We start from the raw sequence: 143626 nt of genomic DNA, 5'->3' as shown, positions 1-143626 counted from the left end.
TCCCTGCAGCACTGAGCAGCACCAGATACTTCTCTGGGAAGTCACCACAGAAATTCTCCTATCGTATGACTTAGGAGGCTCAGTATGACCCAGGGTAGCTGAGGACCTGTTTTTGCCTCTCAGCTTTGTCACAGAGAAGGAGATCAGATGAGGTGAAGGAACTCTTCCCCCCATGTCACAGATGTAGGGGAGGAACCCTCTTCCAAGGACATGACATCCTCCCCAAACACACATATACATACTTAAATCTTTCTTGAAATTTTTTGTCAAGGGTGCAACAAGGTGTGGAACCAACTATTTTGAGTATATAAATCTATTTGATCACACTCTTTTTCAAGAAGGAATATGGCTTATTTGTGCCATACTTACAAGACAACATTATGTAACAAAGAAGAAAGGAGACTTCTACTATTAGAGTACAGCATTCAGTACGGAAAGAGGCTTATACCACACACAGGAAGAGCTGATTCCTTAATTAGCAGACTGACACATCTGAGTCTTTGACAGTCAGTTCTGACAAGCACTATTTGCACAGAGCAACCAAACACATCAGAGCTTTTCTTGCTGGTGGCAAGGGGTGGGGCAAGGTTGTGGAAATGGCAAGGGTATTGCTGCTTTCCAAGCAGAAAAGGTTCTGGCAGACATCCATATACAACCACATACATGGACACACCCCACTCGCTCATTCATGTTTCAGCTGCATCCCACTGTCTTCTCTAGACCTTAGCTTACTGGATGAGGTTTTCCAGAGTCACAGAACAGCTCATATTCCACCAGGACAGCCTGTTTGCTTCTCAGGCGCCAAGCTCTGCATTAATGAGACAGTGTGGGAGAGCAGTGTGTGGAAGCAAGCCAGTGAGCAAGCCCCAGGAGCCATGGAGTTGCAGGTCTGCTGCCCTGCCAGGTTTCATAGAATTATAGAGTATCCCAAGTTGGAAGGGAACCCCAAAGATCATTGAGTCCAACTCCTGGGTCCCCAGAGGACCACCCAAAAAATCGGACTATGTGTCTGAGAGAATTGTCCAAATGCTTCTTGAACTCTGTCAGGCTTGGTGCCATGACCACTTCCCTGGGGAGCCTGTTCCAGCGCCCTACCACCCTCTCAGTGAAGAACCTTTTCCTGATATCCAGCCTGAACCTCCCCTGTTGTAGCTCCAAGCTTGTTCCCTGGGTCTTATCGCTGTCACCAGAGAGGAGATCAGTGCCTGCCCCTCCACCCTCCCTATTGAGGAAGCTGTAGACCGTGATGAGGCCTCCCCTCACTCTTCTCTTCTCCAGGCTGAACAAACCAAGTGACTTCAGCCACTCCTCATACATCTTGCCCTCCAGATCCTTCACCATCTTCATAGCCTTCCTTTGGACACTCGCAAACAGTTTTATATCTTTTTTATATTGTGGCACCCAAACCTGCACAGAGTACTCGAGGTGAGGCCGCAGCAGTGCAGAGTACAGTTGGACAATCCCTTCCCTTGACTGGCTAGCAATGCTGTGCTCAATGCTGTGCTTGACACACCCCCGGATACAGCTGGCCTTCCTGGCTGCCACAGCACACTGCTGGCTCATATTCAGCTTGCTGTCAACCAAAACCCCCAGATCACATTCCGCAGAGATGCTCTCCAGCATCTCATCCCCCAGTCTGTACATATAGCTAGGGTTGTCCCTTCCCACATGCAGAATCCAGCACTTGCTCTTGTTAAACTTCATGTGGTTGGTGATTGCCCAGCTCTCTAGCTTTTCTAGATTTCTCTGCAAGGCCTCACGACTCCCGATGGAGTCAACAACTCCACTCAATTTGGATATTCCCACAAACTTGCTCAAAACACCTTCAAGTCTTACATCCAAATTCTTTATGAAAACATCGAAGAGGACTGGTCTTAAAATGGAGCCCTGGGGAACCCCGCTAGTTACAGGACATCATCCCAATGTAACCCCATTTACAAGAACACTTTGGGCCTAACCTGTCAGCCAATTGTTCACCCACCTTAATATGCTTTTATCTAACTGTATTCTGGTCATTTTGTCCAGAAGGATATTGTGAGAGACAGTATCACAAGCTTTGCTGAAATCCAGAAGGATTACATCACCTGGCTTCCTTTGGTCAACTAGATGGGTTATCTTGTTGTAGAAGGAAATTAAGTTTGTTAAACATGACCATACCCTTGAAAACCCATGTTCACTGTTACCAATGACTGCATTGTCCTTCAGGTGTTTTTCAAAAACTCACAGAATAATCTTCTCCATAATTTTACCAGGCACTGAACTGAGACTGACAGGCCTGTAATTGCCAGGATCTTACTTCTTGCCCTTCTTGAAAACTGGGACCACATTTGCCAGCTTCCAGTCAACTGGGACCTCTCCAGATTCCCAAGACTGTTGAAAAATAATTGAGAGATGTCTCACCATGTCATCAGTCAGCTCTCTGAGTACCCTGAGATGAATCCCATCAGGCTCCATAGACTTACAGGTGGAGCAGCAAATCCTGAAAAAATTTGGGGTTGACTGGGAGTTTATTGTTCCCGCAGTCACGGTCCTCCAACTCAGGGCAGCTGGGGTTCCAGAGCCCACCACTGTTGTTGAAGACAGAGGCAAAAAATGCATTAATCTCTGCTTTGTCTATGTCCCTGCTTGTTAAGTGACTGTGCTCATCAAGCATCAGACCAATGTTTGCTCTGGTCCACCTTTTCCTGTTAACATACTTTAAAAAGTCTTTTTTATTGTCCCCCACACCACTGGCCAGCTTCTACTCTAATTGAGCCTTGGCCATATGAATTCTCTCCCTACAAAGGCGAGCAGCATCCCTGTAGTCCTCCCACGTCTCCCAACTTTGCTTCCAGTGACCATACACTTTCATTTTCAGCCTAAGCTCTTGAATAAGACCCCTGCTCAGCCAGGCCAGCCTTCTGACCCTGCTGCCTGACTTCCGACGTTTTGGAACTGCCTGTTCCTATGCTCTTAGGAGGTGGTGCTTAAAAACCCTCCAGCACTGATGGACCCCAAAAGCAGTTTCCCAGGGAACCTTACTGACTAGTTCCCTGAGCAGTCTGAAGGCTGCTCTCCCTCAATTCAGGGTTGAAGTTTTAGTGGCATTTTTCCTCCTATCAACAAAGATTTTAAACTTGACTACTTCATGGTCCCTATGACCAAGGCAGCCACCTACAGCCACTTCACCCACAAGAAAGGAAGAGAGGCAGCAGTTCAGCAGGAAAGCTTGGGGTCAGGAGACAAGGAAACAGAAGTGAGGCTGATAGCTTATCTGGGAGCTGAATCTTGCTGCCACAGCTCTGTCCAGGAAAGATCTGCAAGCTGTGCTGGAAATGGAAATTCTCCCCAGTACAGACTCCACCCCAGACACCTGCTCCCCTGTCTGCCTGATCACTCAAGCAGCTTGTGACACACCTTTCTTAATGGTTAGAATGTCCTTTTGAAGTATGTACATATATGTGTGTATCATGCAATACTTTTATAGTGAAAAAATTGCCATGTCCAGACAACTTTTTAATATCTTCAGGGAGGGAGATTCCACAGCCTCTCTCGGGAACCTGTGCCAGTGCTCCATCACCTACACAGTACGGAAGTACTTCCTGATGTTTAGACAGAACCTCCTGCGTTCCCGTTTGTGTCCGTTGCCTCTTGTCCTGGCACTGGGCACCACTGAAAATAGCCTGGCTATGTCTTTATTGCTTCATCCCCTCAGACACTCAGTTTTGAAGAGAAACAGCAGAGACACACTAACTATCTGTCCTGGGTAGTTTGTTGTTTAGGGACTTCTCCAGAAGAATTCATGACCTTTGCAAATAACATTCCTGACTGCATGCCAGTTTCACAGATGCAGGAGGATGACTGGACTCATACGGTCTGGAGGCTCTACAGCAGAACCTCTCTGAATTTGACCCTTTGGCACCCAGCTGCCAACATGCATCCCACAATGAGAATGAGACACTCCAACTTGAAACTACCTTTTGGTCAGGAGAGTGAGACCTGGCAAATGCCTGTTCCCTTTCCTGCAGATTGAGGCAGGCTCCGCCAGGACAATTACACCTATGTGGTGGTAGCAGTTTGCCCGACCCGATGCCGCAGCAGGTGTCAGCCGATGTCAGATGTACCTTTTAAGTGGGGGATTATCACACACTGTGCATGAGGGAGAGAGCTGGGCGCACACTAGGAGAGGCCTGTGCTATGAAAGCTCTTACTAGGCTATATTATATGCACTAGTCTGTATGCAGGTGGCCTGTTCTGGACAATGTGGGCCTGACTTCATCTGTACCTCTTGGCTTGGGGAGAAAACTGGACCCATTATACATTTCCAGTTTTTCAGTGCCCAGACACAGCATTTAAATAAGATAATGTAGCACAGGCTAAGCTGATGAGTACTAGTTTAGAATAAATAAATAAAATGTGTTTAGACTAAACAGAAGTTATATGATTAAAGAAGTATCAGAGATGCAACACAGATATGAGTCAGGATTTTTCATTGGTTAGAAAAACATGGACTTTTAAGTAGCACTAGTAATCGTTGACTAATTCATGCTGAGATAAAATAAAACAGCACTACTGGATCTTTAAATATACATGAAAATAATACAGATTCAGATATTTTATACTATTAACGTAGTTAATACATCCTGTCCAGCATCCAGATTGCTTTCCTCTGACCTTTAAGCTGCTGTTAATACTAAGATATGCAGCTACCTGGAACCCTCTTGAATCTTGGTAAGATTTTCTGCCAAGAGAGTTTAATTCTCTAATAGTGTTCTTGAGAAGAATCCTTCTTTTTGCATTCAGGAACTTATTTTTTCTTCTCTTACATTATTTTCATTTTATAGCCACCTAATCACTGACAACATACTCATTTTTCAGTGCAGTATATGAATTTGCCACATCAGTTCTGTATTGCATTAACCTTTACTTACTCATTGCATTACACAACTAAATTGCCAATAAGGATTCTTTGTATCTGTCTCCATGAAAACTTAGTCTCTCTGAGGTAGGTTTCTTGAACTCTGAGAATTTCTAAGCTTTGGTTTGACAGCCAACACTGGGCCTTGCTTCTTGTCACTGATCTCAAAGAAGCACCCTGCCAGAACTGCATACTCTAAATCCCTCCGACAGCTGCTTTGTAGTCAGCTGTCATTTCACCCTACATCTACAGAGCAGACTAGCTTTCACACCACAATATATTCCAAAACACCAGATTGCATTTTTCATGGCACGGGACAGCCAAAGGACATGCAGAGGACTGCTGCTAATTCCAAAAATGAGAAGAAGGTCAAACACGTCCTCTGGCACAGCAAGCTGAGTTTACCTGCTGATCCATGTCTGTACCCAGGCAGCTAAACTCCTATTCAGGACTAATATTTTGCTTCAGGTAATGAGATTTACTGCAGCTGTGTACATCTCAAGGCACTAATTTGAATTTGTAGCAGAAAAAATATCTACTCTTCCAAGCAAAGAATTGCACGAAGGAATGTTATTAGCATAAAGAGATTTTTTTATTTTATTTATTTATTTTTGGAGAAAGCTTCATTTCTGATTACAAAAGCACAAACTTTAAATCAGATATATGGCAAGCATGAAATCAGATTAAAGTTTCTCTCTATGTATTCTGATGTACTCAGATTTGAGAATTCTGTCTTTCACATCTCCAACCTGCTAAACACTTCTCTGTTTCAGATCTGTTTCCTCATAGTGAGGAGTTAACACAACATGAATAAGCCATCTTGCTTTTCTTTTTCTTATTCCCATTTTGCTTTATCTGCCTACATGAGCTTTTAACATCACCGCATTGGTGAGACAATCAAACACAAGCATCTGGATTTATGGGGATGTAACCAGAAACGATGACAGGGTAGAATTTTTTCATATTCTCTCAGCACTTTTTTAATCTCAGTCTGAGACATTCTTTGTTTTCTTTGGAGTCGGGGCTAGCCCAGGGAACAGTGGTAGAGCTCTCTGAGGTCAGGCTGATTGTTAGGTGTAATGTGATGTTCCAGAATTTGGTTACCGATTCCACAACAAAATCTTTTTAGTTCTGCACTGACATCTTTCCCTGAGCAAAAGGGAAAATGATTGTCTGTAATAGAAAAGTAACAGTCTTAGAAGATCCAGCACAGCACAGAGAAACCTTCCTCAAAATACACAATTACTTCACGCATTAACCATGGTAGGTAACAGGGCTGATGACATGCCTACTGAAGTAGCATTATAACAATATTTTGCACCCATGTAAGAATTATATATCCCTAAGCTTTTAACAGTCATAGGTCAATAGTGAACAGTTGCAGCTATGGAAACAGTGAGCTGCTCAGTGCTATACATTGCTATAGGTGATTTTAAAATGGTGTGTAAAAATGAAAAAGCTCACAAAGTGCCAATTTTTTCCAACAGTATCAGATGGTTGAATACAATATGTTACCTCTTTGTGCAAACCCTGCTTATAAAATTGAAGATTTGTTTACACTGGATTTCTTAAGCCATGTCGAGTCTCTTTGTACAGTTCTCTAATGTGAGCATATTGCAGTAATGTACAGCCAGAGTACAGCTGGTGTGGCTTGTGGCTTATTCAGCCACCTGTGAGTGAATTACCCATGCTGGAAGGCATCTTTGTTAGTAGGTCACTTAGGAGCAGACAAACTTCAGATCTTCTGAGCATTACAAAATACTGTAATTCTCCAAGGAATTTGCAACAGTACGGGAATTAACCCAAATATTAAGGCTGAATTCCAAAGACATAATGACTGCAAAAAGCACAGGAATGCTATCTTCATTGATATCCCTCTTTCCTAAGGGGCTTTAAAGTGAGGAGAATTAAAAAAGATTTGAGCTGAAAATTACATGCTTTGCTGCGCCGAGCCAGGCTCTCCCAAGTATCGAGCACGACTGAGCCCCCCAGCCAGCACTGTGATAAAAATAAAGCCAATGGCAATAAAGCACAGGCAATCCAACAAAGCAATTCAACTGGCTAGTCTTTGATATAAAAGTTTAGTATTTGCCTTGCAGGCAGCACAAGAAGAACGAGTCCCTCTTCTGCACTGTAGAGTCATCCGATATCTTGCTTTAATCTCTGGAAGACGAGGAGAGTGCGAGTCAGATGCTCGCGCAGCTGGGTCGGGCGAGGGAGAGCCCAGCGGGGACCTTGCCTCACCAGAGCTGCTGGATTTCTTCCTAAATCCCAGCCCAGCGACTGGAAGCGAGGTCACGGACAGGGGCAGCTCCGGAGCTGAGCGGGCCTTTGTCAGGCTGGAGGGAAGCGAGCAGGGGCCGCGGGGTGGGCGCCCGAGGGGGCGGGAGGGGAGCGGAGCGGAGCGGAAAGGGGCACCCGAGCGAGCATTTCTTCTTCGTCATCGCCGACAAAGCAAGCACATAAAGCCCCTTCTCCGTGCACACAAGATACCAGTGCGGGGCTCCCGCCGCTGCCGAGCAAACCCGCCCCCGTCTCGGTGCGCTCACTCCCCCGTTACCTCATTGCCACATTCCCTACCGAGTGAGCTCAGCTGTTCGCACAGCCTCTCTCCTTTTATGGTCAAACAACTTTGCCTGGGCGAGGCCTTTTTCGCGAGTTGGTAGGAAGTGTTTGGGCTCAGCAGCTCCCCCACCTTTCATTTCTGCTGCTTTTCCTGCCGGGCGGGACGAGAAGCTGCCGGACCCCGGCCCCTCCAGCAGAGCCCAGCTGCGCACCCTCGGTCCCCGGGGACTCCTCGCCCTGGGGCGGAATTTCCCCTTCCCGCTTCCCCCAGAGGTGAGTCTCATCTCTTGGCTTAACGGGAAGCTTTTGCCAGCAGCCCTGCGCTCAGGAGGAGTGAACCGGCGTCGAGGAAGCGTGTGTGCGACATGGGTGTCTGGGGGATGCTGATTTCCTGGCACTCCCCGCGGATTTCGTGGGTGCCTGGGGGATGCTGATTTCCCCCCCCCTCCCTCTTGGGCTGGGAGAGTTGCTTGCCTTGTAGAAATTCTCCTGGTGTCTAGGACTGATTGGCTCCTTTAGGTCGTGGCTCCTTCTTTTTTTTTTTTTTTTTTTTTCGGGGGGGGGGGGGCGGGGAGGGGGTTGCCCCTCTGCAGAGGAGCAGCTCAATTCTGAGAGGTTCGTGCGTGTGCGAATCTGGCGAGTTTTCTTCCCTCCTGGTGAAATGGAGTCAGATGAACACTCCTGTATAGCTCAAGCAGTGGGGAAGGGAGAGGGGGGTGTAGCCTGGTTTCAGTCGGGACAAGCCCTCTTTTGTGTGCATATGGAAGAGCGAGACACCTATGGAGTCTTTTTCCAGATGTGTTTAAGAGACGAATCTGGGACTCTTGGCGCATTAAATTTGTTTAATATATGAGCTTCTGTCTCTCTGGGAGTGCCCTGAGAAAGTGAAGATGCAAGTGCTTGCAAATTCGTAACTTCCTAACATTTTAAATATGTTTGCATAGCTTTGGGGATTTTTTTTTCCCTCTGCACAGGGAGGAGACAAGCCCAGCATATGTGGAAAAAGCTTGTAGCTCTGAATGCCCCCCTCCCCCATCCTGGTTTTCTTCAGGCTCTACCTTGCAGCTTGCATAGCTGATAGGACTTTGCTCGCATCGAAGATTTGTAGTTTGGGGATAGGCTGGGAGAACTCTCTGGAATTAGCCTGTAGAGAAAGTGAAAATAAACATAACTCCTAAATTTGTTTAATCTGTTCAGTTCAGATTCTTTTTTTTTTTTTTCTTTTTCCTTCTATAGTTCTCTTTCTGACCTGCTTCAGTTGGAAGGAAGTTGGCAAACAGGGGAAGTACAGTGTGTCAGACCACAGTGCTGGAATAGCTTTTACTGGGTCTTCTGTGTGGCTCAAGCTAAGCTGCTTTCTATCAACATAGGTGGTAAATGACAGTCTGCTTTCTCCCTCCATGTGTTCCTTCTTTTTCCACTAACCCAGGAAAGGAGCTGAGCTTTAGGAAGTTCAGTCTTGGGGCCAAAGAACTGCAAGGTGTGTAACAGGTGGCAGACCCACCATGGAACCTTCTGGAAAGCGACCCTGCTGCTGAGGGAGGTGTTGCTTGGTCCAACATTTTTTCTGCTAGAGGGAAACCACGTACTGGGCAACTAAGTATCCTCACTACATCCTTTGAGGACATCTTTCTTCACAGTTCCACTTGAGTCATCTAACTGCTGTTAACAGGCAGAAAATCTCTCCCCTCAGGGAACATATGAGGAGGAGGATCTAAGATTAGGTCTGCTGGTCTGACACTCCCTCTTCCAATAACTTTTACAAACAGTGCCAGAGGACTCGCATAAGCTGCATGTTCCTGGTAAGGTTTAGATGATACTAACAGCAAGCAGTGCAGGGCTGGGCGGGGGACTAAGCTTTTCTCAGTCTGATCTGTGCGGGGGTGGACAGATAAATAGAAGTGAGGATGAGCAGGGGCAGCTGCTGGATGTAGTCAGCTCTGAGCAGAAAGGGCCTTAAGTGTGACATAGCATACTGGGAAATGGGCTGCTTTGGGTTCAGGGAGATAGCAGCTGCTGGTAGTGAAGCCAGCATATTTTATGAAGCAACCAGTGTCCCAAGACAGTGTGTTGGCCCAGTCTCTGTGTTGGCTAACCCCAGTATGGATCATGATTAGAAATGACTGCCACTGTGGTGTTCTGCATATAAGACAGTCAATTCTGGTAGAATGATACTGTGTGGTCCATTATGCCATAGCAAAACAGTGGAGCACAAGACATTTAAGTGCCTTCATCAGTGGAAGTCTCTAAAGAAAAGCTAGAAGTCTTTTTAATAGATTTGGTAGCTCTGGTAGAAGCTGCAGGCTGGGTGGAGTTGACTCCCAGCAATCAGAGGGATCAAGGACAGACCTTGTTAATTACTCTTCTTCCTTGTCCCTTTCCCATGCAGGATCATATGGGGCATGCTTAGCTCAGCTCTTTGTCTGCTGCTCACTGTTGCTGCCTCTTCCTGCATTTGAAGAGCATAGAACAATTTGTCAAGGTTCACGCAACTCGTCAGCCCAAAACACAGGGGGGAAAAAAAGTGCAGCAACACAGACTTAACATTTGTCTATGTTGTCACACACTTGTGGCCTGGAGAAACTGTTACGGGTAACTATATCGTGCCATACTGAACTGAACTGTGGGACCACTTAGAACTGAGCATGCAGGTCTTAACAGCAGCCATGGGTGAGTTTAATGGTAGGCAGATGTTCATGGCACCAAGGCTGTCCAAGCAGCTGTTACTGTGAGCTGACTGTGAGAGAGACGCAGGCAGCGTGGAGGGGCACTGAATTGGACATGCCAATTTGACATGCTTGGTACAGAGCCTCTGTGCTGGCAGAAGCACTGTTGGGCTGGGTTGTTAGGAAGAGGACTATATGCATGCCAGGGGTTACAACAAAGTATCTGACTTCGTGGAGATTTCTGGCGAAGATGAGATTTCTGGCCTGCATTGCAGCTCTGAGGGAATCCTAGAAATGTGGCTCTCATCCTGAGACCTGGGGTCCTTGCGCATGGCAGGGCTACAGCGGCTCTGCTTGCTCTTCTGCTGTGGTGCTTACTGTGCAGCCTGCAATCCGAAGGCGTTGACTTAAAGAAAGGGGTTGACTTAAAGGTAGTGTGTGTGCAGCAGAAGCTGAGGGGGATGGCTCCTGAAATGCTGGCGATGCCTCTTGGAAGTGCTTCCTGGTGGAGGCGGAACAGTCGGCTGGTGCAGCCAGTGACAGGCAGAGGGAGCTCATGGCGCCGGCTCCGGTGACAGGAAGGAGAGGGAGGAAAGCAGGGACGAGGTTCCAAATAGCAGGGGGTCCTCGCCAGGGGATGTGACACCAGAGTACCCCTCACTCGACCCGTTGTTCCGGCTGACACAGCTACCTGCATGCGAGGGTCCTGAGGTAAAGTGTGTGGGATGGAAGATTGAGGGGCGTGCCGGGGCCGAGGGGGGTGTTACTGGGGATGCTGCGGGCTGAGGTCAAGAGGAAACAGATGAGGTTATCAGGTAAGTGTGGTGAGGAAATGATAATTCTGGTCTTGGGAGAGCATGGGGGGGGGGGCATCTTCCCTGGGGCGCGGGGGGCTCGCTGTGTGGGGCAGGGACACTGGTTCCGGTCACCAGCTGCTTTCCTTTCCTGAATCGTCATTGTCTCATGCAGCAAAGAGCTTGGTTTTCCCCATGGCAGCATGCGGCTGTCAGGACCCCCTTTGTGGTCAGTGCTGTGCTGAGCTGAGATAGTGAAGTGAGCTGGCTCATTCGAGCTGTCTGCAGTTTCTGTTCCTCTTTTTTTGCTGTGCTGGTCCTGGAAGTGCTCAAGCTCCTCTGCTAATACATAAACTCCTGTATCCCTCCATTGTGTGTTCCTTTTTATTAATTTTGACTCAAGTCCAAGTCTGACTTCATACCAGTATCCTCTCTCTTCTCTCCGGACAGGGACTGAGAAGATGGCTTCGCCAGGTACCCCAGGGACCCGCATGACATCCACAGTCAGTATCAACATTTCTACCCCTTCCTTCTACAACCCACAGAAGAAGTTTGCACCTGTGGTCGCCCCTAAACCCAAGGTGAACCCCTTCAAGGCTGGGGGTGCTTCAGAGTCATCGCTGCCCCAGCCTCCCGGAGCAGGCACCCAGCGTGCCCAGATAGGAAGGGTGGGGGAGATCCCATCAGCTTCCACGTCCATGCTGGCAGAAGGTAGGTGAGGGCTGGCATGGCAGATGTGAATATGTGATACTAAATTCTCAGTGTGAGGTCTGTAACTGGGCTAAACATAGGGAATAGGCTCAGAAACACTACGCATGAAGGATACTCTCGCTGTAGGCAATTGCAGGTTTCAGAATGAGATAAAAGGATTGTAAAGTAATCTGAAAATGTGAGGCATCTCAATAGAAAAGCAGTCAGGAAGTCAATTCTGTGTTGCACTGATATTTTAATCAAGCTGCAGGAATGCAATGGATTTTTTTGTGGTATTCCCACTGTGCATAATTGTGTAATTGCAGTGATATTCTGGCAAGCACGTCTGAGAACAAATATGTTGCAAGAAAGTTGACCCTGGTGGTGATGAATCATGCTGTTCTTTCTTACTGGTTCATCTCTGCTTGAGTTGTCTCTGATTGTAGAAATCCTTCTTGTGGACTCTGCAATTGCCATCGTTGCTGCAAGAGGTGGGGAGGTAGAAATAATTGCATGAAAAAGGGTGTAAGCTAACAAAAACAGGAAGTGAGACTTAGTTTGTATGGCTGAGTTTTATAATTTTTACTTGTGGCTTGGGTTGGGTGTGATTTCCTGTGTAGGGTGACTTCTTGCTTTAGTGTGTGGTTTTTTCTTTTTTTTTTTCCTGTGGTGGTGTGGTTTTGTTTGTTTGGTTTTGTTCTTTTGGTGGTGGTTGGTTGTTTTTGTGTCTTAAGGAGCAGAAGGTTCCTGGTTGTGTACCTCCCCTAGTTGGAATTGATCAGCATGGGACTACTGGAAATGTCTCTAGGGACCTGTTGCTCATGCCTGATGATGCATATTACCCCAATATCCTATTAACTTGTAACTTGCACCTCAGCCAGGACTGATATGTTCAAATGTTTACTTCTGTTTTATTTTTTTCCCTTTAACTGTCTAGCATAGACTGTGTAACACAGTTATTCCTAGGTTAGTGTACTAAGTTAGTGGGCAGCTGATCTAATGATAGGAAGTCTGGTCTTGTTCCTAGGGACAAATGATTAAGCCATTTTTTCCATTTCATGAGTCACAATGACCTTGGTGTGTTGTTGCCTCTGTCTCTTAGAATTGCACTGCCTAACTTTGGTGACTTTCTGCTTTTATGCTGTTGGCTGGAATCTTGTCTGTCATCCAAGGTCTTATACTAGATTTTGTTTTTCTGCTATAGTTGTGTGGATTAGGAGTGTGCATGTAGGATGTGTCAAATTGACACAAATATATTAGTTCAAGTACGGACGTAGACAAATGTTAAAAAAATATTTTTCAATATATAGCACAAGTAGAGGATTGGGTGTTAGTTGGTTCACTTCTGTTCTCCCCGTAAAGCTTATTATAGAGAAACTACCTTAACAGAGATTAGCAAATTGGCTTCAGCTGCCATGTCACCATCAAGTGAGGGCTGCTAGCAATGCTGTACTAGCAAGGTACCTCAAGTACAGATAGTCAAGTGAAACTCAATTTTGACTCAGTCATGAAACAAATGCATCTGCTTTGATCCTTCTCTGATGCATATCTCGTTGATCATTCTCTCCCTTTCCTGTACGCTACCTAAAGAAATGCCAGTATAACATAAAGCCATGGCAATTAGCTTATTTGCTTTAAATGACAGGACAGCCATGTGTAGGAATGTTATATTTAATATTGATCATTCTATAAATTTGGTATAATAACTTTGTAAAAAACTCTTTTGTTTGAGTGAATAATTCATAAAGCAGGCTTTTAGTGAATCTTTTTGAAACATTTTGACAGTGGATCAGGGTTCCATTTCTGCAATATTCTTTATCCTTTAAATAAACCAAAAAGCAAGCATATACAAATTCAATCTCAGACTGTAGTTTCTGAGAAAAAATACCAGCTTTGTATTACTTTTTTTGCTTTTTTTTCTTTCTTTCTTCCCCATAAGCAGAACAAGAAGGCTTGGAAGAGGTGCTACATACCACTGCAGTTTACGCATTCCACTGGCTAATAAGATTTCAGCTTTCATTTTCTGAAACAGGCAGTATCACGTCCCTTAGGTTACAAATGAGAAGTCCTAATAAAGTCTGTGGAAAACAGTTGCATATAAAGATTAAACAACTTGATGACTACTGTTAGAAGTCATACGTAGACCAGCAGGAGTGATGAACTTGGTCTTTCACGCTACTGCTAGGAAAGGGACTAGCTAGTAAAAGAAGTAGGTATTCAGTTTATCCAGAATAAGAAATGTAGAAGTTATGCCTGCTTGTCTTTTAATATTCTTTGCCACGTAGTTGATGAGAGAACATCTTTCTCCTATGTATGGTGAAGGGAAGAGGATTCGCACTTGATTTGTGTTGTAATAGACATCGCTTTTCTCTGTTCTACATGCTAGAGACCAAAGAATGAGGAGGAGTGTGAAAGGACATCAAGACATGTTTCTCAGTTATACAGTAACTATTTCTAGTGAGTAATTGCAGTAGCTACTGAGGAAATGTTATGTGATGGCAAATAGTTTGGACAAGGTGAAAGTGATCCTGTGGAGTTCAGCTGTCCTTGATGAGTACTGGGGACCACTTACTGTAATACCTTCAAGACTCCTTGTGGGGTTTGTACAGGCTAAGAATAAGAAATGATTGAAACCTGCTTTTATTCTAATTCTTTGCCATAGAGCTGCCGCTGCCACCTCCTCCCCCACCTGGAGAGGATGTGAGTTTCTCCTCAAATTGTGCTTTTCCCCCACCTCCGCCACCCTTTGAAGAGCCTTTTCCACCAGCCCCAGAAGAAACTTTTCCTTCTCCTCCTCCTCCAATGTTTGATGAAGGGCCTATGGGCATGGTATCCGCCCCACAGGTGAGTGAGGTCAAGGGAAGTATAATTTCTTGTGATACTCTGAGTTGAGACAGCTTCTCAGTTCTCTCTGAAATCAGCAGCAGGAAGCCTGGAGATGTGGGAAAGTGTTTGCTTAGCATCTCAGTGTCTGCACTGTCCTTTCCTATAAGATACTGTGGAGTAGGCTGTAGAAGTTCAGCTGATATAAAGGCAAATTCCTGCACTGGGGATGGGACTACCCCATGCCCCTGCATAGGTTAGGGTCAACTGACCAGAGAACAGCTCTGCAAATGAAGGACCTTGGGATCCTGGTGGACAGAGAGTTAAATGTGAGCCAGCATTGCACCCTTGTGGCAATAAAGGCCAACCACATGCTGGACTATATTAGTGAGAGTGTAGTCAGCAGGGCAAGAGCAGTGGTTATTTCTCTCTTCGGTGCTGAGGCTGCATCTTGGAGGACTGTTTCCATGTGGGCCCACCAGTGTAGTAACCACAGAGGAATACTGAACTAGAAGCAGTCCAGAAAAGTGTCACAGCAATCACTGGGGACTGGAGCATGCTCCTCTTCAGCTGGCAGAAGAGGAGCAAGGCCAAAGGCAGGGATATAACTGATGTCTGCAGTACTGAAAGGAGGGCTGGAGAGAAGACAGATTCGTCTTACAGGGGCAAGCAAGAGAAGAAGCGACAATGGGACACAAGCTGCAACAAGGGAAATTCCTGTTGGACAGAAGAAAAACCTGTTCCCCACCACTGGTGGCTTGAAACTGGCACAGGTGCCCAGAGAGTCTGGGGAATATGCATCTTTGAGGATGTTCAGAGACCACCTGGGCAAGGCCCTGAGCAACCTGGTCTAGCTTGGGAGTTAACCCTGCAATTAGCAGGGTACTGGACTGCAGACCTCCAGCTGTCTTTTCCCACTTAAATATTTCTGGCATTCTGATCCCTGGCATTTTCCCACTGCTGGTAGATTTTGGAGACTACCCTGTTTGTCCTCACCAACTTGCTATCTATTCAGGGCAGGAGCAGATCTGTACTACAGTCTCAGGTGCCAAAATCTGGTGTTGTAGGGGATTCACCCAGTTCTTTGGCTCTGCTCCCTCTTTCCTCATGGATGATGGTATAGGTATGTGGCAACATGAGCAGCATTGATCTTGAGATTGACTCACTGTCTTTAATCTTGGATAACATGGAGGAAAATGATCCCTTCAAATCCTGGGTGAGCTCTCCAGAACGTCCAGAAATGGTGGAAGGAGAGATGACTGGTTTGCCGAACTAAGGTAGTGAGAAGGGTGCTACTGAAGATTAAGATGTTTGGGTAAACCGTAGCAAGAAAACCTGCCTGAAGGACCAGATAGCATAGATGTTGCATCTTTTTGTGACTTAAATATGAAGTAGTATGGGGTCTCTTAGTATTATGGGTCTGAGACAGCGACTTGACATTGCTGTAGACAGCATATTTTCCCTTCCACCTTGTTGATGACTGCCTGTTTCTCTCTGCTTCTTCACTTTACAGATGTCTACAGGTTCTCTGGAGCAACCATCAGCCCCAAAGGCCAATGTGGAAATCTCATCTGCACCCAGAGATCCTCCTCATTCATTTCTTTCCAAGTTCACTCCAAAGCCAAGTGGAAGCTTGTCTTCCAAACCCCCTGGAGCAGATGTGACCCCTGCCCCAGCCCCGTGGGCAGCTCCACAGCAGCACAAGGAGCCCCTAGCATCAGTCCCTCCACCCCCTCCTCTTCCTCCTGCTCAGCCTACCCCTAAATTTACTCCACCTTCTGTTGCTGGCTCTGCGAAGTTTGGATCCAAACCAGGTGCCACTGTTTCCATGGCTCCTTCAAACTCTACAAGATATCCTACCTCCCTTCAGACTCAGTTCACAGCCCCTTCACCTTCAGGTCCCTCCTCTCGGCCGCAGCCTCCCAGTTTCACCTATGCTCAGCAGCGGGAAAGGCCCCAAGTGCAGGAGAAGCCTGTTCGCACAGAACAACCTGCTGCTGTAAAAGACACGGTAAGGGATAGAGCCGTGGAACCAGTGTCTCTGGGCAAGCATGGAATCACTGGAAGTGTAGTTGGAGGATGAGGAGGGAGGGTCTGTGCCAGGGTAGGGGAAGTAGTTATTCATCTGAGAGACAGCACCTCTTAATACCTTACTGAGAGCTGGAACTAGAAGCAGTGCTGGAGGGGGGACAGGACTTCATGTAAAGGTGGAAAGAAGCAAACATAATGGATGGCAGATTGTTCCCTAGAGAGGGATAGAGAAGAGGTATAAAGGTGAGAGAAGCAGGTTTGTTAGGGACAAGGTGGGAGGGGCTTTGTCTATAAGCATCTTTTGGGATTGACAGTTTCCTCTTCCTGCAGCATAGACCCACAGGTTCCAGTGCAGACCCACCTAAGGGAAACTCTTCCCTGACCATGAAGGAGGTAGAAGAGCTGGAGTTGTTGACCCAGAAACTACTGAAGGATATGGAGAACCCACCCCCAGTAGAAGCCGCTACTTCTGGTGCGTTCTGTTAGTGGACATCAATGAGACTGAGACTGTGGTGGGTTTTCCTCTCTCCTAATACCTTTCTCCTTCCATTGGCAGAGCTCTGTGGCTTCTGCCGGAAGCCTCTGTCACGAACCCAGCCAGCTGTAAGGGCCCTAGACAGCCTTTTCCATGTGGAGTGCTTCACCTGCTTCAAATGTGAGAAGCAGCTGCAGGGGCAGCAGTTCTACAATGTGGACGAGAAGCCCTTCTGTGAGGACTGCTATGCTGTGAGTCACTGGGATGAAAGCTGCTGGAGGGGGCTGAGTTTGCTGTGGCTAGCTTCTCTTCCTTTCCCTTCCCCCTTCCATTTCACCTGTCTGTGGTGTAGTCCCCTGGGGATGGGGGATTGGATTAATGTTGTCTTACTTGTTTTCTTTGGGCTTAGGGGACCCTGGAAAAGTGCAGTGTCTGCAAACAGACCATCACAGATCGGATGCTGAAGGCCACTGGTAACTCATACCATCCCCAGTGCTTCACCTGCGTGATGTGCCACACGCCTCTCGAGGGGGCTTCTTTTATTGTGGACCAGGCCAACCAGCCTCATTGTGTGGATGACTACCACAGGTATGGAGAAAGCTCATGCATGTGGTGTCTGAAAGCAGATGTTCCTTCACAGCTGTTTGATTTTACTGCAAAATGGGCTTGGGTTGCCCATGTGATCAGTTGGACATAAAGTTAAAAATGAGTCAGCAAAGTACCATGTACCGATTAAGGTCTTTTCCCACAAACTTTCTGTGATTTGTTCCTCTGCTGCTAATACTGATACCTGACAATGAGAAACCTGCAGTGGTCATGGTATCCTCTGTATTTGTGTGTGTTACAGGAAGTATGCTCCACGCTGCTCAGTGTGTAGTGAACCCATCATGCCGGAGCCTGGGAAGGATGAGACAGTGCGTGTGGTGGCACTGGAGAAGAATTTCCACATGAAATGTTACAAGTGTGAGGTAATCCTGGTAGCCCCACTCCTCTCATCTCATTCGTGTCATCACCAACTAGGTAGCACCTTTGAACTTGCCTATCCTGACCAAACACTGAGCTTGTTTTGAATGACTTGGAAGCATTTTGAATCAAGTTTAGGCATTCACAGACAAGTTCGTGAATAAAGACTGTGCAGGGTTGTAGCCTCTAACACAGCTCTAATATAGCAGCTGTGTATGCGGGGGGAACATAAAGGGATAACAGAAGAGGCTATGCTCACACTCTTCTTTCAAAATGGTATTTCCCATTATCACCATCAGAGACAGAGCAGTGGGCTGTGAGCCATTATCCTGATCCAATAGGGCATTTCTTACATCCTTGTCTGTATCTACCCTGCTGTTTGCTGTCACTGAGCTACCTCCCTCTTTTTCTTTCCCCATTTAGGACTGTGGGAGGCCCTTATCCATTGAGGCAGACGAGAATGGCTGTTTTCCACTGGATGGGCATGTATTGTGTATGAAGTGTCACACTGTTCGTGCCAAAACAGCACGCTGAGGAGCTTGGAGCAGGCATACCCTGAAGACCCCTGCACTCAGTACTCCTCCCTTCCCCACCATTGTCCTACCCTTCTGCCTGACAAGTCAGATTGCTACCAATGGAGACTCTGCCAGCGCAGCTCATTAATCACATAGGATTCACAACTCGTAGACTACACTATGCACACCCACCAAAAAAGGAACTCTTCTCCTATCACCACTTCCTGGCCATAGTGTATTCCAGGCTGGGGGCTATGACTGAGGTGAGTGCAAAATCTCTGTTTGCTCAGCACTGGAGGAGAAAGACCAAATCTCCATCACTGCCTGGTGGAAGTAGCAAAAATGACCTGTGGCAGCAATGGGAAAGGCTGAGAATTCTGCTCCATGAAGCCAGGAATGATTATTTGACATTAGAAGGTGGAAGCCTCCATCTCAGTATGGCTTCTGTCATAGGTTTTCTCTTTCCTGTGCCACCTCTTTATAGTGGCTGGAAAAAACTAATCTACTAGCTTTTATTCTAATGGATTTTATTGGCTAACTGTCCTGTCACCCCCCCCCCTTTTTTTTTTAGCCAGATTAAACTGGCAATGTTTGGAATCCTACCCTGCTCCTGAGTTTGGAAACTTTTTTTTTTTAATTTTTTTCTCTCTCCAAAGTTAACTTTGTCTCAGCATGGTTTCTGGACAGTTGTGGGGGCACCAAAGTAACAAAGCAGTCCAAAGAACACATGTCTACAAATAAAGACTGTCACAAGGATGGGCAGCGTATGTTGAGGAGGTGCCTCAATGTGTGGATGAGAATTCAGCAGACTGAGGAGCATCTCCTTGTTCCAAGTAGGGGTTCTTTCACTGCTGTCAGTGGAAGCTACAGTGTCATTGCAATATACTGTCTGGCTCTATGTGTTACTGCACTGAGTCTCACTTCCTGGACTAGAAAATGTCATACTAAACAAATCTTTTGAATAACTGTCTAACCACTGTTTGCATCCAATAAAATGGTGACAATTTTTCCATTAAGATGTCTGTGCCGTATTTGGTCAACTACCCATGAGAACTGATCTCTTAGGCACTACAGAATGTATAGTTGCTATTCTACCCAGCCTCCAAAGATGTTATGAAACTGAAAATGGCTTTTCTCTCTCCACATCTTCGTTTTCTTTTCAAATTGTTTAGTTTTCTACTTCCTGTGCTTGGAAGAATAGCTCTCATTTAAAGCAATAGAAGACCACATTTCAGGTTTCAGTACAGCAAGATTGTGGTCTGCTTGATGTGTCACTGACAGGTGTTACTACATTTCATTTGCATCAAACTGTGCTGAAGTTGTCAATTTGCTTTGTCTTCACTGTTGCTATTTCGAGAAAAAGTGTTTGTGTTTGGTGTTTATGGTTTAAGCACAGTACTGTTTCGATCACTGCAGGTGAAACTCTTTGTGGTAAGCATCAATGCTTCTGCACTTCAAAGACATGAAACCAACTCTTGTTCTCTTGCCAATTTGGGGGAAATGCTTAATAACTCCTTTCAAATGCATCCAGGAAATGCCTGGAAGTTTCCTGTAGGGTAAGCAAAGAATAAACAAATTCTACAGTTGCTTTCTATTTAGTTTCTTACCTGATTTCTTGGTGGTTCATTGGCAGGGTTTCAGAGTGGCTGCTTTTAGCTTTTGTGATTTAAAACTCTTCCATAAACACCAAGGAGCACACAGGAGAGGAATAATGACAGTGGGAGAGAAGCACCCTAATGCAGCTCCTTGTAGAGCTATCACAGGCCTGGAATAAGCCCCAGTGTTTGGGGACAAACAGAGTAGAGTGGAGGGGCTCTCTAGATCACCTTGCAGATTAAGGGGGAATTACTACCTCTGAGGAGCATGGTATGCATGGGAAATGCATCTGGGAATTGTACAATATATTTAATGAGGTTTAGGGGTAGGAAAAGGAAGTGATCAAGGAGAAGAAACACCATGGAAAAAAATGGGGGAAAAAGAGCTTACAAGTGGCTGCCTGCACATATACAGCAGATTCATCTGGCTGTGTCCTCTATGTCCCCAGCAGTCTGTCCCATTTTCTTAAACTCCTTTTATAGTTATTTTCCTGTGTGAAGGGACCCTGTTCAGTATGTGTATGGAGGGTCCAAATGCCAGCAACAGGAAATACCAAAGTGCAAGTATATTGTTTGGGTGTCACTGTGTAATCAGTAGTGAAAATCAAGCCAGAGTAGCTGGAGAGACAGTAGGATACAAGAACTGAGAGCCACCAATTGGCATGGCTCTGAGTCTGGACCAGCTGCCACAAAGTCCAGTATGAGTCAGCTGCTAGAGCTCCCAGGAGGTCCAAGCCAGCTACCCTGGGGTCTGGAAATCAGCTACTGGTAAGCCTGGACCAGTTACCAGAGAACAGTTTTCATCTGTGTGTAAGGTGAGTGGGAGACCATGGAATCCTGGGGTCACTTGCTATCTAGATGCAATGTCCACGGCTCATTACTGGAGAAATCGTGTGTGTGTGCACGCAAAGGTGACTACATACCCACAAGTGGAGTGTGGCTACAGGCCTTGAGGGGGTCATATGTCCTGGTGCCAGCAGCTGAGGAGAGCTGTGATCGTTGTTGACCCAGCTACTGGACAGCTGGTCTCAAAAACTCAATTCTACCAGTAGAATCTACCAGGGCTTCATGGTATTTATGTATACATTTCTCACTAACAGGCTTATCCTGATCAGCCAGAGAAGGGAATAGGATCAGGTTGTTTGTGCTGTGTTTGCATGACTGCTGTGTTTTTTCTGTCTGTGAGGTCACTCACGTACAAGTGTGTGCACACAAGTAGCATGTACATGTGCATGTATATGCATTTTGCCTGAATGCATGCAGGAGTGCCTATTGGGAATAGGAAAGCTCAGGCTTGCTACTGGCTGTACCTGAGGATATGGAGCTGAGCAGCCTCATCTCTTTCAGATTAGCTGATTCAGCAGCTCATCACAGTTGAAGGCGGAAGGGACCTCTATGCCAAACCTCAGACCGCAGAGCAGGGTCAGTCTGCGTAAGTTGCTCAGGACTGTGCCCCATCAGTTTTTGTGTAACTCCAGGGATGAAAATGACACAAACTTTCTGGGTTCCAGTGTTGGTCCATGCTCCCAGTACATTTTCTTACCTTCAAAGGGAATTTCTTGTATTTTCATTTATGCCCACTGCTGCTTTTCCTTTCACTGGATACCACCATGGAGACTTTGGCTTCCTCTTCTTGACTATCTCCCATCAGGTATTTATACACAATAAGAGCCACCCAAACCAAAGCCAGTCTTCTCACTGCAAGACTAACCAGTTCCATCTCTGTCAGCCTCTGCTCACGTCAGATGCTCTAATCCCTTCAAAATCTTGGTGGCCTTACAGTGGTCTTGTTCCAGGTAAAGCCATGTCCTCCTTGCACTGAGGAACCCAGAACAGGGTACAACACTCCAGATGTCTTATCGGAGGGGAGAGGATAAGGGACGAATAGCGTCCCTTCAGCTACTGGTGTTGCATTTCCTAGTGCAATCCAGTTACTGTTAACCTCCTTTGATGCAAGGGTGTGTTGCTCAAGTGCAACTTGCTGCTCACTGGGACCTGCAGGTCCTGCAAAGTTGCTTCCCAGCCAGTCTGTCCCCGCTGACACAAGGGGTTATTCCTCCCCAGCTGCAGGGCTCTGCCTTTCCCCTTGCTGAACTTTATAAGACACCCCTCTTCCCATTTCTCCCATGTGCCGAGGTCCCTCTGAATGGCAGCACAGCTATCTGGTGTATCAACCACTCCCAGTTTTCTATCATCTGCAAGGCTACACTGAAGTTTACGTATGCATGACACACGCTTTTATCTCATGTCAGCCTAATCAAAGCTTCCCTTCTAGCCTGGATATCATCTATGCAGCAACTTTAACACGAAGCATAGATGATATTACTAAGATTGAACTTGGTATACTAACAAGACTCACACTGCAAGCTTATCTTGTCAGCTGTGTCATACTATAGTTGCAGTAACTCAAGTGGCTGAGATACACGCGTATCATGGTTCCGTGTGTATGCCCTGCTGCTTCTCATCTTGAATAGAAACCATCCTTCTTGCCTTAAGTTGCATCCTTTTAGCTCTGGGCTTCCTAACCCTTCTGCAGGGCATAGGTAAGCAAGACCTTCCCACAAGCAGGAGTGTTAATTTAAACCCTTAAGAATTTGGAGGATTATACCATTATGGAAACACTGATAGCTACTTACAAATAACTCATTGCAGAATGACTGGCACTCACCATCTTCACCAAGCTAGACTTAGCACAGGTGCGGAAATGCAGTTCATGAGGTGAGGACAGCTAAGTCTTCCTGGATAGGATGTGAGAGTCCAGTTCGCTTTTTGAGGAAGCTTTAGGATGAGCAGAGTGTGATTCTCCCCCCCACCCCTTCTCACCTGAATACTCTCTTCTGCAGCAGAAGGAAGTACTACACACCTATTTCCTCAAACTAGAGAAGTAGCTTCTAATAATTCTCACAGTTTAGGGGTAAATACAGGAGCTGTATGAATCACAGAATCACAGAATTGTCTAGGTTGGAAGAGACCTCCAAGATCATCTAGTCCAACCTCTGTCCTAATACTAACAAGTCCTACACTAAACCATATCACTAAGCTCTACATCTAAACGTCTTTTAAAGACCTCCAGGGATGGTGACTCAACCACCTCCCTGGGCAGCCCATTCCAATGCCTAACAACCCTTTCAGTAAAGAAGTTCTTCCCAATATCCAACCTAAACCTCCCCTGGCGCAACTTTCGCCCATTCCCCCTCGTCCTGTCACCAGGCATGTGGGAGAATAGCCCAACCCCCACCTCTCTACAGCCTCCTTCAAGGTACCTGTAGAGAGCGATGAGGTCTCCCCTGAGCCTCCTCTTCTCCAGGCTAAACAACCCCAGCTCCCTCAGCTGCTCCTCATAAGACTTGTTCTCCAGACCCCTCACCAGCTTCGTTGCCCTTCTCTGGACTCTCTCGAGCACCTCCATGTCCTTCTTGTAGCAAGGGGCCCAAAACTGAACACAGTACTCAAGGTGCGGCCTCACCAGAGCAGAGTACAGGGGGACAATCACTTCCCTAGACCTGCTGGCTGCACTGCTTCTTATACAAGCCAGGATGCTGTTGGCCTTCTTGGCCACCTGAGCACACTGCTGGATCATATTCAGCTGCCTATCAGCCAGTATTCCCAGGTCCTCCTCTGCCAGGCAGCTTTCCAACCACGCATCTCCCAGCCTGTAGCTCTGCTTGGGGTTGTTGCGCCCCAGGTGCAGGACCCGGCACTTGGCCTTGTTGAACTTCATGCAGTTGGCCTCAGCCCATCGATCCAGCCTATCCAGATCCTCCTGCAGAGCCTTCCTTCCCTCGAGCAGATCGACACACGCACCTAACTTGGTGTCATCTGCAAACTTACTGAGGGTGCAGTCAATCCCCTCATCCAGGTCATCGATAAAGATATTAAAGAGGACCGGCCCCAGCACTGAGCCCTGGGGGACTCCACTAGTAACCGGCCTCCAGCTGCATTTGGCTCCATTCACCACAAATGAAGATGGACTTGGCTAACAGATTACAGCTGTAATGGGTTTAAAGAAAAAATGTCTGAAGTAACCACCTGCACATGCGTCCTTTTGTCCTAATGCAGCTGCATTTGCTCATCTGCAGTTACATGACTGCCAGAGAACTTAAACCTTGCTGAAACAACTAAATTAAGATGTAAGCACACTGCTGGAACATAATGTATATGCTAGAGCAAAGGTCCCAATAGTATTTGAGATAAGCCAAAGCACTCCAACACAGCCTGCTCTGCCACAAGTTTATTTACAAAATACTATTTACAGTCTATAGCACCTCTGTCTTGAATTCTGATAAATAATAACACTTCCTCCACAGAGAAGGAATAAGACAGACCACCTACACATTTTTTCTGTTACAAACACCCTATCCAGTCAAACAAGACTATTCCCTCTGTCAAAAAAGGGGCAGAGAAAAATGGGTACCTAGAGGGTTTTGTGTCCATGGCACCAGTAAACGTATTAAGCGGGTTGGGGAGAGGTAAATCTCTCTGCTGAAGTACACGTGTGCAAATAAGCAACATGCCAAGGTTACATGATCACACAAGTTACAGCAGGATGTGCTGCTACTCCCAACGTCTCCTCCAAAGAACAAAGTACACCATGACTTGGTGGTGTTTAAGGCAAGAACAGCTGAATTTAAAAATATATCCCTTAGCAGCAGCCTTGTGAAAGACTGAATAGTTTGTTCATGTTGTAAAATAAGGAAGACAGAAGGCTGCTGAAATGAGAATGGATGTACACCAGGGAGTGAATGGGCCCAACCCTACATCTGCATCCTTACGCATGTTCCTAGAAGGTCCCACTCTATCCGAATCCTCATCTCCAATCTGAAAGCATTATCCATGCCCCACACCCCAACTGAATGTATCTTATGTTTCCATGTGATTTACTGAGGGCTGAAAGTCCAGTATGTGGACTACAGGGATTACTTAGTGCTGCACAAAACAGACTATAGAAGACATGGCTGAGAACAGATTCTAAGACCAGTGCTCTGAAAAGTACCAATGACTGCTGTAGAGCAAAAGCAAGGGGCAACAGAAATGAGAGCAGGTGGTGTTGCCTCATAAGTCTTTTCAGTCCTAGTTGTTTTGCTTTGCTTGTCCCAGTCACTCATTTGGAAGCAATTGCCATAGGAACGATTCCAAGTGGTACGTGGGTAAGACAGCATTTGGCAAGCTTAAGAGAGCAACAACTGATCACTCTTTAAAACCTTGAATGCTACACAGGATCCTCTTCTGGTGGCCTGGAAGTGACACTCCCATCTGTTTCAAGTCCCTGAAGGAAATGGAAGAGAGGAAAAAATTAATTGCTATTCTTGTTCCTTGGGGATTGGGGTGTGTTTAAGGGCAGAAACTCTTACCAAGCATTAGTTCAGAATGTTTTCTTTCCCTCAGTGCCTCTTGCTACACTTGCTTTTTCTCCAGAGGAAAGAAACATCTAGATATTCCTTTCCTTCTCTGGCTACCTCTGCCCACCCAGTCAACTGTTTTCTCCCACTTTGTGACTTGTTCTTTCCTCTCATTAAATCAGGACTGCAGCCATGTCTGCTCCCAATGGTCTCAAACTTTCAGCAGGGTCTGCTTCTGAACTGTGCCTTTTTGTTTGTCTTATGTAACTACTCTGGTTATACCTGGTTGTACATCCCTGACCCTACACTAGGAAAAGTGTGTACTGGTAAAGCATCTGGTCTGAGTCCTTCTGAAGAGCCCAGAAGGACTTTGCTCTAGGATGGAACAGTGCCTGGCTGATGTGGGGAGAATGTCACTAGCCTGTCTGAGTTCAAGGCAAGAAAATTCTCTTATCAAGTCCTACGAGGGTGGAGAGATGGTTAGGTTAGAGAACTGCCTGTCATCTGTTGCCTACCCTTGCTCTGATGTGTGTCTAATGTGAGTTCAGAGCAGCTCAGGCCCCTGGAAAGTCACAAGCAAGGACAATTGGAGAATTAGTCTCACAGCTTGAGCTGTGATCATGATTTTTCTGGGCTGATTATTCTTTTACAGAGTAAGAGGCCCATCCACTTCCATTTAACTGCACAGAGAAGGGCGGAAAGAAGATTTCAAAGTAAATATGAGTGCCTGTTCAGATAGCAGAAGGACCGAAACAGCTATTTGTGAAATAGCATGGGGTGCCTTGTGAGAGCTTAGCCTGCACTTACTCAGCCGTGAGGTCCAGAATTGACTCCATGGTGTCAAGGCCAGCAGTGCGAAAGTTGGAGATATAGCGCTTCATGCGAATGGATTCCAGCCACTCAGGAATGGATCGATAGGGGATACCATCAGATCCACTGCAGCTGGGGAGCCGGAGTGTTACCCTAAAGACAGATGAAACCCTCATTAGCCAGGCAAGAGGCTCAGACGACAGCCTCACTAGCTAGAGAGCAAGAACCCTCTGCCAGGTCTAAGCCAACTCATCTTTTCTCTACACAGTGTGATCAGACTGCACAGGCCAGTGGCTATGTATGCCCTGCATCACCATGAGAGACAGATTACTGCTACCTTCTGCATATAAAGCATTTAAGATGTCTCTTGCCAGCCTGCACTGCTAACATCACCTCTCCTCCTGCTCAAACCAGGAGGCCAAAATTTCCCAATTAACTTCTCCCCCTCCCTAAGACAGTCTGCTTACCTTGGATCAAAGTCTGCAACAGACCGGAGGAGATGAGGGCTTGAGATGAAATGTTGCAGCTGTGCCTGGATCTCATGAAATTGAGGCCTCCTCATCCGATCATGCGACCAACAGTTCTTCATAAGCTCATAGAGAATAGATGGGCAGTCCACAGGCGGGGGGAGCCGGTACCCATCCTCTAAGCTTTTCATCACCTGCACAGAGGACAGACAGAACTCAGGAAAGAGCAGAGAGTGAAAGAGAGGAGCCAGAGGCCTCTGTGGGGCTGGGAGCAGACAGTTCATCATTTTGCACCATGTGCAGCCAGGGTGGGAACTGAAGCCGGTTACATGTGTATAAAGTAGAGTTTGGGCAGCACAGCGAAGGATCAGGACACGTGAGATGTCAAAACATGAAGTGGCATACACAGCTGGTTTCAGTCCTTTACTAGCTTAGCTCCCATTTGCCATTCATGGCATATGTTCATTAGAAGTGAGGACCAAGTGATTCTGTTACAGGCCCAGTGAGAAAAGTGGAACTAGGCTCTGAAGAATAATTTCAATACCACGTGGCAACCTCATAGATGCACTAAGCCTGGCACAAGTATGAGACTAGAAAAATACTTCAGAGACAGAGAAAGGAGAGAAAGAAATCAGCAAAGAACATCTCTAAACTCAAAGACTGTGGCTGGATTAATCAGTCTTTAATTTGGCTTGCTGCTGGTGACATCTGAACCTGGTTCAGGGACCCAAACATTACTGTCTTTGACTTGGCTGCGCTGATTTTTAGCCAGGAAGGAGACAGAGTAGTTTTGTATTCAGAAGACTGACAAGGCTGCAGGCAGAGGGAGATCAACACAAGTTGGGCCTGTATTCCTGGTTTATTTCCTTAAATCATCACAAGGTCAATGTCTGTTACCTTTTGATTGGTCATGTCTCCATATGGCTTGTCACCAAATGACAGCACCTCCCACATGACAATTCCAAAGCTCCAGACATCACTGGCTGAAGTGAATATCCGATGAGCAATGGCCTCTGGGGCTGTCCATCGGATGGGAATCTTACCACCCTGTGAAAGAGAAGAGACATAGGGTAACCAGCTTGTATCACTGAGTCGTGCTTCTCCAGTGCTTTCATTCAAGGAGCTTACAAAATGCTTCACAGACCGGGCCCACTTCACTTGAAGTGATGTGTGATCACCTCTGGGGAAATCTTGTGAAAAGGACATAAATGATTTTGGAAAGTAATTTTGTTTAAGCTCTGTGTTCAGCTAAATGCTACAAAAAAAAACACAGCTGTGGGTCTAAGACAATGACACTAATAACAGCCTTTCTTTGAGTGACACAAGATAGTAGAATCACTGGAGCTTTCTTTGAAAGGGATGTGTAGATGTCTCTAGTCCAAACTCCTGTTCACAGCAAGGCTATCTTCAAAGCTACATATAATTAACTGAGTCCAAAATGTAAGATCCCATATTTTGCTTCATTTCAAAAACCATATTCTCTGTGGTACTGAATCTCTTAGCAAACAAAATCAGCACAGACTCCAGAAAGAAAAGCACCACCTTCAACCACACTGTGACTTGCAGGTTTATAATAAAATATATATCTATTATAATATATAATATGTAATGTATGTAATATATATGCAGTTTTATAATGGAATATATAATATAAATATAACAGTTTTGTAAAATCTATTTTATAATAGGTTTTCTTTCCGAGAAGAAAACCTATTTTCTTCAGACTTTTGTCCAAATCCTTCATCTGGCACGTTTCCTACTACAAAGAAATCCTGCCATTCTTATCTGGCAGAATCCCAGCCCCAAAGACTACAGCTAAATTACAAGACTGAGCCTTATCTCAGCAGAGATTGTTTTCGCATTACCTTGGTTTCATAGGTTCCCTCTGCATCATTCTCCAATATTCGGGAGAGACCAAAGTCAGACACCTTGCACTGAAGGCTGCGTGTTACTAGGATGTTGCGAGCAGCCAGATCCCGGTGCACATAGTTGTGTTCTGAAAGGTAGGTCATGCCAGAGGCTATCCCTTGCAACATGGACACAAGCTGCACAGGGCTAAATTTTTCCTCATTTTCCTGCATGGAAGAAGTGACAGAAGACCCTGGTCAAGTGACATCAGTCTGCTGTTTTCTAGTTACTGGCCTTATCAACTTGTAAAAGAGGGTGTTGGTGAACAAGCAAAAAGCCAGTGCTGCAGCCCAAAGGACCCCACAGGTTCACGCTAAGGGACTGGTGGTGGTCTCCAGAGTCATCACAAGGCACCTGCACATTATCTGCCAAAGACAACACTCTGTATACTGAGCAAACTTGATGGCATCAAGATTCAGCTGCCAAGACTGGAAATGTGACCAGAAATTATATGGATGTAGAGATCTTTTATCCAGTCTTCTCTTAGGGTCCTAAATCCAGCTCAAGTACAAGTTCTGGCAGTACACAAGCCTACTACAGATTGGGATCTCTCACCCGCAGGAAGGTATCCAGTGCTCCATTCTCCATATACTCAGTGATGATCATCATTGGCCTCCCTTGGGGAAAAGAAGAAAGTGTCACCCTTTCTGCAGCTCACCTTTGCAATTTGTGTTTCAACACTCTCCACATTCCCCCAAAACAGGGGACCATACCCAACCACCGCCACCATCCCTGCTCCACTCTGACATCTAGCTGTCCCTCCCCCTTAGACTTCCCCCGATGATTCTGTATTCCTTCTTGTATCACACATAACCTTACACCACCCCTTACGCTATTCCAACTTCTCCACTCACCAACCCAAGAAGATTTCTCTTAACAATGCCTCATGACTCTACTGGAAATCCATACCCCTTCTCCATTACTCATTCTCCACCATAGGCTAATATAACAATGTGTCTTCTCCCAACACAGCCTCCTTGACATAACCCTCTCCTAAGAAAGGTCCCAGGAATGTGCCACTTTCTATGTCACTACAAGACGCTCTTCCACGCTCTTACTTTTGGTGACAACTCCTTCCAGATGCACAATGTTTGGGTGGTCGAACTGACCCATAATTGTTGCCTCACGCAGAAAGTTCCACCACTGTGAGTCTGAATATGTTGACTTCAGGGTCTTGATTGCAACCACAATACGTTCTTTGCCTGGGAGCCGTAGGGACCCACGATAGACCTCCCCAAACTCCCCTGAGGACAACCAGAGACAAAAGGTCACAGATAAGCTCAAGAATAGGCAGCCAAATATCAGTGTGGGGGAACTGAAAGATGAAGAGAAGGCCAACAAACTCACCCTCCCCAATCACATTCTCCATAGTGACACAGGAGACATCCAGTTCCTTAATGAATTCCAGCACTCCTCTGCTAGGGTCATCATAAGGTTGCAGGTCTACATAGGGCTTCAACCAGACCTTCTCTATGGTAAAGGGAAACAAAAGAGCAACTTAACCTGTCAACTCTTTGGTCAAGCTTTATAGGGCAAAGTTACAGAAGCAGAGCTAAATCCACGTCTTTCAAACAAAAGCAGTCAACAAATACATCAAACATACATTGATTAATACTACAGCTATTATAGAAGGAGAGAGATTACATCAGAAAATCCACACTGGTGCCTTGTTTGAAAATTATGATTCTTTTCATATTTTGCCACCCATTCCAGGTTTCTCCCTGGTTCCACTATCCCTTCGAAGCTCACCTCGATCAAAGCCTGAAGTATTGTAATCTGGCCGTGATTGTCTGCGACGAGCATGCCTAGAACATAAGGAGAAGTCATGAGACTCAAATGGTTAACAAATAGCAAAGAAGAAAGCAAGACTTCTAGGGAGTCTGCCCTAGTTGGTCAAGCACAGAGTTCTGGGTAGCTCAGAGCAAAGTGGAACCAGACACTGCATCTACTTGGTAGAGCACAGCCTGTAATAGAATGTGGTACTTAATGTACATTTAGAAATAGAACTTTGTTTCCATGCAGGTAGTTTTGTTTGTTCCTCTGTTGCTGAATTAAAGATGAATTTCTATTTATTTTATGTTTTCTGTACACTTTCAGTAAAATACCTCATCTTCTTAAAAAAAAAAACAAGCAGTCTTGTAGACATTTGTAAAGGAAGTAGAACTTTGTATCTGGGTAGAGGACCATTAAAGTAATAGTATATGGGACATGGTTTGAAATAACTGGATACATGAATTGCCTGCTTAATTGATCAGCAACTATATAAAAGACTGTGCCACAACACTTTTTTTATTCGTTTGTCATGATAATAGTATGATAGTGCTGGATTATATTAAAAAAAAAAAAAGAGAGAGAAATCACCATACTTTCCTCTGTCCTCAGCAGCAAGCATTATCTTACAGACATACCAACCCATCCAACCCTGCTAATTGAAATCACTTAGAGTCATTCCATCTTACTGCAGCACACTGGTCATCTTCTTTCACCTCTAGCTAACCCATCCAACTTCCTCAGAGATATCAAGTCCTTCTTTCTTAACTCTTTCTTAAGCTTTTATAGCTCAGCTATTTTTCACAGAATGGGCAGGGCTGAAAGGAACCTCTGGAGATCATCTAGTCCAACCCCCTGCCAAGCAGGATCACCTAGAACACGTTGCACAGGATGGCATCCAGGCGAGTTTTGAATATCTCCAGAAAAGGAGACTCCATAACCTCTCTGGGAAACCTGTTCCAGTGCTCTGTCACCCTCACAGTAAAGAAGTGCCCCCTCATATTCAGCCGGAACCTCCTGTCCTTCAGTTTGTGCCCGTTGCCTCTTGTCCTGTTGCTGGGCACAGCTGAAAAGAGACCAGCTCTATCCTCTCAACACTCTCCCCTCAGATATTTATATATATTAATGAGGTCTCCCCTCAGTCTTCTCTTTTCCAGGCTAAACAGGCATAGTTCTCCCAGCGTGTCCTCATGCGACAGGTGCTCCAGTCCTCTAATCATCTTTGTAGCCTTCCTCTGAACTCGCTCTAGTAGCTCCATGTCCCTGTTGTACTGTGGAGCCCAGAACTGGATGCAATACTCCAGGTGTGGCCTCACCAGGACTGAGAAGAGGGGCAGGATCACCTCCCTTGACCTGCTGGCAACACTCGTCCGAATACAGCCCAGGATACTGTCGGACTTCTTGGGCACAAGGGCATATAGCTGACTCATGGTTAGCCTGCTGTCCACCAGGACTCCCAGGTCCCTCTCTGCAGACATGCACTCCAGCAGGTCATCCCACAACCTGTACTGGTGCTTGGGGTTATTCTTACCTAGATGCAGGACCCTGCACTTGCCCTTGTTGAACTTCCTGAGGTTCCTCCCAGCCCAACCTTCCAGCCTGTCAGGGTCCCTCTGAATGGTAGCACAGCACTCTGGGGTATCAGCCACTCCTCTGAGCTTTGTGTCATACTCCTACATCTATATCTTTTTCAACTCCAAAAATCAAGACTTACTTTCGTCGAAAGAACAGAAGTCCCAGAAGCAGCCCAATAAATAGTAGAACTCCAAAGATAATGGAGACTATGACTCCACCAGATAGAGCTCCTGTGTCTGCAAAGGAAAAGATAAAGGCCATATCATTTAAAAGAACAAGAATTATTTGTCTGGAATGTAGCAACCAGCTTCTACCAGCCAGTGGTATTAGGTGAACTATGGTGATTCATCTTCCAGGCAACAGAGTGACCATATTTGAGTCCTAATACACACATGTTATCCATGCTCATAGTGTGTCTTCAGGTGGGTATCTGGTTCACTCTTATCTGTGATCCTGGTCTAGATGAGTAATTTATCCCTGTACCTGATTTAGCTTTCAAATAATCCCTGCTGCAGTTGAACTAGACAACTCCAGAGTCTCTTTCCACATGTAAGTGAAGAACAGCTATTCTTCCCTCCCACTCCTCTCCAACTACATTTTCAGATCAGACTTTTTCCTGCTCAGCAGCTGATTTAGACTATGGCATAGCAAAGACACAAGTTTGCACAGCAGTCTAGTTTGATGCTCTTCTTTTTTATGCAGTTCATTTCCCCCTTCTGCCTTCCCTTTCCTTGAAAATCTGGGTTTGGTTTTTTGCCTAATTAATTTGACAGAAGCCACTGGCTGCTTAGCATTTTTGCAAACAAGCAAGCACTGACATGTACTTGAAATCTAACATCGTATTTCTGTTTTCTCAGAAAAAAGTGTCAGGTGGTTTCATTTTGTGACTGGATAGAATTCAGATAGTGTTCAGATAACTCAGGTTGTCTTTTTCTACTTAGACTCTTAAGCTAAAACCATCCGTTTCCACACAATATAGTTGAATTTATCAGAGTAAATACTAAATTCCCTCTGTTGGTTGCTTTTAAGCCTTTATTTCTTGTACATTAAAAAATGAATAATTTATTTTTAAATACATTAATGAAAAGTGTTCATATCCATATCTAATGAGTGTCTACATCTTTTAATATTTTTCCTAAAGACATTTAGGAAAGTATGCAGAAAAAAAGAAAATTCCTAAATATAATGTTTCAATAAGTGAAGGATTTTTAAGCAAGGAACAGCTGCATGACAACAGTGTCTGGAAGTGTTTCCTAACATCCAGTCCAATGCTCAGCATCTGTAAAGCCTAATTAACACTTGTTATTCTTGCTCAATTTGATGCTGACTCATCCCACTAAAATTACTAAAAATCACCAGCTTAGATAGGCAGAAATCAAGGGGCAAAGCTAACATTACTTTTTGCTAAAATCAAAAAGGCAAGATTTGGAAGGGGAAGTAATATATTTTATTAAACCAACTAGAAAAAAGGGACAGGCTTTTAAGTACATAGCTCTTCTGCAAAGAATTAAGGGATCTAAACTCAAATTCAGATTTAAAAATTTGTCTATCCCTACAAATCTTGTTCGACTAATATCTCTAAACCATTGCAGCTAAAAATCCTTATATATATATATAAAATATATATATATAATATATAATCCTTATATTATCGAAGAATCGACTCCCACCGAATGAAACCTTGTTGGCAAGGTTTTTATTCCTTTCATATTCAAAATACCTTTGCCTTGGCATGATGAGATGAACTTTTACTTAAAGAGAAAAAAAAAAAGCATAAGCTCGGGGAAAGCTGCAAAGTATCTCCTAGCACATCGTTTTATAATCAAAAACATCTATTACATGTTAATTTAAATATTTTCCACCGAACCTTTGTGATACATTAGTCTACTGGTTAAGATTGTTAATGTCATCATAATTGACACTGACTGCATGAAAATCTTACCCAAAGCTCCTGGTGTTAAAAAAAGAAAATCTTTAAATGATATTTCAATCATGGTATCATAAGTCTCTAACAGCTTTTACTGAATTACTATAACTATTTATTAAAATTAATGTATGCCTTTCCTTTTTTTCTATTTTCTTGCTTCATTACAGTAAAACTAGCCTTTCATAGGCATCATTTCAATGAACTCATTTCTAGGATTATCAGAAACATCCATAGGGTCACTAGGAGGATCTGTGAATTTGTGGAATGAAGGGAGAGTAAGCTCCTTTACAGAAAACCTCTGATAACAGGGAAGTCTTTGGATAACCAGGGAAAGGGAAGGTTGGATGTGGGGCCTGCATAAGATATTCTTTGATGCCGGAGGCCTCAGTAAACTGGCCTACACTTTGTGCTTTGGGTGAGAATTTTTTTCAGCAGCACATATCATCTTTTTGGGCAGAGTCACTGCCAGACTCACATTCAGGGGCTGAACTACATACAGTAGAAACGATAAAGCTGGAAAAAAATAGTGCTGAAGTCCTCTGAGTTCTCCTTTTCATTAGCAATTTCTACATAAAAGGATAAATATGTTAATTGTTTTGCTAACACTTGAACTTAGAAATGTTACTATTCAGAATCAAAATATCTTTCAGGAGAACTAAATGAACAGATGGTGAATAATTTATCTAAATAACACACAAAACTGACACCGATCAGTTCTGAATGGGAAAGTACAGTAGGATTCTGTATAACAGCAAGCACAAAGGATAAAATGACTCCCTGTTGAATATTTTCACAAAGCAGAGCTTTGTAAAGTCTTGGCCCTGGTGACAAAGAACTCAGGAGTGCGATTTCTTTGCCTTTGCAGCTAGCAGAACACAAAAAGAGATTGGTGTACTATGTGCATATACAATCTGATGGAAAAGTGAGTTTCTCACTAATGACATACCAATGGTTGTACTTTACCTGGTGGAAGGGTGCGGAATTCCTGCTCCTGGGAGTAGGGCCCGGGCCCAAGAGGTGTGATGGATCTCACACGAAGCAGGTAGGCTGTGTCTGGTTGAAGGTCTGTCAGAGTGACATTTGGCTCAAGAAGGTGCTTCACTGTGTATCGTGCCTCCTCTCCCTGCAGAAATTGAACAAGGTTAAATAACTAACACACATGGAATGGAACAAAGAGGACATTTTCAGCCCTTTAAGTGGAAGGGGGAAGAACAGATGAGGCAGGTCTCACCTTCTCAAAGAACATAACCTCATACTCCACTGCGGTCTGGCTGCGCTGCCGTGGGGCAAGCCAAGAAACAGACAGACTACTGTCATCTCTTTGTGTCAGGATAAAATGGGACACTGTCACTGGAGCTGCAGGGGAGAAAACAAAGAATATCAGAATGAAATACAAACAACACAAAGTAAGGCCTCTCTCCATCAGAGGCTCTATCTTTCCTTCTGTGTCATACCATGTAACTAGAAATGACTCTCATTGCCACTGCCACTCCCTTAACTTTCTATTCTGTGGTGAAAGCAAAATGGGGTCTCCAGCTGTAATCTGTTGTTTTCTAAGAATAGCATGCTACCCCAATATTATCTACCCCAACAGAAGAAGAGCATATCTTTTGTCTCTGAAACAAAACCAGTCTTTCAAGAAATTACATTTAACCCAGAACTGTATTGTTCAATTTGAAAACAAAATGTTATGATTTTGTGCTCTTACAGCAACAGTGACACAACTTTCCTATGTGATTTATGAATGCAACTCCATTTCATATGGTACTGTGAAATTCCGTACTCAAAATCTCTCGGTTGACTGCAGATGAATGCTATTCATGAATAAAAAGATAATTCTTAACAGTTTGCAGGGACTGACGTGTCAAGCCTGGTTCTCTCCTTGTCCTTCATCATCACCAGGAAGTGATGAGGTAAACCCAACGTAGTTCTGCTTTCCTAGCTCAGAGTTATGCTGCCTCTGCATAGCAAAAGGAAGAAAAGACAAGGAGTCGTATAAAAGTCACTAAATCAGAACTGGGGTAAGTACCAAGGGCTGCTGAGCACTCCAATGTCACTTTTCTATAATCTTGTTTAACAGCACTCTGGAAAATATTCACAGGACAGTCAAACTACTACTCAACTTGAAGCCAAACTATACATAAATGTGTCAAGGAGAACTTGTATGTTTTTAACATACAAATTTCTCCATGTTTCTGAAGTTTTTATTTTCAGTTACATGTGGATTTCTGTTGTGTTTGGTTTGATTTTTTGCAATATTTGAGTCATGGATAATATTTCGTGCCACAGGCCCCATTCTTCCTGTCACACACATAACAATATCTTCATTGGACTACAACAGCGTATCACAGGGAGGGCTTTATCCTCCTCACCTCTGTTAAGTCCTTGGTGGATTCATAGCTCTTGGTGGATAACGCTTATTGCTGACTTAGCTTGCAAGGAATATGACTGATGGACTTTACATGTCAGAGGCAGAGGTACCTTATCATACCATACCAACACATGTGGCAGACAGAAGGAGATGGAGAAAGGTTAAACATTCACAGAGATTCCTCTTCCTTTTCCTGATGAGCAGGAAGAACTTCTCTCTGCTTCTGCTAACCTGCATGTCCAACTGCGACCCAGACAGCTGGAGCAGTTCTCTGGGGAGCAGGTCCCATTCCTGAGACACCATTATGGGCTTCCACAGCAAATGTGTAGTTGGTGTAAGCTTCTAGGCCGTCCACATCCACAGCAGGTTTAGTGAGACCAGAGGCACTGGGGGTGAATACCACACCAGCCTCACATGGCTCACAAGACATGAAATGACAGCGCTGACAGAAGACTGTGTAAGTCAGATCCTTTCGCCCACCATGGTCACTGGGTGGCTGCCACCATAGAGAGAGCTGTGTGCCAATAAGGGAGAAGCTGACATTGCGGGGAGCTGAGGGGGGACCTACAAGAAGAATGAAAGAAAGTATTAGATCCAGCCGATAACACCCAATGTATTGTGGCAGTTTCCCATCTGCTGATGCATTTCAAGTTATGCCCTCTGTCCCCCCAACCTCTCTCCCTCTCTGACCTCTCATCCCCATTTCCCAGCACTCTTTCCTCCCTTCTCCTTGTTCTTTCTATCAAGCCAGAACTCACGGGTACAAGCAATGTTCTGGCCCTCCAAAGGTGCTCGGTAGAAGCCTGCATTACAGGAACAAGATGTAGCCCCTGACTCGTTGGACAAGCTGTTTGGGGGGCACTTGAGGCAGCGGTTAGTCTCCAGAGAGTGACGGTAGAATCCCCGCTGGCAGGCTGTGAAGACACAGACAATTCAACATAAGATCAACAGGAAACAACCTGCCAGTTTCATTCAGTTTCTTGAAAGCTCCTTTTACATGCTTGCTTTTCTTCTGTTCTTTCAGTTCACAGAAATATTGAGGTTGGAAGGGATCCCTGGAGTTCACCTAGACCAATCATCTTCTAAGAGCAGACAGTGAGGAGATGCAGGCCCAAGGTGGGATCAATGTTATGATAGAACTTGTAGACTGAAGAATCTCAAGAATGTTTCATGAAAACACAACCTAATCAGCCTCAGATACTTTTTTCCAGCATAAATCCATATTGCTTTCTATCTTACTTTTCAAGTTTTCTGCTCTGTCAGTAAGGGCTGTAAATACTGTCTCAAAGTCCTCGGATTCCTCAGACTCCTCTGCTTGCTGACTTCCTACAGGATAGCCAGTGGGCTGTTTAGCAGAAGCATATTTTCTGATTTCAAACGTTGTACTTAGCAGGGCCCTGGGGAATATGTAGATAATTATCAGTTTGCCTAACAGCACTGAGTGCGACTGGCTATAAAGCTAACACACTGCAAGAGAATACGTGCCACATGTTTCCTATTTCCAGTCCAATAAAAATAAGCAGCCATGCCCTTCTCTAGCTGTATCATCTGACAGCATCCTTGATGCATTATTACTAGCTTGAGCTCCAGGAGTACTAGTCTGTCTACCAGTTATCTCGAGGTTAATGCTTCACCTCTATAAGTATATAGCAAGGAGGAAAGGAGTGAGGAAAGTTGCAGTACCCTGAAAATTTAAATGTTTTACTGACCTGTGCTAAATGATTTTCACAGAATCACAGAATGGCCGAGGTTGGAAGGACCTCTGAAGATCATCTAGTCCAACCCCCATTTTATCAAGTGTTCTTGAAATACAATCAAACAACCTATCACTAATCACATAGTTGAGGAATGGACACGCTAATTTTCTACCAAGCTTCTGCCTTGCATTTAACTTGAGCATTGAGGATATTACCCTTTTCGTATTGCACTATGAGAACAACCATGTCCTGGATAATCCCTCAGGATATCCCAATGGAGAATACCCCAAAGCCATCTGCTCTGGAGCCTGACTGAAATGGCTTACTGTAGTAGAGCATAACACAGAAATCAATCCTTTATCGAGAAAACAAAAAACGTTACAGCCACTCCTACTACGTGACATAAAGGAACACCTGAAGGAACTAAAAACTTTTCTGCTAACAAAGGCCCAATCTCAGGAAGAGTGATTATCATCACCATAGATTGAGATCTCTCTCTAGATTGCCATCAGAGAACCTGCTTCATCTCAGTCTTGTTGGTTACCTCTCTTGCCCTCAAATGGCAGGCAGACTGTCTCATTAACACTAGAGGATGCAGCCCAGAGATGCCGTTTATATTCTATTTAAGATCAAATAATCTCTTTCAGAAATAGTCAAGAATAAGAAACAATTCTTTGATCTCTAGTCTGCTCATGACCAAGAGCATTTCTATTTGCTTGAGTGAAGATGAAAACTTTGTGACCTCCTGCCATTTTGCACCAGCATAAGATTTCAAAATTCATCTGGAATCAGTCACTGGATCAGTCTGGATTGGATTGGCTTTGACAGCAACATGAAAAACAAATCAAGAGCAGAGCCACAGATTTGTGTAACACATATGCCAATGTTCAATGACAATACTATTTGCCATAAATGCACAACATACACACACTCTTACTATCAGGCTAACACAGAAAGGAAATTTGGGACATGGACCTACAGTCCACATCTCTTGCTCAGAGTAAAGCCAGCCTCCGCTTTACTCACTGTGGCCCTAGGACCCTTCAGGTGGGATGACTGCCTCAGAGGAAGGCAGTAAGCCTAGTAGCAAGGCAGTGCAGGGAGGAAACTGCACGGGTGGACGTCTGGGTAGAGGGATAAGCCTGGGAGGTAACAGTGAACACACCAGTCAGCTGGACTAGGTCACACCACCTCAGGCTGTGTCTTGACATAAGCGACAAATGGAGCCTGGAAGTGCAAGCTAGAGCGATGGCACACGGCTGTAATATCCAGATGTCAGCATGCCCACAGTACGGTCCAGGCTAAGGGCAGCCAGCCTCGGGCCCGGGCACGTTTGGAAGGACGGGACAGCGGGGGCAGAACCAACGAGGCCATCCAGTTTCGAGCAGGTGAGCCAAAACAAGCCCAGGCCAGCCCAGACTGGTGCCCCGGGAGCAGCAGGCACGGCACAGCCGCGGGGCCACGACGAGGCCCCGGGGCCACGACGAGGTACGCTGGCGCCTCAGGGCTGAGCCCCCGGCCCCGGCCGCCACGACCGGCCCCGGCCGCTCCCGCCTCCCCCGGCGGCCGCCTCCTCAAACGAGGCGCCGCGGTTCCCGGGGCCCACGCAGCCGCTTCCGCCGTGCCTAGAGCGGCCGGCAGGTGGCTGCCCAGCACCGGGGAGGAGCGAGGAGGCTCGGGGCCAGGGCTGGGCGGAGAGCCGGCAGCCCCGCGAGGGACGCGGGGCCGGCCCCGCCTCAGAGGCGGTGCGAAGCCTCCCCCGGAGCGCCTGGCTGGGCAGGGCGTGGGGGCGGCAGGCGCCGGCGGCCTGCCGCATTAGCGGGCGAGCGGGCGTCAGGCTGGGGAGCCGGGCTGCCGCTGCTGCCTGCGTCCTTCCCAGTCTGCGCCCTGCTACCTGCGGTTCCCTGTGACGTGGCCGCCATGGGCTCATTTGGCAGAAGCAGGGCAGGCTCTGCCCTCGGCTCCCACAGGCTGAGCGAGGCAGAGAGGTGCTCAAGTCACGGAATCACAGAACCAGAGAGTAGTACGAGGTGGAAGGGGCCCGCAAGGATCATCGAGCCCGACTCCAGGCTATGCACGGGAGTAACCTCCCCTGTCACAGCTTCATGCTGTTCCCTCGGGTCCTAGTGCTGTTCACCAGAGAGAAGAGGTCAGCGCCTGTCCCTTTGCTCTCCCTCGAATCAGCATTTTCAGCTACAGTCCAGACTCTCTCCCACTCCGGGCACTTGGTTTCCCCAGTCCCTGGTCATCTGCTCCAAGCTGTGGCTTCAGGCAACAAGGTGTGAAAAACACATCTGGAAAAGGGTGGGTTTAGGACTGCTCACCCAAGAACCTGAGGACAGAGAGGGCAGCAGTGGTCTAACCCTTCACTGCTTATTCCTACAGGTGTTTTTGTCCTGAGACTACCAGCAAGCACTGAACAGTCTTCAGACACCAGAACTATGCTGACAGGGAGCTCAGCATCAGTAACTGACTCACCCGTCACCCTGCAGAGCCCACCAAGAAACCAGAATGCAAGCTAGGGGCATGGTCAGCCTCCTGTATTCACAGTAAATGACATACTTCAGGAAGTTAATCATGGAGGGCCAGGCTTATTGGCAGAGATGTAGTCCCAAGCTCAGATAACAGAGAGGTATAAAATGCTATGAGAGGATGACACATAATGTTCTGGGCAGGCACAGCTTTACTGTGTATGATGGGATGGCTGAGCCATTTATCTACCAGAGCTCTGTACAGCTGGAAATTCACTGAGGGCTTGGGTGAACTAGTTCAGAACCTGGAGTTCTGGCTTTCTGTTGCCTCCTGTCCTGTACCTGAGTTCAGATTCTCCTCCCTGTTATGAGGCAAGGATCATAGTACAGCTTTCCTTTTTTTCTCTTCCTGCTCAAGGCAAAAATCAGAACCGGAATACTCTGCCTGAAGGTATTCTTCCTCCATTCTGTCCCTCTTTCTGTGTTTGAAGGGGAAGTCCTTCACCTTGCAAGGACAAAAAGTAGAAGCCTTGACCTCAGTCTTCATCCTGACATGGATTGTTCCCAGTTGTTTGCATAATGCCATGTCTTTTCTGTAGAGGGAGAGGAGCCAAACATGTTCCCCAACAGGCAACCTACATTCACCTTCTCTGATGCTAAAATAACACACCGCTCTGGGGGCTTGAAGTTATCTCTCCCTTCCCCTGCTAGGTTCTACCCCTCTTCCCTTCATCTTCTGGGAGACCTCCCAGTTCTCCACAGATACAACAGAAGACACTCCTAGCTGCAGCTGTACTTGGGCAGAGTGGGATAAAAGCACAGATGTAGAATGAACCTGTGCTGTGATAGCAGCCAGGGCCTGTCCAGGCTTGACAGCTTCCCTGCCCCTTCCCAGGGGAGTGCTCTCAGGAGGGCGGGGAGAGCTCTGTAGCACCTAAGTGGAAAAACTGGCTGGGCTATACAAGGATAGGGGATTGCTGGAGAAGGGCAAGGATCTTGTGCTTCAACCTTTGCCAGCTCTCCAAGAAAAATGAGCAGCAAGCAGTGGGGATTGAAAGGGGCACCAGTTCCTTGCAGTGAAACAAGGGCAGAACAGAGCAGAGAGGTTACTCCACTGACCCTGAGAGCAACGCATGGATTCCTTCCCCTATATTCTGAACTGCCTCAGCCTTGTGCCATATGGCTCTGAAAACTAGAGTGGAAATGTGCTCTTACCTCCCCCTCTGCATTAATACATATCCCCAAAACCACCACACATATCCTCTTCCCTAGCATACACATGTAGTTTTTCCATAAGAAGCTGCATCCTCTCCCCTTCTTGACAAAGGGATAGCCCTGCACTGCTTGCTCCAAGAACCCTGTCTCACTCTGTGGCTCCAGTAGCACGGAGGCTCCTATGCCTGCTATTTGTTCTTCCTCAGAAATGAGCCAGGCCCTGATGGTATTGTGCAATGTGCTTTACACAGTTTCTCATGGCAGAAGAACCATCCCCGTCCAAGCAGAAGGGGGCATGAAGAAGAAACTTGCCCCCCTGCAGCTCTTTACTTTCTAGTCACGGGACAAACACACTGTACTGTGTGTCTGACCTGTCTGCCCTGAGAGAACAAGGCTGCCATTTAAGGGCTGGGAACTAGTTGTTGAGTGAGTCAGTGTCAATCACACAGTTACAGCTCGCAGAAACTAGCTCCAGAGCTGAAAGCTCCTGGATGAAGCCCAAGAGGGAGTGGAAAGGTGTGTGCAGGTCTTACACCTGACACATAAGGAGAAAATCCCAATTGAATAAGAAGCTAAAGAGGGGAGAAAAAGTTTAAGAAATGGCTGTCAGGCACAGAGGGCAGGCAAGAAAGAGGTAGACCACACTAACTCCCCTGCTCCCACTTTGTGCTTACAGATACTCTGATCTCCAGCTCCCTGGAACCTCTCCCATGGCCTAAAGCCACTGTCTGTCTGCATACTCACCTACGCAGCTCCCATCGACTTCCTCAAACCCCACAGCACAAAGGCATCGTCCCATTGGTACCAGCCACTCGCCATCAGTGCTGCAGTGCATCCTAGGGGGAGAGCCCATTTCTTCAGCTGCATGCTCCACGCAGGCCCCAAGCACTTCTGTCAGCCCCTCTGAACCTGCTAGCGTCTCTGGAAAATGGGCAAGGCCTCGCACTGCCTCCGGGCACGTCTTGTAATACACTCGGACAGACACCATCGCTACGCAAGCCCCTGAGTTCTGGAAAGCTAAGTAGAATCCCCGGCGAGACAGCTTCCCAATGGGGCATACTTCTGTGTTCAGCTGCATGGCACCGGATTCAATGTCTCTGTTTGTGAAACTTCGATCTGCTGCCACAGTGTTGAGCTAGGTGAAAGAGAAAAAGACAACAGCTTTACCATCTGAGCAAGCAGCAGCTCCAAGTTACCTACAGCTGTCAAACATTTTTTACACTAAGGCCTTTTAGAGGCTGCATGTTTGACTGTTTCTAATCTCAGTGCACTGCATGTTGTCTTTGCACTTGGAAGAAATACTAACAACTGAGCACTATCCTATCCTCTCTTGTTTCCTACGTTTCACCATCTCCTTTCAACTCATTTCCAGTCATTCACTTTCTTATACAGCACACTGTATTCTGGGTCTGTGATCTTGGATGTCTTTAGGAACTACCCTAACAGAAGTTAACAAATCAGGAGCAAATCTCCCTTGTGATATTTGTGTTTGCAAATCATACGCAATAAAAAGTAAAATAAAACCACAACAGTACTTAAAGATGTGTTTTCGAAGTTGACCAGTGAATTACAGCTACCTGTTTCCAGGCTGCACTTGATGCAGGTCAGACCTTCTTCTGAAAGGTGCTCGTCATACAGTATTCAAGGCATTTTAGCACTGAAAATACCTGGGTGAAGAATGCTTCCATGCTTTTACTTTCCCACTGCCTCACCGACTGAATTGAGAGAGTGAGAGAGATGCTTTTTATAGTGGGGCAAATGGGAAAGGTCTCCATGACATCAAATGATATGGAAAAACCGGACTGCAGGTGGGATGGTCTTTCTTCTCAGAGACACTGGTAAATGTTCCTCTCCACTGTAGGCCCCTCCCCATTACACGACACCACCTGTTCCATGTAGGTGGATGGCAAAAAATCTGCACAGCAGCTGCTTCTGGTAGTAGGATCATAAAGCAGGTTTAAGAGTTGTGGAGGTATCACGCAGATGCATGTCAGCCTCCAGTTGCAAGGAAGGTGCACTGGGGAGGGGGGAGGGAAGAGTCAGCTACCATAGTTCTACTCTTCCAGTAGCAGAAGCAGCAGAACTGTAGTTTTTACAGTTCTTTGTTTTTTATAACATATCATTTAAACTGCAGAGGAAAAGGGCAGTCAAGTAATTTAGGTCTGTGGCTTCTTTTAGGACACAATTGAGTTACAGAAGTTCCTCTCCAAAAAAGCTGAGGTTCCCCATTCTGTAATTGAAATATTTTCATGGCAAGAGGGCAGCACATCAGGGAAAACGGCAGGTAAAATATAGCAGTGCTAAATACTTTCACACAAGGGAGAAATACGTTATAACAAGCCAACACCTCTAGATTTAGAAAAAATAAAAACAAACAAACACCCTATATCTAATTACAATCAGAGCAAATGAAGAGGAGCACCTACAGAGGTTTGAATTGGGTTCTGTTCTTCACTCGGTCTAATCTTGCTTTATTGCCTAAGGCAAGTCATATTATTTTGGTCTCTGCTTTACTCTAAAAACTGATGTAACAATCAGGCACAGTTATAATCCTTTAGAATCCTTACCTAAGTTGCATCCAGTTAAATAGGTCTGATCTCATCTGAAAACTATTGCCTCTTCTGGCAGTGACTACTCTGAGCATCACAGAGGGCACTTAGGGGCAAAGCTTATTCAAAGGACAGCACTTATCCACATCCCTTCCCCAGATGCTGCTTCTCCTGTCCGCCCCCAGCCAGCAAGACACACCCAGTTTAAGCTGAAAGGCATGACAGCCTTACACCCACAGCACTACAGACCTTGATGAACAGCGGGCGGCGGAACTGGATCCCGACATCTTGCTCAGATTCCATGTAATAGAGGTTGAAAGTCTCTTTGCAGGTCACCACTTCGCCTTTGAAGCTCTTGCAGTCCCTCACAGTAAACTTCAGCTCCACATAAATGCGAGAGGCTGCCTCACCCCGATAAATCCAGTTGGTGCGAAGCCAGTGATCGGTGTCTCCCTCAGAAAGCACACTGCAGTCCTGGTACATATAGACCGGGGTGCCATTTATCATCTGCTGCACTTCACTCCACTGCTCCCGAGGTAGAAGAAAACATGTTAGACAGATGTGAGAAACAAATTTCACCTCAAATACGACAAAATCTAGCCTACAAGATCCACTCTTATTTAGCATTCAGGGCTCAAAGCCTGCGTAGCTGAAAGGCCTCTTACACTGGCCTACAGCCCCATATCTGCCTCAACTCTTTACACTGGGAACACAGGATACTCTAATTAGGGCGTAACTCATGCGAAACTGAAAGGAACCACAGTGCATGGACCGCTGCACATCCCCTTCATCCTACCTTGGTTCCAACCTCTTTTCTTTCATGCACTGCCTTGTCTTAGATAAAGACCCCCTACTCCCATGTATTGTCCACTTCTTTCTGCCACTGTTTAAATTCAAAGTGTACAATAAGATATGCCAGGACTATTAACTGCCCCTGAAAATAGTGCACAGCATTTTGGGGCAAGACAAGAGAGGGCCTGACACAATGGGAATACCAACTGCAGAAGTACTGTGCTCATTAATTAGGAGTTCACACTTAATTTGGGTGTGATATTTGCAAACCCTACTTTAACTATTAAAACTCAGTTGGTTTTCCTGACTTCATACTAGGTTCTGCTTCTTCCCCAGCAAAATAATCGCTGGGAGAAGGATGCATGCCCAACTGGATATATCTCACTGATATTGTTTGTATGAATCTAGTAGGGTTTTGTAAGCATTTTCACTGACTTTTTTTGTGTTTTTGTTTCCTCACCACAGGTCAAATATGAAATGCAAAGAATGTTCAATGATAAGTAAGTCACACATGAAAATTGAGAACTTGGAAAGGAAGGTGTTGTCCACAGGGAAAATAGCTTATATCCTTTTTCACACCGTGTTAATACCGTCTTTTTCATTATGCTTTAAATGTTTAATCAAATTACATTCAAACAAGTGCCCACATAGGTATTGGCACAGGTTTAAGCATCTTGGTTTCAAATCACACCCCAGGTTAAGATGCATTTTAAACAACACCTCAGTGTCTATATTACTCTAAGCTTGTCAAGTCTCATGGGCTGAGCACGAGATTCACACATTTCTCTTCTTCAGCACAACCACCTCCTGTGCTCACAACATAGCCCTGCAGCTTCTCTCCCAGCTTCTGATCCCACAGACCAGATAACAGCCTTGTGGGTTACTCTGCTGGCTAGTGGAGTACTAGAGACAGAGTGCCAAAGGAAATCTCCTGTACAGCCCCGCTCTGTAAACTATCAGTGCTTTCTCCAAGATAGCAAGCACTGCTGATAGCACTGGCTCATATCAGTCTGTTCTCAGCCATTTACCTAAATGCATACCTGCAGTTTCCTCCCAGGAAATTCTGCAGATGGGATCAATTTGTCCCTTCTTGTTTCCTTTTTCTCCATGTACTTAATCTCCAGCGTTACCCCGCCCTCTTAATCAGACTCAGTTGGTATATACCTGCACCCCACAGGATTTTCATTTATTTCACTTACTGCAGGTCAAAGGACTAAGAACAGCAAGAGAGAGAAATAGACTGATCAATCTCTGTTGATCAACCAAGTGTCAACTGCTTAATCACCCCTTGCACTATTTCATTGAAAAAACTTCTGGACAATGCTACAGAACTAAATTTACAAGACATCTTGAAGTGTATCGAAATAGAAGTTAGAAAGGGAATAACAAAAAAGTTAAGAAACTGCCAATGTTCAGAATAGCTTTTAGAAGCATTTTTTCCATGGGTATCTGCCTCCACCAGGCTGATGGGAAATATACAATTGCATTCGAAGGACGAGAGTTAAAAAAATTGCCATTAGCAGTGTATTTCAAGGCAGTGTCACACGTAAAAGTCACCAGAAAGCAATTTTTGCATGTCTCACTAAAAGACATGAATTGTTGTGGTGAAAATATACCATTTTCCTAACTTAACTAATACAGGGCCAAAAGTTAATTTTAAATAGTGACAACTCTGGCAGAAATTTTTCCTATTCTACTACTGGAAAAAAAAAATCCAACTCCTAACTCCTGTATTTCTCAGCTTATCTTAGCCCATCTTGTTCCAGACTCAGATCTTCAGAGCAAAGACGTCTATTGTACAGTTTCATATGCAGTGTGGCACAAAGAAATAACAAGGGAGTCAGACATGGTTTTTCTAGACTCTGCTGCTGATGGGTAAAGGAAGTAAAATGAGGATATTATTTATGCTAGCAACTGCAGAGCTATCGTTAAAAACACTTGTGACTTCATTATTCAGTGAAGCTTTTAAATTCAAAGTAGTGGAGGAATACTGTTACATACAACACTTAATGAAAGGGTGATGAGTCCAGAAGTTGCTAGGCAACTGTCTCACATCCTCAAAGAATCTGCTGCAAAATCAAAATGTATGCCTCTGGTTTTTTAATGTAATGTTCTTAATGAATATGTGTGGTAGAGTCTGATTCAATCAATATGAATTACTTGACTCTCCAGCTTGTCTACCAATGACATTGAATCAACCTCCTTTGATAATATTACTTTCTACCCATTTAATTCCAGACACTATATCCTTACTCCAGTCATCAGTTTGGCCAGAGGATGGGAAATATTTTTATAGGAGAAGTGGAGGAGGCTCAGAGTTAGACTTCCTCATTCCAGCAGGGAGTGAACTGTGGTTTTACGATGCTCTAGAAAACTTTCTCATGAGGTCTGGACTTGTAGAAAGGCTTAGGCTGGAAGGGACCTTTGGAAGTCACCTACTCCACTCCCCATCGCCAAGCAAGCTAAAGAGTTCTTAACCTCTTTACTTTTTATTTTTTTTTTAACTCCTTTTAAATTCCTTCTTAAGTTTAACTGTCTTAAGTTTAAACTTTCTTAAGTTTAAATTCTTAAAACTTTTTAGAATTCTTAAAAAGTTGCTGAGAAGGCAAAAGCCAGTGCATTCAAGAGAGGGCCATAAATTAGTAGCATGAGTTTCTAAAAAGCCTAAGGATGTAGCTATTGGATTTGAGGACAAAAAGGTGCTCTGTGCTTCTCAGGAGCCGATACGCTGACACAGCACTTAACTCCAGAGATTTGTTCTTGAAACTCTTTAAATAATTCCAGCGCAGCAGTTAGTGGTAAGTGAAAGAAAACCTCACTTAGCAAAAGTACTATCTCAATAAGCTCAGAATACTGCAAGTTTAGGAAAAAGGAAGGCAACTTTCTTCCCATTGCTGGGTTGGATTAAATATTAAAGAAAGCAGTGAAGGAGAAGATCTGTCTTTATGAAGCCAGTTTAGAATGACATGAATGACAAACTGGGAGTGCACTGACATATTTGCAGTAAACAGTATGGGTTTGGTCTGCCTTGTGAGTAAACATCCAAAGATAAGATAAGGTACATATGTTATAATATATCTTGACTGACTGTGAATTGATTATACAGTTTGAAGCCCTGAAGCCTCAGGAAGGCTTACCTTGCTTCTTCTATGAGTAAGCCTTCTCTAGATTAGTTCTGCTTCAAGGAAATGATATCGGACAACCTGTGATTCCTCCATCCATCTCTGAGCTACTCTTCATGAGGTCTGCCTTAAGAAATGAACTGAGACAGTTTGTATGTCTTGCTGGAGCTGCTGTCACAGGCTCTTCAGGCATTAGAAAAGTGGTCTTCTTTGGTTTTAGCTTTTTATTTTTTAATGAAAAAAGTACTTTCATCATGAAAAGTAAAAAATTCACACTTGCTATGAAGAGGTAGGCTACCAGTACAGAAACAGCAGACAGCATTGCAAATCCTAAGGCTCAGACTGGAGTCACAAGAGCTTGTGGCTCACAGCAGTAATGCTGTCTCTATCTCTACCCTGCCAGGCACTTGTCCCATCTCCCTTCAGATAAGAGCTTGGCTGTTGTGACCCATATTTCATTTGCCTTCAGGTTAGCTCAGCACAGTAACTTCCAATCTGTGGCCTGCACACCCCTGGGGAAAGGTACAGGGATACTTTTAAGAGACTTTTCAAAAGGTAACAACAAAGCAAGCATCTTGCCAGTAAGCTTGAAGTTGCTAAACTAAGATGCAGGTCTCTACTGGAGAGGTTAGGAGTTCACATGCTGAAAAGCATTAACTTGTTTAACTTTGGGTTAGAGAGTTGCGCCAAGATCAAAAGACAAGCTGGGTTAGTACAGCCATCTACAATGAAGAAGTGCTACAGAAAGAGCAATCTTTCTCAACAACCGTACATCACTGGTGCCCCAAGCCTAAAACCGCCTAGCGGAACACACACAGCTGAGTGATTTCTCTCCCCTTTCCCCACGTAAACAGAAAGGGGAGAAAAATAGAAGCACTTCTGACTCTTTGACATTCGTATAGCATTTGCATGCCATCATGACAAAAAAAAATATTGGCATGGTTTTAGAGTTAAAGGCTAGTTGTACATTACAGATTCAGCTGCATTAGATTCTTAATGTAGTTCCTCAGAGGTAAGACTGAGGCAGAGACACCTTGCTGATATCTGCTGTAATATTGCGAACAGCTTCTCTCTAGCTAAAATACATCTGATGAAAAATCTGTCAGTAGGCAAAGCTTGACCAACCCATCAAAAATAGCAGCATCACACTGGTGTTTTGAAAATATTCCAGAATTTGGTTTCTGTGACACTGTGCTGAAAGTTTCTCAATGCTCTTGCAAGTTCTCTTGCGGGCGTGGAAGATAATTTAGATGATAATGAAAGAAACATGGTTATAACTAGACTCTTAACTTCATAAGTCCTATAACTTTAGATCTCAGAACAGCAAAGAGGCTGTTTTTATTTCTTTGAACATTTGGCAATGGTCAGGCAAGTTTGATTTCATCACATCATCGTCATGGAACCTTTGATACAACTGAACATAAAAGCAATGGTTACTTGTCTGCATATCTGTCTGGGTGGGATGATACATTTTTTTTCCCCCCCACAATGATCCATTGATTATTTTCAGGGAGGAGCAGGTGTTGTGCAATTATTTGTCCTTTAGGGCACTAGTGCATAGGTCTGTATCCCACCTCCTTCCAATTTAACTTGTATTCATGTCCTCACGGGAAGGTAAGGCGCTAATCTGAGCCACAGAGCTCCACTGCATTGATTATATAACCTGTTTATCAAATCCAGGTCCTACTGTCTGCTCGTTCTCTGAACTGCCTGGCCACATTAAGGTCTTGCATGAAAACAGTCTGGGTCACAACAGATGCTACCAGGTCAGGGAGAACGATACTCTTGTCCAACACTTCACATAGGTATTTTGGAACACTTATTTCTTATGTGCCTTCTTTGGTAACACCCACTAACTATATCAATAATCACAAAAAACACAGGAGCAGAAAAACAGATGGTGCATCTTAGGAGTTCAGAATTCATGGCTAAAATCCAATTACCAATAAAGCAGTACCTCTCACATATTTGTGCGCTACATTGCCTAGAATATATTGTAAATGAAAGATTTTTTTTTTCCAAGGCAGAGAGCTCAGTCTGGTGTGAGTTATGGTTTTGTATGGTGTGTCAAGTACACTTCCAGTATTTATAGTAAACCTGAAAAATGAGTCTGATGGCAATGGGAAATACTCACTCTGTTTGTTTAGGTTCCTTTTAAAAAAGAGCATCAGATCAGGTAGAGTCCCAAACAGGGACAGGGTAATTGTGCCTTTTCTTTGGAAAGAGAAGCATGCCTGAAGAAGAGAAGCTGCATGAGATGGCAGCATGAAAGACAAGCAAGTAGATGGCAGGCTCTAGGTCAGGCACAGATAAGGCAGGAACTGGCCTTAGAAGCAATGGAAATAACCTTCCAAGAAACCAGACTGAATGAGCAAATTTTTCTGTAACTCAGCCTCTGAATTAGTAAGAATCACACTTCAAAGCTTGGGTCAACCCATCAAGGACACAGCTGGCAGCAAAAGATATAAAGCCTTTACTTTCTAACTTGTCTGCCTGCAAACTCAGCAGTATTCTAGTTGGTATTATAATGAGATTTGGTTTGGTTTGGTTTTAAACTTTAAATAGCCTGCTCATCTTTCCAGAGGACCTTGCTATAGGCAGCCTCCTCTTAAAGCTCCAGATGGCTTGTGGTGCTTTTGTGTTCATGTGAGGAAGCTCAGTGAACCTTGTCCACTCTCATCAAACAGCTATAAAAAGATGAGTCAGCTTCCTCAAGCTGCTAGGCAACACTGCTGTCATCACTGTAGTGCCTGAGCAGCCATGGTGAGGAATGTAAGTCATAGAGCATCTTCACTTTCGCTCAGAATGTGTTCTTTTCTGCCCTTCAAGTCACAACATCGAGTTCACTAGCTGAGATTGCTTCTTGGATGTATGTGCATAACTTCATCCTAGACTACCAGTTTGGTGGCTCATGCAATCTGATTTACAGTATTTACAGTATGATTACTGATTTAACAGCTGTTAATATACAGTTGACTTCCTCTCATCTCACTTTTCCTATTCCACCTCTCACCCCTCTGAGTAAAGTATACCTGGACATGTACAATATATTTTTTTAACCTTTCTCCCAAATATCCACGAGGTAACTATTTTTCGCTTAACAATATCATCAACAAGTATCTCCATGAGTCTGCATATCAACAGCAATAGGGCATGTCAGGATATGACCCTGAAGACAGAGCAATTCCCATTTCCTGTTACTTATTGACTTTACCAGGCATTTGTCCCTTACTTCTGTGCAGATCTTGTTCACTTGAAGTTAAACACTTATGCCTGATACTTAAACCGAGAGCAGGCTGAGGTATATAACGACACTTTATTCCAGGGTCAGAGATGATAACATCTCTTTGAGTTAGATCCTAGAGGACATGCATTATCAACAGCTGTGGAAAGAGAGGCACACAACAGCATTTCTGGTGGTTATTTCTGACACCATCTTCAGATGCTACAGACTTGCTGAGACTTGTTCCAGGTAAGACTACCTGAATAAGATACTGATGATTAAGTGAACTGCTCAGGTTTAATGAAATAGGAGAGCCATGCTGGAATCACTTGCAGGCTGAGGGCTGTGTGGCCCACACCATTATTTCTTTCATGGCCAGGCTGATCTGTCTGAACAGAAATGGCAGAAACAGATGTTGATACCAGCTGATGGCTGGTTTCTGAGACATCTTACTACACCAAAACACTACCTTGCTTTGTTAGAACCTGAAGGCCTGTAATCATCATTTTGTGGTCAGTGACATAAAAGTTGCTGACAGGTCACAAGTACTTGATCTAGTCTATTACCTAAAGAAAAAAAATGAGCAATGTAAAATTTGTACTATGCCTAGGGTTTAATAGAAAAAAATAAAACATCAAATAAACAAATCTGAGCACTGACTTACTCAAGTTACAATAATAAAGTTTTGGCAGCTGCTACATTCATAATCAGACATCCTGTGAAACACAGAATACAGAGCTGCACAGGAATTGCATCATTTCCAAAGTTTTTCAAGTATTTTGGGAACCATGATAACTGCAGCTAGTGGCTATTTAGGTCATTGGAATACATTAAGGTGCTGTGCATTTACATGTGTGAAACTATACCAAGGCTGAGCAGGCCAGGTGCCATTCACACTAGGGGACACATTATAAAGTTTGGAACTGATAGCAACACTCTGAAGTATGGGTAGAAGCAAACAAGTATAGAATAGACGGAAAAAATGATGTCCTCCACCTTACCATTCATAAGATATTGACAGCAATGGCAGTCCAGAAAGGAGACTAAGAAAATCATCTGGATTTGATCCTGATCCTTTAATTCTAATATAATAGGCCAAATTGTGCCTATTGACACAAATAGCAATATGTGGCAGCAGCAGAGTTCACGTGATTTCTGAAATAACAGATACCCAAATTAAAAATAAAGTAGCTGTGAAAAAGTACTCTTTTGCAAGCAAAGACTGTTGTAGAGCTGCTGAAAGCACGCCTTGAAAGAAAACACATCAGCCACCAAAGAATCACGTGTTTAATTTACAATCCATACAACAGCATAGAATGCCACCTTGAGAGGCCCAGCACATAGCATCCTACAGTAAAAATGGCTAACAACATATGTAGTCACGTATACTCATGATTTAGGTGGGAAAGGACCTCTGGGTCTCTACTCTAATCTCCTACTCACAGCAAGGCTAATTTCAGAAACAGTTGGAGTTGCTCAGGGCCTTGTCTATTGAAAGACAAATGCAAGAGAATAGCATGACTCCTCATTACTATATTTTCAAGGCTGATGCAATTATACTTGAAAGCAAAACAGATAAGTTGTATACTGTTATTTTGCAACTTGACAAGAAGCAATGCTACTGTGCCTAGTTATTTAATTTATTCATTACAGGATTTTAGTCGTCCTTCAGTAGTCTGCCTTTCTAAGGGCCTATTTTTCAATCATAACTTAAAGTGAATGAAAGACTTTCTGAACAGCTATTACAAAGCAAGCTAGCATAAACTTTTCAGCAAACAATTTCTATAGACATTTTACTTCAGTCCTACATCACACCATTAAGCTTAGGCAGAATTTCACTGCTAGACAGTGTACTCAAAGTCCAGAACAATGACCCATACTGTCCAAAACTGACTGTCATACAGGTTGGTGTTCACAAGCTATGTGTTAACAGAAGCATTGTCTACACGAGCTGCAGACCCTGTCTGACCATGAAACAATCACACATAGCAAACCACTTCATGCATTTAGCATAGGCTAAAAGAGAGCAGAAAACAAAGGTCTGATTCTGCCTCCACAGAGTTATCCAACCTCTTCTGCACAGGGCCTCAGAGACTTTGTCCATACAAAGCATGAAAATTCCTCACAGCACATTCTTCCTGTGTGCGATAAGCATATTGACACAAATCCACCTCACAGATAGGAGATCTCTGGCATCTGAGGTTAGGTACAAATAGCATTCTTACATGAAATACAGCTCTTCCCTTTGACTCCGTAAGCAATACAGCTCAGACGTTTCCAGCCTGTTACTACTTAAACTAGTCAGACTGTTCGATATTAAGCTTTGCTCTTTTTTATCAAAAATGTTATGAATTAATCTTGGTTCTCTTTCAAACACATTTACTTCACCACTTTGAAAGAATGATTTCAGAAACTTTTTCAAAGTTCTGATTCCAAGAGAATTGCCCATGGTTCCCTTTTTGCTTGTGGACATTTGTCAGACATCCACCTAACAGTTATAAGGAAATGATGTAATTAGACAAATTCCTGCAAGAGTTGCTCTCAGAAGCTGATTAATCTATTTTTCATCATCTGTTAGTTTATCAGTCATCAGCATCTTGATCTACTAGTATAGAATGCTCTCAGGCCATTCTCTCCAGCATATTCTAAAATTCCTAGTTACAATTACATTTTAAATATAGATATAAAAATTTTAAAAAGCAGATGTAGCACAAGCAGAAGGGTATGCCAGCTCCTAGCACTGCTGTGAGCCTACTCTGCAAAAATCAGATGTTCTGTGACAAAAAAAATAATCTGATAGAAAGAAGACAACGTTTTTAAAAAGCGCTTTTTCATGTTTTTTCCCATCTCTTCAATATATTGATTTCATCCTGAACATGCCTGGAGCACAGTATTGGGTCAAAATCACCACACAGACAGCTGATAGGGACAAGAAGGGGAGCAGTGAGCAAAATACGATCTACATGTATGTCTCAGTATGGCACCTGTTTTGAGCAGGGTATAATAATAAGCAAAACAGCTGTACTAACAAAAAATGTGGATATGTCAGTATAGGAAAACCTCACCATCTGGCTCTAGTTCACTTAAGCAGGACTACCAGGAGTAGGAGGCGGCTGGGGTGAATTTTAACCAGACACAGCACATTACAGAGGAAAGTTATGAAAACAAGTTAGGAACAGGCTGAGCCTAGGTCTACTTTATAAGCAACAAGAGTAAAGATTCTTACTCCATAGGAGAGCTTGTGCCTTGCTAGAAAGATAAGGATGAGGAATTTGAACTACTTATTAACATGGATCATTCTAACTACTGCAACATGGTTCATGAATCCATTTTTCTTTGGTCCTTCCTTCCACCCCACCCACAGTCCTGCTCTTAGAAAGGAAACCACCTTCCCTAACTTAAGTTGTGACACAAAGAGGGACTGTTTTATCTGTACTTGATACAAAATATCCGTACTTACACAAAAATAGCTGAGAGCTCAGCTGCCTTTTTGAGTCCAATATTGCAGTGCTTTCAGGAGTAGATTCTGAAGCACTTCCATCAGCTCAATTTTACAGTCATGAAATAAAGGGAAACGCCTCCCTCATTATCACTTGTGTGGGTCAAAAACAGCAACAGGACTGGATATAAAGTCCTAGAACCTTACAGCCCACCCAATAGGCCAGGTTGTTGCCCCATGAGTTTACAATTATTTCCTCAGTCAGCTGATGATTAAAAAAATAATTTGTAATTGAATTATTCAGTTTAACACTCAAGAAGAAAGAAAAAAAGAGAGAACAAGCTTAAGCAGGCAAAGTTTCTAAATTCTTAGAGGCTTGTAGACAGAAATACTTCTGCCATGGCTACTTGCCTGGAGAAGGAGACATGATTTGATTTTTCCTCTTTTTCTGTTAAGTTTTATTGCATCATAAAAACAATATATTTCAAGGACACATTTAGTTACTGAAAGCTACTGGAAGTCAGTAAGTATCAGAAGATTTACAGTCCTTTAACAGCGAGCTAGTGGGTGAGGCTGCAGAGGTGAAGGGGCTGCAAAGGAGACTTAAAAACCATGCAAGGCCCAGGAGAGGATGGGGCTGCAGAAAAAGCCTGATTCTGGGACACAGGGTGAAATTTCAACTTGGATTACATTTTTGCATCACCTGGCATTCCCAACAGCTCCCCATCCTTGAACACGTGTACTCACCCCTACTTCTGGAGGGTCTGGAAGCCAGCCCAGTTCACCCTGTGCAGTGCTTGTGTCTAGCAGATCCACTGAAAAACAAAGGGTAAAGAAAAATCAGTAACTCAACTCACGTGCCATGGAATGACTTCATTCTAGTTTTGTCAAAGAAGGCAAAACCTGCACTTCATCTCTCAGCTCACACATTCTTTGTGACTTTTTACCTTCAGAAAGTATGGCTGGAGGAAGGGTGGGAAAACATAAAACAATGCAACTAGTCAGGAGGAGTTAAAAGTTCTTCCCCATATGGACCCCCCTCCTCTTCCACCTTCCTCTCAATTAACACACACAATACATAATGACATGCTAAACCCTGACACTTTATGCCTTTTAAAAACTGTCCCAAAATAGGAGGAGGAGACCGAAGCCTATTGAAATGGGAAGCTAGTATTAGCAGCTGAGCACATCTTTCCTTGGAATAGGAAACCAGCAGACAAAATGGATGAAGAGGCAGGTGATCAAATAAATTACCAACACAAAAGATCAATCGATGTTGCCTAGAGGAACTACTATTCAGTGCTTCAAACACTGGCGGAAAGACAGAGGCAATGTGAAGTTGTAAAAGGGATTTTCCACTGTCACAGGGCTCAAAAGCCATGAGGCAGTTTCTCAAACTGACCAACACTACACCTCTGACCCAGGTCATTCACGATCTGATGGTGGCCTAGAAATCGTTTTACCTTCTCCCCCTCAGAACAGTTTTAACCATGAGAGCAAGCTAATAGCATCTCCAGGGCATAGCATTGCCACCTCTCAAAGGATTGCACTGCACGACTGTGTGTTACGCCTTGGCTCCTGGAGTCGTGCAATGGAGAAATGCAGTAGTCTATTCATTGTTAGCCCTCAAAGACGCTTGAAAATACAATCAGACTTTACTGTGAAGTTTTGATCTAAAAAAAAAATTTAAAAATGTATCACTTCTTTGGCAAACGGGGAAGGGAGAGGAGTTAGTGTAAGTTGTACTGCTGGATGTGCAGCCTCATGACTTCCTTTGGGTCTGCCGGTACTGACAGCACAGACTACTAGTTTCAGCGCACCTACTGCAGCCCTGACTTGGGAACATAGGAAACTGGAAGAAATCCTTGGATTCCCTTTTGGATTCCTGTGGGTGTATTCATAGGGGACATTTCTAATGGTAACAGCAAAAAAAAAAAAAAAGGGGTGGGGGGTGAAAGGTAGGAGGGGGGAAATTTTTAAACAGCATTTAAATAACTGGATTTCCTCCCCCTCGTCTGACTGCTTTATGAATGCTGCCTGCCAACTACAACTAATAGAGTGTAAAGTGCAGATCAGCAGGAGTCCTGTGGAATGAGGAAACAGGCTGTGGGCCCAGAAGCAGAGATAAGAGGGATTGCACTGCTGTTCTCACCTCTGAAACACCCTTTCAGGATCAGGAGAAGGGAAAAGCAGGAATCCAGGTTTTGCAAGTTTGCTGCATTCACAGCGTGGTCATATGGCAAAACCTTCCTAGCCACAGACTCCCTGTCCAGACAAAGCTCCTCACTCACTTCCCTTCTGCTCTCAGTCTATCTGAGATACTATTCTTGTGTTGTTGGCTCCAAAAACTCTCAGGGTGAGGTAGCCTGTCCTTCCAGAACCATCACCCAGATAACATCTATCCCACGCACTTCAGGCCTGAAGCAGTGATGTGGAAGTGAGAGGGGCTGCACAGCAAGTTCTAGCAGAGAGCAAAGGAAAGGAATTCAAAAGAGGCTGGGACAGAAACCTTCCACATCCTGTGTACCATGCCACGGTACCACCAGCAGGTGCTTCTCCAGCTACCCTGTGCCCACTGGAGAAGGCAAAGTCCACTCTCAAGAAGTGCATCTCTCAAACTGAAAGACCCACAACAGGGAGTCTCCACAGAAAGGAAGAATGAGTAAGCAGGACTACAAGAGCACAGGGAATACAAGTACTCTGGGGCTACTAGCTCTTTGGTCCACAGCCTCTCTCCTAGAAATCTCTCCATGGCTGTCCAGCCACATAGAAGATCTCCCCAAAAGAAAAAAGACTTCAGATAAGAGAGGACATCAGGGAAATAGGCTGTTCCCTGCTACACACTAAGGAAGAGTAGATCACAGCCACAGCCAAAATAAGATGTTTGAGATAGGTGAGAAGCTGGCAGAGAAGTCCCTGAGTGTAATTGCCAACTACTGGTCACACACTTAGGGAAAACAGAGCCTGTGTGGCAATACCTTATATTACTTCTCACCTAGGTTTACCTTCTTGACGTCTACTAGCTGCATCCATTTAGCTGAATCCTTAATACAAACGTGCTTGTCAAGAACAGTTTAAAAGAACATTCATCGCACAGTGAGTCTGAGATGAGCCCACAGCTGAGCTGCCATTTATGACTAAATCCTCTCAATCAAGGGCTAGGAGCAGCAAAGGAGGGGGCTGTCCCTGGGATTGAAAAACCCTGACACTTCTCACCACACAAAACAGAGACTCAAAAAGAATTCTCTAACAGGAATTAAGTGCAAGAGGTAGGAAACTGAACAGAGATTTACTCTTCCTCACCTCCCTGTTAAAGTTTCCATTCCCCAGACATTTCATAACCACTGTGCAACTACCAAGATGGAAGAAAAAAAAAGATTACTACTTCTAGTAAAAGGGACTAAGTGGAACAGGGAAGGGGAGCAGGAGTCTTAAAAGAAGAGCTGTAAGAGGAAATTGTAAAGCCCAACGCTACCTACCAGCACTGAGGTAAATGAAAGAGACCACCTTGCCTTCCAAACCTTCAAAAACAACTGTTCTCTTGCTCACAAGGGTTAACTCTCAAGAGGGCTTCCTTAGGAAACTTCAGGGATGTTTTTGAGGAGGGTGGCTGCAATGACGTGAGTTTACGTTTGAGCTTGTTATCTGCAACATTTGTGTTTAATGCAAACACAGGCAGAATTCTCTTGGACCACTGGATATGCCAAGGCATTTGTGCTTCATCTGGGTGGGGGTGGAGAGGGAGGGGGGAACCACATACCTGAGTTCAGTTCACTGAGCACCCGAGTCAGAAGTGGCTTGCTCTTCACCTTCATCCCCCCCACACCCATCTGCCGTCCCTAGGCACCGCAGTCTCCTACAGGCCTTCTCCAGCTCTCTCCAGGTAGGCTGCGCTGTCCCTGGGTCCCCATGCAAGTAGACCAGGCCCTGTTCCCTGCCCTTTAGAGAGAAATCCCTCTCACTTGCCTGCCACCCAAGACTAGCAGGCCCCACACTTACCTTCTTTCCCAGGCACCTCAGAAGGAAGGAGAGCCCAGAAGAGAAGGAGCCCGAGGGAGAGCTCAATCCTGCCAGTTGAGGTCCTCAGCTGCATACTGGCTGGAGAGGGGGCCTCAATCCCAGCCCCTGCCTGCTCTCCTGGCTCAGGCCTCCGAGCCTCGGCTCCTGCTCGCAGCGCATGAACCTCTCCCACAGCCTCCTGACTGGAGCGCGCACATTGCACAACCTCCCCGCCTGGCCCACAGTTATGATGAAAGATCAAGGCAAGTGGGTGGAGAAGCCTTACTGCCTTTACCTGTTTTAAAGGGGCTGGTCACAGACTTCCCATCTGGCAGGCAAATAAACCCACCTTAAAGGCAGCCACCTTTTTCCTGGGAGCCTCCCTCCACTTTTGCTCCAGCCCTGTAAGAGGCTCCCGATTGCCACCTCCTGGGCAGCCCTCGCTACCGTACTCGCTCCTGCTCCGGAGACTCCTTTTCCTGATACTCAGCCTGAAGCACCCCGTCACAGCTGTGAGCCATTTCCTTGAGTCCTATTGTTGGTCACCAGAGAGCAGAGCTCAGCGCCTGCCCCTCCACTTCCCCACCATGAGGAAGCAGTAGACTTGTGATGAGGTCTCCCTTCAGTCCTCTCCTCTCCAGGCTGAACAAACCAAGTGAGTTCAGCCACTCTCCATACGTCTTCACCTCCAGACCTCCCACCATCTTGCAGAATTACCATTTTCCTGTTAGCAAGCTCCTCATCATGGGCAAAGGCTCCCGCTTTTCAGTACAAAAATCATGTTGAAAGAGAAACTGAGCCAGGAGGACTCCCTCTTTCTCTGGGTAGGAAAACCTCATGGGATTTTTAGTTTCCTACTTGAGGGATGTAAATACAAAATACATTCCTTTTGTGGTAACTCTTCCGCCATTCTGATGTTCTTTCATCAAGCATAGCATTCCCTCTCAAATGCATCTATTAAACCCTTCCCCATAAAATAGAGATGGCAATATTCCTCCACTTGCTGTAAGGCTGTGTTCCTCCTGCATTCTTTTTCCTCCTCCCCAAAGAAGACTGAAGAAAGGACTTTGATGGGTTGCCTAGAGAAGTTGGGGGGGATCTCCACCCTTGGAGATGTTCCAGACTTACCAGGGCACAGCTGTGAGCAACCTGATAGAGCTCTGGAGTCGGCTCTGCTGTGAGCAGGGGTTGGTGCTACACATCTCCTGAGGTCCCTTGCACCTTAATCTTTCAATGAGTCTGTGATTCTATAACCACATATTTTAGAAAACCAAAATCTGTCCCAAGAAGTTTGAACACAGATGAAAGAAATTTGAGCTCCTTTCAGAAGAAACAGTCAAAATACTAATCTTTACATTTAGCGTAATGCAAGAAGTAAAATATCAATAAAAATAATGAAAATATTAGTGTCATTCAAATTAGTTATCTTAAATTTATTCCAGTTTAATCCTAAAAAGTTTTTTTTTTCTCAGTCTACAGTGCTAAATGTCACATTTATATGCCCATCTTTTCCCTGCATTTAAATGATTCCCTTTGCAACACAAATATAATGTTTCTCTATCTACTTCTGGTACCTTAAGTTTGCACTAGCAGAATGTATCCATTTCAGTTTTCATCTGTACGATACTGTGCCTTCTTAGTCTATGACGTAGCAATGAGGGAGGTATACCTATGGCTAACTTCTCCTTTGTGATGGGACAGCATAGGCAGGAAATGAGATGGCCCCCATAGGCATGAAATGAGAAAAAATATTTGCAGCTGGAGGATAAAGCTCTAGAAGTGCTCAGGAGCCTGCATGTTTTCTAAAGAGGAAAAAAAAAAAAGTGTTGCAGATTTTATTCAGTTCCTTAGCCATACCCAGGTTTACATCTGTAGAATCTTTAAAGTGCCAAATCTCTGCTGTCAAGAATGTGGGGATTCTCTGTGTCTTTTTACTTAGTTGGCAGATACTCAAGGACATTTGATCTAAGCTGATGGGATGTGCAGGAACAGATTTTCTAGGGCTAATTGGAAAAGATGGCCTAAAAAAGATTTACTTTCATCTTCTCCCCCTTGTTAGTGTTGGCTGATGGGTGTCAGAAAATAGAGTATTCCAAATGATGGGGGTCAGAAATTCTATATACAGCTTTGTTATTTTGTAGATTGGAATTCACCTACTGTAGCTCCCTCTCAGAATGTGTACAGGGGTAGTCGAAATATTGTCACAGTGGTATACAGTGGTAGTCAAAATATTGTCACAGTAACAAAATATTGTCACAGTCAAACAAAATACATCACAGTAACAACAAGGCTATAAATGAGTGTAAACACAAATAAGTAGAAAACCCAAATGCCTGGAACTTTACTGATATCTGTGAAAGCTCTGCTGTGTAGCTTTGCCAAGTGTCCTCTGCACCAAACTGCAGGTCCTAAGGGAAAGAGAAGGAATCTACACAGAAGCTGTACCCAATAAAGTGGAGTATAATGTGAATTTTCCATACAACTCCACAAAGTATTTCATTGACGGAATGCTTTTTTTTGTGCGTCATAACACTGGATTTTTTTGTAAACTGTTGGACAAAGCTAATTCCCTTAGTGTCTAGTGAAAAGTAAATAATAAATAAATGAAAATAAAATAACTTATTATCAAGAAGTCTTTATATTTACACCTCCAAAACCTTTTAATAGTCATATCTTACCAGTGAGCTGTGCATCTCTGATATGCTTTTTGGTGGCAAGAGGACAACTGAATCTTTTACACTCACTCTCAGCATTTCTTTGGGTTGATTCTCATCCCCTGTTTCTAGACCCTCAAAGTATTTCTGGATTGCAGGGCATTTTTTTTTTCCTTCTGTTTTCCCGTGTCCTGTTTTGTTTATTGCTGAGATTAGTTATCTAGGTGGAAAACAGCAATACACAACACACCTGGGCTTTCCTCCTACAGAAATAAGGGCTTGTGGTGAGGGAAGTGAGGAGGAATGGTATGCACCAGGTCTTGTCTTCATGTAATGTTGGGACAGTAATAAGGCACTCCCAAGACGGAATTAAGATGTGCTTCTTTTGAAATGCAGTTCAGACAGAACTCTTCCATATGTTTCTTATTTTTTTTCCTGTGTTTGCTGTACCTCGCATTTTAGAAAGAGCTATGAATTTCACCACTGTGCTATTAAATGTCCTTCTAGATCATGAACAAAACTGAACCTAGAAACGATCTTCTGAGTTCCCCAGTTGATATCACTTCCCAGACTAACAAAGTATCCCTACATCAGTCAGCCTTTAGTATCGGTATCTTGAATCTGTGCACCTTGAACTGTCTTTCAGTAAGATACGGTAGCACAGATATATATGGGGCTCCTAGAGGCCCTGGTCACATTCTGCAACAAGCTTCACTTCAGTACAAAGGAAGAACTTGCTCTGGAGATGCTTTTGGTAGATGGAATCAGGCCCTTGTTCTTTGGCCTTGATTCATTTCTTTTATCTACTCTCTCTACAGCTCTAAGAAAAATCCATGACAGCTCTGTAGAGCTCAGGAGACACAGTTTTTATGTTTCATTCCCTATAGAGGGTTTGCGTCCCCTCTCTCTTATTCTCACCATCATGACCACAGTTTAATATTCTAGTGTTTTCTTTTTTACCTTGGAAAGTTTTCTGGCTCTACCCCACCAGCAATTACCTTAGAATATTTCAAACAGTTGACTTCAGACAGTCTGCAGAAGATAGATTCTTACCATCTAGTGGTTTCAACTCTTAAATTAGTTTTGCACGTGGACTACTTTTCATCCAGAAACTCAGGCCTTTTTTAACAGATATTTTATGCTCCTGCAAAGGAACACAAGTGACCCTTCTTGATCACAAAGTGTTTCTAACTTAGGGACCTGGGGACTTGATTGCATGAGTAGTCAAGCTGGTTTTCTTTCTCCCTTGAGAAGAAAAACAAGGGCAAGGGAACAAGTGAGGTTGATAGAGGCAGTGTGTACATCTGGGTTTTGATTTTTATTGCTCGTCCCAGTAGAAGCAAGTGACACTCCCTCACTTTTTCTCCCATATCTAGAGATAAACACTATCAGAGATGTATAGGATTTTCCTGAACAAAGCCCCGAGCAACCTGGTACCACTTTGGTGTTAACCCTGCTGTGAGCAGATATTTGGGCTAGAGACCTCCAGCAGTAACTTCCCACTTTTTGTGCTTCTTTGATCACTATAAGATAAACAAACTTGTACATGCCACCAGGAATGTAGACAACTCCTTACCTGGGCTTCAATCAAAATGGGAAAGCAGCAGCATATGAATACTTCACCTTACAGAGAAAGCTTACCAGAGGGAATGACTAAACTGAGAATGGAATTTCAGTATCCCTGCATAAGACTCCACTTACTTGTTCATCAGCTACATACTCATAGGTGTTTCTCTATCTATTGATGCCGTAGCTGGAAACCTAATTTGGTACAGCCAGCGTATCTCCAATCAGCTGAACTGCAGGACTTCTGGCTTCTGTCTCTTGATAAGCCACCATCTTACTGGGCTTTCAAAACCGGAGTAAGCTGAATTGCTGTACCACTTGAAAATAAGGAGGACCTTTCTTTTCACCAGAGAACACCTGACAAAATTCGCTGGCTTTCAAATACCAGTTCTGCTCCCTCTGGTGGTCGAATGGGTGTGGAGCCCTAGAGATCTCGTCTGCCTGAAGGTGGTGTGGCAGGACCAGAGAGGAGCCCATCTCACCCACCAAGACTACACTTAGTTCAAGGGTGATGCAGTTTTGTCTGGTGATGTCTGTGATTTTGTTGTGTTTTTTGTGTGTTTGGTTGTTTGTTTGTTTTTTCCAAATTAACACTTTTGGTTCACAGTGAGGCCATGAGAGACTGAAGGACCAGCTGCAAAAAGTAATATAATAATAGTAATAAAAGAACAACTAAACAAAACATCCCTCTGCTTTTGTTAAGCTGCTACCTTTTGGATACATAAGTGGAAATCAATCCAAACCCAGACAAAATATAGTGTGATTCATGTTCTCACTCATAAAATTACCCTAACAGGTACAATTCCAGGTCACAAGAGTTTGTTGCTTTCTAATATATATTATAGCATATTATATACTTACAAATCAAAAAAAGTGCAGTTCTACATGAAACACTCCTCTTTGAGAGCATCTGGTTTCTGAGCACATTTGAAGGTATTTACTTATGTTGGTGGTGTTAAGTTTTCACTTTTTTATTACTTCTATTACTGACCACACAGGAGTAAAAAAAAAAAAAAAAAAAAAAAAAAAAGGCAAGATTCATTTTCTCTTTGAACATTACTAAAAAAAAAAAACCACAGCATATGTTTAAGCATAAGCATAAAACTTGACCCCAGAAAACTTTCACTTCTGTAGAGATGCTCGTGACTTCTTCAACTAGGTTATAGAAATGAGGATTATAATATTTTTAGTAATTGAACCACAGCTGAAATTATGCAAGAATAGTCTCTGCATAACAAGTACATATCTTTCTATAATTTGTTGTTTGTATATATTTTCTTGATGTTCTTTCCCACTCTCAGATTAATTACACTTAAGTGAGAAAAAATACCTCACCAAGACTGGAAAAAATAATTACCATTCAAAACATGTAGTAAGTAGACATACCACTAGTCACTTTGGTAGTGTGTTTTTAAATTACTTTTGTACCCTGACATCTGAACATGTGAGCTAATCAAGTTTTTGATTTCTACTTTATTAATAGAAAATTTAAAGCCTTTTTTTCTGTTTCAATTTTGCAGTTATCTTTATGGTCCTCTTCTTGACAAATTACAGTTGCCTCAACAATGTCAATTCAATAAACTTGTCCTTTTTTCTTTCTGTTGTAGCATAATTGTGATGTTGCAATGCTACAGATCCCTGCTGTCCTTTGAATGAAACAGTTTCCATTGGTCACTGTGTTAACAACCTGTGTTCAACATGAGTGATTTCTTTGTTGACATCAAGAGAAGATACTTGAAACAGACCGGTTGCTCCCTTGCATGTGGAATGAGAGCATTTGATTGCAATAACATCTTCCCAACTCACTGTCAAATCTCTTCCCAGTTCAAATTCCCACTTGAATTTTGAAGCTTGAACTCCAAATTAAGTCAAAACATAGAAACCAAAATGAATGCTGAAAGCAACTCTAGACCAAAACAACAATAAAACACGACATAGGTTTGGGAAGTCCTGATTTTCAGCAGTGACTAGGCTAGAGGCTATGTGCTGCGGGGCCATCTTGTCTTCCCTCAGCTTTACAGTCCAATTAAAAAAACAGTTTTATAGCTTTGAGCTTGTGCAGGTAAAGCCAACAGTGCGGTTTAGGTGGGTACTGACCTTCTTGTCCTCACTTTTTCTTGAATTTGTCTAAAAGATAACTGAGCGTAACAGGATATTTCTAACCAAGAGCTTTGGGTTAGTGGTACAGTGCTGTAATCATGAATAGTGCCTGCAGTCAGCTTTTTGATCTAGATGACTGCAGACCGAAGTGAAACTGAATCTGAAATATATATATATATATATATGCTGGTATGGAGCTTCACCTCATTCCTCAACTTCACTTTGGTCTTCTGATTATTTCCTGTCCTGTGTTCCTGGTTGCTTCCTGAGGCAGTCCACTAAAGGGAACTTAAGGCCTACACAATCACACAGTTGGAAAATAAAAACCTTTTAGATTCTAAAAAAAATATATATATATTCTTGCAGGGGAGGTCAGATTACTTATGCATTTTTATTCCTTATTTGCCTGTTTATAGGAGTGTAGGCTTTATTTTTTGATATAAGATTCTATCAGATCTTGTATGCTGGGTAAGTAATTTCATACAATAGAACAAAGCAATCTCAGGCAGGGTTCATCTGTTATTCTGTAAATCTATTTATAAATATGTGCAAGATATACTTCTGTAGCATTCTATATTTTGTCATAGTAAATTCAATATGACTATCGACCTTGGCACGTTGAATGATAAACATAAGGGAAACATGGGTCCTTTCTCAATACATAAAATCATCATTTTTGACAGCCCTTCACCTTCATGGTATTAGAGTCCATTTTCTGGGTTTAATACTATCCACATATTCATTTACTTTGGCTGCAACTCTATTGTTGCAAATAGCTGTATTAATTTCACCTTGATGCTTTCCTCCTGCTTCAGATCAAAGGACAAAGGAAGTTGTTTGGGTAACCATAGGATTATCTTCAGTTTGCTAAACTTTTAAAGAATACAAATGAAGGGAGGCTGGTGGACTCGCTTCCCATGTAAGCCAAGATGGATAAGCTGTGAAAACATGCCTTTGTCCAGGGGAGGTGATTATGCTGAAAATTATTCCATGTTCCTAGAATTGGATTTCCAGCAAAATTTCAACTTCCCTAGCCCATAACAGAAACACATTTCTATAGTAAACTTTTGATATTTAGACTTCTAGTAAAATAAGGAAATATTTTTTAATTCAAGTACATTTAATACTTCTAGGAGGCTGATTATTTAGAGGAACCATTTTTAAGAAATCAAATCTATCATAGAATCACAGAATAATTAAGGTTGGAAAAGATCTTCAAGATCATATGGTCCAACCATCACCCTACTATCACCTACACCCAAGGTCACCCATTAAACCATGTCCCTAAGCACCACGTCCAACCTTTCCTTAAACACCCCCAGGGATGGTAACTCCATCACCTCCCTGGGCAACTCATTCTAATGCCTAACCACTCTTTCTGAGAAGAAATTTCTCCTAATTTCCAACCTAAACCTCCCCTGGTGCAATTTGAGGCCATTCCCTCTAGTCCTATCACTAGTAACTTATGAGAACAGACCAATCCCCAACTCCCCACAACTTTCTTTCAGGTAGTTGTAGAGAGCAATAAGGTCTTCCATGAGCCTTCTCTTTTCCAGATTAAACAACCCCAGTTCCCTCAGCCTCTCCTCACAGGACTTGTGTTCCAGACCCTTCAACACCTTCATAGCCCTTCTCTGGACACACTCCAGGGCCTCGATGTTCTTTTTGTAGTGAGGGGCCCAAAACTGAACACAGTACTCAAGGTGCAGCCTCACCAGAGCTGAGTACAAGGGGATGATCACCCCCTGGTCCTGCTGGCCACACTATTTCTGATACAAACCAGGATGCCATTGGCCTTTTTGGCCACCTGGGCACACTGTCAGCTCATGTTCAGGCGAGCATCAACCTACACCTCCAGGTCCTTTTCCTCTGCACAGCTTTCCAGCCACTCTGCTCCAACCCTGTAGCACTGCATGGGGTTGCTGTGACCAAAGTGCAGGACTCAGCACTTAGCCATGTTGAACCTCATCCCATTGGCCTCTGCCCATCAACCCATCCTGTACAGGTCCTTCAGCAGGTTCTTCCTATCCTCCAGCAGATCGACACTTCCCCCCAGCTTGGTGTCGTCTGCAAACTTACTGAGGGTGCACTCAATTCCCTCATCCAGATCATCAGTGAAGATATTAAAGAGGATGGGCCTCAACCCCAACTGCTGGGGAACACCACTGGTGACCAGTCACCAGCTGGATTTCACTCCGTTCCCCACTACTCTCTGGGCCCAGCCATCCAGCCAGTTTTTAACCCAGCAAAGAGTGTACCTGTCCAAGCCATGGGCTGCCAGCTTCTCCAGGAGAATACTGTGGGAGACCATGTCAAAGGCCTTGCTGAAGTCTAGGTAGACTATGTCAACAGCCTTTCCCTCATCCACCAGGCGGGTCACCCGGTCATAGAAGGAGATGAGGTTGGTCAGGCAGGACTTGCTTTTCATGAACCCATGTCCATTGGGCCTGATCCACTGCCTGTCCCACATACACTGCATGATTGCATTTCAAGATGAATTCTGTTCCATCACCTTTCCTGGCACCAAGGTTAGGCTGACAGGCCTGTAGTTCCCTGGGTCCTCCTTACAACCCTTCTTACAAATGGACATCACATTAGCAAGTCTCCAGTCATCTGGGACCTCCCCGAATGTCTTACCTGTGTTGTCAGTAAAGCATGACAGTGAAAAAAAGAAAGAAAAAAAAAGGAGCTTTCACCACACTGAAAAGGAGATTCAATTGGTAAACCACCAGTGTCAGTGTTCATGGTAGGTAGCATACAAGATACATCTCTGAAGTATTTTCTAAAGTGTAGGTACCTATTTTGTATGTACCATTGAAGGTACTGGGCCTCAAGTACTTTGAGTGTTACTCAACATCACTGCCATCACATCCAAACCCCTTTCAGTTTTGAGCACAGGGACAACATTGATGCGATTTAACAGGCCTTAAATGTTAAGAGCTTACAGACTGAGCTCTGGTGCTCAAATACTGATGAGATCTTTGTACTCATCCAATGCTTTGTTCATGGCAGCCTTGCAAAATTAACTGCAAGAATGAATATTGTTTTTATGGTCATGAAAACCATGAAGGGAAGCTTAGAGATGTCTTAGTGGTTTCATGGAAAAACTCCATAACACCTGTGTTTGCCGACTCAGGCCTCTGCACTTTTAAGGATGTAGGCATCTTCCTTCCAAGAAAGGACAGGAACATTTGTGGAAAGCAAGTCCCCAGTCATACTTACACACTGGGAGGTCTTGTGACCTTATCCACCCAGATAGTTATGATGCTCATGAAAAGATCTTTGCCCTATTCACCTTTGGTTGGAAGTGAAATATGCATTAATCTAACTCTGCACTGCCTGACTGGATCCTGTTATTCCCTGTGAAGTTCTGAAAAGGACTTTAAAATCCTCATTTTCTTTCTGTACTCCTGCTCTAGCTCAAGGTTTTTGCTGTCTTACTTCACTTGGGCACTCTCAAGCTCTCAGCATACAGTGTTTTGGGTCGACAGGACTGAAACAGACATTTGTAACGTTGGTGGAGGGAGAGGGGTGTGGAAGGGACATCAGGTAGCTCCTGGAATCTGAAAAACGACATTTAAAAAGAAAGTGATTCTGGTACCTCATATACATTCTTGCTGTTCTTACATCGTAAGCTTCCCTCTTACCTCTCTCATTCTCGAGTCCTTTCTACAGGTCTATACAGGAAAGCCCAGCATTCAACACAGCTGAGCACTGAAGAGGGGTTGAGGGTGCTGTGAATCTGTGTGGGCATACTGGTGGAGGTAGGACGGGGGGTAGTCTCGGGCTCTGAAATATCTCCTCACTCTATTCATCTGCAAGGACACTAGGTAAAGACATTGTCTTCACAGAAATTCTCTACTGTTTATTGTGGTTCTGATATATATCTCAGAATTACAGAGGTGAGAGTCTAGCATGGGTGCTGTTTCAGTCATGTCATCCCTCCTAAAGGCATCATCCATATCCTTACAGTAAGGACAGGTCTGCTGAAGTGCCCCTGATCAATAACTGTCCACAAGCTTAGGACACAGTCCTGCTATCTTCTCATAACTAGAAGCAGACAACATTTATATCTCTGTAATTCCGTCCCTACAACTGCCAGAAATATGTGAGGGCCTCTACCAATGTTCTTAACATTTTAACTGTAATGTCTTTCTGCTCTTTAGTTTTATTGCTAGGTACACGAGCATATCAATACCTCCTAAAAAGCAGGGTAGAAACCTCTGCCATAGAATCTTACAAATCTCAGAAGGGACCTCTGGAGGTCTCTAGTCCAGCCCACTGCTTACAGCTGAATTAACTTCAAAGCTTGATTTGACTTGACAGAATTTGAATTTAAGGCTTCAGTTTTGTCTCATGCTCATTACAATTATTTACTATCTTTAAATCTTTTAATGGTGTTGTAGTAGGGGGATGGTTGGAACAGATGATCTTGAAGGTCTTTTCCAGCCTTTATGATTCTATAATTCTATAATTTGATTCAAAGTACTTCTGTAACGTACTTCTTTATTTAGTAATACTGTGCTTTTATTGAGATCCTCCCCTTCTCATTTTTGAAAGACCTAGAAGGTGATAAAATGTTCACTAATGCTTTGATCATTTTAAATAATGCCGCTGAAACTTTGCTCACAGAAGTAACTAGGTATTCATTGACATGAGAGTCAACATTTTGTTAATATTTTAGCCTGACTAGACTGTCGACTTAAAGACAGCCTTTAATGTGAGTTTTAAATTTCACATTTCTCTTTTCTTAGATAGCTTCAAGTTAATTTATTCCATTACAGTGCAGGTTTTTATGTTAGTCAAGTCCACTTATCATAATTTTTAATGAGTGTAGCTCAGAGAAAGGAAATATCATTCTGCTCCCTCAATTTGACAAGAGGGAGATTTAAGGGCAATTGGGTGCTGAATTACCTTTGGATTAGACAGATAGACAAAAGCAAGCCTTTCTTTTTTTTTTTTTTTTCCTCAGTAATCTTACTGAGGAGGTGAGATCTGAATCATAGAGTCTGTTTGGTGCTTTAAATCATGATACGAATTGAAGTATTAAATAAAATAATGAAGTTGATTTTTTACCCTTCTTCCTGTCCAAAACTGATTTTTCCTAATTTGTCTGAATTACCCTGTCCTGTCTACATGTAGGAAACACACAAAATAACACTGCTGTGCACATTTCAGACTCTTATGTCTGCTGCAGTGCAGCATATGCTTGAACTCTCACTGGTTTTATTAAATAAATGACAATACGTGCAGCAGTGGTATTATTAGACTTAATGCTGATAGATTTTAATACTCCTCAGGCATCCTTCTTTATATGGTACAGCCTTTCCTGATAAAAGTTGTACGATAATATCGGTATATGAGCCTTTGTGTTTCCATAGGAACAATACAAACCTAAAGTATCTTCCTGTAAAAGGAAGGATATTTCCTGTTAAATGGGCATAGGAAAGTCATACTCTTGTCAAATCCATGGCACTTTCATTTTCATTATCTAAAATAATTCAAAGTAAGATGAGTTTACACTGATGATCTTTCCATTTGTGATGGAACTTTAGAAGTGCAGTCTTTCAATAAATTTGGAGAAACCATAGTTTAATTTCTATTTCAGTCAAAGCAGTGGCTTTCGTTTTGTAACCTTCTAATAATGGCCTTCAGTTTTTTGTTTTGTTTTGTGCTCTTTTGTTGTTGTTATTGTTGTTGTTTTGTTTTGTTTTGTGCTGAAAAACTTACCAGTCTAAAAGTATTTATTGACTTTCCAGTTTCTACTTTCATCTTGAAAGAAAAATAATGAGAAGAATACAGCAGCTGCAAATAATTTTGTGTTGATATTTTGAGTGTGCTGATATGACTGTAAATGTGAGCATGGGTACGTATGTGATCACAAAAGTGAGACCACAAACTGATCAAAGTTCTTCTTCCTTACAAATCGGTAGAATTTCCCTGTAGTTAGGTAGAGACTTTTTTTTAGAAGCAGAGAAGTCATTTTGTCATAAATGTATCAATGCATGTTGAATTCTGCCTGGATATTTGTTATAGTGAAGTCTATAGAGAATCTGGTCCTAACCTAGTCATGGGGCTGTGTTTCCAACAAGCATATTTATTCCAATAAGATTTACCACACACCTGTCACAGCCCTGACAGTATCTGAGTTCAGCTGAGCTACTCTCTTCCTCCTCAACATTTTCCTCAGAGCCCCTCTGATTTCTTTGTTCCTCAGGCTATAAATAAGGGGATATAGCAATGGAGTAACGTTGGTGTAGACCAGAGAAACCATCTTGTCTTGAGCTGGTGAGTAACTGGACTTAGGACGAATGTACATGAAGGTGGCACAACCATAGTGCAGCAAGGTGATGGCCAAGTGAGAAAAGCAGGTGGAAAAGGCCTTACTCCTCCCCAGGGAGGAGGTGACATGCAGCAAAGCAGCAGCAATGCAAACATAAGAAGTCAGGATTAGGAGAAAGGGAAGCAGCAGGAGGAGCACACAGGCAGCTAGCAGGGGCAGCTCAGGGGTGTAACTCTGAGTGCAGGCCAGGTGCAGCACAGCAGGGACATCACAGAAGAAGTGGTTGATACGATGTGACTGACAGAAAGGTAAGCGGAAAACAGCCACTGTCAACCCCAGGGCAACAGCAAAGCTTCCCAGGCAACATGCCACGGCCAGCCTGAAGCAGAGCCCCTCATTCATCACTGCTATGTAGTGAAGTGGCTGGCAGATGGCAACATAGCGGTCATACGACATGGCTACCAGGAGGAAGCATTCAGCCCCACCAAGTGCCACAAAAAAGTGCATCTGTGCAGCACAGCCAATGAAAGAAATGGTGCTGCCATCCACAACTATCAGGCTAAGGAGTGCCTTAGGGACAATGACTAAGGTATAGCAGAGTTCAATGACAGAGAGCTGACAGAGGAAGAAAAGCATGGGAGGGCGGGAAGGCTCCATAACCACTGCTACGAAGATCATCACATTCCCTGCCAGTGTGACTAGATGGACAATTAGAAAGATAAGGAAGAGGAAGACCCGCAGACAGAACAGCTCAGAGAAGCCAAGCAGGAGGAACTCCATGGTTGCATCAGTGCTCTCATTGTCCCTCTCCATGCAGCCTTCACATGGCATCTACAGGGAGAGAAACAGAAGGGAGATAGTTGAATTTGACCTGATGCCTGGCAATCAACTCACTCCATGTAGGAAAAAATGTTGCAATAGTGTAGAACCAAAGTAGTAAAGCTCATTGTGTGACTTTATGGGGAGGAAAGTGGTTTCATTTTAAAACAAAACTCATTTTACTCGGTCGTATTCACACACTTTCATGTCCTCAATCTCACAACCACCAAGGTACTTGTGCCCAAATGATCTGCTCAGGATTCTTTGCCATGAAACTGATGGTAAAGAATATCAGCTGTTAGGTCTTCATGACTTCTTCCAAATTGCTCTTAGGTTGACGACTGTGACATTGATGGCCTATTAATCTAGCTGCTATCAATACCTAGGTGCCCTTCTTTCAGACATTCTTCTGCTGCTCCTTCAGGAGCTTCCACTCCCAGGCAGACCCATTTGTCCTCTGCTCACACCAATATTACAGTTCTCTACATCTGTGCCAGGAATATAAAAGGACAAGCAGACAGTGGGCTGGAGCTTCTGCTCTACGATGTGACTCCAACTAAAGGAGATTTCAGGTGTTCACTGACTAACTCCTGACTTTCCCACGGTGGTTTTGTCTCAAAGTTCCTGGTGAAATGGAGTTTCAGATAGAAGAGGTCAATGACTAAACAAAAGGATTACAAAATCTGAGATGATATTTTGTCTGCTTATATCTTTTTGCCTGTCTCAGGCTTGTGGCATCAGAGTAACATAAACACACTTCCAAACTCAAACCCAGAGATGTCCATGGCAACATACTTTGTATAACAATTTATTTATTTTAATACAAAGCTAATATCCTGAACTTGGAGGGAATGCTTGTCAAAAGAAGAATAGAAAGTTCCTAGGAATATGGAGTGTAACAAACCTGCTGATGTTGAAAAGATCTATTAAATATGAGGACATAGAGAGCAGTATAGTAATAAATTACATATACTGGTCACGGGTGAGCAGTGCTCATTGCTCATGTGCACAGCATGTAAAGTAATATTTATTACAAGGGATGACTCTAATTCTTTCTACACTTGACTGTAAATCAGGAATAAAACCAGAGATTCCTTGAAGACTTCTGTTCACATGAAAAATCTATCAATATTTAAATATGAAAGAAGTTAGAAATTACATGAAATATTCCAATGCCATCAAGAGCAAATAGAAGAAATATGAAGTTGATGAAAAAAATACTAGTTGGAGAGAGGGATTTTCCTGAAAAGAAGACATCTCCAGAAAGAAATTATCAATAAAGTTGAGGAAGTGAATCTGATAAGCCTACACACCTTTGCACGATTCAAGACATCTGGGGACCCAAGTGAATAATGAAAACATCTACAGTTATATAACCTCGGGTGCAAATCTAGAAATAAAATCTCTGCTCTGGAGCATAAAACGTACACACAATAGCTATTCTAAACAGTCTGCCTATAAAGCTTGCATGACACTGAATGTAAGTAGTAGCTCTTGACAGAGAACAATAGATCTCAAGGCTGCTGACTCTATCACTGCACACCAGCTGGGGCTCCCTGCACTCCAGGTGCTAAGACTTTAAGAGTATTCTACTAAACACAAGACAAAGGAGTGGAGAGAAAATGGGTTTCCCTTATTTTCATTTGGAGCTGATCACTTCAGTGACAACATACCTTCTCAGGGTTAGAAGACAAGAAAATACAGACTTCTTCTTCTTGATGATGTGCCCTGTTCTGTCTGGGCTGACTGGGTTTCTCCCCCAGTCTGGAGTCCCTCTTATTGTGAGTGTTCCCTAGAGCCAATGTTTTCTTTCAGCATTTAATAATCATAATCTCTTCTCTTCCACAAGACCAACTTCCTTATATACTTTATAACACAAAGGTCTTTTCTCTTCACCACCGTCTCTGCCCTCCTACATGAATGACAGGCGGTTCCATTCCTCCCAAGGAAAGGGGGTTGCAGTTTTTCTGTAAACCAATCAACAAGATGTAGGTGAACCTTTAGAGGAAAGCAGTGTTCTAACGTCCTCGCTGAGGGTTGTTGCTGCTTCCACCAAGGCATCTGATTATTCACTGGGCTGGTTTGTACCCCAAATGGCAACAATTTACCTAACAGAATCCATTGCTGCTCTTTAAAATCAAGAGAATGTTTAAACCAAACTCACACTTAAAAGCAAAGTAAAACAAATACAAAAGCTTCAAAACAGCCTCTGGAACTATGTGTGGAATTTTCACCAATTCATACAGTCCGTTATTTCTTACTGAGTCAGATGAAATCACTGTTCAGCAATGACTGAGATTATTCAGACCCAATTTATATTTATTGACATTGCTACAATCATTCCTGGTCACTTACAATGAAATCATTAAAGAAATCCGTAGGCTCGTGTAAGTAAAGAGAGGCAACGTCAACATTTTTGACTGGCAAAATGGAACTATCTCCATTAACATAGCTTAGCATATATAGCATATAATTATGGTACATTAAGATTTTTCCCAGGACATGATTTAGAGAAAAGCTACAATTAAAAAACATTCTTCTGTAGTATTTTATGGATATGGCATGGTCAGTTTGAGACAAAATTGCCTTTGCACCAGTACAATCTAGGGACTGACTATTGGGAGCTTTGCAGAGAAAAACCTTCCAGTAGAGAGCAAGATGAACATGACCGAGGAAGACAGCATGAAGAGTAGCCACATACTGGGCTGCATTAACAAGACAATGACCAGGAGCTGAAGTGAAGTGATTATTCCCCTTTATCTGGCACATATGAGATCACATTTGGAACAGTGTCCCCTGTTGCAGTCCTCCATACAAGAGATATTACAACAAAATCAAGAGGAGCACATGATGTCCAAGGAGATGCTGCGGAAGTTAGGTTTGTTCAGCTTGGTGAATAGGAGGCTGTCCTGGTTTTGGCTAGGATAAGAGTTAATTATCCTCCTTGTAGCTGGTATGGTGCCATGTTTTGGATTGAGGATGAGAATAATGTTGATAACACACTGACATTTTAATTGTTGCAGAAACACTAAGCCAAGGACTTTTCAGCTTCTCACACCACCCTGATAGTGAGGAGGCCGGGGGTACACAAGGAGCTGAGAGGGGACAGAAACAGCGGGCTGCAAAGTGCTGTGTAGTGCTTAGCTGCCTGCTGGGTTAAACCACAACAGAGGCCAAAGGGGGATATAAATGATGACTTCAGCTAGTTGTTGTGGGACTAAATGGACAACAGAGCCAGAACCCTCTCAGAAGGACATGGTGAAATAGTTGAACACTGGAACAGGTGCCCCAAGAAACGGGTATCTAATGTTTGGAGATGTTCACAAATCACCTGGACAAGGCTGTGAGCAACCTGATATAGCTCTGGAGCTAGTTCTGCTGGAAGCAGGGGGTTAGTCTAGAGACCTCCAGAGGTCCCTTTCCACCTAAATCTTTCTCTGAGTCTATGACTTTTTTCCACTTTCATCAGACTTCCAGTATGGACAGGAACAGAAAGAACTGTGTGTACCTGGGGAGCTTTACTGTCACAAGCTGAAATACTTGTGGAGTTCCTCAAAGGCAAGTAACTGGGATTCTGTAGTGTCACAATTTTGAAATAGGACAGAACTTAAATACCATATTTGTATTTAAACATTTTTTACTCTTTTTTAAACTTGTCACGTAACTTGTGGAACTAAAGCCCGACAGTGGAATTTATCCTCTTGTGTCTCTCAGTTTGTTTCCTTTACTTTCAACTTTTAAACCTTTTTTTTTATTATTATTTCAAATTCTTCCCCTACATTTCTTCTGTTTAAGATGTTGTAAACAATTCAGGGCACAGAATATCCTTAAAGCATTTGCAGAACTGAATTTTGAATCTGGATGGAAATTCTAGATACTATTATATAATAACCAATAAAGCCACAACCCTGGAAACTCTGTCTGTGGCATGTCGGTCTTTGATGCTGCAACTGGAGTAAATGCCAGGAGCTGGTTATTTTATAATTCTACCTGGCAAATAAGTGGAAGTAAATCTTTAGAGTAAAGCATCTGTTTTAGTCAAATGCTTTGCTCCCTCTACCAAGTTCTGTGAAAATTCCAGAACATCAGCTGATTAACTTATGTATAGTTTCACTTTGTGTTATAAAATAAAATTCAGCGTTTTGCATGCTATTTCTTTCTTTATATTTATGCTCTTCTCTAACTGAAACTGCAGGAGAAATTCTGCTACCTCAGTAACAATGTAAAAATAATTACAAGGAACTATTTTGAAAAATTGGTTCCATCTTTCTCATATTCACTTTGCCCCTTTCTGCTGATAGACTAGAAGAGAAACTAGGTGAGTAAGCACATACCCAGGAACCAATACCACATAGTCAGCAGTAATATGCACTATTTTTTTTAATGCAGTGTTTGGCCTTACACTAAAATAAGTAAGGCAAATTATTGTTTCAGTTTGTGTGTGTGCAGATAAGCTGTCAGTTATTAACATGCAACTTACCCCTCCCTGCAATGTTTCAACAAACACCTACACGTTACCTCTAAAGCATGGTTCACTGACTGAACAGGGGTGCATTACCTGGAATTAGGTACGTATCCCAGTGCCAGAATGCATAGCAACAAGACAAGCAGCTTGCAGGAGAGGAAGAGAATATGCATGACAGAGTGGCTCCATACTTCCTCCTCTAGCCCACATCTTTCAGGTTCCCAGCATTTTCACTGCATCGGCTTTGCCAAATTCATAATAGATTAATAAAAGCTGCATGTTTGCATGCCTTGAGTCTGGAGCATGTTAGAGTTATGCACCTTCTTACTGCAGAGTTTGGCCCCATTCTCCTCCCCCGCATTCTCTGTAGCAATGTTTGTGATTTTTTTTCAGTATACCTTCAAGGCTTTGGGACTGGCCTGCCTTAGCCCAAATTTGTATAAAGAGTTACTTGGAATCCAGGTATGGTTAATGAATCACATCATATCTGTTTCTATCAACAATTGCAACATACTTCAGAGGATGTTCCTGTCCATCTTCAGAAAAACACGCAACACTGGGCTTGCCTACCCACTTCTGTGAATCATCAGCCTGCTCCAAGAAGGACAAGAAAAATGATAAAGTTGCCAGGTGAGCATTACTTGTGTTCACAAATAGAAGCTTCTTTGTTATTCAGAAAAATTATGGTGACTTATCTGACTAGAGAAATTAAGGCAGTTTTAAGGTGAGTTTCTTGAATTGGTTTTGGTGAATAATGAAATGTAAGATTCACTTTAATGGCAATCTGATGTTAGTAATGTGAAAATAAATATTAGTGTCATTTGAGAAAGTGTATTTGTGACAGAGTAAGGCTGATTATGATCAGGGTGTAGCTAAGCCAGGTTCTGGAAACTGCAGCATCTTGAAAGAAATTTTTTAACATGTAGTGGATCCCCATTCTGTAGTCAAGAGAAGTCAAGAAAAATCACAGAGGCAAGGCACTGAAACAATTGCACATAGACTTGTGGAGAAACAGTGTTTCTTCATTTCTGTAATACACAGAGCTTTCCTGGAACTGGGAACTGAAAAGTAGGATGACTGATAGTAATTTGCCTTCATGAGAAAAAGCATCACCTTGCTCCCATTGATTTTCTATTGTTTGGTTTGGTAAACACTGCCAGGGAACTCGCTCTGGAAAAAATATTGAACCATAAACCAACCAATAAAAATAATAAAAATAAATAAATAAAGAAAGAAGGGTAGGCAGCCTAGCAGCTGACTTCTCTTGGTTTGTTAAAGGTGGGGTATCTTTTTCACTTCTTTGTACTTACTCATACTCTAACCCAGCCAAGGGCACTGTCCTGCATCTCTGCTAAGAAAATGATATCATGATATCATAGTATATCATTTAATACTATCATAAGCATGCAAGCTTTTCCTAGTCAGAAAAACATGAAGTCACTGAAAGAAAACTGATCTAGAACTGGAGAAAGAAAGGGCAAATCTAAAACAGAAAATAAAGAAAGAGAGGATGAAAAGATTTAAACAGAAAATGACAAGTGAAAATGTTTGAAAAAGGCAGGCAATCTGAAAATTAACCTACAGGCTCTGGAAAATATTAACTTAAACAACTTAAACTCCTGTAGTTAAGGTAAGAAAGAAGGTGAAGAAACTAAGGAAGGCTGACATACAGAAGAGATATCTAAGTGTGGTTGTTTTGTTTTGTTTTGTTTTGTTTTGTTTTTTGGTCTGATTAAGAACTATCTTCATGATTACTCTGGAATTTCATTTTTTCTATTCATCTGATTGTTTCTGTGAAGGTTTCTATACAAATGTCCTCAGCTTTTCACGGCACTTCAGAGGATGCCATAGCACTTAATTCTGAAAAACTTAACCTGCCTGTTAGCTGTCCTATTCAACTTTTCCTCTAATAATGTGACAGCTACCCACATAAGGTCTCACTGTGACCACTCTACCTCAGCTACAAAGTCAGTCAAGTCCTTGACAAGATGATTCCATGAGACTAAGATGACTCAACAACACCAAAAAAGGGCATGGCTCCATATTGCTGAAGGGCAAGAGAACAAGTATGAAACAGTTGCATACAAAACCAGACAAGACTGAAAAAAATGCCAGAAATACTGGGCTGGGAAAGAGGAAAGAGAGACGGACCACTCTGAGAACAAAAAGTGTGAAAGCACATCTCACATATTTGAAAGGAGTACATGCATAAAACCAGATAATGTTAAAGAGGGATGCAGTCACTTTCACATCAACTCCGGAAGCAAAGCCCTTCCCCATTGTTCAAAATGAGTTGTTGACCTTTTAGAGAAGATATCTTCAGAGTACAACTCTTAATGTTATTGAAAGTTAGTTTCAGATTCATTTGGGCAACTTTGTGGGAGTCTCTATGGATTTAATTGAAAGTTTGTTGGTTTTATTTTTGTTGTTTTAACAGTCAGCTGATAACCTGCAGCCTGAGGGGCTCATCTGGAAAGGAAAAGAGTATCTGCATCTCCCACAGTCTTTGAAGAAGCTCAGCAGTGCTCAGCTGCTCTTGGGACTTGGATCACAGCACACTGGGGCCTTGCTGAAACTCAATGATGTTGACATCTAAAAATTGTGTATTTATTGCCTCTTTTTGTTCCCTGTGCAATGGTAAATGAGGCCTTGTTCCACCTGTGCTCTTCCTTAGGGTGGTGGTGGCTGAGATACTCCATCTGGGGACATCATTTGTTTCTACTTAATTTGACCTGATGCAACTGTGGCTCCTGGGAGGGATGGAAGAAAAGCTCGTTCTTTTCTGAAGTTTTCCATAGGTGGCGCCATCCCAAGCTGATGATGCACACACTCCATCCCCAGCGTACCCATGCTACTCCCACTTTTCCCTCCTCCCGTGTCATATTTGTCCACCTAGGTTATTGTTTTACATCTATGTCTCTTAGGACCTCAGGGCTCATTTTCAGGGTAGTAAGGCATATAACTGTTAGACCAACATGTTTTTCCAGAGCAGCTTATTGCAGAAAGTAAGCCCTGCTAACCAGTATTTTAAACTTAATGCAAAAACTCCAGAACTGGAGTTCATCTAGACAGAGTAACTGGTAAACGATCAATATATGTGTAGTCAGAGAAAGCAGGTGGGCCATAGAATCCGTTCTAGCACTGAACTTTGGAGGTTGTTACAAGCTGTGTTTCAAGCACCTTTGCTGGAGAAGGTGAAAGAAAAGAGCATCTGTTACTAATGGTGGACAAAACCTACATCTTAGAAACCATATATAGCTCAATCAAAGAGCCATGTAGTTCTTGACTTCAGCATTCTTTACCAACATTTCTGCTTGTTCTCTCACATAAAGAATGCATTATATACTTCTTTTATTGTTTCTTGTGTTTACAACATCTCTCTATTCTTACCTACTAAAAGTGCAAAACCTAAAATGTCTCGGTGAGAATTCAGCAAACTTAATACAAAGTCAAGCAGTACAACACCACAACAGAATAAAGTGTGAGTTGCATTAAAATGATAGTAGTGCAGGTCTGCATGAACACAGGTTTACAAGAAATAGTTTTGAGATAAGTAGATATAAGGAAGACAGACTTTTAACAGCATTTCTGCATGAGAACCTGTTAGAGATAGGAGATACAAACCTCAGAATACAGGGAACCTTGTCTAGAGATGTGACTGTATTTAATTTCTTCACTTTACTTCATGGGTGACCAAAGTCCTGATCTGAAAGGAGAAACAACCTGGTAGTACAAAATCATGAGGTGTGTGGAGGAAGAAGGGTACAGTAGCCCTATATTTCTTGTGCTGAGTAGGTAACCAAGACCAATCAGTTTCACTGTTCATTTTCATTCAGTTTTGCTATTGTATCTCCCCCAACACAAATAATTGGTAAGTGAGATGATATTGAACCTTCACTGTAAACACGGGACAAACAAGATCAAGCCCTGGTCACCTTCTGGAGGGCTCTTTGACAATATCAGATGATTTGTGTTTGGCTAGACTCTCTGGAACCTTGTGTGGCACCTTGCTTTACAGTGCTGACAAACACTCAGGCTGACAAAGTCACTGATCCCATCCTGGCAGGGGACCTGTGGGCACATTTACTTTTAACAAGAGACCATGTTCATATTTACATGCTTGCTAACCAGAACAGCAGAACTAGGCCTGGGATGGGCAACCTAAAACGTGCTACTACTGGCGCCCCTAATATTTTCTAGACCTTATTTTCATGGACCTATTTGGTGCAAAGACTTGTATTTTGAAATAAACTGCTTCTTAGAGCGCATGCTACCTGAGAAACACATCTATGGCTTTATATTCAAACACTAAGAAGAATTTTTACATATTCAGTTTTAGTAGCTTTTGTTTATTAGCAAAACCTAATTTACCATTATTATGGAACATAGCCCAAAGATCTTGTGAGCAACAAACAAAGCAAGGTACTCAAATGTTCTTTCAGACTGATGAATAAGAAATGAAATGAATAACGTGGATATGAGACTGAAACACTCTCCATCTCTACAGAGCTCTTCACAAAATCACAGAAACCAAAGAATCTATAACAGAAGATCCAGCCTCCTACTCAGAGCTGGAGAATCATTAATACCACATCACATTACCATGGTCTTGCCTAACTGAGTCTTCGAAACCTCCAAGGCTGGAGATTCCTTCACCACTTTGGATACCAATTCAAATGCTACAGTGTCCCTTGGTGAAAAAGTTTTTCCTGAAGTCCAACCAGAACCTCCCAAGCTGTGATTTACAATCTGTTACTGTTGATTTAATGGAGCTGGCATAAACTTCTGCTATTCAGAACTTGCAGGGGGAGAGGGGAGAAAGAGGGAAGAGGGTAGCAGGACTGGTAGGAGCAAAAGCAAAATCAGTACATTAAGAAAAGTTGGAAAACATCCTGTTAGGACAACATAAAGGGAGAATAACTTTTTTTTTTTTTTTTTTAATTAAGTCACAAGGTGAAAGCATTGAAGGAGGAGAGGCAGAGAAGTCTAGATCTTCTTTAAAGAAAGCACCATGTAAATGCAGTACCTTCCTTTGAACTGCTGTGTCCCTTAGCCATTAGTCTTTCTGTGCTGAGCAACTGCATTTGAACTAGTACTGAAATGATGTTCTCATGCCTGAACCCTACTTTCTTCTGTGTGGTAATGGGCGTGGTGGTTTTACCTTTCTGGGCAGCTGAGCTCCACCACAACCACTCTCTCACTCCCCCTTCTCAAAGGGAAAGGGGGAGATTAATAAAATTTATTACATAGTACTAACAAGCTAGACAAACAAAACTAAAAACACCTTTCCCCCATCCCCCCTCTTCCACCTTCTATCCCTGAGCAGCACAAGGGAACAGGGGAATGGGGGCTGTGGTCATTCCCTAACGCTTCGTCTCCACTGCTCCCTCACGGTCACTCTCTGCCCCTGCTCCACGTGGGGTCCCTCCCACGGATGCCGTCCTTCCTGAACTGAGCCTGTGGGGGCTGCCCACAGGCAGCAGCTCTTCAAGAACTGCTCCCACATGGCTCTCTACCACGGGATCCATCCCCCAGGAGCAAACTGCTCCAGCATGGGTGCCCCACGGGCAGCAGCTTCCCCCAGGCCCCTTGCTCCTGCGTGGGCTCCTCTCCATGGGCTGCAGCTCCGGCCCAGGGCCTGCTCCTGTGGGGGTTCTCCATGGGCCACAGCCTCCTCCAGGCCACATCCACCTGCTCCACTGGGGGCTCCTCCGTGGGCTGCAGCATGGAGATCTGCTCCACAGTGGTACACCATGGCCTGCAGGAGGACAGCCATGGTCCTCACCACAGGCTGCAGGAGAACTTCAGCTCCAGTGCCTGGAGCACGTCTCCCCCTCCTTCACAGACCTTGGTGTCTGCAGGGCTGTTTCTCACTCCTCACCCTCCCAGCTGCTGTTGTGCAGCAGGTTTTTCCCTTTCTTAAATCTGCTCTCAAAGAAGTGCAACCAGTATCAGTCAATGGCTCAGCTTTGGCTACCAGCAGGTCCCTTTGGAGCCTGCTGAAAATGGCCCTTATCTAACATGAGGCAGCTCCTGGACTCTTCTCACAGAGGCCAGTCCTGCAGCCCCCCCACTACCAAAACTGTGCCACATAAACCCAGTACAATGGGGCAAGGGCTTGGCAGGTAGAGACTCTTGAATAAATAGCAATGACTTGAGCTGAGCTGACCATAACTAGCTGTGTAGTGAAACAGACTTCAGCCCTCGGTATGTACAGTTTTATTCCCGCTTCCATTTTGGTTTCTGTACAGACAGACGGACCTAGTATGTGTGGCAAACATCTTGTACTCCTGGGAGATACACAAAGCGAAGTTTTGTTTATAATTCTTCCTTTGCCTTTTTTCTGTAACCTCATTAATCAACATATCTGTCACTCACTACTTTAAGGTCACAGTGGTTAGGTCTTCAGAATAAAAGATCAGTCAGTTCAAAGGGGCTACAGATATGAAAGTTCATCAATGAGACAAATGAACAGAAAGCTGGGTGTACAATTTTATTTTTTTTTTTTCTGTATCATCAGAAGTGCACTAATGGACAACGTTTTCCCTCTGAGGATCTGGACAAATGAAAATCATCACACAGCAGCTCTTATGGTCTCAAGAGACAAGTAGTCAACCGGTGAAGGTGATCCTACTATTTACACTATATCAGATAAAGCTATACTCACCAGCCTCATATGCTTGAATACAATTGTAGTTACAGTTAGGACAGGCCAACTATGTCTTTAAAGAATATGAGATTACAGAAATCTATTAAACTCCAGCTGGAAATATCAGAGATGAAACCATGTAAAGTTTGCATGCTATTAAACACTGATTTTATTAATTCTGGATTTTGATAGATAGAACAGCTTTTAGGTGCCTGAAAAGGATAGGGTTCATGTCATCTAAGTTAGAGAGGTCACAAAGATAAGAGTCTTGATATGCACCTCTCAACACTTCTGCCACATACTAAAATCAGAAGATCAACTTCATTTGAATCAATAATGCATATAATTGTATTTAACAATTAAATATATATATATATATTTCAACATGCTCCAATTTAAGGCTTTCAGTTTTACCAAAATGGGGCAACAATCTTTTTTTCACTTCCACTTCACTTCACTTTTTTCGCTTTCTCAACTCACTACTTGCCCTGTCTGATTTTGGAAGCTGAATGACTGTTCCCAGAAGAACTGTTCCTTTCCTGGTGAACATTCTTGCTACAAATTTTCATTTCAGGAGGTTTTGTTCATCTTAAACTTAAATAATAATAATAATAATAATAATAATAATAATAATAATAATAATTTAAAAGCGGGGGCAGAAATTGAGGGCAATGGATTAATGGAAATGCTGTATGGTGGTTAGTACACAAAGTAAAAGTTATGACTCTACTTTTCAATTAGCTATGCATATTGAATGGACAGCAAAAGGTCACCCTGAAAATAAATGGTGAAGTCACTGGGAACAAAGATTTGTAAACGTCTTACATCAGGCCCAAATCAAAATTAGCATGGGAAAAGTTTGACTAGACCAAGACTGAGTGTTGCTACTTGTTTTATGGTATTTTTCTTAAAAGGGGAAAATCTAGGGAAAAACAGGAATTTTGAAAATTATTGCAGAGGAAGGTGAATAGGGAGAATAGTGTGCTGACATTCAGACAAATAAATGAATCAAAATCATTTTTTGTACTACAGTGAGGAAGAAAACCTGAATTCTGAAAATTCAGGAGTAGGAGCCTTTCTGTGTAGTCAACTGAGTCTGTAAGGTTTGATGCTGTTGCCAGCATTAGGCAGATGTTCACATCTCTACCCAGAAACAATAATGTCTGTTAGGATTAATTTTTTTTTTTGTGATTCACTTTAGTCCAGGAATGGTCTCAAAAGAGTATGTTACTTAAAACTGTAAACACAAGCTTTTGTTTGCCAGTGAAACCTAAAGCCAAATTCAGAATTACAGCAATTGAACTGGTAAGGAATACTGTTACCATTGTAGAAAATAAGTAAGATGTCACAACTTTGCAGTGCTGTAATTAGCATTATATTTAGATGGAGGACTTGGCTGTCTATACTTGTTTTATGTAAGACCTGGCAGTGTTACGTGTGGATATTATTGAAGTACCTTGTCTAAGGCAGCCTGTGTGGTTGGGCATGTCATTGTCTTTAGCAAGTGTATGTGTGTGTCTCTGAGATACATGCCTAACCTCGTTACTGGTCACTTTTTAAGAGCCATCTCTTAGGAATGCAGGAAAAGGCAATTCTCATACGTCAGAAGTCAAGCAAGTGAGGCAGAAATTTGGCTTGTGATTTCAACTGTGATTTCTAAATACTACATCATCTCATATCGAGATAAAAAAGGTTTAGCAGTAGAAGACAATAAATTGTTAGTATGATCAGTGCCTTAAGATACAATCAATTTTGTGTTTGGCCATGATGATAGCAATATCAGCATGCTCACAAAGACTTTAAGTCTGGTTGAGTGTCACAAATGGAATTATACACTTCTGTCATGGGAGAGAAGCAGCAATATATTTATTGATATAATGAAGTGCCCTAACAAAGCTTAATCATAGAATCATAGAATCATAGAATGGCCTGGGTTGAAAAGGACCTTAAAGATCATCTAGTTTCAACCCCCCTGCTCTGGGCAGGGTTGCCAACCACTAGAGCAGGCTGCCCAGAGATGCACCCAGCCTGGCCTTGAATGCCTCCAGGGATGGGGCATCCACAACCTCTCTGGGCAACCCATTCCAGTGCCTCACCACCCTCTGAGTGAAAAACTTTCTCCTAATTTCCAACCTAAATCTCCCCTGTCTTAGTTTAAAACCATTCCTCTTTGTCCTATCACTACCAACACATGTAAACAGGTGTTCTCCCTCCTGTTTATACACTCCCTTTGAGTACTGGAAGGCTGCAATGAGGTATCCCCGGAGCCTTCTCTTCTCCAAGCTAAACAAGCCCAGTTCCCTCAACCTTTCTGCATAGGAGAGGTGCTCCAGCCCTCTGATCATCTTATTGGCCCTCCTCTGGACCCATTCCAAGATGACGGTGACTTACCAAGATCACATTGAGTGACATCACATTGAGTCATGCCTGAGACTAATGTTACTGACAAATGAAAATGGAAGGAAATAAAACCTATCAGAAGACTTTGAAAACTTTTTCACTGATCTGACTGGGTGAGCCATTCTCTTAATACGTAGAAAGCTCATCATAATTCATCATATAAGGGCAATATTTATCTGTCAAACCACAAACAATCCATAAAATACAGCCATTGTTGCCTGCAATATCTTCTTTATTGGTAACAATGCAAAATGGAATAGAAGAAAAAATGCAGAGGTCGTTGTGAATCAAGAGCATTGTAAAGAAGAATATAAAGTCAGCAATTCTGGTTATACACTATATATGTGTTTATGCATATAACAACAGAAGCAACATGCAACACTTTCACATTACATGGTTTAGTACTTTGGAATGCTAGTTACAGGTTTAATAGGTTACACACCCCTGGCACGTCTCTTATCATTGAGGTTTTTTTTCATATGACTAAATATGATAGCTCTTACATTCAGTGGCATCATGGGGAAGGAGAACAGCGCAAGACAGGATTGAGAAATACACATCTGCAGCATAGCATAAAAGAGAGCTCTCCCATTCAGTATTTCTATGGCATAAGGGGAAATAAAAAAAGCAGAGAGATCTAGGTTCCATCCTATTTGCTAGGGCTACATCTACCCTTAGGACTTCAGAATTTGCAGTCCATCAGTAACCATACCTTCCAGGGAGAAGGGGACGCAGAAATGAAAGCTTGTCATTGAAATTGATTGCTCTGTAACTTGGAAGGTGTTCATGCTCTCGTGCAATGTAGCGAAAACCACTTCCATCGCTATGTTCACACAAGAGCCAGACACCTCGCTGGACTTTGTGAGAAGACGCCATGTCATTGTAATGACCCCTAGCCAAATTGGTTGCTTCTGTTATCACCTTGCTCTTCCCTTGATATTGGTCATGTTCATAGATAGTGATCTGTGGATTGTGCAAATTTTCAGTAATCAACATCAGAGAAGTGATTTTGTCATTCATCTCTCTACCAACAAAGCTATGCTCTCCCTCCTCAAATACCGTTAACCGGCCTCTATAGTTGTCATGCTCATAAGCCACCCAAGGCTGCCCAATCACTTTCACTGAGGAGATACAGTCATTCCAATCTATATCTTTCAGATTGGCAACGTCTCTGGTGAGTTCTTTGGAGTACCCCTGGAAGTTGGCATGCTCATAAATGATGATTTTCCCCATCTCAGCAGTGTTTCCGTAATTTGGACTTGTTGCTGTAGAAGTTAGATGACAGCCTGCAGAAAAGGAAAATAGAAAGCAAACAATACTTGTAAGAAACCTTTCCACAAAAGACAGAAGACAATGGAGCAGAAAAAAGAAGAATGGGACAATTAAAACAGTTCTAGCAAAGAATGAATAAAACAGCTGCTGGACAAGACTGAGTAAATGATGTAGAAATTTGAATTTGGAAGAAAAAATTAAGAGTGAAATGAGATGTGCATCAAATCTATTGGGTCTTAGTTGTGTTTATTGGTTTACGTATGTGTTCAAATGACATCTAAGTTTAGTATCTTATTGGAATATCCTATTCAATAAATAATTAAATAAAATAAAGGACTGGTGATGAGTGTGGGGGCCTGGAGAGGGCTGTCCTAGAAAACCCTCTTGGAGACTGCCAACATTCAAGCTACCCTTGGAGTAAATTAAAGTGACATAAAACTTTTCAATCAATTGTTTGGTGTTATTAGCTTTTAGCAAAAGTTAATAAAATAGCAAAATCTATTCTCGCAGAAATTGATTAAACCTTGTAATCTATAATGGGAGCTATTTAAATCTTGTTATTTCACAAAGGGCTGAATAGCCCATAGCATAGGAGAGAGAGAGGAAGATAGAGAAAGATAGAGGTAGAGGAAAGGTCCAGATTACCACCCTGGGTTCCAGCGACGTCTCTGGTCCAGTTCCTGTTCTTTCTGCGATGGTGGTGGGTGCACGCAAAGCCCTTCTGAGTCGCACTATTTATAAGCTGGACCCAACTCCAGTTCCCACTTTGTATACTAATTACAGCTAGTCCCCACCTCCAGTTCCTGCTTTGTATGGTACTATGTGCAGCCTGTGTCCCACAATCTTCTTGAGGGGAGGGAGGAATTGGGGGGGAAGAGGAGGGCTTGCTAGAGCCTTTTCTACTGCAACTGCCAGAACCACGGACACCAAAAGATGTCTCAGAATGTTACCCAGGATAAGGAAGTTGGCACTATCTTGACCTAGCAGGATTCTCTTTTCTGACCATATCACCCTTTTGTGCTTTGAGACATTCTTTTGTTTTTGCTTCTCAGTCACTTTCAGTGTATCTTTCAATTCATGATTGATTGACACTGCGTTTGAGAATTATTTTAGAAATAGGTGTTGGCTGTTTTGACAGCATTTCACAACTCACAATATTGTATGTAAAAAACTAGTGAAACATTCAATTAACTTCTAAATGAAAGTGCAATTTATTGGTTGTTAGAATACTAGTTTAATGACTTATCTGTATTACTACTTCAATTGTACTACAGTCTTTGGAATCTGGAGAGATCCCAATCAACTGGAAGTGGGAAAATGTCTCAGTTTTCTAGAAGGAAAAGGAAGAAGACCCTGTTAATTATGGGCCTGTCACTTTCACTTCAGTGCCTGGTAAAATTATGGAGAAGATTATTCTGGGAGTTATTGAAAAACACCTGAAAGACAATGCAGTCATTGGTCATAATCAACACAAGTTCATGAGGGGAAAGTCTTGCTTAACCAGCTTAATTTCCTTTTATGAAAAGGTTACCCATCTAATTGAGTCAAGGAAGCCAGTAGATGTGACTTTTTGGATTTTAGCAAAGCTTTTGATGCTGTCTCTGACAGTATCTTTCTGGACTAAATGTCCAGAATACAGCTAGACAAATATATAGTACGATGAGTGAAAAATTGGCTGATGGGTTGGGCTTAAAGGGTTATAATAAATGGGGTTACATCAGACTGGCAACCAGTCATTAGTGGGGCTGCCCAGGGCTCCATTTTGTAGCCAAATCTCTTCAATGTTTTTATAAATGATCTGGATGCAGGACTTAAGTGCATATTGAGAAAGTTTTCAGATTATACTAAATTGGGAGGAGCTGTTGACTGTCTCAAGTGTAGAGAGGCCTTGCAGAGAGATCTTGACAGAATAGAAGGCTGGGCAGTCACCAGCCACAGAAAGTTCAACAAGAACAAGTGACAGATTCTGCTTCTGGGAGGGAGAAATCCTGGATATACATACAAACTGGGATATGAAAAGCTGGAGAGCAGCCCCGCAAAAAGGGATCTTGGGGGTTCTGGTTGAATATGAGTCAACAGTGTGCCCTGGTAACCAAAAGGACCACCCATACCCTGGGGTGCATCAAGCACAGCATGGCTAACCCGTCAAGGGAAGTGATTGTCCCGCTCTACTCTGTGCTGGTGCAGCCTCACCTCGTCTACTGAGTGCAGTTTTGGATGCAATATAAGAAGGACATAAAACTATTAGAGAACGTCCAAAGGAGGGCTACGAAGATGGTAAAGGGTCTAGAAGGGAAGATGTATGAGGAGCAGCTGAGGTCACTTGGTTTATTCAGCCTAAAGAAGGGGAAACTGAGGGGTGATCTCATGGAGTCCTACAGCTTCCTCATGAGGGGAGTGAAAGGGGAAGCACTGATCTCTTCTTTCTAGTGACTGGTGATAAGACCTGAGGGAAAGGCATGAGGCTGCATCAGGGGACGTTTTGGTTGGTTATTAGGAAAAGGTTCTTTACTAAGAGGATGATAAGGCACTGGAACAGGCTCCGCAGGGAAGTAGTCATGGCACCAAGCCTGTGAGTTCAGGTAGCATTTGGAAAACACTCTCAGAAATACTGTTTAATTTTTAGGTAATCCTGTGTGTAGCTAGGGGTTGCACTTGATGATCCTTGTGGGCTCCTTCCATCTCAGAAAATTCTAGGGTTATGTGATTCTATAATACTATAATACTATATGAAACTGCAAAGTAGAAGCTGCAGTGATATCTATGAGCCTTGAAGAAAGAGACCTCATCTGTGCTACAGCACAGACTGACTACTCTTTTTGAGAAGAAATGTCTCCTAATTTCCAACCTAAACCTCCCCTGACACAACTTGAGGCCATTCCCTCTAGTCCTATCACTAGTTATCTGTGAGAAGAGGCCAACCCCCAGCTTCCCACAACTTCCTTTCAGGTAGTTGTAGAGAGCAATAAGGTTTTCCCTGAGCCTCCTCTTCTCCAGACTAAACAACCCCAGTTCCTTCAGCTGCTCCTCATAGGACTTGTGGTCCAGGCCCTTCACCAGCTTCATAGCCCTTCTCTGGACAAGGTCCAGGGCCTCGATGTCTTTCTTGTAGTGAGGGGCCCAAAACTAAACACAGTACTCAAGGTGTGGCCTCACCAGAGCCGAGTAGAGGGGGACAATCACTTCCGTAGAACTGCTGACTATGTTATTTCTGATACAAGCCAGGATGCCATTGGCCTTTTTTCCACGTGAGCACATTGCTGGCTCATGTTCAGCCAGCTATTGACCAATACTACCAGGTCCCTTTCCTCCAGGCAGCTTTCCAGACGCTCTCTCCCCAGCCTGTAGTGTTGCACAGGGCTGTTCTCAAAGCGCAGGACCCAGCACTTAGCCTTGTTGAACTTCATACAGTTGGCCTCAGCCCATGGGTCCAGCCTATGCAGATCGTCCTGCAGAGTCTTCCTACCCTCGAGCTGATCAACACATGCACCTAACTTGGTGTCGTCTGCAAACTTGCTGAGGGTGCACTCGATCCCCTCATCCAGATCATTGATAAAGATATTGAAGAGAACTGGCCCCAATACTGAGCCCTGGGGGACATTACTAGTGACTGTCCTCCAACTGGATTTAACTCCATTCAACCTGACTCTTTGGGCCCAGCCATGCAGCCAGTTTTTAATTCAACAAAGCATACTCATGTCCAAGCCCTGAGCAGCCAGCTTCTTCAGGAGAATGCTGTGGGAAACAGTGTCAAAAACGTTACAGAAGTCTAGGTAGAGCATATCTACAGCTTTTCCCTCATCTACTGAGTGCATCACCTTGTTGTAGAAGGAGATCAGGTTCATCAAGCAGGACCTGCCTTCGATAAACCCTTGCTGACTGAGCCTGATCACCTGGTTGACCTGTAAGTGCTGTGTGATGGCACTCAAGATAATCTGTTCCATTAGCTTCCCTGGCACAGAGGTCAGACTGACAGGCTGGTAGTTTCCTGGTTTCTCTTTCTGGCCCTTCTTGTAAATGGATGTCACATTTGCTAGCTGCCAGTTGACTGGGACCTGCCCTGATAGCCAAGACTGATGATAAATGATGGAAAGAGGCTTGGTAAGCACTTCTGCCAGCACCCTCCTTGGGTGGATCCCATCTAGTCCCATAGATTTGCATACATTTAAGTGGTTTAGCTGGTCCCTAACTATTTCCTTGTGGATTATGAGGGCTTCATTCTGTTCCCCGTCCTTACCTACCAGCTCAGGGGGCTGGGTACCTGGGGAACTACTGGTCTTGCTACTAAAGACTGAGGCAAAGAAGGAATTAAGTGCCTCAGTCTTTTCCTCATCTCTTGTCACTATGTTTTCCCCCACAACCAAAAAAGGATGGAGGTTCTCCTTAGTCCTCCTTTTCTTACTTACATATTTATAATATACTTTTTTTAATTGTCTTTAAGAGCAATAGCCAGACTGACCTCAAATTGGGCTTTGGCCCTTCTTATTTTGTCCCTGGACAGCATCACCACGCCTTTCTGTCCTCCTGAGTGGCCCTCTCCTTCTTTCTCAAGTCATAAAACCTCTTTTTCTTCACGAGCTCTAGCCGCAGTTCTCTGTTCAGCCAGGCCGGTCTTCTGCGCTGGCTCATCTTTTGGCATGTGGGGATGGCCTGCTCCTGTGCCATTAGGATTTCTTTCTTGAAGAGTTACCAGCCTTCCTGAACTCCTTTGCCTTTCAGGACTGCCTCCCAAGAGACTTCACCAACCAGTCTCCTAAAGAGATCGAAGTCTACCCTCTGGAAGTCCAAGATGACAGTTCTGCTAACCCCCTTCCTTACTTTTCCAAGAACTGAAAATTCAATTAATTCATGATCTCTGTGCCTGAGAAAGCCTCCAACCTTCACATCACCCACAAGTCCTTCTGTATTTATGAGCAAAAGGTCCAGAGGGGCACCGTCTCTAGTTGGCTCACTCACCAGCTGTGTAAGGAAGTTGTCTTCCACACACTCTAGAAACCTCGTACACTGTTTCATCTCCACTGTGTTATATTTCCAGCAGACATCTGGCAAGTTGAAGTTCCCCCTAAGTACAAGGTCTAACGATTGAGAGACTTCTCCTAGCTGTTTGTAGAATATTTTGTCTGCCTCTTCAGCCTGGTTAGGTGGTCTCTAACAGACACCCACCAGGACATCTGCCTCTTTGGCCTTCCCCCTGATTCTTACCCGTAAACATTCAACCCTGTCATCTCCATTATTAATCTCAAGACAATCCAAACACTCCCTAACATACAGGGCTACCCCACCACCTCTCCTTCCTACCCTATCCCTTCTGAAGAGTTTGTAGCCATCCGTTGCAGGGCTCCAGTCATGCAAGGCATCCCACCATGTTTCAGAGGTAGCAACTATTTCGTAGTTAGAATTTCTTCTGCAATGGCTTCCAGCTCCTCCTACTTGTTGCCTATACTGCTTGCATTGGTGCAGATGCACTTCAGTTGGGCTAGAGATCCTGCCATCTTTCTGGGTGGAGAAGCCCTAATTCTTGCATGACCATTCCCAGACACTTTTGTGATTTCTAATCCATTAATATCCCTAGTGCCTCTGCTGCCACATGGTTCTCCATCCCCTACCTCAACAGAGGCAGCAGAGTGATGGACCTTGCTAGCACACCACCCTGTAACAAGTGTTGTACCACCCCCAGGCTTGTCGCTGTCAAGCCTAGTTTTATCCCTTTCCCGCTTCAAATCTAATTTAAAGCCTGCTAACTCCTGATCAAAGATACATTTCCCCCTTAAAAACAAGTGAACCCCTTCCATTGCCAGAAGGCCTGGTGTCTTGTGAAATGAGCCATGATCAAAAAACCCAAAGTTCTGCTGATGACACCAAGCCCCAAGCCAGATACTCATTAGATGAATAGATGAATAGGATATGAACTGGATAGATGAAAACACCACCTGTGCTTCTGACCCCTCAACCAGTTGTCCCAAGGCCCTGAAGACTCTTTTGATTGCCCTCAGACTTTTTAGATATTTCTGAACAGTGTTTACACAGCAGCAAGGTCTTTTCTTTTCCCCACACTGCTCCACCAGGGAGCAGGCTGGGGTTGCACAAGAAGCTAAGAAGGGACACAGCCGGGACCCAAAATGACCAAAGGAATATTCCATATCATAAGACATCATGCTCAACAATAAAAATGGGAGGGTTTTTGCTGGGGGAGCTGCTATTGCTAAGGGACTGGCTGGGCTTCAGTCAGCTGGTGGTGAGCAAATGAATTTTGCATCACTTATTTTTTATTCTTTTCTGTGCTTTTCCTTCCTTCCTTCCTTCCTTCCTTCCTTCCTTCCTTCCTTCCTTCCTTCCTTCCTTCCTTCCTTCCTTCCTTCCTTCCTTCCTTCCTTCCTTCCTTCTTTCCTTCCTTCCTCCCTTCCTTCCTTCCTTCCTTCCTTCCTTATTATACTGTCCTTATCTCAACCCATGAATTCTCACACTTTTACCTTTTTGACTCCCTCCCCCATCATATTTGGGGAGAGTGAGCAAGCAACTCCATGATGCTTAGCTGCTTACCAGGGTTGAACTGGATAAAATTTTATGATTTGTTTCATTATTGCTGAAAAAATATTTTCAGGAACTATCATGATCTTTCTCGGAAGAACATCTTCTATGTTGAAACCCTACACATCAGCAGATACCATGTGAGTTCCCTTTTTTCCTGCAGTTATTGTAGAATGCTCTACTTCTTCTGTGTCAAAAACAATAAAATGACATCCTGAAAAAAATCTGTTTGACTAGAAGAAGTGAAAAAGAAAGCTATTTCTTATCAGCAAAAAAAAAAAAAAAAAAAAGTTTTTTTTAAAAATCCCCAAATACCAAGTTAAGGCCTAAGGCCAGAATCACAGATTTACAGGAAAAGATATGGGAGGAAGGGAGCTCTGGAGGTCTCTAGTCCAGTCTCATGCTGGCAGCAGGTCCGAGTCCAAAGTTACATAAGGTTCCTTAAAGCCTTGCCCAGGTGTGTTCTGAGCATCTCAAAGGTGGAAGCTTAGGGCACCTGTTGCAGTGCTGAGCCACCGTGGGGTGTGAGATTATTACTTTGTGCTCTGGGGCATAGTTACATCAATTAGGATCATGGAAAAAAAAATATCAAACAGCCCTGTTTAGAGTAGTTTTACCCCCTACAGGGAAGGGCTTCTGTCTCCTTGAGTCACTGAGGGGAGATATTTTTGCTACATTAGCAAACTACTCCTCTTATCATAATCTGCACCTCTTCTTGGAGGAGAGAAAGGATTTCTGACGAAAAATTTACATTTACCTAGCCATTAGTAGTAGCAAATTATTTGACTAAAATAATGCAATGCTGTGTTGTGGACAATCTTTACACAAAGTCACTGTTAACAAATGGGCTTTCACTGTCTGCACTAACCATAATCTCAATATGTTTCACTCAATAATGGTATTATTCTGATGTTTGCAAAAGCCTTCACCCACTCATAGTAATAATTGCCCTGACACAGACTGTGGTTTGGGAGGTTTGGGCTGGACATTAAGAACTCCTTCACTACATGTCAGTGCAGCACCAGAAGGGGTACCAGATAATGAATATTTCATCCATTGATGTTCTCAAGACTGATGACATGGAAATTCACGGACAACTGAAAAATAAGAAATGAATCCTTACTTTTGCTTACAGCTTCTGACACAGAGGATATCTTAATATGCTTCCCTTCCCAGCTGCTGATGTTGAATGGGAGCTGTTTCTGCTACCATTCCTTTATATTCCTGTCATATTCATTCACCATCAGCCAATAGCTTTATCCAATGGTATATTGAACTCCAGACAATGTCATTTTTGCTTAGCAACAATTCTCGATATCTTATTAATCACAATGACAGTGCAGTAGAGAGTTCTACAGAAATTCTGGGCAAGTTTTGCAGAGTTTTTCTCAAATACCGCAAATATGGATTAATTTAAAATATTAATGAAGAGCCAACCATCCGTTCTCGTACCCATTCCTTTTTGATGGTCCAGAAGCATGGTCAATACATACACACACACAAATAAATAAATAAATAACATGAATAGAGGCAGTGAGTGCTATTATTCATTTTTTAAGAGCAGGTGTTCAGGCTATAGTCACCAAAATCATCTGATACCAACCACTGTATTTTGCAATTAATAGAGATGAATTATGTAAACTATGTAAATAAGAATATTCCAGAAATGTTTGTTCTACATTTTAACTTCTCTAACAAGGACTATTACAGAGCAATAAAAAAGGATTTTCTTGTATTCTTTCTCTAAAACTCTTGACATAGGCAGGCTCCTGGCCTGAGTGCCACGGGCTGTAGCATAAGGCTGTTGCACATGAAGGCAACCAGTTCCTCATGGCACAGTAGGTTCACCTTCATTGCTCATTTATTTCCGTCTGTAAAGTTCACCCTCTAAATGAAAGCCTAGCTTTGTTACTAGCAGGGATTCCCCCAAAACACACATAGGAAGCACGCTCAGGGGTAGCTCGCTGGGGCTCCATCCCAGATCTCCCCAGAGGATGGCAGCAGAGGCCAAGCAGCCCTGAAGGACCCTTCACTCCCTGGGTCAGACTGCGCTGAGCTCCCCGCTATTTCATGTGCTATGCGTGATTTAGCTAGCATATATCAGGGACTCTGCAAATTCATGTGATATATAATTTCCAGTGTTGAATAATAGTAAATATACCTCATACTAGCCGTAGATTGTTTTTCTTAATGATAAATACCTCTTTCATGTTGAAATATTTCTAGAGCAAAACAAAAATAATATATTTTGTGTATAGAGATGGCTATATCTACGTATGTAATAACATATATCTATATGTATAGTAATAGAAGTAAATGGCACTATTGTAGATAGTATTAAAAAAAACACTGTTACTGTCTTACAAACAGAAAGAAAAGTGCCAGCGTAGAAACCAGAAGTAGAGTATAAATAGAGATCTATTAGCATGGTGTAAAAACAGACTAAAAGTCATGTTTTTAAAGCAGAAACATAGAAAACAAACATACATACATGTAGACATCATCATTTGCAGTAGGTACCTTTATACTGTCTGTTTAGAAATTAAATAATTTGTTTAGTAGCAATGCTTCATACAACTGATAAGCAACAATAATAATATTGTGCTAAGCATGGATCCAAGAATTTTGCCCGTTCATTCTGAAGGAAATACCTTATATAGGATTTCTTTTTAATATTTTTCCTTTAACAGCAGATTTCATTTCTGTCCATGGAAATTATCTTTTCCTAGCATATTTTTCCACTGTTTTAGATTCCTGAACCACTGATCTTATTTATCTTCACCTCCCCATCCTCTATTTTCTTCTATACATGAGTAAAATGTGCCTCCTGCACAAAGTTACTATTTCTCCCAAACACTAGACTTTTCTCTCAACAGGAAAAAAAAAAAGTTGTTAACAGAGCACTTAATAATCTTTTTGAAAGATCACATGCTCATAGGATTCAAATTGGTATGGACACAGAGACCTTAAAGCAAAGTTTTTCTCCTGGGATCACACAAGTGTGATGTACTGGGAGAGGGCCATCTGGGATTTCTGTCAGATTCTAAGACTAATCAAGCAATCACTCCTGGGAAATGTAAATCAAGGAAAAACAGAGCGGGGGGGGGAAGTTTTTTTAAAAAGTGTAGCTAGACAAGTAGTTACAATTGATTGGTTCTTTAAGGTCTTTTTCCTGCACACAGGTACACTAATTACTGCTCTTGCCCATGTCCCATGAGCCCCCCCATCTGGCATAGGTTTTTTCCAGAGTGTCCTCACCATGCTTGAGCCGTACCATGTTGAATCTCATCTTCCCTGGCAGTTGGCATCAAGGATATCCTTGCTGATGGGAGGGTTGTTGGTCCACAGGCTAGCTGATGGTGAGTCTGAATCCACAATGAGAGCAGTTGACCCCTTCTTCTATACCTTTTCTTAGAGCCATGCTCAGTCCTTTCAAACCAATTGAATCTGGTGCTCATGATGAGCTTGTGCTCAGCTCATGCTCCAAGAAGTTTCTAGCACAACATTTTCCTTTAGTTTATTCAACATTTGCATGATTTTGTTCCCTTTATCTCTCTCTGCTTGTGTGTCTGCGATGTCACTGGAGATTTTTGGGGACAGGAGAACACCAGGCCTCAGCTACATGGGCAGCTACAACAGTCAGCCCTACCTTGGTGAACTTACACAGTGCAGTGACACAAGCTGTGACATACCCAGGAATTCTCCCTTTGAGGGCACTCCGGAGGTAGATCCTGTGCCATCCTGAATACTGCCCTTGCCTGCTCAGTGACTGTCAACAACTGGCAGTACCTTAGGTGTGTTCTTGAAAACTTGGTCAGTGTGTGTTCTCTGTAATCTGTGACAATGAGGTTTGCACCTTGGGAAACAAACGTGCTCTTCTGTGTGTGTTATTTTTAATGTTGCTTCTCCAGAAAACTGCTGAGGTGAACAACCTGCAACAAACACCAAGAGTAGTTTATTCAGGTGTGATGAGTGTCCTTGCTTGATCAGATGGTTTGATTCACACTGGAATTCTTCTTTGCAGAAAGCAACATCCAATAAAATCTGCTGGAGTTCCTTCTGCTCAGGATTCAGCCCAATGTCCATTCAGTAGCCTCTGTCTGGTCATGGTCTTTCAAAGGGTTTCAGACATTCTGCTCTGAATGAGCAAGTATCAGAAGGATCATCCAATGAATTCTTGAATTTAATTGAATTCATCACATGGTAAATTACAAACTTAACCAAACTAAAACACTAAAAAGAAATGCATAGACAGTGCAGACGGGGACATACACCCTGGGAAGATTAAAGGGATATGGTCCAGGACTGTAGGGATTAGATCAGGAAAGCCAAAACACAGCTGAAGCTAAACTTGGCTAGGGATGTGAAGAATAACAAGATTTCCTACAGATACATAAGACAGCAAAGGAAGAGAAAAGAAACTGTGCCTGGTCTTTTCAGCAGAGCTACTCCCAGCCACTCAGTCCCCAGCCTGTGTCTTTTCATTCCAGATGCAGGACTTTGCATTTGTTCACACTGAATTTCATAACAATTCTATTGGCCAATTCTACCAGCCTGTCTAGATCTCTTTGGATATCAGCCCTGTTGCTAAGTGTAGAGATGGGTCCCTGCAATTTGGTATCATTTGAAAACTTGATTAACAAGCACTCCATTACCTGTTCCAGGCTATCTCTTTCATTCATAAATATGTAGGGGCTGCAAGTCTCCTTGTGAGAGGCACAAGGAGAAGTGTCCTAGGGAAAGAAGCAAAGAATGAAAGAAAAAATAAAAATAAAAATGAGATCTGTGGTGGGAGGAAAGTACAAACCAAAACGGAGTAATTATCCTGGATGCTGAGAGAAGAAGAAGCATCTGCAAGAAACAGAGTGAGAGTGTTCCATTGTTCTGGCCCATTGTTACTTTTTATGCTAAAGAAATCATTCACTAAAATGTCTGAACTATTTTAGTAATAGAAATATTAGTAAGATCATCCAAGACATCTCCTTCACTCCTGGTGAGAGCCTGCTGGTCTATGGAATAACATATATGAAGATCCAGGTGACAATGCATTTGCCTGGCGGAAGAGCATCACTTTATACTCTTCACATCTGTCTTTTACCTATGCATGCTAGGCACATGCAAGGGATTTCTCAAACTGTCAGAATCATTAGTAATAAACCACTAGGGGAAAGACATTTCAGCCACGAATTTCAAAAAGATATTTTTGCAGATATATCACAATAGGTTCTTCTGATAAGAATATATCTCAGCATCTCTGATAAGATGTCTCAACATCTCTGATAAGAAAATGTCTCAACAGCTTCTTCTGATAAGAGATCACCACTCTCATGCAGTATATGTGCAAAACTCCCAAATGTTTTAACACTAAAACCAATGAAAAGAATGGAAAAGAACCATCTAATAACAGAACATGAATGAATTCTATGGCCACTACCTGCTAGCTAGGTAAACACCATGTTGTAAACCTTCATACTACACTTCATGTGTGATAAATCATCAGTGCATCCTAACTTTTTGTTATTAAAATGTTGGATTATTCTGGTGAATTGTGTACTTTATACTTCATGTATGGTAAGACTACAGACCTCTAGTTTTATATAGTACTCCTAGTTACTGAGAAAAACAGGTTAAAGAACATTCATGTTCTGTTATTAGATGGTTCTTTTCCAAAAGCTGTTTTACAGAAGCTGTTTTTACTGATGCAAGTTATCAGTTAGCTACAATGTTAACTTCATTAAGAATGAGGTAGAGGGGCTATAATGGTATCAAGTGGTATCTCGCATGAACACTACCTGTGCTGCCCCTACTTTGTAGAAATCTAGACCGTCTAGGGAAACAGAAGTCTTGCATGAGATGCATTTGAAGGTTGCTGCCATTTCCTGATTTTAAAACTTTATAAAGCACAGTGGCTTGCATGTAAGTGGGTCTGACATTACAGCACAAGTATCCCAGCACCGGAATAGTGGAATAGCCTGCTTCTGGAAGTGAATGGCTAACAAACTTGAGTGGGAACCACAGCTTTAGAAAAACAAAGCTTGCTTTATGAGAGGGAAGCCCAATACCTTTTAAAAGATTTTCCATCTGGCTACAAGTTGCAGCCATGGTGAACTGATTGATGGACTGGACAGCAGATTGCCAAAAATTTATATGACAGAAGCTTTCTAAGTTGAGACTTTATTCAGCTGAGTAATTTGACAGGATTATGCAGAAACCAAGGCAATTTTGTGGCATGCTGCTGGCCTAGGTGGAAGCTCTCTGAATTGCTGTCTGTATTTGTTCCTTCATAAAGAGAGAGCACCAGTTAAAGCCAGAGAACCTAAAGCACATTCCACAAGTATTTTTTCCTTTTTTTTTTCCATTATCTTCTCAACAAGATTTTCAATCCAGAGTTACTGGTGGTACTGCTAAAAGGTAGATGGCTACATGGAAAACTTAGCATGCACTTGTAAAACTTAGCATGCACTAAGTCAGAGATAAATGTATCCTGACACTATGCACTAGGTCAGAGATAAGCATATCCTTAATTTGATGCTATTAAATGTGAATGTGTGTCTGGGACTTAACTGAGGAAAGTAGGATAGCAACTGACTGTATGGCATCTCCTCCAGGAAAACTTTCCATTGGGGAATCACAGAATCACAGAATCGTCTAGGTTGGAAGAGACCTCCAAGATCATCTAGTCCAACCTCTGACCTAACACTAAGAAGTCCTCCACTAAACCATATCACTAAGCTCTACATCTAAACGTCTCTTAAAGACCTCCAGGGATGGCAACTCAACCACCTCCCTGGGCAGTCCATTCCAATGCCTAACAACACTTTCAGTAAAGAAGTTCTTCCTAACATCCAACCTAAACCTCCCCTGGCACAACTTTAGCCCATTCCCCCTCGTCCTGTCACCAGGCACGTGGGAGAATAGACCAACCCCCACCTCTCTACAGCCTCCTTTAAGGTACCTGTAGAGAGCGATAAGGTTGCCCCTGAGCCTCCTCTTCTCCAGGCTGAACAAACCCAGCTCCCTCAGCCGCTCCTCATCAGACTTGTTCTCCAGACCCCTCACCCGCTTTGTCACCCTTCTCTGGACTCGCTCGAGCACCTCCATGTCCTTCTTGTAGCAAGGAGCCCAAAACTGAACACGGTACTCAAGATGCGGCCTCACCAGAGCCAAGTACAGGGGGACAATCACTTCCCTGGTCCTGATGGCCACACTGTTTCTTATACAAGCCACGATGCTGTTGGCCTTCTTGGCCACCTGAGCACACTGCTGGCTCATATTCAGCTGCCTATCAACCAATACTCCCAGGTTCTTCTCTGCCAGGCAGCTTTCCAACCACTCATCTCCCAGCCTGCAGCTCTGCTTGGGGTTGTTGCGCCCCAGGTGCAGGACCCAGCACTTGGCCTTGTTGAACTTCAAACAGTTGGCCTCAGCCCATCGGTCCAGCCTATCCAGATCCTCCTGCAGAGCCTTCCTTCCCTCGAGCAGATCGACACACGCACCTAACTTGGTGTCATCTGCAAACTTACTGAGGGTGCAGTAAATCCCCTCATCCAGATCATCGATAAAGATATTAAAGGGGACCGGCCCCAGTACTGAGCCCTGGGGGACTCCACTAGTGACCGGCCTCCAACCAGATTTGAATCCATTCACCACAACTCTTTGGGCCCAGCTATCCAGCCAGTTTTCAACCCAACGAAGCATACGCCAATCCAAACCACGAGCAGCCAGTTTCTTGAGGAGAATGTTGTGGGAAACGATATCAAAAGCCTTACTGAAGTCAAGGTAGACCACATCCACAGCCTTTTCCTCATCCACTAAGCGTGTCACTTTGTCGTAGAAGGAGATCAGGTTCATCAAGCAGGACCTGCCTTTCATAAAGCCATGCTGACTGGGCCTGATCGCCTGCTTGCCCTGTAAGTGCCGCGTGATGACCCTCAAGATAATCTGCTCCATGAGTTTCCCTGGCACTGAGGTCAGACTGACAGGCCTATAGTTCCCCAGGTCTACCCTCCGGCCCTTCTTGTAGATGGGTGTCACGTTTGCTAGCCGCCAGTCGACTGGGACCTCCCCTGATAGCCAGGACTGCCAATAAATGATGGAAAGCGGCTTGGCCAGCTCCTCCGCCAGTTCTCTCAGTACCCTCGGGTGGATCCCATCCGTCCCCATCGACTTGCGTACATCCAAGTGCTGTAGCAGGTCGCCAACCATTTCCTCATGGATAGTGAGGGCCACATCCTGCTCCCCATCCCCTTCCACCAGCTCAGGGTACTGGGTATCCAGAGAACAACTGGTCTTGCCGCTCAAGACTGAGGCAAAGAAGGCATTAAGCACCTCAGCCTTTTCCTCATCTTTTTTAACTAAGTTTCCCCCCACATAAGGTAAAGGATGGAGATTCTCCTTAGAGAGAAATACATACTTGATGGTAAACACATGATTGCTTACACCTTTAAGCTAAAAATTTGATTCACACGTGTATTTGTACCTGACAGGTAAACCAAGGTTTCAGCTACCTATCTCATTATAGATGTGCGTGATTACTACAGACTTATTGGCTAGTCTGTTATGGGATTCTCTCTCTTTCCTTCTTTCTTCATAGCTTTTCAAGGAAAACAGCCAAATGTTCCTGCAAAACAAATGTCTTTGGATTTTTCCAACCCATTTAGGGTAAGAAATACACTTGGGACACATCACAGCTACTGTCCACAGTTTAATTCCTGGTCAAGCCTTGTTTTCAGAATTTCAAAAAGTTATTTTTCAGAGAAAGAAAATGTGAAAAGATCAAAGAGTAGGTGCATCAGCTCATAACAAATTTCTCTGTCTCCCCTGAAAAGTTACCACAGTTCTTTTTGCATACAGTATATTTATTAATATTTGACTGCATAGAAAAATTAATTGTGAAGCAATTCAGCTTTAACAGCTAGACACTGTTTCTTGTTTGTCTTTATCAATTTTTCTCTCATCAGTGATTACAATTTTTGAGTGAAATTTCACTGTAGGGTCACCAGTTAGGAGAACAGGTTGCTGCTAACCCAAGAAAAATATAAGAAGGTTGCACATTGATTGCTAGGGGATGAAGTTGCAGAGCGAGTCTGTTATTCCTCTGATGTTAACTTAAGTGCTTCATTCAACATTGAGGTCACTCAGCCATCCTTGCTTTCATAATGATTTCAACCACTTCTCTCTCACAATTGCATAAATCATTTCCCCATTTATACTCCTCAGAGAGTGCTCCAAGCACATGGAAAAGCAGTCTGACCACCAAATTCCAACTTGCATGTAGTCTCTGAACAAAGGATTCTTCTGTTTTACTCTTTTCTACCCAAGCTGTTTCTTTTTTATTCTCATTCTGGACAATGGCTCTTGCTCTTACTATCACTGTGAAGTTGTTACTTTTCCCCAAGATTAACAGTATTTTGTGTATGGAGAAATTAACAGAGAAATTAAGGGATTCTAGTTGTGTCTGGGTTGTCTCTTTCTCATTCTGCCCTACTGGTGGACAGGATATTGAACATGAGCTGGTGTTGATCATCTGCCTAAAGTTTGGGCCACATAGTTAATTCCACTGTGAGACACATGCTATGGGTTACTGATTACTAGCTGGTCTTATTGCTTGTGTGACTCTAAAGCTTCTAGCCAGGATTTGAAAAGCTGCTGCTTGCCCTCAAATGTATAACTTTACAGTTTAATGGAAAATAATAACTGCCTGCATGTAAATACATATAAAAGATTTTACACCATCCCGTATTTTCTTTGCAATCAGATTTTCAAAACTGGTTCATAGGTTCACCTCTGAACAAATGTGCCTGTGTTAGAACAAATCAGTCAGTGTTACCATGGATGCCATTTTTAACCTGGAATTGAAGTCCTTTGGCAGGATCCTTCTTGGCTGAATAATCTAATAGACAAAATTTTATGTAACTGATGAAATTCTATGGAGTTTCTCTTCAGGCTGACTTAGAACTTGTGGTGAAAATTAAAGTTTATGTTGCCTTAGGCTCTGTGCATGTTCACTTCCGAGAGCTAATTAATTCTCTGGGGTCATCTGAGGATAGGGTGCTGTGCAAGCAGTTCCTATATGCCTAACAACAATTTCTGGTGCAAGTAAGAAAAAAGAAACAATGAAGCAGGAACAGTAATGTGATGTATGTGTTACAGAATTTTGAAGAAAACAGGAATATATTTATGGAGGGTTTGGATTTTGTGTGTGTCTGTGTGTGTTTAATGCAGGGATTTCAGCTTTTATGTAGCATTTTATGAATGAAATTTGGATGATTAATCATAGAATATCCAGAGTTGGAAAGCACCACAAGGATCTATAGTCTGTGACTCAACCCAAAGAATGCTAATTCTGACTTTAAAATGTATGAATTGAAAGATAGTCATCTGGTGTTCTGCCAGTCAGTCAAGAGTCTTAACCCATTGATGCATCATGCCCAGACATGAGCTGAGACAACATGAACAACTGGCTCCAGGAAGAACTAAGTTATGAGAATTGTTTTTCAAAGAATGATATATTTGTTCAGCAATATAACGCTGCATTGATACAAAATAAGTGGCTATGCTTAATCATCAAGCTGTTTCTGTTTAGAGAAGACATGACCTTAAGCCTAAATTTTATATTCTGATCAGCCAACCATGTTTGAACTTGCTCTGCAGACATTTCTAATTAAGCAGAGAAAAGTTCACCCCATTTGTGTATCACTTCTTAGTGATGTGAGAAGCATCTGCAAGAAACAGAGTGAGAGTGTTCCATTGTTCTGGCCCATTGTTACTTTTTATGCTAAAGAAATCATTCACTAAAATGTCTGAACTATTTTAGTAACAGAAATATTAGTAAGATCATCCAAGACATCTCCTTCACTCCTGGTGAGAGCCTGCTGGTCTACGGAATAACATATATGAAGATCCAGGTGACAATGCATTTGCCTGGCGGAAGAGCATCACTTTATACTCTTCACATCTGTCTTTTACCTATGCATGCTAGGCACATGCAAGGGATTTCTCAAACTGTCAGAATCATTAGTAATAAACCACTAGGGGAAAGACATTTCAGCCACGAATTTCAAAAAGATATTTTTGCAGACATATCACAATAGGTTCTTCTGATAAGAATATATCTCAGCATCTCTGATAAGATGTCTCAACATCTCTGATAAGAAAATGTCTCAACAGCTTCTTCTGATAAGAGATCACCACTCTCATGCAGTATATGTGCAAAACTCCCAAATGTTTTAACACTAAAACCAATGAAAAACAAGAATGGAAAAGAACCATCTAATAACAGAACATGAATGAATTCTATGGCCACTACCTGCTAGCTAGGTAAACACCATGTTGTAAACCTTCATACTACACTTCATGTGTGATAAATCATCAGTGCATCCTAACTTTTTATTATCAAAATGCTGGATTATTCTGGTGAATTGTGTACTTTTCGTACTATGTACTATGTATGTGTACTATACTTAAATGTACTATGTACATTTTTGTATCACTTCTTAGTGATGTGCATCCTGTTTGATCTCTCTCTAGATATTTCTTTCTAGAATAACACAGGTTACAAGCTTTCCTTATTCAGAATTCTGTTCAAATGTATATTGTACTTTACTGTGGATATGAGAGAGGGATTTAGGAGAATCTTATCAAGTAGAGATAGAGCGCTGACAGTATTAAACTAGTAGATGCTGCTTAATATCTCTGCTAACTATTGTGCATTGTGCAAATTAATTAAAGCAAGAAGCCTTGGGCCCCTTAACTGACTTGCGGAAAACGGACTCCACAATCACTAAGATTGGACAGTAGATATGTTTATTCAGCGCTGGGAAGCACTGGGGGTAGTCCCACCAAAGTCGTGCGCACCCAGCGCGGCAATTTGCCATGGTTATATGCAGTAAAAAGTTACATATGCATGAAGTTTCACAATGCGCCTATATATATGCATAACCTGTCCCCGCTTCATATTAAAATTAGTTCCAAGGAGTCATTTCCATAAGCTCCTCCCATCTGCGCTTGCGCAGTGTCTCCTGGTGGTGGTTGCCACTCTCACACTCACACTCTTATTAGGAGACTGACCTTGGTAAGGGGCCCAAGGCTTCTTGCTTTAGTTAACTTGCACAATGCAGCACAGTTAGCAAAGACACTAAGTAGCATCCTAGTTTAATGCCATCAGCGCTCTATCTCTACTTGATAAGATTCTCCTAACTCCCTCCCTCATACCAAGGTTAGTCTCTTAATAAGCGTGTGAGCCTGTCTTAAGAAACTGGCAGAAACTGGTCCTGTGGATGGGCAAGAGCCAAGGAGCAACTGAGTCTGTGCAAAGACAAGAGGTCAACTTGTGGTGACGAGGAAGAGTCATCAATCTTCATCCCCACGACCCCCAGAGACCACCGCCAGGAGACACTGCGCAAGCGCAGATGGGAGGAGCTTATGGAAATGACTCCTTGGAACTAATTTTAATATGAAGCGGGGACAGGTTATGCATATGTATAGGCACATTGTGAAACTTAATGCATATGTAACTCTTTACTGCATATAACCATGGCAAATTGCCACGTCGGGTGCGCACGACTTTGGTGGGACTACCCCCTATGCTGCCCAGCGCTGAATAAACTTACCTACTTTACAGTCTTACTGATTGTAGAGTCCATTTTCCACAAGTCAGATAAGTAATAATCCCCTCTATGAACGTTTTTAAATGATTGTTTATTTTGGAATCCCTGTTTTTACTCTATATTTATACTATGCCTAGTTTAAGAGGGACTAGGGGAAACCTTATAGTGGCTTTCCAATACCTAAAGGGGACAGGAAAGCTGGGGAGGGACTATTCATCAAAGAGTATAGTGATAGGACTGGGGGTAATGGCTTTAAACTAAAAGAGGGGAGATTTAGTTTAGAGATTAGGAGGAAATTCTTCTGCTGAAGAAGAGTGAGGCACTGAAGAAGTGTGAGGGGTGGTGAGGCACTGGAACAGGTTGCCCAGGGAAGCTGTGGATGCCCCATCCCTGGAAGTGTTTAAGGGATTTAACTATTTCTTTTCTTTTTGTACAGTTGGCTTTCTCAGAAAATTTCTCAGTGTCCAAATTATTTTGGCCTAGAGTAGATACAATTCTCAGTGTTCTTTGAATTGAGTTTTGGAGTCCTTTCAAAAGAAGATCTGTGGCGAATAAAGCAAGGAACCCAGAAATTGTCTCCAAAGTAGTAAGAAGTGTCCCACCACACATGAACCCTGAATGATCATAGAATCATGGAATCATAGAACGGCTTCAGCTGGAAGGGACATTAAAGATCATCTAGCTCCAACTCCCCTGCCCTGCCACCCACTAGGTCAGGTTGCTCAGGGCCTCATCTAACCTGGTCTTGAACACCTCCAGGGAGGTGTGTATTTGTATACTGTACATTTGCATCCACCCACATGAGCCTAGAAAAGGACCACAAGTGGCCAACGTTTGTTTTAAAATAGGACAATGCCCAGCAGATGATAGATAGCACTGCACGCTGTAGGTTTTACTTCTAGCTATAAATACAAGAACAGAGTGGCAAACAGGAGTTCAGCACTCAGACAGACAAACTTTGCAATACAGAGCTGCACAACTGCCACAATAGGACTCAGAGAGCGCAGCTGACATTCAACAGTGATGTTTCAGTACTGCAACTCTGCATTCTCCAGGTAAACCAGTATATGGCAAAACAGTTTCTGAAATATGTGATCCCATATCTTGCAATTAATTGCAAATTATCTTGAAAGTTACTCTGTCATGTAGTTTTTAGTGTGCCACTTTGGAAGTAAAGAGTAAAAATACGATCATAATCTTGAAGGAACTCTGAACAGTAGATGGGTCATCCTCCAGGCAGTTTTGTGGCTTGCAAAACACTGAACTACAGATTCTTCAGCATTCCTTCTCCTGTATCTCTCTGCTTCTGGTAGCTTGCATCTTCATGCCCTATTTGCCTCTTTACCCAACAAAAGATGTCCTTTGTGTTCAGTGATGTTCATGGAATTGGTAAAGAACAAAGAGGGCCTGTTGGGATTCCTTGCATGTTTTTGGTGGTGATAAACCACATCACTACTCAGTACGCCAGAAGGCACTTAGCTACCTGATCTAGCATTTAAGTCAGCCCTGTGGTAGAAGTAGAATGTACCACACGGCACTTCTCAAGATTATTATAATGTTTTGGAAGAAAGGGTTTCTTTGGAAGAAAAGGTTTTTCCATTCTGATTGAAACACTGTGACTTCAAAATAAACATCACCTCATATCAAGATAAAAAGGGTTTAAAAATCCTCGGGATTTCCTATTGCGGTCAACCAATCAATTCAAATTTATCAGAAATTTCCATTTGATTATATATTTGAGAGCATTATAAGACAGTAAATTGTTACTATGATCAGTGCCTTAAGATAGAATCAATATTGTGATAATTCAGTAAAGTTTCCAGGTTTGTGTTTGGCCATGATGATAGCAATATCAGCATGCTCACCAAGACTTCAAGTCTGGTTGAATGTCACAAATGGAATTATATACTTCTCTCATGGGAGAGAAGCAGCAATATATTTATTGATATAATGCAATGCTCTAACAAAGCTTAATCTTAAATAAGACGATGACTTAACAAGATCACGTTGAGTGACATCACATTGAGTCATGCCTGAGACTAATGTTACTGACAAATGAAAATGGAAGGAAATAAAACCTTTCAGAAGACTTTGAAATCTTTTTCGTTGATCTGACTGGGTGAACCATTCTCTTAATACACAGAAATCTCATCACATAAGGGCAATATTTATCTGTTAAACCACAAACAATCCATAAAATACAGCCATTCTTGCCTGCAATATCTTCTTTATTGGTAACAACGCAAAATGGAATAGAAGAAAAAATTGCAGAGGTCATTGGGAAGCAAGAGTATTGTAAAGAAGAATATAAAGTCAGCAATTCTGGTTATACACTATATATGTGCTTATGCATATAGCAACAGAAGCAACATGCAACACTTTCACATTACATGGTTTAGTACTTTGGAATGCTAGTTACAGGTTTAATAGGTTACACACCCCTGGCACGTCTCTTATCATTGAGGTTTTTTTTTATAGGACTAAATATGATAGTTCTTACATTCAGTGGCATCATTGGGAAGGAGAACAGCGCAAGACAGGACTGAGAAATACACATCTGCAGCATAGCATAAAAGAGAGCTCTCCCATTCAGTATTTCTATGGCATAAGGGGAAATAAAAAAAGCAGAGAGATCTAGGTTCCATCCTTTTTGCTAGGGCTACATCTACCCTTAGGATTTCAGAATTTGCAATCCATCAGTGACAATGCCTTCCAGGGAGAAGGGGACGCAGAAATGAAAGCTTGTCATTGAAATTGATTGCTCTGTAACTTGGAAGGTGTTCATGCTCTCGTGCAATGTAGCGAAAACCACTTCCATCGCTATGTTCACACAAGAGCCAGGCACCTCGCTGGACTTTGTGAGAAGACACCATGTCATTGTCATGACCCCTAGCCAAATTGGTTGCTTCTCTTATCACCCTGCTCTTCCCTTGATATTGGTCATGTTCATAGATAGTGATCTGTGGATTGTGCAAATTTTCAGTAATCAACATCAGAGAAGTGATTTTGTCATTCATCTCTCTACCAACAAAGCTATGCTCTCCCTCCTCAAATACCAGTAACTGGCCTGTATAGTTCATGTGCTCATAAGCCACCCAAGGTTGTCCAATCACTTTCACTGAGGAGACGCAGTCATTCCAATCTATATCTTTCAGATTGGCAACGTTTCTGGTGAGTTCTTTGGAGTACCCCTGGAAGTTGGCATGCTCATAAATGATGATTTTCCCCATCTCAGCAGTGCTTCCGTAATTTGGACTTGTTACTGTAGAAGTTAGATGACAGCCTGCAGAAAAGGAAAATAGAAAGCAAACAATACTTGTAAGAAGCCTTTCCACGAAAGACAGAAGACAATGGAGCAGAAAAAAGAAGAATGGGACAATTAAAACAGTTCTAGCTAACAGTTCTCATTTTATTCTATGAATAAAACAACTGCTGGACAAGGCTGAGGGTATGATGTAGAAATTTGAATTTGAAAGAAAAAGTTAAGTGTAAAATGAGATGTGCATCGAATCTATTGGGTCTTAGTTAGTTGTGTTTATTGGTTTACGTGTGTGTTCAAATGACATCTAAGTTTAGTATCTTATTGGAATATCCTATTCAATAAGTAATTAAATAAAATAAAGGACTGGTGATGAGTGTGGGGGCCTGGAGAGGGCTGTCCTAGAAAACCCTCTTGGAGACTGCCAACATTCAAGCTACCCTTGGAGAAAATTAAAGTGACATAAAACTTTTCAATCAATTGTTTGGTGTTATTAGCTTTTAGCAAAAGTTAATAAAATAGCAAAAGCTATTCTTGCAGAAATTGATTAAACCTTGTAATCTATAATGGGAGCTATTTAAAACTTGTTATTTCACAAAGGGCTGAATAGCCCATAGCATAGGAGAGAGAGAGGAAGATAGAGAAAGATAGAGGTAGAGGAAAGGTCCAGATTACCACCCTGGGTTCCAGCGACGTCTCTGGTCCAGTTCCTGTTCTGTCTGCGATGGTGGTGGGTGCACGCAAAGCCCTTCTGAGTCGCACTATTTATAAGCTGGACCCAACTCCAGTTCCCACTTTGTATACTAATTACAGCTAGTCCCCACCTCCAGTTCCTGCTTTGTATGGTACTATGTGCAGCCTGTGTCCCACAATCTTCTTGAGGGGAGGGAGGAATTGGGGTGGCAGATTGCTAATACCTTTCCTACTGCAACTGCCAGAACCACGGACACCAAAAGATATCTCAGAAGGTTACCCAGGATAAGGAAGTTGGCCTAGAAAAGCACTATCTGGCCCTAGCAGGATCCTCTTTTCTGACCGTATCACCCTTTTCTGCTGAGTTTTTGAGACATTCTTTTGTTTTAGCTTCTTAGTCTCTTACAACGAGTCTTTCAATTCATGATTGACACTGCATTTGAGAATTATTTTAGAAATAGGAGTTGGCTGTTGGTTGTATAACCATACCTTTACTAGGTATGGTTATCCTGTAATGTTCTTCTCATTACCTGAAGGGTGCATCAAGCTTCTGTAAATGACAGACATCAGATCCACACATACATGTTGTAGCTCTCATCCCAAACTAAAATCTCTTCCTCTTCAACTTCATTTCATGGTAGCCACCCAAGAAGCCATTTAAAGTTTTCACATAAAAAGCATGCATCTCACCTCAATGCCAGCTTCTCAGATGTGGAGAGTTGTTGGCACTTCCTCCAGTCTGGTGTGTTCATTCACAAGGCGCAGCTCACCTAGATTTATAGCTCGCACAGAAGTCTTGCGAAACACCCCATCAGAAGTGAGAAGTAGTTGATATCACCCTCAAGGATCAGAATTCTTGTTAAACCTAGTGAAACTTTTTTGTTTTTCTATTTCTACTTCCTGCTCTGGTTCAAAAGGCCATTGAACAGCAACCACCTTGATAAAATTTAGTCTCTTGATTCTTGTTTTTCTTTACTCTCTAGAAGTCAACCAGACCACAGTAATAAAAGCACATCAAACATTTTGTGATGGATAGACTGTAGAAATTTTTTCTTGCTGCATTTTACATTTTTGCTTACTTATGAAGTGCATCTAATACACGTTAGTCTTCCAAAGGGTTTCCATGTGACATATGTTGATAGCAAAAATATTACTATTTAAGATATTAGAGGTCTTGCTAAGAAGTTTGCAATAACTAAAATAGCATTCTTTTTGATTAAAATCTAGCAGTCTGTGATTGTTCCCAATCCCCACTTCTCAGCTAAGATCATACTGGATGTGCCACTCTTACAGGCTCCACCGAGAGCCATCTCCATATTGTTACAATTGTGAACTCCTCAAGTAGCTTGTTAACTGCCGTCTCCCCCATGCATGGATATATTGCCTTGTTAACATGTAAGTTATTGTCTGGAGTCCATCCATCCCGAGGATGTAGAGGTAGCTTTGTTAGCATTAGAATGATTTTTTTCCTTACCTCTTCCTTTTCTTTGAAACAGTATAGTCAGGTCTCTGCAGTCACTTGGCAAAGAACAGGGGTATAGGGGGAGTTGCTGTCTGAATGTGCTTTCACTACAATCATAGTTTAAAAAAAGCTTCCCTCTGACCTGTCCTACCTTGGACTTGCATTATTACGCACTTGGAGTCCCTATATTCGCTGACAATATTCAGGTGACAGAGGTGGCAATTGAATAGCTTGCTTTAAACTCACTTTCCACCTACCCTTCTACGTAGCCATTTGAGAAGTCACAGGGACGCAGAGCTAGTAAAGCAGAAGGAGGCAGCTCTGGCAGAGCTGCAGTAGGAACATTTTTAACTATTTTCTGAATTGCAGTTTTACTCTGAAACATGTTCTCACATATGTTAATTGGTTAGCGTGCTGACAAGCTATGCTACTGTGGAAGGAAAAAAGGAGATCTTTGCTAGTTCAAGAGCAATCCAGATCTTGCAAATATCCATAGCAGTGAAAAACAGAAGACTGTTTTTCCAGAAACATCCATCTCAGAATTTTGAAATCAAGCAATAGACGGATAAATTACAATGATGGTGTAAATATATATATTTATATATATATAAAATAGTTAAAAACAAAAAAACAAAAAACAAAAAAAACCCTCTGCAATAGTGGTAAAAGCAAATGAGCAAATGTTTAGCTTCACTGAAAGATTTAGGATGATGTTTAAGTGACCCCTACTGCCAGGTAGGACGTTACTGGAGAAAACAGGGAGCTGAGGCAGGGAGAGAGTTCACCTCCACCAAAAGAAGAGGGCCACTAGCTTCACCCAAACCCTCCTGCTGCATCTCTTTAGTTACTGCTTCTCTGAGCCAATGGTGTGCCAAACTCACAGATCTAAGGTAGCACAAAAATGTGGGGTTTTATTTGTTTGGTAGATTTGGCTGTGTTTTGTTGTTGGTGTTGTTGTTGTTTGTTTTGGTTTATTTGTTGTTGTTGTTGTTTTGTGTGGTTTTTTTGTTTTGGTTTGGTTTTGGTTTTCCACATGGTTCATTCCTTTGCTATTCTGCAATTGAAAGGTTGAAAGCAGAGCAATAGAAATGTACATTCTGGGCTTTGGAGGAAAGCAGCAAGACCTCAGTTTCTAACAGATGCTATCTGTGCAATCAGCTTTACTGTGTTGCCAAATTGCACCATTTCTTGTGCTGCAATGATCTCTCCCTGCTGAACTCGTTGCTGCTGGAAAGTGGAAGTTCCCACTCCACTCTACCCACCCTCCCCCTCCTTTCCTGCCACTTTTATTTCATGCCAAAGAGCAGGGGGTTTGGGCATTTGTTGGGCTTCTCCATAAGTTTAACTCAATAGTACTTCATTTAAAAAAATAAAAAATAAAAAAAAATCCCCAATCAAAAAACAGGGGTTAGAGGTGGGAAGTAATTTTCTACTGTTCCAGAAAGTTACCAGGCCAATGGAGGATCCAACTGGCCAGTCTTTGGCCAATCCTGCTCAGTACAGCCTGAATGACACTCATGAAAGGAGTTCACCCCCTTTCCTCTCCACCTGTGGCTCATTATCACCCCTGGCAGGATGGCTGTATGGTTCAGGGATTTCAGAGCAGTTGAGATGTGGTATTTCCTGTTAGGATACCTTCTATTTAAAAAATAAAGGTCACCTTCTGTATTTTCCATTCTGAATGCAACTGCACAAAAATTACTTGTAAACAGGAAAGGAACTTTTGGTTAGCTTTATTCCTCTTTGAAATCAAGAAGTATTTTATATGAAAAGTATCACAGAACCAGGAAAATCTCCACCATCAGCAAATACAAATTGAGATGTGCCAACACTTTCAGCAAGATACTCAAAAGAGGATCTGAGAATCTACTCCAAGGCTCAGACAGCAAGAAAATCATCCTAGCACCCTCTCAAGTGCCCAATTTTAATAGAACTACAGTTTGAGTGGGAACCAAAAGTGATCAAGGCCAGTCATGGAGTCCACGTCTAGAAAATTTAGATGGTGCAGGGGATTAAATAACGAGGGACAGTACTTAAGATTACTAAGGTACAGTAATTCACAGTAGCAGAAAGGAAGCTTGAGATTTTAACTTTGTGAGGAGGATGTGGACTTACTGGAAGAAGAAGTCAAAATGCCAGGAACTGGATTTGAAAGAAGCTAAATTCCTTCAGTTTTCCTTTCACAGACATTTGTAATGGAAACATTAAGATTGACCTGAGTGGAGAATGAAGGGGTTGGTCTCTGAGTAGAAGTACCAAAAGAAATGAATAGCAGGAGTTTTACTGTAAGTGTGGCAGGTATTAGCGGCACCTAGATCAATGTCATCAAGCACGTCAACATGCAGCTTCTCAGGAAATTCAGATTAGAAGACGGAACAAAGAAGGGACAACCTAAAACAAAGGGATGGCCTCCACCAAGACTAAATAAAAGGATGATCTACAGCATCAAGACATTGTGGGAAGATAAAGAACGGGTGGAGCCATAAAACAGCTATGAAAGGAGACAAAAAAGGGTAAGTCCTAGTGACTGACAGAGGTGGACAGAATGAAAAGAATATCACTGTCAGCTTCAAAAGCATACAGAAGATGCATCCAAAACTAAGGGTCACTAACTTAAGAATCCTGGAGACGTGATACCAGCGTCTTTTATGCTCCATGTCATCACAAGTAGCACTCACACAAAAACTGGGAGAAATTTATTTGGGTGCTTCTGCAGCTGTAGCAATAGGACCACATAAAAACAGTCATTTCATTTTAAAACTATATCAACCTTCCTCTCCTATGCCACTTTGCACTGAGTTTTACGTCATATGTTTTATGCTACTGTGTAGCAACATTACTTGTTCCATTCTCAGCTAGAAGGGAACCAGCCTGCCCCTGGAGCTGGGTTGGTTTTAGCTAATTTGCACTTGTTAAGTGGGTCTGAACATAAAAGCATGCCAGCATCACATCTTACTGGTGCACTCTGAGATGAGAACTCCTCTGCACTGGGATCTGACCTTCAGCAGCTGGAGAAAAAGAAGGTCAGCTCCTCCAGCAGCAAACCAGCTTTATTTAGAAACTGCAGGTACAAGAACTAAACCTGGAGCTCTGCAAGCCTAAAATCAACATCCTGGATGCTCAGTTCTATCTAAGTACACATATCAATTCCTTTGATGATTTCTGCGCTCACCTCCCCATTTCTCCTTAACTAGGTTCTCAAGAAAGTGCTAGACAAAGTCCAGGGACCTGACCTGCTGTCATCCTTCACTGCACCTCAGCACTCCTCTACGCACAGACACTAGTCCTCCTTTCTCAGCAAATGTGTAGCCTCCCTTTCCTTTCCAAAACACTCTGCCTTGTTACTTCTCCCCCAGACAAGGCCAACTGAAGCACAACAGCCACAGATTGCTCCCAGATGTTTTCCCAGGGGTCAGGTTGGACAGGCCCCTCCGGACTCACCTGAAGACATGAAAGGCAGCCATGAGGGCTCCCACCTCACCTGCCAAGAGTACAGGTTGGACAGACCCTCTATGAGATCATGTGCTGGTTACTTGAGAGCATCAAGATTGGCTACGCTGCCCCTGAGGATTTCCCTCACCCCCCATTGCCCAGAACAGCTACACCAGGAATGCGGGGCAGGCTCAGTGGGAAACGGGCACTAGCCGCTTCCTTGCAGGCCGTGAAGTGCCCCTCCTTCCTCACCCCTCAGTGCTGCAGCCGTGTAATTGTCCCCAGCAGCTCATCACCAGCTGATAAAATGGACCCACTGCAAGCTCTCACGCATACTGTCAGACACCGAGGGGACATACACAGACAGTTCCTCAGTTTGGATGAAGACAGACAGAAGTCCCTGCCAGGGCACTACATCCTGGTTCTCAATTCTGCCTACTGCTTCTGTTCCAGGCCTCGCCTGTTCTTGGTCACTGGTCAGATTAGCACCAAGACTTCGGTCCATGAGAGTTTAAGACAACAAAGAAGAACCAAGGGCTCCAATCACTGCCAGACAAGACTGAGATTAGGTATATCCAAATACATACATTTATTATCACTGATAGGTTCATTTTTGAATGAGCACAAGCCAAAAATTTACTTGAGCCAAAAATCAAGATGCTGAACCAGCATTCTTTGCTGACAAAAGTGGAGCAGCTGCTGATTTTAATACCATGCAAGAGAAGCAGGATGCCCCAACTTCCAGAGGCATCAATCCAAAGAAAGATCTAAAGACCACGTTTTTTAGACCTTATTTTACGAAACATATATAACTTCTAATTTCTAAAGTATTTTGAAGAATGTAGACTAATATTATATTTGGCTCCAAAAATCACTGCTGTCAAACTTGCGTCATAACTCTGTTACACTGCTGTCACATCGCTGTTATTACAGCTCAAAGTATTACTTCATCAGTAACACAAAACAACCCTGCCAAACCACCCAAACATTCCAACATCACAGAACAGCACTTCAATACTTCCATTTTAGTCAACAAACTCAATGTAAAATTTCCACTAACTGGGTAGCTGCACGATATTGGGTTACCTGAAATGGAAGTGACTTACCAACCAAGTTCCTGACTTATTTTTCAACTCCTTTGTACAAGAGAAAAGTTAGAACACAAAATATTTTCAACCATTTGGAGTTATGTCCATTGAAAAATTATTGACCTAATTTATATTTATCTATAAAAAAAGATCACTCATCCTTTAGCAGGCAAACTCCATCCCAGCTACTAGCATCAAAATCAACAGCTGTGTTTCAGGTACTGCTGTAACTACTAATTATTTAGAGGGCATTTTCACTTTTTCTTGTGCAGAACGTAATGCTCATTTCTTTATGCAATGAGCAAGTTTCAGGATGCTGATCTGGTAGAAAACTTCCCAAGCAAAAAGAGCGGTTTTGCAGCCTGAGCCACCGTGCCCACCATGCGGAAAGAGAAGGGAGAATGAGCACTCAGAAGGGAGGAAAGTTCAGAACAAAAAGGACTGAAACGGCCCAGACTAGGAGGAATTTATGCTGTCATAAAAAACATAGATATTCTTGCTCGCGTGCCAGTATGTTGTTTATTGAGTGATGCAGGCAACAGTGAGCTCCAAGGTCTCCCACATTCTCTTTGCAGGGCACCAAAGCTGGCAGTGGGGCTTCTTGTGGCACTGAGGAAAATCAAAAGGTACTACATATGAAATGTGTTGACACAAAAGCTTGGCAAAGGATCTCTGTGTACACACTCACAAGCTCATAAATAAAGGAGGTCTTTGTTTCAATGGCCATATTTTCCAGTGCTATGAGGATAAAAACAAAATGGATTTTCAAGTCGCTTATCTCATTTACACTGTGCTTTGTGCACAAGGAAGTAAAAGTCACTGAATGTAGCAGAGTACCACAAGGGAAGCTAAGAGTTGGAGATTGATTATTAAATATGAATAAATATTTATAAATAAATATTTATACAAAAATAACTAAAGGATTTTTATATTTTTCATAAAACTTTATTTTTATTAAGCCTTATACTGAGTTTATTTTTTAAAAGTGCATTTTTTTTTTCTCCCAGAGAGTCATTTACAAATACATCAACACTCAAGCATTTCTTTACTTTTTTTTCCTCTGTGGTTGCCTTCATCTTCATTGCACTGCTGGAATCCATTTTCTTCTGGACTGAGGGGTGAAAAAATAATTTAACACTAAGCTGTGGATGGCACACATGCACCCACTTCACAGTGCTGGAAAAGGAAAAACGGTAGAAAAATTGGATTAAGCTTCTTCCACCTCCAGACCCACTCTTCCTTCCCCGTCCCACTAGACATTGCTAAGGAAAGCCCACAGACAGATCTTGGTTAAAATAAAATAATTAAATATATATATTAAAAAAGAAGAAAACAGAAGTAAAAATTAAAATACAATGACCAAAAATAAGCAGAAGACACAAGACTGACCAATACTGATCCTTGCTTAACTCAAAAATGTTTCTGGATCAGTCATCTCTGCTGATGAATAGAGTAGAATGGGGGAGTTTCACACATACAGCTTGAAAGTGGTCCAGACGTAACCATCAGCCCAAATTATCTAGATTTAGCACTATAGACAAAAGACAACACCAATCGACCATTAACAACCCCAATATTTTTCTACTTCATCCAACCCATACACTGTTTTAAAAACAAGCAGCCAAACAGTACGTAACCATAGCTGAGAGATGCTACCTTTTAACTAAGTATTGCACTGAAAAGCAAGTGATTTTAAGGTATTAATTACATGATTCTTTCCATTTGCCTGCTAGCATCAGAGCATAGCTGGTTCACATTTTCAGGTATGTCTCCACAGCCTGTCCGCTGGTTGTCTGGTTTTCTTTTAAAGAAGTCTAATTGTAAATTCGTTTCAGTCACAGAGCCTGCAAAAAAGACTGTCCAATACCACAATATACATAAAGTCATAAGAAATAACAGCCTTAAAGTCAGTGATGAAGACACTTGGAAAGCCAAATACAGCTTTCACCAAAATCCATCTCAGTCAGGTCAAGCCTAGTAAGATATGCCCATGCCCTGTGGTGAAAGACTTCACCATAAATCTGGTTCTACTCCAACAGAAGAGTAAAATGCTTTTAAAGGACCCAGCCACGGACCCCATAGTAGAAGCTGTGCTGCATTTCACTCACAATGCAGGTACCTCCGGCAGAAGGGATCTTCTTCCCTGAGTCACGATTATTCCATCTGAAAAATACTGCAGCATGCTGGCACACTGCTTTTCCATCTGTAGATTTTAAAGCACATTAAAATAGTCAAACACTACTCATTGAATAAGAGCAAGGTCAGGAAACAAAGGCTGACTGCTTTTGCATAGAATGAAATTCCAGAGGAAACTCTACTGGCTTATCACTTTAGAGACTGATGTTGAGGTTATTGCACTGGCAGGTCCTACCCCAGGACTTAAGCAAGGTGGTGACGTGATCAGTAAAACCTCACAGCAGTGAAGAACCTGTTTGAGGTGGTTTCTGGACTTCTCCAAAGGACAGAAATCACCCATCCCCTCTGGGCACTTATGCCAGTGCTATACCACCTTCAGAAAAACATTTTTTTCCTCAATGTCCTGTCAGAATTTCTCCTTGCACAACCTGTTTCTATCACCTCTATTGCCTCCTGTCTTTTTGTTGTATACCTCTGAAAAGAGTCTTGCTGCCTAAAATCTCCTTTTAGGTAGTGACAGACATCAATTAGACCCTCCAGTCCTCCAACCTTTCTAATTCCACGCTGAATAAATCCAGCTTCCTCAGCCCCTCCTCACTTCATCAAGTGCTTCAACCCCACACTATTTCAGTAAGGAGGTTAAAACACCTACCTTCTCTGTCACAATGGATACTTTAGTTTTTGTCTCAGTAATTATTCATCTTTTCTTATTCCTTACTTTAAAATAGGCAGTGGTACGTGGCAGCGGGAGGGTGGAAATCACACGTGAACTACATCTCCCTATTTCCCATTTGCTACTTTGCCTGGTAGTCATGGACTCAAGGCACCAGGACAGTGGGTTTTTTGGGGGCTTGTTTTGTTCTTCTTTTTTTCACGCTTGTTAGTAGCAGTCAGGTAATTCTTCACCAAAAAGTTTCCTTCACACTTTTGCCTCAGACTCCTTTCTCAAAAATGAAATTTAAAAAAAATCCCTGAAAATGCAACGTATGACTGGACCACAGAACTCCAGCTCCCCCAACAAAAGACAAATCTACATTCGCTGCTAAACTCCTGAGGAAAAAGACACCTTCTTTTTTTGCCTTGTATCTTATACAGACCCCTCTTTTTTTTTTTTTTCCTTCCTGTTTGCTACTGTGTTTGCTGTATTCCCCCTTTGCCAGTGCTCAGTAAAGTGGACCGAAAAACACTACTTTTACAGCAAAGACTGGAGGAGGGACAATAACACCCTATTGAATGGGGGCTTCAAATATCCACTCACTGCATGGGGAGTAAGCTCCACAAAAGATGCATAGTAAAGAGGCAAAGCAAATACAGACTGACAAAAGCCTTATAAGTTCCACTGGACGTGATACAGAAGACAGCAAGGAAAGGGAAGAGCTTTTCTAGTTATTTCCTTCCCAGAATGTTCCCTTCACAGATAAAGGAAAAGGCAATACCTTCTCTAAATAATTGCTTTAGTTCAAAATGTCAGAAAACAAGGTTGCTTTCTGTCCCTGCATTTATTAAATGTTCAACTGGGTTTCCATAGCATGGTTGCTAACCTGGAATCCACAAACATGAAGGCTTAGGCTAATCTGATGCTCAATGCCAGGAAACAAGCCACAGAGCACATTTGGCTAAGAAAGACTCTCCTGTTCACAAAAGTCTTGCATTCAGAAAAGGCATCCAGCATTTTGTTCCTCCCAAAGATTCTTCCCACAGGTTCTTCCCACATCAGGTTGTGCATCAGAAAATACCAAAGTTTTGCTACATTAGGCAAAATGGTGATGGGCAAAAGGTTCTCTCTTTATCTTTTGTGAGAGCAGTGAAACACATGCCTAGGTAAACAAGAGATATGGAGAAGCTGCCAAAGGCTGCTGTGACAAAGTGTCCTGTCTTGCTGGCCTGTCTCTTTTGCTGCAGGTGGGGAGTACTGCTCTGCTTTCTGTTCTTCCACAGCAACAAACTTGCCTGCCAAAAGATTTTTGAGGATCTGAGTCTGACTCAGAGAAGAAAGAGGCATGGTGTTTGTGTTCTGAGCCCTTGAAGCAAGTTACGGCATGTAGGATATTAGAAATAATACCGTAAAAGTGAAAAGATACAGAAGCACAGGGTACAGAGCTAGGGAAAGGGCTCCCCCTGGAGAGAAATGGGCTGTACTAGCACCATCCTATTTAGAAAGGAGACACTAAAGAAGGGAGTGAAAGATCAATAAAACTACAGGAGGTTGACCCCAAGACCAATTATTTGCCCTATCATACAGTACTAGAAGTAGGGGACCACAAGAGGTAACAGTCTTAAAACAAAATAAAATACTTTGCATATCTAAATACAGTTCTCCTGGGCACGCACAGTGCTTTGGAGAGACCAAAATCACCCGCTGGTTTAAAACCTGAAAAGACAGAATAAATTCTCCAAAGGCTGTTAAACATACATCAGAAGTATGCAACTTCTAGATCAGGTAGCCTTTAAGCACACGTTCCTGGAGAATGCAATAGTATCCACTATACGCTTGCCCTTAAGCTCTTTCCATGACTCCTACCTCAGACTACTAATCCTAGAGCATTCATTCTTCTAGAGAAGGATGGCTCCAGTCCCTCCAGAACTGAAAAAACACAGCACAAACAGGCAAAAGCAAGAGGAGCCTGGTACCCAAAACAAGAGATCAGAGTGCTGAAACTCAAGAAAACCCAGGATCATAACAATGATCAGCAGCTCAAGAAAAGGGAAAGTATATGATGGCAGTAAATATATATAATGGCAACACACCCCCCAGCAGTATGGAAGCTAATAGAGCACTGCAGCTAGAGGTATGAGGGATCTCACAGAACAAATTTTCATTAGCTGGTACCTCCTCAGTTGGGTGTTCAGGAAGGCCAACGCCAAGAGGCAGGAGATTCTACGACTTCTTGGGGCCTTAGGAAGCAAATAAATAAAATGCTGAGGGAAGAAATACAGAAGAAACACAGCAAGAAGGTGAAATGACACGTATCGAACCACCTTTTGAGTATATGCCTAGTGCCCTATGAAAGACCTGGTTTGTGTCCTGTGATGCCCGTGTAATTGGTAAAGAACTAAGATCCTGCTTGAATTGCTGATGTGCTTTTGGTGGTGACAGGCCCTACAACTGTTTCATCTGTTAGAAGAAGTACAAAAAATAAAGATGGAAATTGCAGAGCACAATCATTTAAGGCCCTCAGCCACCCTGATCTAGCATTCACATGAGGCCTACTGTGAGCAGTTGATTACAGACCTCTGAAGGTTCCTCACTACCTTATCTTTCTGCTAACCTAAAATACTCAGTGCCTGCTACACACCTCCACTGGACAGCAGGGCTTAGCAACAGAAGATGTGGATTTGGATGAAAATGCAAACTAGGTCATGTTCCCTCCCACCCATCAAGCCACTTAGAGCCCCATTGCAAATCTGGTTTGAAGGTGGTCAGAGATGCAGTGTTGCAGAAAGCAGGCAAAAGGTGTAAACTGTTACCAGAACGTAGATACCATTCAGCTGCTCTTCTCAGCACTAATAATCTATTTCCAAAGAGAATTTTTACAGTTCTTAACAGGACAAGGTTAGGCATGGTCTGGAGAGAGGCAGCTTAACCTTTACTGGAGTCAAATCCAGTTGGAGGCGGGTCACTAGTGGAGTCCCCCAGGGCTCAGTACTGGGGCCAGTCCCCTTTAATATTTTTATCGATGACCTGGATGAGGGGATTGACTGCACCCTCAGTAAGTTTGCAGATGACACCAAGTTAGGTGCATGTGTCGATCTGCTCGAGGGTAGGAAGGCTCTGCAGGAGGATCTGGATAGGCTGGATCGATGGGCTCAGGCCAACTGCATGAAGTTCAACAAGGCCAAGTGCCGGGTCCTGCACCTGGGGCGCAACAACCCCAAGCAGCGCTACAGGCTGGGAGATGAGTGGTTGGAAAGCTGCCTGGCAGAGAAGGACCTGGGAGTACTGGTTGATAGTCAGCTGAATATGATCCAGCAGTGTGCTCAGGTGGCCAAGAGGGCCAACAGCATCCTGGCTTGTATAAGAAGCAGTGCAGCCAGCAGGTCTAGGGAGGTGATTGTCCCCCTGTACTCTGCTCTGGTGAGGCCGCACCTCGAGTACTGTGTTCAGTTTTGGGCCCCTCGCTACAAGAAGGACGTGGAGGTGCTCGAGAGAGTCCAGAGAAGGGCAACGAAGCTGGTGAGGGGTCTGGAGAACAAGTCTTACGAGGAGCGGCTGAGGGAGCTGGGGTTGTTTAGCATGGAGAAGAGGAGGCTCAGGGGTGACCTCATTGCTCTCTATAGGTACCTTAAAGGAGGCTGTAGCGAGGTGGGGATTGGTCTATTCTCCCACGTGCCTGGTGACAGGACAAGGGGGAATGGGCTAAAGTTGCGCCAGGGGAGGTTTAGGTTGGATGTTAGGAAGAACTTCTTTACCGAAAGGGTTGTTAGGCATTGGAATGGACTGCCCAGGGAGGTGGTTGAGTCGCCATCCCTGGAGGTCTTTAAGAGATGTTTAGATGTAGAGCTTAGTGATATGGTTTAGTGGAGGACTTGTTAGTGTTAGGTCAGAGGTTGGACTAGGTGACCTTGGAGGTCTCTTCCAACCTAGACGATTTTGTGATTCTGTGATACTCAGCCCTGGGAGAAAGACAGACTAGCGTCTTGGTGAAGATTTGACCTTAGCAAAGGTAGCGCAGATACTGTGGAGATTATTTAAGGTGGGAAGGATGGTAGGAAGTGGGAACAATTTACACAGAAAAAGAACAAATGCTGACAGTGACTAGCTGCAGAGGCAGTAGGGGATGGGATAGCGAAGGACACCAAACACAAGGTTAAGAGAGCAAAATAGAGGGAAATTGACAATTAAGGAATGAAGGAGAAAAGCATTAATGGCACTTGGCTGACAAAAAGAGAAGGTAAAGCAGTGAGAGTGTGAATAGAGAGGAACATAGGGGAAAAAATGCAAAACGTGAACAGCAGGTTATAAGTACCATAGGCACTGACTTTTTCCACTGACCAAAGAAGGATAGAAATAAGTAAAAAGCAAAAGGCACATGTTTGACCACAAGAAGAGCTAGGTGTGTGAGTTGGAAGCAGAAGCAGCATTTTCCTTTCTTTCAGATGGCACAAGCAGCAAATTGTTTCACATGCATTAGAGCAATTTCAACACAGCGCGTGCATGTTCGGTGCCACAGTGCCGGATGAGAGACAAGGGAACCTAGGGGATCTGAAAACATACAGTAAGAACTGCTCCCTCCACACACACTCTGCTCCTCATTGTTATTGCAGAGGATATAGCACGAGAAACAAGCCTGTAGCGCAGAAGTACGAAGAAAGAGGTGCCTGGTGGAAAAGGAAGGATAAGCGCTCCTGGTCTTGACTACTGCAGCAGTCAGGTTCCTCCAAGAAGTGATAAAAGTAACAGCTTCCCTCACAGCAGGTAACAAGAAAAAGAAAAAAGGTGCTTCACTGACCCCTAAGCCTAAGCAGGAAAACAGAGCTTTTGGTACAGTGAAGCTCTTTTGCAGGCTCACAGAAATGAAGCCTCTGGCTACAGCAAAACGAGGTCCCTTTAAGCTTCATTTGCATGAGCTATCAATAAAGCAGAACCTGAGTTGAAATGGGAGACAAAGATGCACATCTGTGTTTTGCATTCCAGTGGGCTTGTACCCTCAGAGATCTACACTACCCATTGCACACAGCTTCAACAGAGGCACAGAGAAAGATGTAATTTTGGCAATTTTAATTCTCCCCCCGCTCTATTATACAAAATATTTTACAATTAAAAACATTTTCCCCAACAGAATCATATACAGATATTTATAATCAACAAGATTCAGTACAGACAAGATGGAGAACTTCTGCACAAAGGAAAAACAATGACAGACGATCAAGTGAAAAATTAAGACTTGACCCTTTCCTCACTATATTCTGGGAGATTACATTTAGGCTTTTGTTCCTGTTGCATTGCCTCACGTCTGAGAGCTAGGATCTCTTCTTAACCCTACAGGCTAAGGGCCTCCACCCACGTCCCTAGCACAAGTACAACACACTGCTCTCAAAAGGCCCATGAAGACACTGAGACATTAGCATCTGGTTGTACCATGAATTTACTATTACCCAGAAAAGGGAACTGCTCTCCTCAGCTTTTTCTAGCAACCCACATATACACACATGCAAGCACATACATGGGGGAAGCATACTGAAAACCCAGAATGTTTCAATGTTTCACCAAATGGCAATCCCACCCCACCAAAGCAACCAGCCTTCAAGACATGTCCAGCAGGCAGTCTCTGCAGAATGGCTATCGTAATGTCTCAAAGCCACGCTGGTTTACTACTTCAGATGCACTCCGGCAAGACTTGCTGTTTTCCCACTTTGATCATCTGCTTAGCAGAGTGCCAGTCAGCCACGGATATGATAGTGTGAACTGCTCAGAGATGCTCAGGCCACAACAGACAGGTAGGGGAAGTTCCACGCTTCAGCAGGAGGTCCTTCAAGAAACGGCTGCCATTGGTCTGCCCTACCAGAGCAAAGGTGTGTGTGAACCCTAGTGAACATTTTCTGTCTAGGGAAGGTCACTGCTGGGCTGGGCCAAACCTGCACTCACAGGGGAGCCCATCCCAGCGTCACTGCTGGAGGCCAAATGCCTGAAGCAGTGTGGGAAGATCATGGGCATCAGCTGCCCTGTACAGGTCACTCTGCCCCAGCATGGAGAGGGCCATGCGAAGAGTGCTCCAGATGTTGTCAGACATAGCGCCTTGCTGCCCCCGTGGACCTCGGCTCTTCTGCTGCATGTGCAAAGCCTCTAAGAAGTGCTCCACAGCCTCACTGTCAACATGAGAACATACACACGCTTATTGGAGAAGATGGTACATCTCAAACTCCCCTCCCCGTTTGCTTCTAAACTGCTACTTCTTCCCCTCCAAAACAGTTTCACCCTCTTCATCAGATCTTTCCCCAACTCCAAGCCCCCAGCCCCGAGTTCCCCCTTTTCCCTCTTAACAGAAACTGAAGTCCAGATAGCCCCTACTCCAAGTGGATCTGCCTGACACTTTGTTCTCAGGGCAGATTTCACACAATCTCTCTTTACCTATGCCATGGGAAGGCTGCAGACAGCACAGCGCTGCCCTAGTAACCTGCTGCGGTCTCTCTCGGACACACATACACACACTCGTGGGTCACAGCAGATCTGCCCATCCTATGCTCACCGGTGGGCACCTAAGTTGATGCAGCTGATGCCCAAGTTGTATCGAGAGCGGATATATCCTGGCTGGAGCTCCAGTGCCCGCCGATATGCAGCCACAGCTTCCTCACTCCGATTCCCATTGGCCAGGGTGGCACCAAGCTTGTTCCAGAGAAGATGGTCCTGGAGGAGGGGACAGAGATAAACGGCTGAGACAAACCGGTTCTTTTTAAGCTCCAAGCCAACCCTCCCTAACCAACGTATCTGCCTTACTCTTCCACTTCAAAAGATGTGCCTCTCATATAAACAGCATCTCCACCCATAAACCTCCAGGTACCTCCAGCACCCCCACTCTGCCCTTTCTTACATTGGGGTGCACACTAAGTGTGGCACTGAAGCAATCCACAGCCCTCTCGTATTCGCCACTAAGGTTGAAAAGGACACCCAGGCCACACTGAACATCAGGATCAACAGTTGAGGGGTTGCTGCGCACAGCTGCTAAGAACAGCTCTTTGACCTCCACAAAAAGTGAGCTGGAAAAGCATGGAACAAGGACATTTGTACACGGTAGAGCAAGCTGACCTGCTGGTGGTCGCCACACTCACACTCACGTTCTTATTAGGAGACTGACCTTGGTAAGGGGCCCAAGGCTTCTTGCTTTAGTTAACTTGCACAATGCAGCACAGTTAGCAAAGACACTAAGTAGCATCCTAGTTTAATGCCGTCAGCGCTCTATGTCTACTTGATAAGATTCCCCTAACTCCCTCCCTCATACCAAGGTTAGTCTCTTAATAAGCGTGTGAGCCTGTCTTAAGAAACTGGCAGAAACTGGTCCTGTGGATGGGCAAGAGCCAAGGAGCAACTGAGTCTGTGCAAAGACAAGAGGTCAACTTGTGGTGACGAGGAAGAGTCATCAATCTTCATCCCCACGACCCCCAGAGACCACCGCCAGGAGACACTGCGCAAGCGCAGATGGGAGGAGCTTATGGAAATGACTCCTTGGAACTAATTTTAATATGAAGCGGGGACAGGTTATGCATATGTATAGGCACATTGTGAAACTTAATGCATATGTAACTCTTTACTGCATATAACCATGGCAAATTGCCATGTCGGGTGCGCACGACTTTGGTGGGACTACCCCCTGTGCTGCCCAGTGCTGAATAAACTTACCTACTTTACAGTCTTACTGACTGTAGAGTCCATTTTCCACAAGTCAGATAAGTTTTTAAATGATTGTTTATTTTGGAATCACTGTTTTTACTCTATATTTATACTATGCCTAGTTTAAGAGGGACTAGGGGAAACATTATAGTGGCTTTCCAATACCTAAAGGGGACAGGAAAGCTGGGGAGGGACTATTCATCAAAGAGTATAGTGATAGGACTGGGGGTAATGGCTTTAAACTAAAAGAGGGGAGATTTAGTTTAGAGATTAGGAGGAAATTCTCCTGCTGAAGAAGAGTGAGGCACTGAAGAAGTGTGAGGGGTGGTGAGGCACAGGAACAGGTTGCCCAGGGAAGTTGTGGATGCCCCATCCCTGGAAGTGTTTAAGGGATTTAACTATTTCTTTTCTTTTTGTACAGTCGGCTTTCTCAGAAAATTTCTCAGTGTCCAAATTATTTTGGCCTAGAGTAGATACAATTCTCAGTGTTCTTTGAATTGAGTTTTGGAGTCCTTTCAAAAGAAGATCTGTGGCGAATAAAGCAAGGAACCCAGAAATTGTCTCCAAAGTAGTAAGAAGTGTCCCGCCACACATGAACCCTGAATGATCATAGAATCATGGAATCATAGAACAACTTCAGCTGGAAGGGACATTAAAGATCATCTAGCTCCAACTCCCCTGCCCTGCCACCCACTAGGTCAGGTTGCTCAGGGCCTCATCTAACCTGGTCTTGAACACCTCCAGGGAGGTGTGTATTTGTATACTGTACATTTGCATCCACCCACATGAGCCTAGAAAAGGACCACAAGTGGCCGACGTTTGTTTTAAAATAGGACAAAGCCCAGCAGATGATAGATAGCACTGCACGCTGTAGGTTTTACTTCTAGCTATAAATACAAGAACAGAGTGGCAAACAGGAGTTCAGCACTCAGACAGACAAACTTTGCAATACAGAGCTGCACAACTGCCACAATAGGACTCAGAGAGCGCAGCTGACATTCAACAGTGATGTTTCAGTACTGCAACTCTGCATTCTCCAGGTAAACCAGTATATGGCAAAACAGTTTCTGAAATATGTGATCCCACATCTTGCAATTAATTGCAAATTATCTTGAAAGTTACTCTGTCATGTAGTTTTTAGTGTGCCACTTTGGAAGTAAAGAGTAAAAATACGATCATAATCTTGAAGGAACTCTGAACAGTAGATGGGTCATCCTCCAGGCAGTTCTGTGGCTTGCAAAACACTGAACTACAGATTCTTCATCATTCCTTCTCCTGTATCTCTCTGCTTCTGGTAGCTTGCATCTTCATGCCCTATTTGCCTCTTTACCCAACAAAAGATGTCGTTTGTGTTCAGTGATGTTCATGGAATTGGTAAAGAACAAAGAGGGCCTGTTGGGATTCCTTGCATGTTTTTGGTGGTGATAAACCACATCACTACTCAGTACGCCAGAAGGCACTTAGCTACCTGATCTAGCATTTAAGTCAGCCCTGTGGTAGAAGTAGAATGTACCACACGGCACCTCTCAAGATTATTATAATGTTTTGGAAGAAAGGGTTTCTTTGGAAGAAAAGGTTTTTCCATTCTGATTGAAACACTGTGACTTCAAAATAAACATCACCTCATATCAAGATAAAAAGGGTTTAAAAATCCTCGGGATTTCCTATTGCGGTCAACCAATCAATTCAAATTTATCAGAAATTTCCATTTGATTATATATTTGAGAGCATTATAAGACAGTAAATTGTTACTATGATCAGTGCCTTAAGATAGAATCAATATTGTGATAATTCAGTAAAGTTTCCAGGTTTGTGTTTGGCCACGATGATAGCAATATCAGCATGCTCACCAAGACTTTAAGTCTGGTTGAATGTCACAAATGGAATCGTATACTTCCCTCATGGGAGAGAAGGAGCAATATATTTATTGATATAATGCAATGCTCTAACAAAGCTTAATCATAAATAAGACGATGACTTAACAAGATCATGTTGAGTGACATCACATTGAGTCATGCCTGAGACTAATGTTACTGACAAATGAAAATGGAAGGAAATAAAACCTTTCAGAAGACTTTGAAATCTTTTTCATTGATCTGACTGGGTGAACCATTCTCTTAATACACAGAAATCTCATCACATAAGGGCAATATTTATCTGTTAAACCACAAACAATCCATAAAATACAGACATTCTTGCCTGCAATATCTTCTTTATTGGTTACAACGCAAAATGGAATAGAAGAAAAAATTGTAGAGGTCATTGTGAAGCAAGAGCGTTGTAAAGAAGAATATAAAGTCAGCAATTCTGGTTATATACTATATATGTGCTTATGCATATAGCAACAGAAGCAATATGCAACACTTTCACATTACATGGTTTAGTACTTTGGAATGCTAGTTACAGGTTTAATAGGTTACACACCCTGGCACGTCTCTTATCATTGAGGTTTTTTTTTTATATGACTAAATATGATAGCTCTTACATTCATTGGCATCATGGGGAAGGAGAACAGTGCAAGACAGGACTGAGAAATACACATCTGCAGCATAGCATAAAAGAGAGCTCGTCCATTCAGTATTTCTATGGCATAAGGGGAAATAAAAAAAGCAGAGAGATCTAGGTTCCATCCTTTTTGCTAGGGCTACATCTACCCTTGGGATTTCAGAATTTGCAATCCATCAGTGACCATGCCTTCCAGGGAGAAGGGGACGCAGAAATGAAAGCTTGTCATTGAAATTGATTGCTCTGTAACTTGGAAGGTGTTCATGCTCTCGTGCAATGTAGCGAAAACCACTTCCATCGCTATGTTCACACAAGAGCCAGGCACCTCGCTGGACTTTGTGAGAAGACGCCATGTCATTGTCATGACCCCTAGCCAAATTGGTTGCTTCTGTTATCACCCTGCTTTTCCCTTGATATTGGTCATGTTCATAGATAGTGATCTGTGGATGGTGCAAATTTTCAGTAATCAACATCAGAGAAGTGATTTTGTCATTCATCTCTTTACCAACAACGCCATGCTCTCCCTCCTCAAATACGATTAACCGGCCTGTATAGTTCATGTGCTCATAAGCCACCCAAGGTTGTCCAATCACTTTCACTGAGGAGATGCAGTCATTCCAATCTATATCTTTCAGATTGGCAACGTTTCTGGTGAGTTCTTTGGAGTACCCCTGGAAGTTGTTGTGCTCATAAATGATGATTTTCCCCATCTCAGCAGTGTTTCCGTAATTTGGACTTGTTGCTGTAGAAGTTAGATGACAGCCTGCAGAAAAGGAAAATAGAAAGCAAACAATACTTGTGAGAAGCCTTTCCACAAAAGACAGAAGACAATGGAACAGAAAAAAGAAGAATGGGACAATTAAAACAGTTCTAACAAAGAATGAATAAAACAGCTGCTGGACAAGACTGAGGGTATGATGTAGAAATTTGAATTTGGAAGAAAAAATAAAGAGTGAAATGAGATGTGCATCAAATCTATTGGGTCTTAGTTGTGTTTATTGGTTTACGTATGTGTTCAAATGACATCTAAGTTTAGTATCTTATTGGAATATCCTATTCAATAAATAATTAAATAAAATAAAGGACTGGTGATGAGTGTGGGGGCCTGGAGAGGGCTGTCCTGGACAACCCTCTTGGAGACTGCCAACATTCAAGCTACCCTTGGAGTAAATTAAAGTGACATAAAACTTTTCAGTCATTTGGTGTTATTAGCTTTTAGCAAAAGTTAATAAAATAGCAAAAGCTATTCTCGCAGAAATTGATTAAACCTTGTTATCTATAATGGGAGCTATTTAAATCTTGTTATTTCACAAAGGGCTGAATAGCCCATAGCATAGGAGAGAGAGAGGAAGATAGAGAAAGATAGAGGTAGAGGAAAGGTCCAGATTACCACCCTGGGTTCCAGCGACGTCTCTGGTCCAGTTCCTGTTCTTTCTGCGATGGTGGTGGGTGCACGCAAAGCCCTTCTGAGTCGCACTGTTTATAAGCTGGACCCAACTCCAGTTCCCACTTTGTATACTAATTACAGCTAGTCCCCACCTCCAATTCCTGCTTTGTATGGTACTATGTGCAGCCTGTGCCCCACAATCTTCTTGAGGGGAGGGAGGAATTGGGGTGGCAGATTGCTAATACCTTTCCTACTGCAACTGCCAGAACCACGGACACCAAAAGATATCTCAGAAGGTTACCCAGGATAAGGAAGTTGGCCTAGAAAAGCACTATCTGGCCCTAGCAGGATCCTCTTTTCTGACCGTATCACCCTTTTCTGCTGAGTTTTTGAGACATTCTTTTGTTTTAGCTTCTTAGTCTCTTACAATGAGTCTTTCAATTCATGATTTACAATGCATTTGAGAATTATTTTAGAAATAGGTGTTGGCTGTTTTGACAGCATTTCACAACTCATAATATTGTATGTAAAAAACATTCAATTAACTTCTAAACGGAAGTGCAATTTATTGGTTGCTAGAACACTATTTTATGACTTCAATGACTTTGATGACGTTTAATGACTTATCTGTAGTATTACTGCTAATAATAATAAAATTATTATTAAATAAACCAGTTAATTTCTGACAACTTAGAGATTCTAGTCCCAAGATTCTCTTGTAAAATATTTTATTTCACCCCTTGCAATTTCTGTAGCAATGTCTCCTTCCAAGCCCTCCCTTTACTAGGTATGGTTATCCTGTAGTGTTCTTCTCATTACCTGAAGGGTGCATCAAGCTTCTGTAAATGACAGACATCAGATCCACACATACATGTTGTAGCTCTCATCCCCAAACTAAAACCTCTTCCTTTCCAACTTCATTTCATAGTAGCCACCCAAGAAGCCATTTAAAGTTTTCACATAAAAAGCATGCATCTCACCTCAATGCCAGCTTCTCAGATGTGGAGAGTTGTTGGCACTTCCTCCAGTCTGGTGTGTTCATTCACAAGGCGCAGCTCACCTAGATTTATAGCTCACACAGAAGTCTTGCGAAACACACCATCAGAAGTGAGAAGTAGTTGATATCACCCTTAAGGATCAGAGTTCTTGTTAAACCTAGTGAAACTTTTTTGTTTTTCTATTTCTACTTCCTGCTCTGGTTCAAAAGGCCATTGAACAGCAACCACCTTGATAAAATTTAGTCTCTTGATTCTTGTTTTTCTTTACTCTCTAGAAGTCAACCAGACCACAGTAATAAAAGCACATCAAACATTTTGTGATGGATAGACTGTAGAATTTTTTTCTTGCTGCATTTTACATTTTTGCTTACTTGTGAAGCGCATCTAATACACGTTAGTCTTCCAAAGGGTTTCCATGTGACATATGCTTAGGAGAAAAAGGAGGGTTTAAAATCTTTGGAAAAGAGGGCGGGCTACTCAGGAGGACTATAAGGATGTTGCGAGGCTGTGCAGGGACAAAATTAGAAAGGCCAAAGCTCATCTGGAGCTCAATCTGGCTACTGCCGTTAAAGATAATAAAAAACGTTTTTACAAATACATCAACGCAAAAAGGAGAACTAAGGAGAATCTCCATCCTTTACTGGATGCGGGGGGAAACTTAGTTACAAAAGATGAGGAAAAGGCTGAGGTGCTCAATGCTTTCTTTACCTCAGTCTTACCGGCAAGACCGGTTGTTCTCTGGATACCTGGTACCCTGAGCTGGTAGAAGGGGATGGGGAGCAGGATGTGGCCCTCGCTATCCATGAGGAAATGGTTGGCGACCTGCTACGACACTTGGATGTACGCAAGTCGATGGGGCCGGATGGGATCCACCCGAGGGTACTGAGCGAACTGGCGGAGGAGCTGGCCAAGCCGCTTTCCATTATTTATCGGCAGTCCTGGCTATCAGGGGAGGTTCCAGTAGACTGGTGGCTAGCAAACGTGACGCCCATCTACAAGAAGGGCCGGAGGGTAGACCCGGGGAACCATAGGCCTGTTAGTTAGACATCAGTGCCAGGGAAGCTCATGGAGCAGATTATCTTGAGTGTCATCACGTGGCACTTGCAGGGCAACCAAGCGATCAGGCCCAGTCAGCATGGATTTATGAAAGGTAGGTCCTGCTTGACAAACCTGATCTCCTTCTATGACCAAGTGACGCGCTTGGTGGATGAGGGGAAGGCTGTGGATGTGTTCTACCTTGACTTCAGTAAGGCTTTTGACACCATTTCCCACAACATTCTCCTCGAGAAACTGGCTGCTCATGGCTTGGACCGGGGTACGCTTTATTGGGTTAAAAACTGGCTGGATGGCCGGGCCCAAAGAGTTGTGGTGAATGGAGCCAAATCCAGTTGGAGGCCGGTTACTAGTGGAGTCCCCCAGGGCTCAGTGCTGGGGCCGGTCCTCTTTAATATCTTTATCGATGATCTGGATGAGGGGATTGACTGCACCCTCAGTAAGTTTGCAGATGACACCAAGTTAGGTGCGTGTGTCGATCTGCTCGAGGGCAGGAAGGCTCTGCAGGAGGATCTGGATAGGCTGGATCGATGGGCTGAGGCCAACTGCATGAAGTTCAACAAGGCCAAGTGCCGGGTCCTGCACCTGGGGTGCAACAACCCCAAGCAGCGCTACAGGCTGGGAGATGAGTGGCTGGAAAGCTGCCTGGCGGACAAGGACCTGGGAGTACTGGTTGATAGTCAGCTGAATATGAGCCAGCAGTGTGCTCAGGTGGCCAAGAAGGCCAACAGCATCCTGGCTTGCATAAGAAACAGTGTGGCCAACAGGTCTAGGGAGGTGATTGTCCCCCTGTACTCTGCTCTGGTGAGGCCGCACCTTGAGTACTGTGTTCAGTTTTGGGCCCCTCGCTACAAGAAGGACATGGAGGTGCTCGAGAGAGTCCAGAGAAGGGCAACGAAGCTGGTGAGGGGTCTGGAGAACAAGTCTTACGAGGAGCGGCTGAGGGAGCTGGGGTTGTTTAGCATGGAGAAGAGGAGGCTCAGGGGAGACCTCATTGCTCTCTATAGGTACCTTAAAGGAGGCTGTAGAGAGGTGGGGGTTGGTCTATTCTCCCACGTGCCTGGTGACAGGATGAGGGGGAATGGGTTAAAGTTGTGCCAGGGGAGCTTTAGGTTGGATGTTAGGAAGAACTTCTTTACCGAAAGGGTTGTTAGGCATTGGAATGGGCTGCCCAGGGAGGTGGTTGAGTCGCCATCCCTGGAGGTCTTTAAAAGACGTTTAGATGTAGAGCTTAGTGATATGGTTTAGTGGAGGACTTGTTAGTGTTAGGTCAGAGGTTGGACTAGATGATCTTGGAGGTCTCTTCCAACCTAGACGATTCTGTGATTCTGTGATTCTGTGATATGTTGATAGCAAAAATATTACTATTTAAGATATTAGAGGTCTTGCTAAGAAGTTTGCAATAACTAAAATAGCATTCTTTTTGATTAAAATCTAGCAGTCTGTGATTGTTCCCAATCCCCACTTCTCAGCTAAGATCATACTGGATGTGCCACTCTTACAGGCTCCACCGAGAGCCATCTCCATATTGTTACAATTGTGAACTCCTCAAGTAGCTTGTTAACTGCCGTCTCCCCCATGCATGGATATATTGCCTTGTTAACATGTAAGTTATTGTCTGGAGTCCATCCATCCCGAGGATGTAGAGGTAGCTTTGTTAGCATTAGAATGATTTTTTTCCTTACCTCTTCCTTTTCTTTGAAACAGTATAGTCAGGTCTCTGCAGTCACTTGGCAAAGAACAGGGGTATAGGGGGAGTTGCTGTCTGAATGTGCTTTCACTACAATCATAGTTTAAAAAAAGCTTCCCTCTGACCTGTCCTACCTTGGACTTGCATTATTACGCACTTGGAGTCCCTATATTCGCTGACAATATTCAGGTGACAGAGGTGGCAATTGAATAGCTTGCTTTAAACTCACTTTCCACCTACCCTTCTACGTAGCCATTTGAGAAGTCACAGGGACGCAGAGCTAGTAAAGCAGAAGGAGGCAGCTCTGGCAGAGCTGCAGTAGGAACATTTTTAACTATTTTCTGAATTGCAGTTTTACTCTGAAACATGTTCTCACATATGTTAATTGGTTAGCGTGCTGACAAGCTATGCTACTGTGGAAGGAAAACAGGAGATCTTTGCTAGTTCAAGAGCAATCCAGATCTTGCAAATATCCATAGCAGTGAAAAACAGAAGACTGTTTTTCCAGAAACATCCATCTCAGAATTTTGAAATCAAGCAATAGGCGGATAAATTACAATGATGGTGTAAATATATATATTTATATATATATAAAATAGTTTTTAAAAAAAAAAAAGAAATGCTGCAATAGTGGTAAATGCAAATGAGCAAATGTTTAGCTTCACTGAAAGATTTAGGATGATGTTTAAGTGACCCCTACTGTGGGAATAAAAATGTTGTTTTTGCAGAGTTACATTGTTTAAAGGTAAGGAATGGGGTATTGAGATATGCTTGCAATGATAAGAAAACTTAGCAGGTGACCTTGTAAAATGCAGACAACCAGACTCCTTAGAACAATTAGGTGAAAATCACGGTGTTAAGTCAAGTCAGATAAGTGAAGAAACATTACCGCTTCAAACAGTAAAAAAAGTCAAAAGAAATTTGAAATGTAACAGGCCGGCAACTGGAGGCCGTGCATTGTCTGTGAAGCATCAGATAGATTGTGAACCTGGATTACCCACTCAGTGGGGAAACAGGGGAGGGTCCCGTCATCAAAAAGTATATAAACTGTGTTTTGGAACCAGTAGGCGCACTCCTGCTTGTGGGACGCCCGCCATTGCAATTGCGAATAAATTACTACTTCACTGAGATCCTCGCCTGAGCCTAAGTTATTGGCTACGAAGTGTTTCTCACAATTTGGGGGCTCGTCCGGGAGCCAGTCGCCTACTGGGGAGCCCCACTGCCGCAGCAGCAGGAAGGCATGCCCCGCTAATTTCAGCGGTCCTGTGCATCGACGGCGGCGGTTCTGCGGAGAGCTGACAGAGGGCCCGAGACTGATGAAAGAGGCAGGATCCGTGAAGGAGTGGGGAAGGGAAGAAGGCAGGCACTCTGGGTTTGAGAATTGATCCGGTAACTGTGTGCACAGACCAAGGTAAGAAATATTAAGTATTGCATTGGGGGTCGGGTGAGACTCTGTGATGTGTGATTGAGACGTACTTTTGTACGGAGCGAGTGTGGAGTCCTGATCTGCGGTTCCCCCGGTGGAGCCCGGTAGCTCCGCGAGGGGCGAAGCCAGAGAAGGACGAAGCATGAGATAAGGGAGAGAAAGGAAGAGTCTAGGGAAATTTGGTGTACGGTAAGCCCTGGCACAGGGAAGTACCTGGCAGTACACCAGGGAAATTTGGTGTACAGTAATCCTTACACGGGGAAGTGCTTGAAAGTACACCAGGGAATCTGGTAAACTCATAGGTGTGCGGTACCCCTTGCACGGGGAAGTGCTTGGTAGTACACCCCCATTTTCCAGAATCGGAACATTAGTGTGTGGTACCCTGCAGGAGGGAAATTTCTGTAGTAGCACACTGACAAGGGCTAGGAAAAATGGGAAATATGAGTTCCAGGGGACAGGGAAATATCCCTGGGGGAGTGCCTACCGAAAGTTCTTCCTGAAGAATTATAAGAAATTGGAAAAATAATCTCAAAATTAGAGGAGATGATAAAAGGAAAAAAAAAAAAAAAAAAAAGGTTAAATATTGTGTATTAGTCTGGACAAAAGAACCAATTAAGGAAACAGCAGTATTTTGGCCAAAATACGGGCCTGATGAAAATTCAGGCTTTAAATTTATGTGTAAACAATAAGATTCCTTTTTTTTTTTTCGGAAGAGGAGCCAAGTTATGCTCCCTATAATCCTAATATTGAACCGGTGGCAGCAGCAGTTGCTCCAGGAAGGGAGACAGGGACTGACATTAACACTGTCCCTAGAGAAGAGCGTACTCTAGGCTCTGGCAAGAATTAGAACAAGGTAGAAGAGGCACTGAGAATTTTGCCTTCCCTGATACTAACAGTACTAACACTAACTGTGAATCCTCTTAAGTGAACTTCCCCTGCTCCTTACCAGCAGAGAGGTTAGGAGTTTTAAGGAGATGAAGTCTTTAACTGAGGACCCCAGCAGGCTAGCTGAACTATTAGACCAGTTCCTAGGACCTAACTTATACTCTTGGGGGGGGGAATTATGTATATAAATATGCTGTTTACAGGGAAAGAAATGGGAATGATCAGGAGGAGAGCTGCTATACAAAAATGGGAAAGAGCTCATCCTCCAGGACCAGGGGTAATACCAGCAGGGCAGAAATAACCACTTGCCGACCCTGGCTGGAATAATAATAGCGTGCAACACCGAAATCATATGAGAGACTTGGGGTCAGAATGAGAAAGTACTTGGGGATGAAACCCGAGGACTCGGTATCCCAAGGGCTCTTGAAAGTTCATTTTGTGATTAAAGCCTGGCAAGATACACAGAAAATGCTCCAGAATGTGGGGGGATGTAGTGAACAGTCACTGGAGGGCCCTTCTGCGGGAGGCCCTGAAGGTGTGTGTCAGGAGGGGAGATGAGAAGGAAAAGTAGAGAGTGAAACTAATCATATTGACAGTGTAGCAGGTAGTCAGGCAGAGGGTTGGAGAAAGAGGAAGAAAATTTTCAGAAGGAGTCAGGGCCAGGATGGAAAGAAGAGGAAGAGAGATGAAGGAATGGCAGACAAGGAAAGAATAGGAGGAGAGAAGGAAAATGGGAAAGTACAGGCTGGAGAAAGATGAAAAGAAGTGTTAAAAAGGGTTATTGAAGGTGTTAAAGGTGTGGTATGTAATGTTTGACAGAGCTGTTTTTTGAATGAGTTGGGAAAGTTGAATGAGCAGGGAAAGAGGATGTAGGCACTATCTAAGTAACAGTCTAGAAGTTTTGGTATATTTGCTGTGGTGTTTGGTCAGTTTCCCAAGTATCGAGAAGGGGGGGGGGGACGGGGGGGCAGCCTGCTCCACCAGGGGCCTCTCCACAGGCCGCAGGGGGCTTCGGCTCCGGCGCCTGGAGCGCCTCCACCCCCTCCTTCTGTGCTGACTTTGGTGTCTGCGGGGAGGTTTCTCACTCCTCGCTCTCCCAGCTTCTGTTGAGCAGCAGGTTTTTGCTTGTTTGTTTGTTTGTTTGTTTGTTTTCATGGATGTGCTCTCACAGAGGCACGGACTGTGTTGCTCGTGGCTTGGCTCTGGGCAGCGGTGGGCCCCTTTTGGGGCCGGATGAAATTGTCCTTTATCTGCCACGGGGAGGTTTCTGGATTCTCCTCGTGGGGAGCTGCCACTGCAGCCCCCCCCAAACCTTGCCATCAAACCCAATACACTGGGGCAGCTAGGTCATTACTGGCCTGTAAAGTATCAGGGATTAAATTAACTAATGAAACCCTAACAAGTGATGGGGGTAGAAGGGGCTGGGATAACAGTGCCACCTTTGGGGGATACCAAGCTGAGACTAGGGGATAAAATGATCTCTGGGCAATTATTGTATGTACCCAAGGCAGGGACTAACTTGTTGGGAAGGGATTTGATGATGAAATTGGGCATTCAAATAGTAAACTGTTACACTGGAATAACAGTGTTATTAATGGAGTGCTCTCAGGCCCTGAGAGCAAAGATATATTCACCTCTGACTGGAAAGACTCTGAAGTGGGGGTGGAAGCAACAATACATATGGACAGTTTTACCTCAGGGGTTTACAGGGCCACCGATTTATTTGGGCAAAGTTCTAGAACAGATTTTGGAGCAATTCCAACCTCCCAAGGAGGAAGTACTGTTACAAAATGTGGATGATCGTTTATTGTCAGGACAAGAGAAAACAGTTGTGAAGGAAGCTACTAACAAGCTATTCAACTTTCTGGGAAAGCAGGGCTTGGGAGTATTGAAAAATAAATTACAATATGTATAAAGAAAAGTCAGGTATTTAAGGCATCTAATGTCTGAGGGAAAATGGAGAATAAATCCAGAGAGGATTCAGGGAATTGTTGAAAACTAAGAAAGAATTAAAAAGTTTTAAGAGAAAGATTTTTTTAAGGAATCAGGAGCCACGAAGTCTGAGGGAAAATGGATACTCCCTGATGGGAGAGAAATGCTGAATAAAGCACCAATGAGGCAAATATTAATAGTTTTACATCAAGAGAGTCATTGGGAGGTGCAAGCAATGTGTGATGTTGTGCTAAGAAAGTATGTCTGTGTAGGAATATACACTTCAGTGAAGCAAATATGCAGAGGATGTACCATATGTCAAAAGGCAAATAAAAAGGTCATTCATAACTCACCTAGAGGGGGACGGGAGCCAGGGATTCGACCTTTCCAAAGTATACAGGTAGACTTTACTGAGTTACCTAAAGCAGGGAGATTTAAGTACTTGTTTGTCCTAATTGACCACGTGACTGGATGGGTGTAAGCTTTCCCCTCCGTGTCTGCCACTGCAAACACGGTGGCTAAGGTATCACTGGAGCAAATAGTCCCTAGATATGGGATAGCTGAAAACATCAATTCAGATCAAGGAAGTCATTTCACTTCACAAGTACTGCAAGGGTTAATGCAGGCCTTAGGGATTGAGTCAGATTTTTACACCCCCTGGCATCCCTCCTCTTCTGGGAAGGTAAAGCGAATGAAGCAGATATTAAAGAAGCAATTAACTAAATTAGTGTTAGAAACCCAACTTCCTTGGGTAAAATGCTTACCTTTAGCACTCCTACAGGTTTAAACAGCACCAAGAAACGATATAAGAATTTCACCGTATGAGATGCTGTTCGAATTACCCTATCTGGGCAGAAGGGATGAGATACCACAATTCAAAATGAGAGTTTTCTTAAGAACTGTATTCTGGGGTTGTCCTCTTCTTTGTCATTTCTCAGGACCCGTGGGAAATTGGGTCCTGATTCAGACCTGGAAAGTATCAACTCCGGCCTGAATGGGAAGGACACTTCCAAGTACTACTAACCACTGAAAAAGCCATAGGAACTGCGGAAAAAGGTTGGGCTCACTATACTCGAGTGAAGGCATCCGTCGACCCTAGTACCTGGGAAGCTGTTCCTACAGAAGACTTGTTGGAAGCTGAAATCGAAGAGAAAAATCTCATAGTGGACTCTGAGCGGGATAAGAGCTTGCAATTGTAAACTAACCTTTTATTTTCACAGGTAACTAATGAGTGTGACTTGTGATTGAGAGAAAGGACAGACCTATAGTGAATTGAATTGTTCCCAAGGGGGGTTTGTTATAGTAGTAGTGTATATCTTATTCTTTGTATTGATAATTATTTGGAAACCTAAGGTTTAAAAATAATGACAGGGAAAAATCAATTATTAATTTTGGTTTTAGTGATTGTAGGCCTCAGAGAAAGCCTTGGTCAATTGGCAACTTGGAAAAGGCATGACAGATAATAGTAAAATGGGATACCCCATAAAAATATGGATGAATGTGACAGAGGGTTATGTACCACAATCTGTCATGTTTGATGCTTGTGAGGTGTTAGCTTGTGCAGATTTAAATGCCCAACAACAATTGAGCAGAGAGAACAAATAATTGGGAGAGACCCAACAGCCAGACTGAGAATAGCTGTATGGAAACAATTCTCTATTTCCATCAGAGAAAGGGAGAAACTCAAGGAGAAAACAGGAGAGAAAACAGGAGGCCCTCTTTGAAATGCGGCAGTTCAAACATTTGAGATTGAAACAGGGTATGGGGATGTGAATGCCTGGATAGAATGGGTCAAATATACTGTCCAGAGTCTCAACCATAGCAATTGCTATGCTTGTGCCTCGGGATGATCGATTGCCCAGATAGTGCCCTGCCCATTGAGGTGGACCAAGGATTCCCAGGGGATGCGACGTATGATTGCATTGTACCAAGAAAAGACTGCCTGGGGAAATGAGGCCTGTAAGTCTCTCTCTTTGCTGTTCCCTTCCCTGCGTGATAGAAATATCAGGGTTCCCCCTGCATTCTCTACAGCTATAGGTAACCATACAGCTTGCCTCTCACAGCAAGGTGTGAGTGCTACCCGGCATCTGGGAGAATTTGCCTTGTGCACGAGGACCTTGAATGCTACCAAGGACTTGATGGGAAACTGCTCATGACTTGAGATCCCCAGGGCAGATCTCTGGTGGTACTGTGGAGGGAAGATCTTACGGTCCACCCTACCATCTAACTGGGGAGGCACTTGTGCACTTGTTCAATTAGCTATACCCTTCATCCTGGCATTTGAAAGAGAAACATCACAAATACCCAGAAGAAGTAAAAGAAGCTTAGGAGTATCATTTGATGATAGAGCATACATAGATTCTATTGGGGTGCCTTAGAGGAGTTCCCGATGAACAGGAAGCCAAGAATCAAATTGCTGCAGGGTTTGAGTCACTGTTCTGGTGGGCAACAATCAATAAGAATGTGGATTGGATTAATTATATTTATTATAATCAGCAGAGAATCATAAATTATACAAGGGATGTGATAAGCGGAATCGCTGAACAACTAGATGCCACCAGCAAAATGGCTTAGGAAAACAGAATAACATTAGATATGATGCTTGCGGAGAAAGGAGATGTGTGTGTGATACTGAGCAACCATTGTTGCACTTTTATACCCAATAATACAGCCCCGGATGGCATAGTAACTAGAGCATTGCAAGGGTTTACCACCCTTGCCAGTGAATTGGCAGAGAAATTAGGCATATTTACATCCTTGATCGTAGTAGCAGGAGTTTTGACAGCCGTTGGTTGTTGCATTATCCCCTGCATAAGAGAACTAGTACAGTGGTTAATTGAAACTGAACTATTGGAACAAATGACCATGAAGCCACCACCTTACTCAGATAAGGTGATGGTATTAGAGGAGATGGAAAGCAAAGAAGGTGAAGAAGAGGAAGATATCTACCAAATTACACCTTAGAGAAAAGTTTTGCAAAAATCAACAATTTATAAAAAAAGAAAAGGGGGGAATTGTGGGAATAAAAATGTTGTTTTTGCAGAGTTATATTGTTTAAAGGTAAGGAATGGGGTATTGAGATATGCTTGCAGTGATAAGAAAACTTAGCAGGCGACCTTGTAAAATGCAGACAACCAGACTCCTTAGAACAATTAGGTGAAAATCACGGTGTTAAGTCAAGTCAGATAAGTGAAGAAACATTACCACTTCAAACAGTAAAAAAGTCAAAAGAAATTTGAAATTTAACAGGCCGGCAACTGAAGGCCGTGCATTGTCTATGAAGCATCGGCTAGATTGTGAACCTGGATTACCCACTCAGTGGGGAAACAGGGGAGGGTCCTGTCATCCAAAAGTATATAAACTGTGTTTTGGAACCAGTAGGCGCGCTCCTGCTTGTGGGACGCCCGCCATTGCAATCGCAAATAAATTACTACTTCACTGAGATCCTCGCCTGAGCCTAAGTTATTGGCTACGGAGTGTTTCTCACACTACTGCCAGGTAGGACGTTACTGGAGAAAATGGGGAGCTGAGGCAGGGAGAGAGTTCACCTCCACCAAAAGAAGAGGGCCACTAGCTTCACCCAAACCCTCCTGCTGCATCTCTTTAGTTACTGCTTGTCTGAGCCAATGCTGTGCCAAACTCACAGAACTAAGGTAGCACAAAAATGTGGGGTTTTATTTGTTTGGTAGATTTGGCTGTGTTTTGTTGTTGGTGTTGTTGTTTGTTTTGGTTTATTTTTTTGTTGTTGTTATTGTTTCGTGGGGTTTTTTTTTTTTTGGTTTGTTTTGGTTTTGGTTTTCCACATGGTTCATTCCTTTGCTATTCTGCAGAGGTTGGAAGCAGAGCAATAGAAACGTACATTCCGGGCTTTGGAGGAAAGCAGCAAGACCTCAGTTTCTAACAGCAGCTATCTGTGCAATCAGCTTTACTGTATTGCCAAATTGCACCATTTCTTGTGCTGCAATGATCTCTCCCTGCTGAACTTGTTGCTGCTGGAAAGTGGAAGTTCCCACTCCACTCTACCCACCCTCCCCCTCCTTTCCTGCCACTTTTATTTCATGCCAAAGAGCAGGGGGTTTGGGCATTTGTTGGGCTTCTCCATAAGTTTAACTCAATAGTACTTCATTTAAAAAAATAAAAAATAAAAAAAATCCCCAATCAAAAAACAGGGGTTAGAGGTTGGAAGTAATTTTCTACTGTTCCAGAAAGTTACCAGGCCAATGGAGGATCCAACTGGCCAGTCTTTGGCCAATCCTGCTCAGTACAGCCTGAATGACACTCATGAAAGGAGTTCACCCCCTTTCCTCTCCACCTGTGGCTCATTATCACCCCTGGCAGGATGGCTGTATGGTTCAGGGATTTCAGAGCAGTTGAGATGTGGTATTTCCTGTTAGGATATCTTCTATTTAAAAAATAAAGGTCACCTTCTGTATTTTCTATTCTGAATGCAACTGCACAAAAATTACTTGTAAACAGGAAAGGAACTTTTGGTTAGCTTTATTCCTCTTTGAAATCAAGAAGTATTTTATATGAAAAGTATCACAGAACCAGGAAAATCTCCACCATCAGCAAATACAAATTGAGATGTGCCAACACTTTCAGCAAGATACTCAAAAGAGGATCTGAGAATCTACTCAAAGGCTCAGACAGCAAGAAAATCATCCTAGCACCCTCTCAAGTGCCCAATTTTAATAGAACTACAGTTTGAGTGGGAACCAAAAGTGATCAAGGCCAGTCATGGAGTCCACGTCTAGAAAATTTAGATGGTGCAGGGGATTAAATAACGAGGGACAGTACTTAAGGTTACTAAGGTACAGTAATTCACAGTAGCAGAAAGGAAGCTTGAGATTTTAACTTTGTGAGGAGGATGTGGACTTACTGGAAGAAGAAGTCAAAATGCCAGGAACTGGATTTAAAAGAAGCTAAATTTCTTCAGTTTTCCTTTCACAGACATTTGTAATGGAAACATTAAGATTGACCTGAGTGGAGAATGAAGGGGTTGGTCTCTGAGTAGAAGTACCAAAAGAAATGAATAGCAGGAGTTTTACTGTAAGTGTGGCAGGTATTAGCGGCACCTAGATCAATGTCATCAAGCACGTCAACATGCAGCTTCTCAGGAAATTCAGATTAGAAGACGGAACAAAGAAGGGACAACCTAAAACAAAGGGATGGCCTCCACCAAGACTAAATAAAAGGATGATCTACAGCATCAAGACATTGTGGGAAGATAAAGAACGGGTGGAGCCATAAAACAGCTATGAAAGGAGACAAAAAAGGGTAAGTCCTAGTGACTGACAGAGGTGGACAGAATGAAAAGAATAT

The 143626-nt window shown here is 43.2% G+C and overlaps 5 protein-coding genes and 4 long non-coding RNA genes across 19 annotated transcripts; 3 read left to right on the top strand and 6 right to left on the bottom strand.

Moving 5' to 3' along the window:
* The first annotated feature begins 7534 nt into the window (after window positions 1-7534).
* Window positions 7535-19435, top strand: ZYX (zyxin). 4 transcript variants are annotated; one of them, XM_080586259.1, is made up of 10 exons: window positions 7602-7735; window positions 11373-11633; window positions 14275-14456; window positions 15559-15651; window positions 15949-16446; window positions 16797-16938; window positions 17023-17192; window positions 17351-17529; window positions 17789-17909; window positions 18328-19435. In XM_080586259.1, the coding sequence occupies exons 2-10, from the start codon at window positions 11384-11386 to the stop codon at window positions 18436-18438; spliced, it is 1746 nt and encodes a 581-aa protein (XP_080442385.1). In that variant the 5' UTR covers window positions 7602-7735; window positions 11373-11383; the 3' UTR covers window positions 18439-19435. The 4 variants fall into 4 exon arrangements, with proteins under 4 accessions (XP_080442384.1, XP_080442385.1, XP_080442382.1 ...); XM_080586258.1 differs by lacking the exon at window positions 15559-15651 and having other exon boundaries at window positions 7535-7735; XM_080586256.1 differs by lacking the exon at window positions 15559-15651 and having other exon boundaries at window positions 14275-14465.
* Window positions 19436-24228: 4793 nt separating this feature from the next.
* On the bottom strand, window positions 24229-59129 carry EPHA1 (EPH receptor A1). Of its 4 annotated transcripts, none has more exons than XM_080599951.1 (18): window positions 58984-59129; window positions 55437-55504; window positions 44363-44638; window positions 42309-42699; window positions 36940-37095; window positions 36413-36745; window positions 35042-35166; window positions 34774-34933; window positions 32023-32119; window positions 30288-30343; window positions 29886-30008; window positions 29597-29782; window positions 29094-29155; window positions 28496-28705; window positions 27528-27677; window positions 26631-26824; window positions 26161-26316; window positions 24229-25280 (listed from the first exon to the last, which is right to left on the bottom strand). In XM_080599951.1, the coding sequence occupies exons 3-18, from the start codon at window positions 44618-44620 to the stop codon at window positions 25202-25204; spliced, it is 2736 nt and encodes a 911-aa protein (XP_080456077.1). In that variant the 5' UTR covers window positions 44621-44638; window positions 55437-55504; window positions 58984-59129; the 3' UTR covers window positions 24229-25201. The 4 variants fall into 4 exon arrangements, with proteins under 4 accessions (XP_080456077.1, XP_080456078.1, XP_080456076.1 ...); XM_080599952.1 differs by having other exon boundaries at window positions 59038-59127; XM_080599950.1 differs by lacking the exon at window positions 58984-59129 and adding an exon at window positions 58689-58977.
* Window positions 37103-42452, top strand: LOC308198162. Its single transcript, XR_013953671.1, has 2 exons — window positions 37103-40027; window positions 42241-42452. It is a non-coding gene; the product is annotated as an uncharacterized lncRNA (long non-coding RNA).
* Window positions 44651-84439, top strand: LOC308198164. The gene is made up of 4 exons (XR_013953672.1): window positions 44651-51499; window positions 76969-77037; window positions 77118-77205; window positions 79013-84439. It is a non-coding gene; the product is annotated as an uncharacterized lncRNA (long non-coding RNA).
* LOC308187984 (olfactory receptor 10AC1-like) lies at window positions 70819-72496 on the bottom strand. Its single transcript, XM_080576460.1, has one exon. It carries the CDS (start codon window positions 72120-72122, stop codon window positions 71121-71123), a length of 1002 nt encoding a protein of 333 aa, XP_080432586.1. The 5' UTR covers window positions 72123-72496; the 3' UTR covers window positions 70819-71120.
* A 1884-nt stretch (window positions 84440-86323) lies between the features above and the next one.
* On the bottom strand, window positions 86324-86857 carry LOC308187661 (epidermal differentiation-specific protein-like; the record flags this gene model as incomplete). The annotated part of the gene is made up of 1 exon (XM_080575851.1): window positions 86324-86857. The coding sequence occupies one exon, from the start codon at window positions 86855-86857 to the stop codon at window positions 86324-86326; it is 534 nt and encodes a 177-aa protein (XP_080431977.1).
* A 21382-nt stretch (window positions 86858-108239) lies between these two features.
* On the bottom strand, window positions 108240-118171 carry LOC308176594. 4 transcript variants are annotated; one of them, XR_013938436.1, is made up of 4 exons: window positions 118075-118171; window positions 111459-117822; window positions 110675-110779; window positions 108240-109315 (listed from the first exon to the last, which is right to left on the bottom strand). It is a non-coding gene; the product is annotated as an uncharacterized lncRNA (long non-coding RNA). The 4 variants fall into 4 exon arrangements; XR_013938437.1 differs by lacking the exon at window positions 118075-118171 and having other exon boundaries at window positions 111459-117077; window positions 117675-117789; XR_013938438.1 differs by lacking the exon at window positions 118075-118171 and having other exon boundaries at window positions 110675-110823; window positions 114888-115855.
* A 5635-nt stretch (window positions 118172-123806) lies between these two features.
* LOC308188203 lies at window positions 123807-125800 on the bottom strand. Of its 2 annotated transcripts, XR_013945242.1 has the most exons (3): window positions 125632-125800; window positions 125290-125447; window positions 123807-124909 (listed from the first exon to the last, which is right to left on the bottom strand). It is a non-coding gene; the product is annotated as an uncharacterized lncRNA (long non-coding RNA). The 2 variants fall into 2 exon arrangements; XR_013945243.1 differs by lacking the exon at window positions 125632-125800 and having other exon boundaries at window positions 125290-125625.
* Window positions 125801-129109: 3309 nt separating this feature from the next.
* On the bottom strand, window positions 129110-129643 carry LOC308187657 (epidermal differentiation-specific protein-like; the record flags this gene model as incomplete). The annotated part of the gene is made up of 1 exon (XM_080575848.1): window positions 129110-129643. The coding sequence occupies one exon, from the start codon at window positions 129641-129643 to the stop codon at window positions 129110-129112; it is 534 nt and encodes a 177-aa protein (XP_080431974.1).
* Window positions 129644-143626: the final 13983 nt, after the last annotated feature.

This window comes from Anser brachyrhynchus (assembly GCF_964034855.1).
Source record: "Anser brachyrhynchus genome assembly, chromosome: 1".
NCBI lineage: Eukaryota > Metazoa > Chordata > Aves > Anseriformes > Anatidae > Anser > Anser brachyrhynchus.
This window is presented reverse-complemented; position numbering and strand designations above follow the sequence as displayed.

Bases quoted from the DNA above. Each gene is read 5' to 3' on its own strand.
- EPHA1 (XM_080599950.1), bottom strand. From the start codon at position 58,782: ATGCAGCTGAGGACCTCAACTGGCAGGATTGAGCTCTCCCTCGGGCTC. The intron at 36,746-36,939 runs GTGAGTTCTGGC...TTCTTCTTGTAG, and splicing joins CCAGAACATTGCTTGTACCC to GTCCCCCCTCAGCTCCCCGC. The intron at 35,167-36,412 runs GTTAGCAGAAGC...TCTCCCCTGCAG, and splicing joins GGTCGCAGTTGGACATGCAG to CTCCAGTGACAGTGTCCCAT.
- ZYX (XM_080586259.1), top strand. From the start codon at position 11,384: ATGGCTTCGCCAGGTACCCCAGGGACCCGCATGACATCCACAGTCAGT. The intron at 15,652-15,948 runs GTGAGCTCTCCA...TTCACTTTACAG, and splicing joins ATGATCCCTTCAAATCCTGG to ATGTCTACAGGTTCTCTGGA. The intron at 17,193-17,350 runs GTGAGTCACTGG...CTTTGGGCTTAG, and splicing joins TCTGTGAGGACTGCTATGCT to GGGACCCTGGAAAAGTGCAG.
- LOC308187984 (XM_080576460.1), bottom strand. From the start codon at position 72,122: ATGCCATGTGAAGGCTGCATGGAGAGGGACAATGAGAGCACTGATGCA.